The following is a 125654-nucleotide window of genomic DNA, read 5'->3' on the forward strand; positions in this document are numbered from 1 at the left end:
AGTCCCAATATCGAGGCACATTTCAAGAGTTTTTCCTTATGCGCTTTACAGACTATCAGTTATTCCAGACGACAGTGCTCGTGTCGAACATATCCCATATATTGTGCACAATATAAGTTAAGTCCGAAGGCATAATCGATACTGCTGCATGTTTATGGGATCGATAACACATTTACCGATTATTTAGTCATCGCCGACAAGTCATATCGATTCGACACACTGCAAGATTCCTTACAAACACCGACATTCCGTCCGGAATAACTGATAGTCTGTAAAGCGCATTAGTCACTGGTTTTGTAAGAAAATCAGCCGCCATATTCTCTGACGATTCATATTGAAGCCTTATATGACCATCGTTTAATTTTTCCCGAACAAAATGATGACGCACGTCTATGTGCTTTGAACGAGCATGATAGGCATACGTCGATGCCAGGTTTAAGGCACTTTTATTGTCACAATAGATTAATATGCCGCCATCATTTAAATTTTCATACAAGTCTTGTTGAAATTGCCGCAACCACTCGGCCTCCTGTACAGCTGCTGCCATAGCCATGTACTCCGCTTCTGTCGTGGATAAGGCTACTGTAGTTTGTCGCTTGCTGTTCCAGCTAATAGCACCTTGATGAATAAACACATACCCTGTGCACGATCTTCTATCTGACAAATCACTAGCATAGTCGGCATCGCAATATCCACATATTTCAAAATCAGCATTTTTCTTGTAGGTAATTTTTGTATCTATTGTACCCTTAAGGTACCTAAAGATACGCTTCACAGCTGTCCAATGCGAATTATCAAAATTATTGTTGAACTTACTCAGATAATTCACTGCGTATGCCAAGTCCGGTCGTGTTCCTTGAACCAAATATAGAAGACAGCCTATGGCTTCTTTATACGGAATGTTATCGGAGCACTTTAAATCCGATCGAGGCTTTGTTAGCTTTACATTGAAATCAAAAGGCGTCGAAACTGGTTTGTATTCATCCATATTAAATCGTTTCAAAAATTCGGCAGCATACGTTGACTGGTCTATATAAATCTCACCCTTCTGGTGATCTCTTCGTATTCGTAGCCCAACACAACTTTTCGCTTCTCCTAAATCTTTCATAGAAAATTTTCTTTGAAGTTCCTGTTTCACCTTTTTTTTAAGCTCAGTGTTATTAGTAAAAATCAACAGGTCATCATCATATACGGCGATGATAAATATATTGGAGTCACTAATATCAAAATAAATACATGGGTCTAATTTTGACTGCTTCAGTTTCAAACTTTTCAAAACGGTATCCAATTTTATATTCCACTGACGTCTCGCTTGTTTTAAACCGTAGATAGCCTTATTAAGTTTGCAAACCTTACCATTGGTATCGCTATATACACCCTCTGGTGGCACCATATATATTTGCTCATCTAAATCTCCTTGCAAAAAAGCGGTTACCGCATCCATCTGCTCAATTTCAAGATCGTATTTGGCTGCTATTGACAATAAGTATCTTATTGATGTATAACGGACGACTGGAGAATAAGTCTCCTGAAAGTCAATACCAGGTCTCTGCGAACATCCCTTGATTACTAATCGAGCCTTATACCGCTGAACAAATCCATTTTCGTCACGCTTTTTCTTGAAAACCCATTTGCATTTTATAGGTTTAGTATTTGGAGGTAAATCAACCAATGCCCAGGTGTTGTTGTCCATTAAGGATTTGTATTCCGCAACCATGGCTTGCCTCCACTGCTTATATTCAACACTATTTAAAGCTTCATCCACAGACAATGGATCATCAACAACGTCAGCCTCCACTAAATACAAATAATAGTCTTTCATATGAACAGGCTTTGGAGTGCGAGCTGAACGACGGACGGTGTTATTTTCGTTTGTTTCCAATTCGGTTTCAACTTGATTTTGTTCTGGGGGATCATAAAATGAACCACTGCTTTCACTGTCTGTTGACAACTCAACACTGTCTTCAAAAACGTTGGAGCAAACAGTACCACCATCACCATTTGTACCATCACTGACATTTGTACCATCACTATTGGTCGTATCATCATCTGTGCCATCACTTTCTTGTTGACAACCAATTTTGTAAACAACATCAAGAAATTTATATCCATCGAATTCTGAATTTGATTGTCTTTGGGGAAACTCGTCCTCAAAAAATTCTACATCCCGGCTCTTTACTAAACGTAAACCATCTAGTTCTAGAAGACGATAGCCTTTGGTGTCTTCACAATAGCCAACGAATACGAATTCTTGTGATTTTGCATCCCATTTCTTCCTCTTCTCTTTAGGTACATACGCAATGGCTCGACAACCAAAAGTTCGGAGGTGCGACAAATCTAATTCTTCGCCAGTCCACATTTTTTGTGGAATATTTTTTGCAACAGAGGCAGAAACGGAACGATTTATGACATATACGGCATTCGCAACAGCTTCTGCCCAAAACTTTTTTGGTAATCCAGCATGAAATAACATACAGCGCGCCTTTTCAACTATCGTCCTGTTAGCACGTTCGGCGGCCCCATTTTGCTGTGGGCTATACGGTACTGTAGTCTGATGCTGTATTTCGCTGTTGATCAGTATTGATGACAGCTGTTGTTGCCATTGTCCGTACGCAAGCATTTAATCTTTTTGCCGGTCTCATTCTCGACACGGGATTTAAAATGTAAAAATAATGCTGGTACTTCCGTTTTTGCCTGCAAAAAATATACGAAGATTTTACGCGAAAAATCGTCAATGAAAATCATAAAATACTTAGCTCCTCCAATAGATGTCTCCTCCATCGGGCCACAAAGGTCCGAATGCACAAGTTCAAGTAAATCTTTTGTACTAGACGTAGACTTTTTGAACGGCTTTCTTGACATTTTGCCTTTAAGGCACGACACACACTTTTCAGTTAATGACATCTCAAATTTCATTCCATTTACACGCTTCTGTGTCTTCAACATATCTTGATGGTTCAAATGTCCCATTCGGGCATGCCATAATGAAAAACTTCCACTTTTTGCAATCATGCACATATGATTTGTATGACCATCCAACTTATACATACTGTCCTTCTGACTAGCTGTAGCCACAATTTTGTTATTTTTTGATATAACACACTTTTTGTCCAGAAATTCGACGGTGTAGCCTCTTTTTACAATTTGACTGACGGATAAGAGATTTGCAGTCAATTCGGGAACATAAAGCACGTTAAAAATTGTTATATCCAACAATTCACCATCAATTTTTAGCTGCATTTTTATGTCACCCACACCTTTTACTGGCAGTCGCTCCTTATTGGCCACAAAAATTTCCTTGATATGTGACTCTTTTACTTCTGTAAACCAATCCACTCTCATCGACATATGAAGACTTGCGCCTGAGTCTACAAACCAATCATTAGGATTAATGGCACCAGCTACAAAGACAGTGCAAAATCCATGTGCGCTGTTGATGTTATCTATTTTCTTTTTGTCTCTGCAGTTAGTTGCTATATGCCCAAACCGATTGCAATTGAAGCAGCGAAGATTTTTTTTATTTGGAAAATTTTTCTTCTTCTTCCTGTCGGTAAAAAAAGCTGCGCTGTTGCTGCTACTCGGGCTTTTTACATCTTGCAAAAGCTTAGTTTTTATAGCGTCACACGTAATCTTCACTCCAGAGCTTTCAATACCCATTATCATTGGCGCGTATTCTTCTGGTAAGCCTGCCAAGAGTAATGTTCCGATCCATTCGTCGCTTACTGGCATATCAACTTCTTTCAACTTATGAGCAGTGGACACAATCTTGCTTACATACTCTTCAATATTCTCGGACGATGAAAAAGTTGTTGTAATAAGCTGCCGCAACAAACCAACACGGCGGGTCAACCCAGAATCTTGAAAGGCGGCTTTTAATTTGTCCCAAACTTCCTTCGAAGTCGCAGCATCTTCAATGTGGACATAATTAATTTTGTCGACTAACAAAATAATTTTGGTTTTTGCTTTTATGTCAGCTTTGACATCTCTTCCACCTGCGGGATAAATTCCTTGGACCGTATCCCAAAACTCTTCATGCTGAAGTAGATTTTTCACTGCAAATGACCACGATGCATAATTCTCTCTTCCGATCAGTTTTTCAACATTAAAATTTGTAGCAAACGCCATTCTATACAAATTCAATTCTTGTTTCTCTCAAAACGGTTTAACTAATTTAATAAACGGACTCTGGGCCCATAACCTGTTGTGATGGTTTAATTAAAACACGATTAAATTAGTTAAATGGGAGTTGAGTTTTATTATGCGTGCTTCTTTTAAGAGATGTTAAACAAGAGAGAGACTTAAAGCGGAAGCTGAGATCAATGACAATTAAAGTAGTGATGACAAGTATAAAAGTAAATGTCAAAAACAAGGATATAATAATAAATAGTATGGCCAGATTTTTCATACCAACAATAAAATTATAAATATTTGTTGCAAATTTTATTATAACTTGATGGGGAATATCCCAAAGCAAATTTTCAAAAAGTTTGTATTCCTTAAAGTGGATTAATTAAGATAAGTAATCGTGAAAAAAATTAATTAGGCTCAATTCTTTGCATACTTTTTGTTAATGATTTATTTACAAGTCTTGATATGTTTTGTTCCCCTTTTTCGTACGCCGATGATGTTCAGTTACTTTTTCGGGGGGGGGTGTTAAGAATATAGATGTCTTGCAAACTAAGATTGATTTTATAACTAGTAATTTATACAGTTGGATGTGTCTCAATAATCTTTCCGTCAATGGATCTAAGACAAAGGCATTAATTTTTTCATCTCATCCTGATATTGGACTAATTCTCTCTTACAATGGGTGTGATATTGAAGTTGTTCACCATTTAAAATGTTTGGGGGTTACCATTGACGATAGACTTTCATTTCATCTACATATAGACAAGGTTGTTAGTCAAACAAATTTGACTGTACGTCAATTGTACAACTCTGATTTGATGCTACCTTTTTCATCGAAAAAGAGACTTGTACATGCTTTGACAATGCCCAATAATCTACACTGCATTGTGGTTTTTTGTGGCACAAATGCTGGTAACATAAGGGAGGTTAAACTAGCAATTCATAGAATAGTCCGTTATCTACATTCACTTCGTCGATATGATCGTATTTCTCCTCATGTCCAGGAGTTCCAAGGGTGTCCATTTTCTAGGTATATTGACTTCACGTCACTTGTTCTTTTCCCACAAGATTTTCAGTGCTTAGCTACCACAATTTCTCGTGGACTTTTCTTTTGGCCGCTCGCGGCGAAATCAGTTTGTTGTGCCACTTGCCAAGTCATTGTCTCCCTACTAACTTAAAGGATTTCTCGATTTCTGATTCGACACATCGTGTTAGTAGTGCTGCCTTGTTGTGGTTGGTTTAGTAAATAATCTTTTCTTATATTGTCCTTTTTTTAATTATATTGGGAACCTAAAATGTTTTGTCAAATTTCTTTGTTATCATATTGTTAATTAATTTATTTTACATATTTATATATATACACGCATATGTTGTTCTCACATTGTCATAACTTGAATTGTGCTTTGTTCATAGTTAGTAGTCCATTGTAATTTATATAAATTGGCCGCTATGTGGCTTCAAATTACATAAAGAAAATAAAAATAAATAAATTAGCACATAATGCAAGGCCAGTTGAATTTATGTTGAGGATGGAATGTACACACAAAACGCTCATCCTTGTGTTTCTTGCGTTGAGACAGTGGGTGATGCTTGCAGGGTATTGTCCAAAATATGTATTCAATATGTTTTCCAAATAATTGTAAAAAGGTTGATTAACATCCTTGAAACACGAACTTAGTACCAGTCTTAATACGTTCAATACCAGCGATATCTGGTGTTGATTATTTCCCCATCGGCTCATTCAATTAGCCTGATTTATCAAACTTATATTTAAAAAACTACATATTCCTTTCTATGATATAAACATTCAGTATATTTTACAGCTATTGTTAAACATTAATTTTCTACAATATGTTCATCTCCGTTGAGTATTTCAATTAGTTTTGAATTCTTTTTTGTCTCGATATTTTTCATGTTTCATGGCTATGCAAAACTTTCTTTTGATATCAACTTCTTAAATTATACTGGTAACATGTACAATTCTGTTTCTTCTGGTGCTGTGTATTATGGTTCAGGAAATTTGTATAGTCTATTGTGATGCAATGTCATTGGATGGTGGTGTACATTTTTAAATTGGTAGTTATTTTCAGTTGTAGTGATTTCCCTTATCCGACGGCATATTTCTTCGTTGGCCAATAATAAACCAGTAATTGCTTTAGAAACTGGACCTGTAATTAGTACGACACAAAAAATATAATGAGACTGAGAAGAAGGTAATACCGCCAAAGACTGCCTCTTATCTTAAATACCCACCACCATGAAATGCATATACTTATATGCCGTATTTGTGCAAAATTTAAGGTGTGTCAAATTTATTAAAAATCCTTTGCCTTCCCATGGTGGTGGGTATAATAATTAATAAACGATTCGAAACATTCAATCACGATGTGACATCAAGCTGGCATCTCAGAAAACTCTTAGTAATTGTTTTGAAGAAATTTCCTCCAAAAGCTGCGTGGAGCTAACGCAATTTAAAAATTTTTAAGATCTAGCAAAAATATTGTTATATCGCCTTAAAACTTGGAAAGTAAATTAGGTGAATAACTCATTGCAAAAATAATACCTTATGCTTGGAAATAATGACCTTCAGCGACTTAAATTAAAGGTGAGTAATATGTTTGGGCTTTCAAACGTGAAGTAATAGAATTCAGTTCCTTTATACTGCGGTATAGTGAGACGAAGCTCACCACGTAATCTATAAAAAATCAACAATACTATTCACTCACCTTTATTACTCTCTCTGTAAATCAATATTTCTAACCATGGAATCTTGAAACCACACCCTTCCAAAACCATACTTATATTTTTCATTATTTCCAATTCGGCAAAGGCTATGATAGCATCTCGAGATACATTGACTAAGTTTTCGACACATATTGGGCCATTAAAAATTAAAATGTCATCACATAACCGACGATATCCCATAACTTCGAACAGTTTTTCGACATTAGACAAATTCGACCTCAGTTCATGTTGAAAAAATCCTGAATGCATCTATAAATACAAGAGTACCGACAATGAACTACGTCACGAAAACAAAACAACAAGAACTACATACACAGTCTTACACAAGTTTACATACGGTTTAAGAAATTGTATTTTCTTTAATTATTAAAATATAATAAAATATGCATATATATGCTTTAGATTTTGTAAATTAATTTGAAAAACAAAGTATTTGTCCATTTTCAAGAAGATGTTTTTAGTCTGGATTATAAACAACAACAAGAAACATGTTTAGTTATAAGGTAAAAACCTCAAGGGTATGTAAACTTATGTGAGACTGTGTACCTTTAAGAAGCGAAATTCTTTGCGCCACGGCTGTTTAAGCAAATTGTTTGCATATTGACCAATGACTACGAAAGCCGACATAGCCTTTTTTATGTCGAAATGTGTAAGCTCCCGTATTGATGTGCTCAGTACTAATGATGTTTCCGGAAGAGAAAATTTTTCACCATGATATACAGTACCAAGGAATTCCTTTAAAGAAACTGAAAAAAATCGGGATTTCGTATTTATAGAAACCATATACATATGTAGATACATACCATCCAATTGTTTTCGTACTTCTAGTTTGTGTACAGCATCCTCAGTTCTCAGGTATACCCAATGCTGTTTCACAATTTTTTCGAAAATATCTTGCCGATTGTAAGACATCTAAGAATTTGTAATTTTTCGAAAGTGTAATTCAAGGACTGAAATATTAAATAAATTCAAACACAGAGAAATAAATGTTATTTAGCTCTTTATTCCTGTCCTATAATATACAACAGATGCAGAAAATAAATCTAGGCTACAAAATTGAGTTGAGAAGTAAATATGGCCGCACGTTTATCATATTTGGTATAAATACTTTGAAAATTGTCCCGAAAAGTCTAGTTTTCGAAATGTAGACCCCAGGGCTAACACGAATATCAGGTGAAAATGTGGCCAGACTTCCTATGGACTAAGTACAAAATGGGCTGATGCGAACTCATACGGAGCCGCCCTTAACCCATAGACTTTCTCCAAAGTCGGCTAATGCGAACCAAAAGAGGTACACGTAGATTTTTTTTTTTTAATAGTAGTCATTGTAGACCTATATAGTATATGTTGAGTGCGTGATTTTATAGATATGTTATAAGTAATATCATTTAATTGTCCTTATAGACTTTGTATTATGAATTTTTGAGATAAATAAATTTGGAAGAAAGTTTTCAAAATCAAAAATCTATGTCCTGGTCATAAATCGTCATATCGGTCATACTTGCTTGTGCTAAAATAGGTTTCATATGCTGGTTTTGTTGTTTTAGTGCAATTTCATTGCTTATTGCTTACGCCTTCAAGTAATAAGTGCTCGACAATTAATAAATAAATATTCACTTTTTTGGTAATTTTTTTATATTTTCAATTCCTTCCTAATTAGTGCTCACAAATATATATATACCAAATTTTACTTACTTGTAATTAAAATGCGTCTTATTGTCTCCAAATAGTGAAGTCTTTCTAGCGGCTATATGATGGCTAATGGATGGTTTCTTTACTAATTTATAACAAAGTGAATCCCCTATGTGCTACATGTGTGCCATTGTTGCCAAGTAGTATATCGTAATTTAAATTTTTTTGGAGCTTTTTGCTGGTTGATAATTTCTGGCAGAAACAGGCAGGATCGAATGCTCTTCAGTTTCGAAGCTGAAATTAGATTACGTTAATGTATATTCGAGTACATCCCAATCGTTTGCAAGATTTTACTATATAATATTTTAGTGGCAATATTTGTGAACAGTCCTATTAAAGAAACACTGTTTAAAATATAAAAATGGGAGTACACTATCAATGAACCAGCTGTATAAGTTTATAAACAAAATTGCAAAAATATTTAACAAAGAATCATGGACGATATAAATTTGGAAAAAGTTATAAACCAAGCTACCGAATGGACATTTGCTGGAGATTTTCAGTTGCTTCAATGGATGAGTAAAATTTCGATGGTAGGTGAATTTCAAACAGTTCAAGATTGGAATCGGTGTAATATGGCCTATCTATCCTTAGAATTTGGAATCGAAAGCTATTCAAACCACACACAATTTGGACAGACTGAACAATAATGTAAAATATACATCATCCCAGTTGGATAATGTCACCAACAGTTTGACTGCTCTTCAGTATGGCAATCAATTCGTCGAGTGCAGAGTGCAGGATGATGATGAAACGACAATTACAACCCCAACGTCGGGTACACAAACTAATGGTATTGTAAGTATATAAGTTTTGCGATTTCCAAATTGGTACTTTTAGCCCTCTTAACAATTCTGCTTGGTTAGAAAAACGAAAATCAGCCTACACAAAAAAGCCTAGCAACTTTCCTTGATAACAATCTGAAGTTATTACGAAATTGTCATGAAAAGTATTCCCTGGATATATATGATTCAGATGAAGAAAACGACCACGTAGAAAAAACGTAAGTATTGCCTACATATAATTTATACACATGTATATACTTAGTTTTTCACTTTTCCTGTGGCAGAATGATTTTCCAGCCTATAAATCCCTATAATGAAAGGCCTCTACCACATATTTTTGGTTCGAAAGAATGGCATGCAAATGGACATGTAGGTTTAAGCTACGAGCAAAAAGATCACTCTTATTCTGGCGAAGTTTCCGAGGAATTTTCTGAGTCTTCATCATTTGAGGGAGAAGAAAATGAATCGTATGAGACCAATTCGGAATGTGCGTCGAATTTTTCTATAGCCAATGAAACAAGCAATACGCATTTTAGGAATAATACTGCTGATTATGCTAGCGTTGAATCCAGCTCCACACACTCATCGGCAGCGGGACATACGCCTAGGAATATACATACTAAACTATTTAGTACAGCGGATAATACAAGCCGGGAATCGAGTTCCCAACAATCTTCGATAGCTAATTTATCTAGTAACAATACGCAGGCTTTGTTAGGAAATGAACAAGATAAGCATGTATCCAAAATATCGGGAATTATACCACCTTATAGGGATTTATTTTCCGAACCACCTGATGATGTAGGAGGGTCAACTACTTCGTCGACAATATCAAAAAATCCAATAAATCTTTTTAATGACGACGATGATGATGATGTGTTTAAACCTGCAGTCGTAAGCAAAGGAAATGAACCTATAACTGCAGAAAGCGCGAAATCGACATACGTTTACGATACGCCGAAATCGCTTAATGCGAATAGTGAGAGAAGCATTGGTAATAAGGCAACCGCCACAAATACTATAAAATCCAAACTTTTCGAAGAGTTGGAAGATAAACTTTTCAATGCTCAAGTGCAGGCGAAACATAGTGATGAGAAAAGGAAAAATGATCAAATACCCTCACAAATCTCAAACGTTAGTACTAATATTTTTGAAGAAAAGAAAAATGAGGCCACTCCATTTGCAGCCACTAACAACCGGCCTAACCTATTTGATGATATGGATATTGTGTCCACCCTTCCAATTCAAAGTACTCGATCAAATCTATTTGATCAAAAGAAGAATGAACAAGTACCAGCAGAAATACCCAGAAATGAATCAAAACTTATCGATGAACGGAAGGATAACCAACGTCCTTCTGTAACACCGAAGTTTCGACCAAATCTATTTGACGATGAGGATGATGACGATGATTTTTTGAATGCTTTTGTCAAGAAAGTTCCCCAACATCCAACCTTACGATCTGTTGAACCATCCAATCCTATAGAAAGGAATGAAGATTTAACGAATGAAAGAACAACTAAAAACGATACAATTGCCACTACACAGGATATAATTGTTGACGAACATCCTAAGGCTAATGCTGCTGACATAAGTAATCAAAGCAAAGCAAAACATTCACCCTTAAATATCTTTAAAACTGTCAATTTATTCGACGATGAAGACGACGAAGATGAAGACAATCTTTTTAGACCCAAGACGAATATCAAAGAACTTCGGAAGGACGAACCCGTAGAAATTACTAAAATCAAACCCACGAAGGATTTATCTAAAAATGTATATGGCGATATTAAATTGCCTGAGAATGAAAACAAAATATCTGACGGTCACAAATCACAGGAATATGGAGAAGAAAATATGACCAAATATGAAAATAATTTTACACGGCCATTGGAGAGTACTGCAACAAATCTATTTAATGATATCGAAATTCTCGAAGAAGAGCAAACAAATTCTATGGGTAACAAGGGTATATTACATTCAAGTGAAATCCAACAAAATGCTTCCATATCATTGCAAACTGAACCACCCAATGCCATGGATGATACAACGATAAAAGAACACAAAAAGAATTCATCAAATGAAAGCGAAAATACAACACCACTTCCAGTTCAAGCGGGCATTATGGAACCAAGTATTACAAAACCATTGCCAAAGCAAAGGCTTTTACATGATCTGTTTGATGACAACATTGCTCAGAATGTTAATGAAATTGAGAAGGTCGTTAATAGTAAGACGGAAACTGAAAATGAAATAGTTTCACAAGACGAAACTAATGTGAAGAGAAACGGAGATTTAGCAAAGGCCAACATTATCGTAGATAGCGAATCGGGCATGTCTTCTTCGAGCAAAGCTATTATTGAAAGTAGTATTAATACAGAATTTTTAGAGGCATCGGAAGTAAACACTGTTTCCGTAAATCAAGTATTGTCATCGAACACACAAACCGACATTACGATTGATTCAGTAGACGATAAAAATATTACAGATGAAGACGTGGATAGATCAAAAGGTCAGAAATCAGTCTCAATGAATAAAGTGGAAGATCGATTTGCTTCCAAAATCTACGATTTCAACTCAAGCCTACTTTTCGACGAACCACCAGATGATGAATTTTTCGAATCATTGGGAAAGCCGACCCCACAAAACACAAACTCTAAGTTTACTGGCTTTGACTTAGAAAATGATTTATATCCGGAACCTGATTTACCCAAAACACCGTCCACATCCGAAAAGGTGGACTACACGGGTTTTCATCTCTTCAGTGATATACCACCCGAAGATAATAGTTTTGAAGATTCCGTTCCAACGAAATCGGAGAGTACAAAGCACTTGAACAATGTGTTCTACGATGATTTTAATGAAACATTATTGGCCATGGACAAACACCGTGATGCCTTCAAAAACTCTGTGTACAATAATGAGCCTCCACCTGCGCTTGATGGTGAGTTATTACCAGTTATCAATGACGATAAGAATTCGGCCAACGATATTCCGATTTCTGTGGAAAAAGACCAGAAAACAAGCCCTACTAATATAACTATCAACCGCCCAATATCAAAATTACAATTGCCCAGTTTGAATATAAATGTTCAAGCTCTATTACCAAGTAAACCAGGAAACACAGCGCCATTCACTGCCATTAAGAAAGGCAATCAAGAACATAAAGACACACAGTCGCAAATTTACCCATCTTCACAAAGTGAAAGCACAGTTGTTCGAACTCCCGAAACGGAACATATTTTACCAAGTGTTAATAAGAATCGAGTCAGGGCTCCCGCCAATCGTAGGCCATCGACTAGAAGAGCCCGACAAGAAAACTATCTCAAATCAAAGTTAGAAAATGAAGAATATTTTGACAATGTTATAGAGAAAACCGAGGAGACACTCTCTCAAATTGGAAGCAAATCAAATGAAAATATCAGTAAATTTACGAACACGACTCAAACTCCAGAGGAAGTTACTTCGGTGGCAACTAAAAACACGCTGGACAATTCAATAAATCCCCCCACATTATATCCAAGTGTAAGCCGTAAAACAGAAACAAATAATTTAAATAAATCTCAATTGGGTGAGCATAAAAATTGTAGTCCTACCAATGCAACGGAAGAAGCAGATGAAAAGAATAGTTTAAATACCAAAGATTTGGAAAATATAACAGAAAAACCCAAACCCCCCGTTATTGGAAAATCATCGAGAATATTTCTAAGCGATGAAAGTGAAGGCGATGATGACTTATTTGCAAGTCTTTCTTCGAAGAAAGTCTCGACAAATAAACCATCAACCACACATCCAATTATAAGCAATTCGATAGAAAATTTCCAATCGAAAGGTGTTGTTTCAATGCCCAGTTCTATTGTCACCAATAAACCTATGGAAACATCTAATCAAACCAATCAACAAGCGGTTTGTTCCAATGTTCCTACAAAAGGGGAAGCCCCAGAGAATAAACCTAAAACAATTTTTGGAGATTCTAACTCAGAAAGTGATGACGATCTATTTGGTTCTTCCACAAGTCGGCCAAGTATTCATAAAAGTAAATCAATTAACAAAGAAAGCCTTAGCACATCGCCAGTTATGTTAGATAAGAAAAATACATCGCTGTTTAGTGATGATAGTGATGATGGTAATGATGATTTCCTTAAGACTTCATCAGTCAAGCTGCAAGTACCAAAAACTAAATACAAAATTCCTTCTGAACATTCCACCAGTATTTTCAGCGATTCTGACAGTGATAATGATGATCTGTTCAAAACCAACACTAAAGGTGAGCATATCTAGAATTTTGTAAAGCAAATTATTTTGGATTTCAATAGAAGCATAACCTGCAGGAATCGCTGATCGTTGGAGTGCATTTATTTGTCGGCAAACGAACATCGAATCCATTTAGTTATGTTAATGTAGGTGGCGGCTGTCTGTCTGCCCGTCTGTCTGTTGCAAATACACCCAGACGAACAAGTATATTGTGATATCCCATTTGCCATTTGTTGTATCATTTAATCAATGGGTGGTCTCGGATTCTATACTTTCAGAGCAGTATTTAAGGCTGTTTAAGTGTAAATCCGCAATGTTTCAAGATTGTCGCAAAAATCTGTTTTCACGGGTACACAACGAAAACCGAAGTGAACAGGGTCCTTTAAAGGTGACAACTAATAGTCGGAAAACCGATAGCATTAAAAGAAACGCATCGGATCGTACGTCCCACCTTGCCACAGTCTTATTGGTGGAAATGGACTAAAAACTGCTTCCTATCTATCGTATTCTCCTAATTTTAACTCATGGGCTTACTTATTTTTTACTCGCTGGGCACATATAGCGGTCGAATAAGCAGGTGATAGAAGCTCATGCAGGACTCGAGAAATGGGTTATAGGGGTTAGAGTATCGTGTTAAAAGACAACATGTGTCGAAAAATAAGCCGCCAAGACTTTGATTCGTTTTTTTATTTCAAAATTTAAAAGCGTTCGTTTCTTTCATCAAAAATGCGGAGGGACAACCAAGGTTAGATTGACTCAGCATATATAATATATGGAGTATCTGCCTTTGTTGGCACTGCCACTGTGCTTGACTTTATCATTTCTTCATTTTCCACTATCAGCCGGTCAAATTAGTTTTAAATGTATTCGGATTGTCGAGTAATGTCGTGCAAGTGTATTCGTTATGCCTCTCTTGAAATCATTTTCAAATTGTCAATAGATGAACTATTAATCTTCATACTTTTACCTTTTGCATTATTTAGTAACGAAAACTCCATTGTCGAATCCTGTACCGAAACCAACAACGATAAAACAACTCCCAATGACCGATAATCCATTAGCCGATTTGTTATAATTTGGGGAACCAGAAACAAACAAAAAGAAAAACTAAAGTGCATTGAAATTCGTATAACGAATTATATTTAATAGTTCTCTTTTGTTTTTGTATTTACAGTGAATTATCCTAGAAACATTAATACATACAAAACATTTTTAAGTATACATATCTATATTACATGAACAAAATTAAAATTTAAGAAAATCGTTGTGTTTGCTCTTTTAAATAATACAATAAAATAATAACTATTAGAAATGATAACAGAATGTAATTATTGATTATCTCTTCGAAATGGTTGATTAAAGGGTGGGAATATACATTTAGAGTTCGCTCCGGATGCGTTATGTTTTTCTTTTTTTGGATCGTATTGGCCTATATAGTTGGTATGCACTTGAGTTAGTTGTGTTTATCGATCTTTGGCTAGCGTTATGTATTTTCACTCAATTTGTTTTTATAATCTGTACCATTATTAGTTAGTATATTAGAAAAAAATGACTTGTTTACTAGTTTAGCACCTTAAGATTAAAATGGACAATTACTAATAATCTCTTCATAAAGCCACATCACGATATTTTCGATAATCATCGGATTCGTTGCCCAAGGACAGCTTACTATTGGCAGTTATGTAGGGATTTGTGTAATTGGCATAACCAAAACCGCCATAGTATTGTAACTGCTGCGATGGCCGCCTTTGAAATTGTTGAGGCAAGGCCCCAGTTCCCGACAAAACTTGGGGATTAAGACTAGCCTGGCTGCCTGGGCGACGATAAAGGCCCATTGCTGAGGGGAATTGTTGTGGTTGATGTTCTTGCAAATAGCCTAACATCGCCAAATAATATTGCTGTTGCTGATTATAGTTCTGAAGTAGATTGTGCCCATAGGCTGCCAAATCATTTTGGACCTTGTTAATCCCCTCCAAATTTTCCAATGATATACAATTACGAGCCAATTTGACAGGTTGAGATGTTGAGGTTGCCTGTGTTGGCAAAGCCATGGGTTCCCGTTGACCTCTTTGTTGAATTGGTGAGGGTTGCTTTGGTTCAATTGAACAATAAATCGGATCATTCGATGTGGAACCAATTAGGGAAGGCGGTTGTTTCTGTGTATCTTGGAGATTATTTTTCAGATCATCTATTGTTATATTAAAGTATTTGCCATTCTTTTCATCACTATTTTCAATCACATATCGAGGATTGTAGAGACCTGGTAAAGTACAACGGAGATCCATTAAAGATTGAGCTCGATTACCTGCAATGTCGGAGACAATTGAGTTTTTTTTTTAAAAGGAAATCAGTGTTTCTTTGCTTACCATTTCTAGTCGCTGGATTTCCTGGAGGATTGAATTGCTGTTGCTGCATGAATGGTATAGCAAACATACTGGCATTAAATTCATTCTGCGATCCAAATAAATTTAGACCTTGAGGTTGTGATCCAGGATTAAGAGTTTTAGACGTTTCTGTTACTTGATAACCAGAGTTTTCGAAAGCATGCTGTTGATTTTGTAGGCGCTTGCTAGACCGTCTGGAATCAGCTTTAGATGATAAAATGGGAACACTGGGTGGCGGTGTTTGTAATTGTAGGCGTGTTGCCAGATCCTGTAGTTGTGTTAAAACCTGAGATTCTCTCCGCCATCTAATATAAAAAATTGCAATATTTGAATGAAAATCGAACATTGATAGCTCTTCTTAGTGAAATACCGCTACTATCTTTGATTTTGGCATTGAAAATCGGTTTATTTTAGCGGCTGTTCTGTCTTAAATAGAAACAAGCAAAATTCCTATTAAATCTAGACAAAACTGGATGCAAACGACCACATAGACCGATAATTGATGTTGATTGCAAAATTCAATTAATATCTCAATAATTTAATGTCAATTACATTCTTAACTGAATTAGTGTTTTTAGTTTGTTAAAAAAAAGATTGTTTGATATAAATTTTTAGTTAAAAATTAAAAAAAAATCCATCACTTTTTTAATTGATTCAGTTTTCCGACTTTAATTAAAAAGTTAATTATTATATAATTATAATTATTTTTATTTAAAAATGTTTAAATTTTCAATCTTTGACATTATTAATTTAATGTTTCTATCTTGATTAATTGTATCAAATATTAGTTAATTGTATCAATTAATTTATTAATTCAAAAATTTTTCAACTTCAATAACTTGGAAATATTTTGGTGATATTTTTTTCTGTGTATAGTGAACAAAAAAATGTACACCAATTTGGAATAAATTGTGAAACGATATGCTAAATATGAAGTAAATATATTATTATATTATAACTTAAATTAAAGCTCGGATCTCAAGCTAGTATGTGCTAGATCGGGGATTTTGCAATTGACCTGTTGATTTTTTGAGCATCCAAAAAGTCAAAGTCATAATTTTTATTCGATTTTTCTATATGATTATTTTTTATATTCAGTGATAATTTAGGAATTCCAATTTTCCTGAAATTTGGAATATGGAAACCTTTTTTGCTTTATATCAACCAAGTTTTGCGTTGACCGATATATATGATAGACAAATACACTAATTTTAATGAGCCTCCAATTATTTTCCCATTTGCCTGAAACTGGATTCTGATGTGTTTTCAGATGTTGTTTTTTTTATTACTGTTTATGAAGGACCATAGTTTGGATTCACTTTCAATCAATATACATATATGTGATAGGTTTCATAATCCTCCATATAGTTGGTGACCAACTGTATTGGACATATGGCTCGAAATGATAAATCGTTTATCTATTTGAATACAATGTCTATTTTGATGCTCATTTGCCCCCAAGCTTCTTAACATATAAAACCTATTCATTAGGTTTCACATAATTTTCCCTTTGAGTTAATGGAAGCTCTTTAAAGTAACGGCGTATGAATACACTTAACGCATCTATCAAATGTACAAATCACCAGTTTGTTTTTTATTTCCTTTTTTTGATTTTGTAAGAGTTTTTATTTTTGCATACCTTAGTCCGGTGGGTATCACACAAATCAATGCGAAACAATTTATAATCAAACGTATGAGATAGGCTATTAGCTCCGTTAAACCATGGACAGATTGTAGACCCTAAATAGGTGGGAGAGTTTAATGATGATGATGATAATGATGAATACAAATTCCACCAAAGTACTTCTTTAGATCTTACCCAGTGTTGTGTTGTCATTATCATTACGTATATTAATTCCGGTATGGATAAAATTCCAATGACAATTGACCAAGCAAATAGGCCCCATGGTAGTCCAGTAACTAGTCCATGAATCAAAATTGTTGTTGCCACAAATACTATAAAATATTGGGTACATAATACATATGCTGCATAGGGTAAATCACCACGAGCCTCTAATATCCATGATACTTCACAGGAAAATGCACCCAAATATACAATCTGAAAAAGAGGGAAGAATAAAAATCATTATGGTCCATAACAAGGGAAGGGTTTTTCAAAATTTGAAAAAGTCGATCTTAAAAATTATCAAAAATTTAAAGAATACAATAAGTACAATTCGATTTTTTTAACAAGTCTATTAACCCCTATTTCGAAGAAGGCCATTCGCAAGACTTTACCATGCGGAGAAGGGCAAAACGATCAGTGTCATGAAGTAAAAAACGGGCTGGTACATCCATAGAAAAAATCATCATTTGAAAACGATCCGTTCATGATAGTGCCAAATTGAGAACAGACGGGGTCACACATTGCACCACCGGCGGAGTTGCCTTAACAACGTCTAACGACTGCCGTAAATCTCTCAATGAGATGGCTGAGCTGTACAATATTCACCTAATATGGGTGCCTGGCCATAGGAACATACTTGGGAACTGCGAAGCGGATGAGTTGGCAAGGCTAGGGACTACCTTACATATTCCAGGGGAACTAGAATCTGTTGGTATGCCCCTAGCTACCTGCAAGCTCATGCTGTGTGAGAAGGCTGTTATGATGGCAAATGTTCGATGGGAGAATTGCAAGGGCTGTAACGACACCAAGCAAATATGGCCCCATTTAAACTTAAACCGCACATTAGATATGCTAGTGTTCTCGAGACGTCAGATATCCCTCCTGATATCTGCTATAAGGGGTCGCTGCCTGAGTGTCCTGCATTTTGTGTAAAGCGCAAGCCACTTTTAGGAGCATATAGCTTCAGATTACTGGCGGATCTGGAAAACGTTAACTTAAGCAGTCTGCTAATGTTTTTGGAACAATCTAGTTGGTTCAACAAAGAAAAATAATCAAGAAGGTTCAGCGGTTAAAACTAGAAGTGCCCATATGTAATAGGTACTTTTAGTTAATGTGGTATCACAATGGACTGAATAGTCTAAGTGAGCCTGAATCTTAATCGGGCTGCCCCTTTAACCTAACCTAACGTCCAACGATTATTTTAAGACTTTTCATGGCCAAAGAAAAACGAATGTCGTTCAGGAAATGGTGAATGCCCGTGGACGAAATCGTGAAAACTCCGTTTTCATTTTTTGTAACCGTTTCCTTTTCATTTCACGATTGTGGAACGTAAGTTTTTTCTATTAGTGTAGGCGAAAAAGAGAAGTGCAATATCTCTTGGAAAGGAATTGACCGTCTTTGTCATTGTATTTATCTTTTTTGGCTGAATGCGACTTATTTTTGTCTCTGGCACAAATATCAAACGAATGAGATAGAGGCCGAGTTTGCAAGCCTCGAGAAAAAGTTGTAGCATCGTTGGCCCAAGTACAGAAGAAATTCGCCAGATAGTTGTGTGTAGACCAAGTAGCTATCGGACCCATCTGGTAAATTTTTGGTTCATTCGATTGCCTTTTATCGCAACCCTGTTTTAGAAAAATGATAGATGTCATTTGATGGTATGACGGAAGATACACATACGAGGGCAGTTCGGAAACTTCTTAGCCTAGCACATTTAAACGTGATCGTACAAGCATTGAAGATGAACCACGTAGTCGTAGACGTCCAAAAACAACAACAACAATAGAAATTGTAGCCAAAGTGCATGTTATGGTATTAAATGATCGACGAATAAAAGTGCGTGAAATTGCTAATATCATGGGCATCTCAACTGATCGAGTCCATTTAATTTAAATTTCTCAAGCTTGTTTGGATCGTTTTAAGCGAAATAAAATGGATTTTAAGCGTCGTTTCATAACTGTTGATGAGACATGGATCCACCACTATACTCCAGAGACAAAAGAACAATCCAAACAATGGACTGAAGCTGGAGGAAGTGCCCCAAAGAAGGCAAAAACAATTCAATCGGCTGGTAAAGTTATGGCAACGGTTTTTTTGGGACTTCATAGGTATTTTATTGATTGACTATCTTCAAAAGGGTAAAATAATAAATTCAGAGTACTACTGCAACCTTTTGGATCAATTAAATGTACAAATTCGAGAAAAACGTCCTGGCTTACAACACAAAAAAATAATTTTTCATCAAGACAACGCACCAGCGCACAAGAGTGTTTTAACAATGGCTAAAATCAACGAATTAAAGTACGAGTTGCTTGACCATCCACCTTATTCCCTTATTTAGCTCCCAGTGACTTTTACTTGTTCCCAAATCTAAAAAAATTCCTTGCTGGCAAGCGTTTTATCTCAAATGAAGATGCAATTACAATTGTAAACCACTATTTTGAAGACCTTGAGGAAAACTATTTTAATCAAGAAATAGAATTGCTAGAAAAGCGTTGGACTAAGTGTATTGAAGTTTCAGGAGATTATATATTGAAAAATAAAAATATTTTTGAAAAACTAACTATTCTCTTTCATTGATAGGCTAAGAAGTTTCCGAACCGCCCTCGTACACGGTGGCGTTTTTAATCTTTTATCAATTTCATAGAATAAAACAAGTAAGGAAAGTCTAAAGTCGGGCGGGGCCGACTATATTATACCTTGCACCACTTTGTAGATCTAAATTTTCGATACCATATCACATCCGTCAAATGTGTTGGGTCGATTTGGACAGAATTTGATAGACTTTTACAAAATCTATAGACTCAAAATTTAAGGTGGCTAATGCACTAGGGTGGAACACAATTTTAGTAAAAAAAAATATTGGAAACATTTAAATCTGAAGCACTTTTAAGGAAACTTCGCAAAAGTTTATTTATGATTTATCGCTCGATATATAAGTATTAGAAGTTTAGGAAAATTAGAGTCATTTTTACAACTTTTCGACTAAGCAGTGGCGATTTAACAAGGAAAATTTTGGTATTTTGACCATTTTTGTCGAAATCAGAAGGAGCTATATCTAAATCTGAACCGATTTCAATCAAATTTGCCACACATGACTATATTACTAATTGTACTCCTAGTGCAAAATTTCAACCAAATTTGGCCAAAACTCTGGCTTCTGGGGCCATTTAAGTCCATATCGGGCGAAAAATATATATGGAAGCTATATCTAAATCTGAACCGATTCCTATCAAATTTGGCACACATGACTATACTACCAATTGTACTCGTAGTGCAAAATTTCAAGCTAATCGGGATAAAACTCTGGCTTCTGGGTCCATATAAGTGCATATCGGGCGAAAGATATATATGGGAGCTATATCTAAATCTGAATCGATTTCAACCAAATTTGGTACGCATAGTTATAATGATAAATCTACTCCTTGTGCAAAATTTCAACCAAATTGAGCCAAAACTCTGGCTTTTAGGACCATATTAGTCCATATCGGGCGAAAGATATATATGGGAGGTATATCTAAATCTGAACCGATTTCAATCAAATTTTGCACACTTGACTATACTACTAATTGTACTCCTAGTGCACAATTTCAACCAAATTCGGCTAAAAATCTGGCTTCTGGGGCCATATAAGTCCATATCGGGCGAAAGATATATATGGGAGCTATATCTAAATCTGAACCGATTTCAATCAAATTTTACACACTTGACTATACGACTAAGTGTTATGTTTGTACAAAATTTCAAGCAAATCGGTATAAAACTCTGGCTGCTGGGGCCATATTAGTGCATATCGGGCGAAAGATATATATGGGAAGCTATATCTAAATCTGAACCGATTTCTTCCAAAATCAATAGGGTTCTATTCTGACCCAAATTAGGAACATGTGCCAAATTTGAAGGCGATTGGATTTAAATTACGACCTAGACTTTGATCACAAAAATGTGTTCACAGACAGACGGACGGACGGACGGACGGACGGACAGACGGACATGGTTATATCGACTCAGGGACCCACCCTGAGCATTATTGCCAAAGACACCATATGTCTCTCTCGTCTCCTTCTGGGTGTTACAAACATATGCACTAACTTATACCTGTTCCACAGTGTGGCGCAGGGTATAAAAAAACAGTTTCGAATATTACTTACCAATAGTAGACCAGCTGCAACACAGCAAATAACAAAAAGATTCGCTTTTATAAAACGTTCCATGACGTATTGGTTCCAAAAGCTTGTTATGCCATCCGCTCCTCCGCCACCACCGCTGATGCTTTTGTATGTCTCACTCTGTTTTTCACTATTCATGGCGAGATGATTCTATTATTATTGATTATTAGGCAAATATGAGAAAAAAAATGTTGTGATGTTCTGCGATGGCGTTTCTTTTTTGCTATGTCCAAAGCCAAGTTCAGATGCTGTGTATGATTTGATATTTGAGCTTCCAATTGTTTAAAATTGAATGGGATGTGAATGTGTTTTAGTTCCTATTAATGTTGTCGTTTTCGAATTGACTCGACGGTGGGTATGTAGGAAGAAAGGTTTGCCGCTGTTAGGATTTCTTTTTTTTTCATGTAGAAAGATTTGTTTATTTTCACTGTAAACTTTCTTCGTCGAACATTTATGTGAGCTTATTGCTTTATGCTGTTTTCGTTTATGAAAATATTTTTAGAGCATCGAATGTAGTTCTTATTCTAGTTTTGCTTAATTTCTAATTGGTTGATGAAATGTACACAGAGTAGCAACACCAGTATTAGATCCAGCATACCACTTTGCTTCTTCAAGTTTTCCAACTTGGTTTTATTATCTTCTTTTTTGTCAAATGAGCGATTTTTGTTTTCTTTCATTTGCTTAACAGGTGCTGTGTAAGCTGATTATGAACATTTACCTACATATGAACATATTTATGTAGTACTGTTGGGTAAGTAAGCGTAAGCGAGTATCTTTTTGTATGAAAGCACCGATGAAATGAAAGCTGTAATTATTAAAAAATAAAATGAAATAAAATAACATTAAAACTAGACAAAAAAAAACACATAGTAATAAATGCAGTACAAAAAATCTTTAACAAGTTTAGGCATTTGGAGTAGTTGTTTTTTGTTTGTTTCTTCCTTCATTAATTTTACCCCATGTACAAGATAAGTACAATGTTCGATATACACATCACATTTGTGGTAATGTAATTTTGAATAGCATGTAAATCCCTCATAAGACGATTTAAAGAAAACCAAACAAAAATTGTGTTTACATTAGATTTATGTTTTGTAATCTTGATAGGTCATTGCAACTCAAATAAGGGGAAAGATATTTTAAATCCATATTAAGTTGCATTTTTTTGTAATCTCTACAAAGCATTTCATTTAAATGGCTACATAGATTTTTGGAAAAATTATGGAGGAAAAATTCCATACAGTTTAATCATGCTGAATAGCATAGATGATTTTCTAAACTATCCTCTATAAAATGAGGGAAATTGAAATAGTTGTATTATGTTTGACCATAAAGTATATATTATTGGTATGACATTGGGGAATAATTGCACATATTTGGGTATTAGTTGCTTGGAACCAACTAAGCTAAGATTGGGATTAGAGCCAGGATTCCAAATTTTGGAAGAGACGAATTTTGATAATCAACTTTTCGACAAGTAAAATTCTCTATTCTCCTTTGCGAGTAACCGAGGGGGGTGAATATTTTCATTCTGAAATATTGAAATCTCTTAAAGTGTAAATTGTGAATCGCCACAAACATGTTTCAGGAGCAATTTTTTTTTTTTTGGACCGGGAACATGGAACATTTTTATTGCAAAATTGTTGTTTTTTCGTCAAACGTATACATGGCTTCCAAAACCATATACATCATTTCCAAAAAAAAAAAAGTAAGGAAAGCCTAAAGTCAGGGGGCCGACTATATTATACCCTGCACCACTTACATTTAAATTTTCGATACCATATCACATTCGTCAAACGTGTTGGGGGCTATATATAAAGGTTTGTCCCAAATACATACATTTAAATATCACTCGATCTGGACAGAATTTCATAGACTTCTACAAAATCTATAGACTCAATATTTATTTTGAGTCTTTCCCATATTTGTTTACTAATACAATGTTAGTAAACAAATATGGGAAACATTTAAATCTGAAGCAATTTTAAGGAAACTTCGCAAAAGTTTGTTTATGATTTATCGCTTGATATATATGTATTAGAAGTTTAGGAAAATTAGAGTCATTTTTACAACTTTTCGACTAAGTAGTGGCGATTTAACAAGGAAAATGTTGGTATTTTGACCATTTTTGTCGAAATCAGAAAAAAACATATATATGGGAGCTATATCTAAATCTGAACCGATGTCAACCAAATTTGGCACGCATATCAACAATGCTAATTCTACTCCCTGTGCAAAATTTCAACTAAAAATTGGCCTCTGTGGTCATATGAGTGTAAATCGGGTGAAAGCTATATATGGGAGATATATCCAAATCTGAACCGATTTCAACCAGATTTGGCACGCATAGTTACAATGCTAATTCTACTATATAGCTATAGCTATATCTAAATCTGAACCGATTTGGCTAATATTTTGCAAGTTTTTCGAGACTCATAAAATATTCGGATGTACGGAATTTGAGGAAGATCGGTTGATATACACGCCAATTATGACCAGATCGGTGAAAAATATATACGACAGCTATATCTAAATCTGAATCGATTTTTTCCAAAATCAATAGGGATCGTCTTTGAGCCGAAACAGGACCCTATACCAAATTTTAGGACAATCGGACTAAAACTGCGAGCTGTACTTTGCACACAAAAATACACCAACAGACAGACAGACGGACATCGCTAAATCGACTCAGAATTTAATTCTAAGCCGATCCGTTTACTAAAAGGTTGGTCTATGATTACTCCTTCTTGGCGTTACATACAAATGCACAAACTTATTATACCCTGTACCACAGTAGTGGTGAAGGGTATAACAAGTGGTTGTAATATATTCCTCGTCCCAAAATAACATTCTACTCTTGAAATATGTTTGAGATTAAATTTATTCTCTTTGTGTTTCAATCACGGGAGCCACCGTGGTGCAATGGTTAGCATGCCCGCCTTGCATACACAAGGTCGTGGGTTCGATTACTGCTTCGACCGAACACCAAAAAGTTTTTCAGCGGTGGATTATCCCACTTCAGTAATGCTGGTGACATTTCTGAGGGTTTTAAAAGCTTCTCTAAGTGGTTTCACTGCAATGTGGAACGCCGTTCGGACTCGGCTATAAAAAGGAGGTCCCTTGTCATTGAACATAACATGGAATCGGGCAGAACTCAGTGATAAGAGAGAAGTTCACCAATGTGGTATCACAATGGACTGAATAGTCTAAGTGAGCCTGATACATCGGGCTGCCGCCTAACCTAACCATCAATCACGGTTGCCACAAATAATCTAACAAAATTTGAAGAAAATTTTACCAAAAATCTACCAAATTAAAAAATCTTATTTTATTTATACAAACTTTTTTTAAAATTTCTATTGAATATTTTGTCAGAATTTTATTTCTACAGAAAATTTTTGCAAAATTGTATTTCTATGGAAACTTTTTGGAAAATGTCATTTCTATAGAACATTTTTGCAAAAATTCATTTCTTTGGATTTTTTCAAAATTTCATTTCTATAAAAAATCTTTTTATTTTTATAGAAAATATTTGCAAAATTTTTTCGGAAGGTTCAAGTGTGGTTCATTGTTGGGTTTAATGAAGTGCCTGAATTTATTCTGATAATTGGTTGATAGTTTTGCTGCAAGTAGAGGATGCTGATGAGGAATGTGGTAATTCCGAAACGTGCGTCCATCCAACCATCATGCAGTCTATAGGGCTTTGCCCAAATAAATTTGACAAACATTCTTTTCCTCTGTTGGTTAAGCTACACTTGTAGTTTAGTCAATGTATGGTTTTAAGCTGAAATAAAAAAACAACAACAATGCTTAAAGAACAAACCCAACAATAACAAAACAAAACGTATGAAAAATTTGTTTTATAGAAAATTTTTGCAAAACTTTATACTATATGTTAGAAAATAATTGCCAATATTTTTTTATTTTTTTTTGCAAAATTCAATTTCTATAAAAACTTTTTGCAAAATTTTATTTCTATAGAGAATTTTTGCAAAGTTTTATTCTAAAGAAAATACAAAATTTTATATCAAAATGCATTTATAATCTGTATAGAAATCTATAGAACATTTTTGCAATATTTTATTTCAAAATGCATTCTTCATCTGTACAGAAATCTATAGAATCTATAGAAAATTATTGCAAAATTTATATTTCTATAAAAATTTTTTTGCAAAATTTTATTGCTATAGTGAATTTTTGCAAAATTATATTAACAAATAAATATTAAAACAAATCAATAATCGATTGTGTCTATGACCTCAAGCCGAACAAAATTAATAATCAAAATTTAATTCCTATAGAAAATGTTTGAAAAATTTTATTTCTATAGAAAATTTAAGTACATCTTAATTCGAGAGGAATATTTGGCAAAATCTTTCAAAACATCAAGAATTCTATAAATCTACCAAACATTAAAAAAATCTTCCATTTTTAATAGAATGCTACCAACTGAGGCAATATACGTTCGACTGTTGAAATCGGGCTAGTTTGCGCAATAGGTCGGCTGGTATTACATTCTAAAGATCTTAGCTATTAAATAGGAACATATGTATGTGGAAAAGAACATGCCGCGGACAGTCCCCCTTCCACACGCATTAAAACCAAACATTGCTCAGGGTTGGGCTAATTACATATCAACCCACACACGTATTTTGGTACATTCAAATCATTATTTCTTTAAATATGTAAATTTTACTACAAATGCACCCATCATGAACTTCGCATGGCACTAAAGACAATCTTGCAATTTTGAACTCCAAATTTTCTTTAACATGCGAAAAATATTTATTAGACATAAATAAATAATAACAATTTTTTTTTAATTTGTCGAAAAATATTTACTTATTTTTCTGATATCGACGTGATGTCAGCGTTTATAAAAATCTAATTTTTCTAAAAATAACAAACATTTTTCTTTCGGTTAGGTTCACTGTTTTTTTTTTTTCAGTGTATAGACCTTTGCAAAGCCGCTTTTTAACTATGATATGTATAAATTGTAATTGTAACTAAAATTTAAAAGTCTACTTTTAAACTTTGGAAAAATTAATTTTTCAATTTTTTCATATTTATGAAAACCCCAAAAAATGTAAAAAAAATCTAATTTCGATTACTTTGAAAATGTTGCATTCACACTTTATTTCCTGTTTATCTACGAACACAATAAACTAATTACTAAACTCAACTCCAAATTTTTACTTTTGTTCATTAACAGTATGACAAAAATTTTCTTCGCACATATAAAAATTATGGTTATAAAATAATGATAAATGGAACAAGTGTTTGCCACTGGACATTTTAAATTCATCTTTTAACAACTACCGTTTTTGTTTCATTGCCTTACAGTTGTGGTTCCAAATTAGCTTTTTTTGTCTTGGCAATACGACAGCAGCTTAAAGTTTTTGTGTTTACGAAAATGGTTTCCCAAACTGGCCATTCATCATACTGTGCAGAGTTTGCCCATATGATTAAAGTGCAATTGCATATTTGTTTATACGACTAATTGCAATGGACACATACCCAGATATTTCATGTCTACATATACCACGATACATATATTTTGTTAGCCTATAAGGGTCATTCAAGAATTTTGAAAACATGTGTTTTAAGTCTTTTGTTATATTGTACAAGTACAAAAAACACTGGATACTGAATCTTTAAAGTACACTTTTCTTTACCTACTTTGACAAAGAGGCAAATTTGGTACAGACACATATGCCATATTATACTCTTTTCATTATATATTTATATGTAGTATTGAGAATAAATTTTACTAGTTAACACAAATTTTACATTTCTCTTATACGACAAATACTAAAGGCATTAGTCAAAGGTCGACTTTTTCAAAATGTCAAAAAGTGATCTTCGCAATACTCAAAAGTCGAAAGACAACATTTTTACAAATTTTAAAATTTACTTCCTTAGAACATTCAGTATCATACACAAATCATTAAATTGGAGACAAAGTCTTTGGTAATCATTTTCCAATACACATGCTATTTTTATATCGAGTATAAATAATATTTATAAATTTTTTGCAAAGTATTTTTATGTATGCAAACATTGACTAGTCCAGACGTTCAACAACCATTATGATAGACATGAGACATACAATATGGGCTTATATACACATCGTATGCAAGCACCGGATATATGCACCTTTCCTATGGATTTGCTGTCGAAATGTTAGTGAGTATCAATTTAGAATATTGGCCCAAAGCACCGGTAGCTTGGCCAGTAGTAACTGACGCAAACTCGTTAACAGTGGTCGTTTGTATTTAAATCAACCGATTGATGAAGAGACACACCAACAACCACGTTTTGTTACAACATAAACGGTCATATTGTCTTTTTTTCTCACCACAATTGTGAAGCTTACCACTTGATAATTAAGAGTTTTGTTTCCTATTATAGATAATCGGAATTATCATATCCAAATCCAAAATGGATGTAGAATAGTTTAAGTGTGTGTGTGTGTGTTGGTTATATCCATTGACTATGTATTTTATTTATATACACATTTATAGTGGTCTAGTGGTAAATAAGAAAGTTATGGGCATAACAAAGACCCTGCGTTTTTTGTATTGGGGGGCTTTCTTTCAATTGAACGCAAATTTAAGAACAGTTATGTAGTTTTATTTCTCTTGGTCCCCTTTGGGCTCTATTCTATTCTTTCTTTTTTTATGAATAATATTCAAAGTTCTTTTTCATATGCCATACATCCGTAGCAGAAAGCCACTTCTTCGTTTAAAGCAGCACCTACCTATTTGTGTTGAGAGTTATTACAATAGTTATTATTTAAATTGTGTAGAGGGGGATTACTACACTTGTTAGTTAAAGAAAAGAGGTTTTACAAAACAAAACCGACGAGTTATTGTACAAAATAAAGAAATTACATGATTATTACTAAAATGTAAATATAAATGATCAAATATACACAGAAAAATATGGGCAAGATTTAAATCTAAATCTTAATTGAGTTTGAAAAACCACAAAAAAAATACCACATTTTGTATCCATAAATCGGACAAAAAGAGTAAGGTTAAGCCCTTGGGCTTAACAGGACCTAACAAAAATACCACATTTTGTATCCATAAATCGGACAAAAAGAGTAAGGTTAAGCCCTTGGGCCAAAAAACCGCCTTTGCAGCACAATGTACGACGGATGTAAAGAGCCCATTTTAAATTCGAAGAATATTGAAAAATTGCCTGTAGAAGAAAATATCTAGAGGAAATATAAACCAGATATGTCACGAGAGTTGCCATTTAAATTTAAGGATTGGACAACACTACACTGAAAAAACAATGAACCGGAAGAAACATTTTGGTTAATTTTAGAACATTTAGATTATTTTTAGAAGGTTTTATCTAAACAATATTACAAACGCTGACATCATGAACTAAAAAAGTTAAATTGACTTTAGTGAAATAGAGGGTTCACTTATTTTGAGTGTATAGTGTTAAGCATTCGTTTTGAAAAATGGAATTAAATCATGAACATTTTCGTGCCATTTATTTTTTACAACTTTCGACGTGGATTAACTCAACAACAGTGCATCGAAAAATTTAATTCAATTGTTGCCGATGAAGCTCCATCAAGAACCAGTGTTTATCGATAAAATGGTGAATTCAACCGAGGTCGTACTTCACTCAAAGACTTGAACGACATCCAAAATCAGTTGTTATTCTGGAAACCATTGATGTTGTATGCCAACTGATACTCCAAGATTGTCATGTGACCTATCGTGAGATCAACCTTAGGCGCTGGTGGGACCAGTATACATTCAATATTGCAAGAAATTTTTTACTATTGTGAAATTATTTCGTAAAGACTCATCTGCGTACATCACTGATTTTGAAAATATATCCCATATCCCATACATATAGAATAGAGTTCATATCGGGACAGCAAAGCGTTTCGATCGATAAGCCAATTTTATTTCTTGACTATATGTTGACCGAACTCCCATTTTTATTTCTCGAGCGTTTAGCAGATGATTTGCATAAGATGACTCGATGACTCTTCATACCATTAATTAACTCTGATGGGGGCTGGTATCGGATGATATTTTGAGCACCCGTCTCCTCGTTTTGTGTTTTGAAATCTTCATTTTTTTGTAACTCGCAAACCGGTTTAACAAAAATTGAACATTTTTATTTTATTTTATATATATATATTTTTTTTTAATTTTTTACGGATTTTCTACAGCAGAGTATATTTGTTTACTTTTTTTAAAAACTTGTAAAAAAAATTATTGCGGATTTTAATGGGGAATTTTAAATTAAATTGGGGATTTTTGGGGTTCCATTTTGGGGACAAGAGCCCGGAAAATACTGGCAACACTGGTATCGTGACAGATGATGAATCGTTGATTTACAGGTTTGAGTCCGAAAGTAAACAGCAGTCGACAGTTCGACAACTGAAGAAGCGATTTATTCGCTCAGAATGCATGTTTTGGCGATACCTCAATTAGAGCGGCAAATGTTCTTCGAAAATTGCTTCAAACTCATGGAAAAGTGCATAGATCATAATGGGGAATATTTTGAAAAACGTTTTTTGATTATTAATATTTGTTTTTGTTCTCTAATCTCGAAATAGATACATGAAGAAAAATACTTTCCTTTGGGACGAAATTTCACATATACGTTTGCATGCAAAGTCCATTGCTTTCCATTCAATAGCAAACGATACTTGAACTAATTAATAGGATTCGATAGATTCAGTTATATATTTTTTTGTATATTTTTTACGTGGTCAAAACAATACAGTAATCCCTCGATTTACGTCGTCTCGGTTTACGTTGTTTCGATTTACGTCGTAAAACTTTTTGTCCCACAAAACTTCGATTTACGTCGCCATTTGATTTACGACGTCGATTTTTTCGCCCACTTTATCAGCAACGCCTTCCACAAGCAAAAAAAGTATCAACTATGATGACATCGAAACATTTTTTCTGAAATTCTTACCGAAATTACTGAATTACCTTTATTTTTGAAGTTTTTTATTATGTACATGAATATACAACATAAATGGACTTGGGAGTAAGCATGAGCAATTTTTAATTCGGTTTACGTCGTTTCGATTAACGTCGTCAAATTCCGGAACCAATCACGACGTAAATCGAGGGATTACTGTAGTAAACAAATAAATCTGAAGACTTAAGAAGTGTATGTGCCTTAAGTCTTTTGATTTATTTGGGTGCCATCGTTAATGGCGAAGTAAAATATTTATAACTGAATCCTATCGCTTACTCTATTTCATTTAAAGGATAGATCAACAATAAATATATATATTATAAAAATATTTGTAGAGTTTGTAAGGCTTTGAGGTCATGTTGTAATAAAACAAAATAAAATCATTGTTTTTTATAGTGTTTTATTTTTAATTCTTTCCAATATTTCGAACACCATCGTTGTCCGTCCTCAGGGAAATTAAATTTTTTAATAAGACAAAGTGACTTTCTCGCCACTGCGTTTGAGCTTACACTCTTATATAAATATATTTGTCTTCCATTCAGTGCGGAGGGTGTATAAGATTCGGCCCGGCTGCCGTTTTCACTTCTTTCTTGATCTTAATAATGCAAAAAATGACATAGATTGCGTTGCGAATCGACACCTACGTTGGTATGCAACAAAACAACTATGATAACATCGATGATGATGATAAATATGATAAAGAAAAACTCTTCCATTCAGTGATATACATAAATGCAGATGTTTTATTTTTCTAGAAATTAATGAAATAATTCTATACACTAGAATACCATAGATAATGCACAAATGATGACAATTTTGGTAAATAAAAACCAAAAAACGTGGGATGTTATTTTGCAATATCATATACGTGTGGGATTTAATATTCACATACGGGAAGGTGTGTTTCTAACATTGAAGATACCATTGCCGCAGCGATGATGGGGACGATGATGATGATGGGTGAAGTCAAAAAATGTTATATACACTTGCCTTTGAATGTGAGTGTGGCGAGTTTGTTGGTTTTTGCTCAACTCGCAGAAACTGCGGAAAGCCAATAAACTTTTCGAACAACTCATGTTCATCATCATGTCTGAATTGCTGCCTAATTGTTATGATAATTACAACAATACTCATGTTGAATTGAAATTAAAATGTAATGAAATGAATGAGGCATTGGTAAGACGGCACAGTGCATACAGGCGTAACAAAAAAATAATCACCCATATAATTTCCAAGATCTGCGGTACACACAAAATTTTTTTTCTGATTCAATAACAAAATTAATTGATCCAATTAATTTTTTAATTGAAATGTCTTCAATCACAGAAATTATATAAGATTAATTGGAGGTCAATTAAAAAATGAATTGATACTATTAGTTTTTGTGATTGATTTTTTTTTCAATTAAAAAATTTGTTGAATCAATTAAAATTTTAATTGCATATTTTTTAAAACTCAATTAAGACTTTAATTGGAAAAAGTTTCGTGATTTTATTTAGAGGGTCTGATCAGATAAAGACATACGTAGTCACAACTCAATTGAATAGGCCCTGGTCTCTATATGGCACTAATAGAATTCCACACAGCTGATTTGTAAAGGGTGATTCTCTTGAGGTTAGGATTTTCATGCATTAGTATTTGACAGATCACGTGGGATTTCAGACATGGTGTCAAAGAGAAAGATGCTCAGTATGCTTTGACATTTCATCATGAATAGACTTACTAACGAGCCACAACGTCGAATTTTCAGTGAATGGGCCCTAGAAAAGTTGGCAGAAAATCCGCTTTTTTATCGACAAATTTTGTTCAGCGATGAGGCTCATTTCTGGTTGAATGGCTACGTAAATAAGCAAAATTGCCGCATTTGGAGTGAAGAGCAACCAGAAGCCGTTCAAGAACTGCCCATGCATCCCGAAAAATGCACTGTTTGGTGTGGTTTGTACGCTGGTGGAATCATTGGACCGTATTTTTTCAAAGATGCTGTTGGACGCAACGTTACGGTGAATGGCGATCGCTATCGTTCGATGCTAACAAACTTTTTGTTGCCAAAAATGGAAGAACTGAACTTGGTTGACATGTGGTTTCAACAAGATGGCGCTACATGCCACACAGCTCGCGATTCTATGGCCATTTTGAGGGAAAACTTCGGAGAACAATTCATCTCAAGAAATGGACCGGTAAGTTGGCCACCAAGATCATGCGATTTGACGCCTTTAGACTATTTTTTGTGGGGCTACGTCAAGTCTAAAGTCTACAGAAATAAGCCAGCAACTATTCCAGCTTTGGAAGACAACATTTCCGAAGAAATTCGGGCTATTCCGGCCGAAATGCTCGAAAAAGTTGCCCAAAATTGGACTTTCCGAATGGACCACCTAAGACGCAGCCGCGGTCAACATTTAAATGAAATTATCTTCAAAAAGTAAATGTCATGGACCAATCTAACGTTTCAAATAAAGAACCGATGAGATTTTGCAAATTTTATGCGTTTTTTTTTTAAAAAAGTTATCAAGCTCTTAACAAATCACCCTTTAGTTCGCCCTAACCCTGAGGAAGATGAGTTTTCGAACGCTGTCTTAGGAAAATTAACCTTCTAGGAAGGAAGTGCTAAGTTCGGACGGTGTGAAATCGCCTTCGAATACATACAATATCGAAAATTTTTTCATAAATAAAGGGTGATTTGTTAAGAGCTTGATAACTTTTTTTTTAAAAAAAACGCATAAAATTTGCAAAATCTCATCGGTTCTTTATTTGAAACGTTAGATTGGTCCATGACATTTACTTTTTGAAGATAATTTCATTTAAATGTTGACCGCGGCTGCGTCTTAGGTGGTCCATTCGGAAAGTCCAATTTTGGGCAACTTTTTCGAGCATTTCGGCCGGAATAGCCCGAATTTCTTCGGAAATGTTGTCTTCCAAAGCTGGAATAGTTGCTGGCTTATTTCTGTAGACTTTAGACTTGACGTAGCCCCACAAAAAATAGTCTAAAGGCGTCAAATCGCATGATCTTGGTGGCCAACTTACCGGTCCATTTCTTGAGATGAATTGTTCTCCGAAGTTTTCCCTCAAAATGGCCATAGAATCGCGAGCTGTGTGGCATGTAGCGCCATCTTGTTGAAACCACATGTCAACCAAGTTCAGTTCTTCCATTTTTGGCAACAAAAAGTTTGTTAGCATCGAACGATAGCGATCGCCATTCACCGTAACGTTGCGTCCAACAGCATCTTTGAAAAAATACGGTCCAATGATTCCACCAGCGTACAAACCACACCAAACAGTGCATTTTTCGGGATGCATGGGCAGTTCTTGAACGGCTTCTGGTTGCTCTTCACTCCAAATGCGGCAATTTTGCTTATTTACGTAGCCATTCAACCAGAAATGAGCCTCATCGCTGAACAAAATTTGTCGATAAAAAAGCGGATTTTCTGCCAACTTTTCTAGGGCCCATTCACTGAAAATTCGACGTTGTGGCTCGTTAGTAAGTCTATTCGTGATGAAATGTCAAAGCATACTGAGCATCTTTCTCTTTGACACCATGTCTGAAATCCCACGTGATCTGTCAAATACTAATGCATGAAAATCCTAACCTCAAAAGAATCACCCTTTATTTGGGTGTAAGAAAGTTCTGTTCAATTGCATGCCGAGACCTCTAAATTTTTGGGCAAAAACAACGAAGACTTGGTGATTAGCAGTAGCGTTAACATATAATCCACCATTATAGCACGATTTTCGGCTTCGATTGGTCACAATGGATGAAGCATGACATCAAAGTCTAATCTATTATTTCTCTCCAAAAAGGGGATACATGTAATAATAGGCTATTAAGGTTTTGAAATCTATATTTTGGGATGTACATGGAAAACTTTTTATTTTCTACTTTAAAAAACGAAGTTCTCTCCACAGCGGTATTATGGACACAGTTGACACTCGAGCCAAAAATAATATATCAAAATTGGGAGAAAATTTTACCAAAAACCTCCAAACAAAAAAATCTTATTTTGCCCAAAAATTATTTTTATAGAAAATTTTGTCAAAATTTTATTTCTTTAGAAAATTTAGGTCCAATTCGCTAAATAAAACATAAAAGGAACAGAAAATATTGACCAAGCAAACAATTAAAAATAATTTTATTTCTATAGAAAATTTTATCAAAATTTTATTTCTATAGAAAATTTTGTCAAAATCTTATTTCAATAGAAAATTTTGTCAAAATTTTATTTTCATTTAAAATTTATAAAGTACCCAGCCAGATCTATACTAAAGGCTGTGGAAAGGTTCATTCGCCCGAACCGAAACATGTACAGTCCAGGCGTGTATAGATTTGTATCTGGCGTTTTCTTTTCAATGGCTCTATTAACCATGTTCCTTAATCTATATCTGTCCATAAAGCTCGACAAATAATTGTATAATTAGTTTATAAAGTACCTCTTTGCAAAATCTACCAATCTACCAAAGAGTAAAAAATCTACCATTTTTGGTATAATTCTACCAACTGTGGCAACCGTTAGATGGATGAGATCGCCGAAAAAACTGACTGCATTTGGTTTTAAAGAAAGTAATGTTTCGCCAAGATACTGCATCATATCAAAAGTCAGTGAGACGATGGCAAATATCATCAACTATGTTCTGCAGATCTGTGAGATCCAGATCAAAGGAAAAATATGTTTCTCTTCTATCGCGAAATTAATGGACCCAATTAAGTTAGAATTCAAATTGCTGCAACACGGAAGTCAACGAAGTCATTAAAATGATTAGTGTTCCAATTCAAATACTTTGGCGATATATTTCTTCCGTCCAGAAACTATACCCTGATCTAAGATTTCAAAATAATATTTTCTGAGTAGAAGATTTCGTCTATAGACTACACAAATAGCATAGTATCCCTATAATCAGTACGTAACACGTTGACCAAGAAAAAAATTTAAAAAAAGTCTCACTTTTTTAGAAAAAAACGATGACCCTAGTCATTGAGCTCAACATAGAATCAGCACGCAATAAGAGGAGAGTTGTTCGCCACTTGTGCTACCACAATGTACTGAATAACCAAAGTAAGTCTAAAATATATAAATATAAATAAATTATCACAATGGACTGAATAGTCAAAGTGAGCCAGAAATTTAATCGGGCTGCCACTTTAACCTAAGTCTAAAATATTGGGCTGCCACAATACCTAACCTAACCTAACCTAGTGTAGGCTTGGGACTTGAAAATTTCATAGAAAAACATTAAAGTGTTTAAGATCCCACTGGTTGGTACACACTTATAAACCATACTATTTATTATAGATCAGCCGACCTACAAAAGGTTCCTCGCTACTATATTAATATAAAAGGAATTAAATTTGTACATATATGGATTATTTTGAAATTTAATTCTCTTTAGTTTTAAATAAAAGCTATGCAACTAAGTCTGTACACCCTCAAAAAAAATCGCTTCTTTAACATATGTTCCAAACATATTTTGCAGGAAGCACATATATTATTGCATACTGCCGAAACATTAATATGTTTGTTTTATGTGAACATATTATATGTTTAGAAGCATTTTGAGCCCAAAAATATTATATGCTTGGAAGAATTTTTCCCAAAGACGATTATGCTCATTCCCTAACTACTCGTAATTTTCACTTCCGCGAAATATTTTAGTTCTTGGCACCTTTTTCTGTAATACAAATAATGTTGAAGAAATTATTCACTTTTATAATTTTTTTAAATTTTACCTTTCGCCTGCACGGAGAATCGAACCGAGGACCATACAGTTTGTAAGCCAACACACTATCCACTGGGCTACGTAGGTGTTATAGTCACCAGTAGATAATTATCGTTATAAGTTATATTTATATAGCATAGTTTGCAGCGCCCACGAGCCCATGCAAACATAACATTATTTAACAGAAACATACATTTGTTTGCCACGTGGAGCAGTGGTTAGCATGTCTTCCTTGCATGCACAGGGTCGTGGGTTCAATCCCTACTCCGACCGAAAACTTTTTTTTTTTTTTTTTTGTTAATTTACACATTATATTTATACTATATTAAAATGAAACTTCGAAATGTGGGATATTAAAGATTTATAGTCAGTAACAGTGTTTGATATAAACGAAATTGACTGATTTTTGGATAAAATATTATTTTTTTATTGCCAAAAACAAAAATTTTGTAACAAAAACTGTTGGAAGGAATTCAAAAACTCTAACAAAAGAAGAACGTGGAGTCGAGTATAAACATACATAAATAATTTTATAATATAAACATACATTTATTTAGGCGTGAACAGTTTTTTACTAGCATGTAACACCATCGCTCTAAAATGCATTTTATTTTTCTTTAATAATTCATTTTAAAGAAAATAAACTTTTTAAATTGTTTTAGCTGCAAAACTCGAACTTAATGTCCGCTTTTATATTTGAAGGTGTCCGTCAACTCCTCGTGGACTAATTATTAATAAGGAGGAACTAAACTTAGTTTTTATACATTTTACTGTGTAATTTTTCACTATTTCCTCCTTATTTCATTTTACTGTCCCAACTCTAAAAAGAGTATAGTGCCCTTTCGTTATTTTTATGAAGACCCCTTATTTATTTTAACGAAAAATTGTGTCCATAATGCCAAAATGATAAAAAAAACACATGTTCACCCATACATAAAATGCTGCTCTCAAGGCGAAAACATATGCTGTTTGTTTTTCAAATGTCTATTCTCTTGGTTCCGAATGTCTATTCTCTTTATTCAAATTAAATAATATTTAGACTTAAGCATATCAAATTTTTGGCCTTATCATAAAACAGTTTTCCGAAACAACATACAAGCGGTTTCACAGAAATTGTTGTCTTTTGATTCTTTCGCTGTGTTATGTTGATATCTTTCGTCAACTCTCCCGGTTTCCATCTCTATTTCTTTCTCTATACTCTCTCTGTCGCTTTGAATAAAATATCACAACTTATGTCGAAATTTGTAAATTTATATATGTTTGCATTCACACATATGATTTTTATGAAACATTCATGCCCCAAACAAAATATATACTAACATATTAACATAGATGTCCCAAACATTTAGTGTTAGTTTAGGAACATTACATGTTTGCACTTAAATATATTGTGTTCCAAAATTGTGCCCGAAACACATTTTGTTTATATCGGAACATATGAAAAACATATTTTTCTAACAGTGTATGCAATATGACAGGCATTCAGAAAAATGTATGAATGAACTGATATATACGAGCATTGTTTCTTGAAATAACTTTCAAAATTTGAAAGTTATGATTTAAGTTTACACCCAATTGGAGCAATAACTCCACTCGTATTATTGAAACTCGATTAATCTTCACAATCAAAAAAAAATGATGAAATTTATAGGAAAATATAAGATTGTATACAACATTTTAGCTTAACAATTGGTTGATGACAAGTTACGAAAAGTTCATTTATATAGGCTGCACAATACGTTGGCATCATAAAAAAGAAGAAAAACATAACAAAAATCATACATAAACAGTCCTATTTATTTTCTGACCTATTTCTGGATAAGAAATACAAAAAAAAAATGCATCCCATATCTTTTATACTCTGTATTAAATTTTTGACAATCCCTGGAAACTAATTTCCATAATACCATAATAAACTCCCAAGTGATGGAGGGGTTTTTTGTTTTGCCACACTGTCAACCGAAGATTTGTTATAACAATCCCAGTCAGCAAGGTTTTGAAGATAGGTGTGTTTAAGATTTTGGGTTTAAGGCCGCAACAAAAATGATATGCAAGCCATGATCATTATCATTTTGTTTTTCTTTTTATGGTTGAATTTATATTTTTAAAGAAATATGAAATGAATTGTAGATTTGCTATGAAATGTTGAAAAATGTGTGAATGCATGTTGGGTTTTTTAATGCAAATTAATTTTATTTTCTAAATGAGATAGCATTTGGAAGTTTGGTTTGTAACAAATTACCTTTCACTTTGTGTTGTTGTGTTGAAGAGTTACACGATTAAAGCATTTCATGTAGCAAATCAGGAAGAGTTCCAAATGAGTTACTTCGATATTAGCTAAACACAACAACAACAAAAATTATATATACATTTTTTGCAAAGCCCCATTGTACATCAAAATATATTTCAGAACCGGGTTAAACGACAACGTCGACAGCCACCATCATAAATGAAAAGAAAAAAAGCCTTTGCTGTTGAACACCACAAAGAAATACTTGAAGATTTAGTCATCGACATGGTATCGCTGCTGAAATCACCGTGTACGACGTCATGCATTCGCATGACAACCTGAGAAATACCCAAGCTGACAATTTGTTAGGCACAGTGGTGTAATCGTAAGAAAATTATAGAAGATATAGGAATTAGGGTTTGATGACAGGCGATTGAACGTCGTGTCGAATAGATTTTTAATTATTTGGAGACCATAACCATATTCCATTATAGCGATGGTTGTATTCGTGATACCCGAATACCGTAAAATCGTAGTACATTTATGATTTTTTCATGATACCTTTAAGCCACCTTTTTATTTTGTCACAAAATGTCCTAATATTTTAATTTTTATGCTTAGATTTTAAGATTACGGCTATGATCGATGTTGTACACTGAAAAAAAAAAACATATTGTCGTGAGGTCAAAGATTTTATGTCCTTAAAATACAAACGCAAATTTTGCTTAGCATAGAAGACGCATTTCTCTAATATAAAGATTTTTTTCTTCTTCAAAAGTCGATAAACTAGTTAATGAAGTCGTATTGTCCTTATAATTAAGTGAGTTAATTTGAAAATGAAAGAAAAAAATTTTGGGCCAAGGGCAAATTGACTTTAATAATTCAGAGAAAATTTTAAATTTAATGAAATTATCTTTAAATTTGTTGTCTTTTTGCATCTTGACTACAAAGCAAAAAATCGTTAAAAAATAGGACATGTTTTTCAACATCTTATTTTAAAGACGTTTTTTACTTAAAACGTAGCATAATTTCTACTGGAAGTCGAGTCTGAATTTGGAAAATAAAGTTGTCGTTAATTCGTTTTTAAAGGACTTTGATAACATATGAAGCTGAAAAAAAGCTGAAAAAAGCTGAAAAACGAAAACATTTGAATTTGTTTCCTAGAAACAAAACCCAAATTTAAAAGATAATTGTGTCTTAAAAGTATCCTTACTTGTATCCTCCGCCTTTTTGGCTCGGAATCAATACCAAAATTGTTAAAGTAAAGACAAAATCTTTGGAACCGGGCATGCTTTTTTTCAGTGTAGTAAAATTTTGAACCACAGGTTTTTGAAACAAAATTTTAGCATCGAAATCTAAGAGCGTTTGGATGCTGTGACCTACGATGACTAATGAGTCTGGAGCACGGTTGCCACTCGAGCCTAAAATACTCTAGCAAAATTTGGAGACAATTTTACCAAAACATTACCAAACAATTTTGTCAAAAAATAAATTCTGTAGAAAATTTTGTTAAAATTTTTTCTATAGAAAATTTTATCAACATTTTATTTCTATAGAAAATTTTATCAACATTTTATTTTCTATAGAAAATTTTGTCAAAATGTTATTTCTGTAGAAAAATTTGTCGAAATTTTATTTCTATAGAAAATTTTGTCAAAAATTAATTTCTGTAGAAAATTTTGTTAAAATTTTTTCTATAGAAAATTTTATCAACATTTTATTTCTATAGAAAATTTTGTCAAAATTGTATTTCTGTAGAAAATTTTATTTCTATAGAAAATTTTGTCAAAATTTTATTTCTATAGAAAATTTTGTCATTTTTTTCTATAGAAAAATTTGTCAAAATTTTATTTCTATAGAAAATTTTGTCAAATTTTATTTCTTTAGAAAATTTTGTCAAAATTTTATTACTATAGAATATTTTTGTCAAATTTTATTTCTATAAAAAATTTGGTCAAATTTTATTTCTTTAGAAAATGTTGTGAAAATTTTTTTACTACAGAAAATTTTGTCAAAATTTTATTACTATAGAAAATTTGTGAAGTACCCTTAAGGTAAAAGTTATAATTTGCAAAATCTACCAAAACATCAAGCATTCAACCAATCTACCCGGCAGTGAAAAATATAAAATTTTTGGTAGAATTCTACCAACTGTGACAACAGTGGTCGGAAGCCTCCGTGGTGTGATGATTAGCATTGCATTAAAAAGATCATGGGTTTAATCCCAGTATCGATCAAAAACCAACAAATTTTCAACCGTGGATTATGGTCTCTCAATAATGCTGGTGATATTTCTGAGTGTTTCAAAGTTTCTCAAACAATGAATCGGGCAGCACTCATTGACAAAAGGGAAGTTCACAAGTTGTGGTATCACAATGGACTGAATAGTTTAATTGAGCCTAAAATAATGAGCTGCCACTATATCTAATCTAACCTAACTTGCCTCCAAAATAGATAACGTGACAGAAACCACGATTTAGTATTTGCAGATCGCCCGTTAAAGATGTGCTTGATATATGGGTGCTGGGGACATCAAGACCATTTCAGGGCTGTGTTTTAGGCCGTTTAAAGGCAATCTGAAAGAGTTTCTATATAGTTTCGTCGTATTTAATGAAACATGGATCAATTGGTAAACATAAAATGGACTAAGGACTATACCACGCAGAATTATTGCGGCAGTTTTAATTGTTCTTAGAACACGAAGATGTTATTACCCCAACCCAGCTAACTTTGTGTTCAAATACCTCGGAAATGCTATTGTTAAAAAAATGTAAAGTGTATTTTTGCTATATGAAATTTAAAAATAAAATAAATAACAATAAAATGTCGACGATAGTTTCTGTAAATTTTAATACTCCCATAAACTGCAGAATATTCAGAAATTTCTTTATTTCCAATGATTTTTGCTTACGGAAGTTTATTGATTCGGAAATAAGAAACAATGTCTTCCACTGTGTAATATAATTTAATCAAATCTTGAAGATTCTGTTTTAAAGCCAAAAGCGTAAAGCTAAGATTTTTATTTTTGGATGATATCAAAACAATGATAGTGTTTCCGTTTCTATTTTTTCTCACACATAAAAACTACACCTCTTCCAAATAAGCCAATTGGGGAAACAGAAATTTATTATTATACGAATAACAGAATGGTGGTGGTGGACAGCATTAGGGTTTATCTATTGTCGGTTCGTGTGACCGTCTGTAGTGGGTCCATGTGCCATGCAATAAATATTAGAACTTGTTTCGGTGTTAAGCATTTATGAGCGAACTAATGGATTTTTTTTTCTTTTTTTACCTTATATCTCTCTTTAGTATTACAGAAGCAAACTACTTTCGTTGGCGTGTTAACATTTAAGTGATTTTATTTGTAACGGGTTTCAATAAAAAGCGAAATTTTTTCTTATTTAAATTGTTTGGTCTTTTTCACGTTTTGTATTCCATTTCACTACAAATCAGTCACAAACATACTACGAAATTAGCTTACACATTGAAATTTGTTATGCAGATTATCGTTCGAGGGTATTCTCTCTTTCTTTGTTTGTTTTGATGATTTAATGATAGTTGGTTGTTTCGTTTTCTATGATCGTCGACACGGGATCACATATTCGACGGCACATGAACACTACGCAGACAGCAATAGCGGAATGCTCTTATCATGGGATACAATTTAATTAAAAAATCAGTTGGTAGTATAGTTGAGTTGTTGTGATCAATGCAGGTTGGTTTGTCTGTTTTGAACTATTCATGGGTTTTAGCACAAAAATCTGTATGCTCGGCTTATGGATTCATTTATTCCCTAACGGCATTTTCTTTAGCGAAATGGAGTGTGAAATGTTATGATTTTTTCTTCGTTATCCTCGTTTAACAAGATTATACGCACTTTGACTCTGGATGCGTCAATGCCAACAACAAAGAAAACACACAAAAAAAATAAATGTAACGGCATGCAACGATAACAACAACAATAAAACGGAGCGAATTTACAACGGGTTCGAGTGAAAACAAAAGACTTAAGACACAAGCACCCAAATGAATTTAACTACGCGCGTTTTTCATAACCTCCGATGTGAGAGTTATGTTGTCGACTCACCGCTGTCTTCTAAGCAACTAAAACGAAATCAATTACTTTGGGGAGTTACAGTGATCAAGAGAATAAAATGCTAAAAATAATTGAGTAAAAGCTTTCTGCTCTCTCTCTCTTCCCCTTCTCTGTTTAACCAAAAGCTTTTCTCATTATTGTCTTGGTCATGTCTTCTGGCTAGTTGTCCATGGTTATCGTTTGATGTTATTGTGTTTACTTGCTATTCACTATAACCATTTCTATATGTTTGTTTAAATTTAAATACATATACATTTCAAATATTTTTATTATATTTTGTAACGGTTGTTAAATTCAATCAATTATAATTGTTATGATTTTTGTTTAATTTGACTTGTGTTGGAATTTACAAAGAACTTTCCCCTAATAATAGTTGTTTTCATATATTGTTGTTTGAAATGTTTATGTTATACCCACATGTAGAAGCCGCGAAATTAACTCTATCAAGGGTCAAAATATTTAGAGAAAGAGGCAATAAAAAGCAAAAACAAACAAAGATATTCCAATCATATGACTGCAGTGATTCTCTGCTCCAGAAAATCTTTAACATAATTAAAAATCACATTAAAAACACATGAAGTTACCGTTTATAGACTTACAGCATTTAGATACTCAAGGTGTAAAATCGGAAAATATTACTACCTACTAAATTGAATCAAATCTACATCCAAAAAATGTGTAACCATCATGGAAGAAAAAGTAGGGTTTGCTTTATAAAATTTTAATTAATATATTTTTACCAACTGCAACATGACACAGATAAATTAATATTATTTGTGAATGTGATGAAATTGTAATAACAATTATAATTTTCTTATCTGTTGTTTGAGAAAATTTCATATTTTGAACAAAAAAAATGAGCTACAAATTGCTCGTATTAAAATTGTAATAATAATTAAAATTGTAATAATAATATGCAAAATAATTAATTTTGATGAAGAACCAGCCTGCATTGTTACCAGGCTAACATAAATAATTAAAACAGTGATATTCTGTTTGTATGGGGTACATGGGTCCTGGATCAAAGATATATTTTATATTTTTTCATATTTAAAAAAAAAAAAAAAAACAAAAGAATAGAGATACAAATTGTTACATTTTTTTAGTGCTACACGAAGTTCGAAACAGATACAATTTACTAATTTTATAAAATTATGAACACAATTTAAGTGAAATGTTCTTATTTAAGAAAAATATGAACTATTGTTTGCTAATTTTAAATGTAATATATACTTCATTTTAGTAGAACTTTTTTTTTATTGAAGTAAGCAAAAATAATTAAAATAAAAAAATTTTCTCACATTTGGCAAAATTTGATTAAAATCAACTGATTTTCATGAAATGAAAGCTATACAAATTTTGTTTATTTTTTTCTCTTGCTGAAGTAGTAAAAGTTTGTCCTTATGGATCTTTAAAATCTTTTGAATAGCTTCATAATCAATCAATTCCTCAATCTTTCTTGTCCAATAAGCTCGTATTAAAATTGTAATGATAATATGTAAAATCATTAATTTTGACGAAGAACCAGCCTGCATTGTTACCAGGCTAACATAAATAACTAAAACAGTGAAATTCTGTTTTTTTAGGGGTACATGGGTCCTGCATCAAAGATATATTTTATATTTTTTCATATAATTGACTACCTTGTGCGAAAATAGAACTAAATTGTACTTCACTTTTTGAGATTAATACAAGAAAAAGTAATTATACTTTTAAATAGCATTTTTCGAAATTACACACCCTCAAAAAAAATCGCTTCTCTAACATATGTTCCAAACATATTTTGCAGGAAGCACATATATTATTGGATACTGCCGAAACATTAATATGTTTGTTTTATGTGAGCATATTATATGTTTGGAAGCATTTTGAATCCAAAAATAGTATATGCTTGGAAGATTCCTCAAAGAAGATTGTGCTCATTTCCTCACATAATTTTCACTTCCACGAAATTTTTGAGTTCTTCGTATCTTTTTCTGTAATACAAATATGCTGTTTTTTCAAATGTCTATTCTCTTGGTTCCGAATGTCTATTCTCTTTATTCCGAATACTCATTCTAATATTCAAATTAAATAATATTTAGACTTTAGCATACTACATTTTTGGCCTTATTATGAAACAGTTTTCCGAAACTACATACAAGCGGTTTCACAGAAATTGCTCTCATTTCATTCTCGCTGTGTTATGTTGATATCTTTTTATTCAACCCTCCCGGTTTCCATCTCTATTTCTTTCTCTATACTAACTCTCTCTCTGTCGCTCTCTGAATAAAGTATCACAACATATGTATGTTTACTCGAAATTTGTAAATTTATATATGTATACATTCACACATATTATTTTTATGAAACATTCATGCCCCAAACATAATATATTCTAACATATTAACATATGTGTCCCAAACATTTTGTGTTAGTTTAGGAACATTAGATGTTTGCACTTAAATATATTGTGTTTAAAAATTGTGCCCGAAACACATTTTGTTTACATCGGAACATATGAAAAACATATTTTTCTAACAGTGCATCCTCTCACAGAGAAAAAAGTAAAGAACAAATCATTGGCCAAATCATGACCATTCTAACCATACAGTGGTTCATTCTTACTATTTTTAGGAATCATACGATTTTTTTTTTGTTGACATTAAACTGATGTGTACGATCATTAAACATACTTGGAATATTCTTATCAACTTTAATCAATAATAAAATTTAACTGCAAACAAATATTTTTTTGCAATAAAAATAATGTAAATTTAGTATTATGGACTTTTTTCTGTGTGTATCAAATCAAATAATATTTGTAAACTTTGTATTAGATATTTAAGATATTTTCACTATCAATTTTTTTCCCAATTTATTTTGTAATAAAATAATTAACATGATTCTATATAATATTGTTAAACTTCAATAAAAATTTATATAGTATGTTATGGAAAAATGGCACAAATCTTTCAAAAAGACGTGAAATTTTCTTTAAAAGCTTGTTGAATTGAAACATATTCCCAGCGTTGGTGTTTATTCACAATAAACGGTTGCTTTTTTGTACAAATTGTATCTATTGTGATTTTTTGGTATTTGCCTTTGCTAAACAGGGTGACTAAAAGCCATTTAATATACTTATTCGGTTTTATTCTAATATTCCGTGTACATTTAAGATTTATTTTATGCACATTACACATTTTGTTTTTTTTATCTTTTAATAAATTGAAATTGAAAATTTGTTAAAATTGCTACTACCCAGCAAAAAAAGCGTCGCCATAGAAGTAATGAAAATGGTCTTTTTGGATCCGGAAGTGGTGCAAAATTGACGCAGAAGCGATGAATTTAACACGGGCTTGTCATAGGACGGAAGTCCTCCATTTCAACAGCCGGTGCACGGAATTTGCATCACTTCTTTATTTGTGATCCGAATTCAATATTTTGGATGTAAATTCAAAAAATTCTGTGATATTTTGTCAAATAAATAATTTTTATAATTTTTTATAATTTTTAATGGATTCTAACGCTTGTCGGAAACGTTTGATCTCAAGTATTTTCAATAAATCACAATTTTTTCATATTGGATTTAGCATTTTTTCGACAACATTTAAATGATTTGTACCATTTTATGAATTCTTACTCTGTTTTTAACCTATTGGAAACATAAAATGTTAAAATTATCCATTAAAAGTATGAAAAATCCAAGTTATAAAAAAATTGAATTAAAAGAACTTTCTGGGTAGTTAAAATAAAGAACAACGTTGGGAGTGCATCTTCTGGAAGTGCTTTTAAAGTAGTGCCTTTGGAAGAACTTCCAATTTTTTTTTGCTTGGTATGTAAGTTTAAATCCTTTCAAAAAATGGTTTCAAAAAAAAAAAAAAAACATAAGAACGGGCAACGTTCAAAGAACTAATTTTTTAATCCCTTCTGTTACGAATATACTCAAAGCGTCATGTTTTCGGTTGTAACCAAAAATTTATGGAAATTTTTGCATTAATAAATTTCATAATTTTTATGTAGTACAAAAATTATGTGTTAATATTTCTAAGAATACACAACCTTATGCTTCTACTAACCAATTAAGAGACTATTCCCAAGGCTTAATTAAGTAAAACAAGATATATTTTTTTAGTTTTTTTTTTTTAATTTACTAAATTTGGTTTTGTTGTTTTTTTTTTGTTTTTATTTACTATAACATTTTTTTATTATCTTTTTACATAAAATTAAGTTAAAATAGTTTTAATTGCATTTTGTTTTTGTTGTTTTTGTTTTTTCCTCTTTTGTTTTTTTGTTTACGTTTTTGTTTTCATTTCATTTATTTATTACCTATAATTACTACTTGAATATTAATTGATTCAAAAAGTTGCCTAAGTTTCAAATATACAAAATTGTTGTTATCATCTTTGTTTTGTTTCTTTTTTGTGTTTTGTTGGGGTGGTGTTTTGTTTTTTGTTTTTGTATATTTTTTTGTTTTACTGCTTAAGAGTAAATAGTTATCACTTCACGCCCACCTCCTCGTACCATTAGCACCTTTTCCAGTCCTTCTGTTAGAACTTCCATAAATTCCATATCTGTAGAGAGAGAGAGAGAGAGGAAGAAGACAAATCGCAAGATGTCGAGTTAAGGAAACCCCCATGGGTGGAAAAACTTAAAAAAATAAAATAATAATTTCTTTTAAATTCATTCAAATCAATATTCAGAATTCTGAATTTTTCAACACATGTTATCCAGTAATGAAATAACGCAGATTTGAACCGAGTATTTATACTTGTGTTGTTTGCTAAGTATTTTTTCTTTGCCGCCTTATGAAAAGTATCACAAGGACATTTTAGCACCGTGTATTGTCACACAGGTAGAGGTTGTATCATCCCAGCAAAAAATACTTCAGCAGTAAGAGTTTAGTTGCGCTTTTTGGTATAGAATAAAGTAGGCAGTGCATCCACAATGCATGAATCGGTAGCAATAATATAAACGAGTAATCAAACTAGTTTATGACCATTCGTTTACGTTATTGCAACCAATTCATGCAGTATAGATGCGTGAAAGGTAGTGCTGCTTTCCTTCACGCCAACAATGCTATACTCAAGATTATACAGTATGTCAAGAAAGTCTTTTGACATTGCCAACTATTTCAACTTCTAGAAATAATTGAAATATTAAATATTTTATTAAATTTTTAATTCTGTGTACGTATGTATATTTTGCAAAATACATAATAAAATATTTTTTTAAAATTTCATTATATTTAATTTTGGAACAAAACATAATTTTTATCCCATTGTCAAAACACTTTCTTGACAAACTGTATATCACTTTTGAGCAATATTTCTATTAAAATGAGCAATTATATCAGCGTTATGTAGAAGCTGCTCTAAATCGGGACATCGCCCACAAAAATCTGCGCTGATTCGGTTGTTTTGTAAGCAGTTGGTACTGCCTCTCTCCCTTACAATCCTGCTGAAATAGTGCTCCATTTTTTGCTGGGATGTTTGTGTTTTTAACGCTGGAGTTTACCAACAAATCAAACAAATATTATACACTGCACGGCTTTGTAGATCTACATTTTCGTTACCATCTCAAATCCTTCAATTTTGTTGGGTGCCATATAAAGGTTCCCATATGCATATATTTAAGTCTGAAATGATTTGGGCAACAATTTTTACATTTCCACAAAATCTTTCGCGAATGCCCTGGGACGGAACAAAAATATGGGAAATATTTGAATCTAAAGCCATTTTATGCAATTATCAATGCTATATGGGGGCTATAACTAAATTTTAAACGACCCAAATAGACATGCATTGCTAGAATGTTAATTCTACTCCCTGTGCAAAATTTCACGTAACTCGGATTAAATTTTTGGCCTCTGTGGTCAAATGAGTGTAAATCAGGCGAAAGAAATATATTCGCTGATTTCAATAAAATTTATCACATTTGACGATACTATTATTTGTAATCCTTGAGCATAATTTGAAGCAAATCAGGGTTAAATTCAGACTTTTGGGGCCATATAAGTGCATATCGGGCTAATGATATATAAGAGAGCTATATCTGAATCTGAACCGATTTTTTTTTAAATTCGATAGGCCAAATCTGAAATCCATTGGACTAAAACTGATTTTGATTACAAAAATATGACAATCCCATTGAGGCGGGTTCTCTGTACCCGATTAACCCAATAGGTCCTACTCATCGGTCAGCGGCTGTCACAACAACGTTCCTGTTGACTGCTACAACAACAACAAAAATGTGTTCACAGGCAGACGGACATATCTAGGTCGACTCAGGGGCAATATTGCCCAAGGACACCATCTCTTCTCCTTCTGGGTGTTACAAATATATGCACTAAATTATAATACCCACGGTGTGGTGCAGGGTATAAAATTGCGAAATCGGTCGGTGGCTCGGTGCGAAATATCGTACTTCACTATGACCTGATTGGCATATATTTTTTGAGAAATATTCAATGTTATTTGTAAAAGGATGCAATTATTTTCACGAGCTGAATTAACTTCCTTGGGTGGACCAGGTAAATTCATTATAACCAATTGGGCATCTTGTGATTTATTTACAATAACTTCGTTAAGTTTAACAGCCGTATGCATCCGACGAACATTCATTTCATCGCTGAAAATAGAATATAGATAATGTAATTTAGAAGGAACTTTTATACCAGAGCAAAGGTTGCGTATATATCTCTCTTTCCATTTGTACTTACGGTTTCTTTTCAACGTAGCTATCGTTGGTTGAATCCTCTTCATCGTCATCGTTTTGCCTATTGTCAGCATTTGCCTCGTAGGCTTTACTAATATTGTTCTCGTCGTCCTTGGATTCCTGCAATGTAATGAATGTTTTTGGGGGGAGAAAGGGACAGAGGTGGGGAAAAATAAGAATAGGATAACAGTTAGTATTCATGGACAAGTGCTTTAATGATTTATCTAAGAAATTGGAAAACTGACATTTTCGTGTTTTTCTTCTACTGTGGGATCTGCGAATCGCACTTTGGATGAGGTTTTCATACTTTCATGATGATGATCGATTATTGTTTGTACCTATAAAATTAAACAAAGGAAATTATAACCAAATCAATCAAAGACCACGAGAGAGTTGTGCTGTTCTCCTCCTAACATAAAAGATAAGAAATCAAAAAAAAATCTTCCTATTTTTCTAAAATATTTTTGGAAAAACATAAATAAACAATCATTGCAACAAAGCCTTAAATTGTATAATTGCTTTTTGTACCAATAACTTTAAAATTAATTGTGCATTATAAAATAATACATATACACAACTTATAAATAGAAAATTTTATTAAAAAATAATTTTAATTAGTTTTTTTGTTTAATGTCCCTAACTGAATTGTATTAAAAATTCTAAGTGGAATGGGAAATTCTGCTCTAAACCCCCCCAATTATAACAACTAAATCAGCTTTACAAGGTTCTAATGTTATATCTAGGTAATTGGTCTAAATCAATTCATAATTGTATGTATAAATGTATTAAAGATAATTGAATTCTAACATCGTTGTTTACTTTCATATTTGCAGGGTTATGTTAATTAGAAATACCATTTCTTGATTCTTGAAATATAAACGAATAAACTATAAATGAAATATAAACCACTACAAATCTCGTCTATAGTGATTGAAACAATTTTAATAAAAAACAAGTAAGGAAAGTCTAAAGTCTGGCGGGGCCGACTATATTATACCCTGCACCACTTTGTAGATCTACATTTTCGATACCATATCACATCCGTCAAAAGTGTTGGGGGCTATATATAAAGGTTTGTCCCAAATACATACAAATAAATATCACTCGATTTGGACAGAATTTGATAGACTTCTACAGAATCTATAGACTCAAAATTTAAGATGGCTAATGCAATATGGTGGAACACAATTTTAGTTAAAAAATATGGGAAACATTTAAATCTGAAGCAATTTTAAGGAAACTTCGCAAAAGTATATTTATGATTTATCGCTCGATATATATGTATTAGAAGTTTAGGAAAATTAGAGTCATTTTTACAACATTTCGACTAAGCAGTGGCGATTTTACAAGGAAAATGTTGGTCGAAATCAGAAAAACATATATATGGGAGCTAAATCTAAATCTGAACCGATGTCAACCAAATTTGGCACGCATAGCTACAATGCTAATTATACTCCCTGTGCAAAATTTCAACTAAATCGGAGTTAAAAATTGGCCTCTGTGGTCATATGAGTGTAAATCGGGCGAAAGCTATATATGGGAGATATATCTAAATCTGAACTGATTTCAATCAAATTTGGCACGCATAGCTACAATGCTAATTATACTCCCTGTGCAAAATTTCAACTAAATCGGAGTTAAAAATTGGCCTCTGTGGTCATTAGAGTGTAAATCGGGCGAAAGCTATATATGGGAGCTATATCTAAATCTGAACCGATTTCAACCAAATTTGGCACGCATAGCTATAATGCTAATTCTACTCCCTGTGCAAAATTTCAACTAAATCGGAGCAAAAACTTGGCCTCTGTGGGTACATGAGTGTAAATCGGGCGAAAGCTATATATGGGAGCTATATCTAAATCTGAACCGATTTGGCTGATATTTTGCAAGTTTTTCGAGACTCATAAAATATTCGGATGTACGGAATTTGAGGAAGATCGGTTGATATACACGCCAATTATGACCAGATCGGTGAAAAATATATATGGCAGCTATATCTAAATCTGAACCGATTTTTTTCCAAAATCAATAGGGATCGTCTTTGAGCCGAAACAGGACCCTATACCAAATTTTAGGACAATCGGACTAAAACTGCGAGCTGTACTTTGCACACAAAAATACATCAACAGACAGACAGACGGACAGACAGACAGGCGGACATCGCTAAATCGACTCAGAATTTAATTCTAAGCCGATCCGTATACTAAAAGGTTGGTCTATGATTACTCCTTCTTGGCGTTACATACAAATGCACAAACTTATTATACCCTGTACCACAGTAGTGGTGAAGGGTATAACAATAATTGGATTACTTTATGATAGAAGACAAACCTGTTCGCATTTGCTTTTGAAATTTCAACAACGATGTTTCTAACTAACTTAGTTTATTCGACCAATATTACCGTTACATATTTTAAAATTTATTCGAACAATTTTATTAGTAAAAAATCTATGGAACCCTCTAACACTTTCTGTACTATTAATATTTTTACTTTGAAATTTACAAGGAGTTTATTATTGTTATATTTTATTTTAAGGGTATTTTATTTAGATTTAGATATTACAACTACCTCTAGGGAAATAATTTGTACCACAATCAGTCCGAAACAAGAAACGAAATCGAAATAAAAATAAATACAATACAAAGATTATCAACATGCCGTTTTCAAGACAATGGCTGTGGTTTGATTGTCTACAGGATATGCAGATTTTGAATTCTAAAGACCGCTTCAAAAAAAAGAAAAAATATTTATTCCCATGAGCAAAAAACAAATTTTCACGTACACACAAAAATTAATTTTTAATTGAAATGTCTTCAATCACAGAAATGATAGTATCAAAAAATTAATTGATCCAATTAAAAAATTAATTGATACTATTATTTATGTGATTGATTTTTATTTCAATTAAAAAATTTTTTGAATCAATTAAATTTTTAATTGAATATTTTTTTAAAACTCAATCAAAATTTTAATTGGAAAAATTTACGTGAAATTTTTTTGTGTGTACAAAGTAATATTCAGATATTGATTTTACATTTTCAAAACACGTCAGATTAAAAACATATTAATTAATTAATTTTCCACCGTGAATTTGAATCAAAAATTTCAATTCAAATATATTTATATTTTTCCGGAATACAATACAATATGCATATCCTATAAAATACATATTCTGTAGACTATCATTAGAAAGATATTTATGAAATAACATACACTGACAGCAGAAGTAAGAGATAGAATATGAGCGATGTAGAGGGATGAGTATTGGAGAATGAGAAGAATTATCACATTATTATAAATGATTTTCCTCTTGCTCTCATTTGGTGACTTTATAAATGAGAGTATGTTCTTTTTATATAATATATACTCTTATAATATGACAACATGAAGAGATGACATGAGCGAACAAACTGTTGTTATGAAAATGAATTGAGTTTAACCATCGTAATAAAAAGAAAGAAATTTTCAGAATGTTTGAGAGACAAATATAGAAGAAGATGAATGCAAAAGAAAGCTCATAGCTGCTGTTATAATATGCCCCAGAAAATGTATGTATGACATATCATTTAATGAAAATATCACAGATGATGAGCTAATGGACCTTAGGGATTTTATATCTCGAGTGCTTAGTTTTAAGTTCCGCTATGTGCGAAATATTTTAAGCGGCTCTCATGGAAAATGTTATGGATGTTTGATGATTGGATGGAGTAAGAGTTTCTGCAATTTAACATATATAAATATTTAATTGCCAAGGCAATATAATATTCTTGTTTGTTATATATAATTAAAATTAAGCTGGTATGCCTTGCAAACCTGTAGTAACGAGTGGTAAATAACCCAATAGGGCAGACATACTGACCAAATTTTTTTAATAAGCTTATTTTTATGCATGCAAAGTTGTTGTAACAGGTTGGACGATAAGTCCCCGGTATAATAAAGAAAAACACATTTTTTTGTCAAAATTCGTTTTTATTATTCAATTTAGTTCCCTTCAAGAGCGATACAACGATTATGCCGACCTTCCAATTTTTTTGATACCATTTTGGTAGTACTCCTTCGGGTTTGCCTCAAAATAGGCCTCAGTTCCGGCGATCACCTCTTCATTGCAGCCAAATTTTTTCCCTGCGAGCATCCGAAAAAGTCGCTGGGGGCCAGATCTGGAGAATACGGTGGGTGGGGAAGCAATTCGAAGCCCAATTCATGAATTTTTGCCATCGTTCTCAATGACTTGTGGCACGGTGCGTTGTCTTGGTGGAACAACATTTTTTTCTTCTTCATATGCCGCGATTTCGACTTCAAACGCTCCAATAACGCCATATAATAGTCACTGTTGATGGTTTTTCCTTTCTCAAGATAATCGATAAAAATTATTCCATGCGCATCCCAAAAAATAGAGGCCATTACTTTGCCAGCGGACTTTTGAGTCTTTCCACGCTTCGGAGACGGTTCACCGGTCGCTGTCCACTCAGCCGACTGTCGATTGGACTCAGGAGCGTAGTGATGGAGCCATGTTTCATCCATTGTCACATATCGACGGAAAAACTCGGGTGTATTACGAGTTAACAGCTGCAAACACCGCTCAGAATCATCAACACGTTGTTTTTGGTCAAATGTGAGCTCGCGCGGCACCAATTTTGCACAGAGCTTCCTCATATCTAAATATTGATGAATGATATGACCAACCCGTTCCTTTGATATCTTTAAGGCCTCTGCTATCTCTATCAACTTACGGTCATTCAAAATCATTTTGTGGATTTTTTTGATGTTTTCGTCGGTAACCACCTCTTTCGGGCGTCCACTGCGTTCACCGTCCTCCGTGCTCATTTCACCACGCTTGAATTTTGCATACCAATCAATTATTGTTGATTTCCCTGGGGCAGAGTCCGGAAACTCATTACCAAGCATTGATTTTGCTTCCACCGTATTTTTTCCCTTCAGAAAACAGTATTTTATCAAAACACGAAATTCATTTTTTTTTCATTTTTTTACAATAACAAAAGTTGCTTCACAAAAGACGCTCTATCTCACAAACTAATTGACTTACAGACGTCAAATTTTGACATGATTGATTTGAAGGTTGGTACTATATAAAAATAATATGCATTTAATACTAGCGTCGCCATCTATGTGTCAGACCGGGGACTTATCAGCCAACCTGTTAACTTGATCATATTGTTACTTGGGCATAGATATGAAATGTTTTTGCGAAACTGAGACAATGTTGCATTCAAGAACTCTCACCTTTTACCATTAATGGTGGGCAAAGAGAAAACAAAACCAGAGAGGTGACAAATTTTATATTCTCCCCCAAGTGCATAGCATTTGTGAGAGAATATTGCTGAAACCTATCTGAATGTAATGTATCATTGATGTTGTGATTATTCAGGGTGTATTGATGAGAGAAGACAATGTTGATATCTACACATATGACTGAAATGAATGCTCTAGATATGGACAATTTTATAGAGAACTAACGAGTACACTCATTTGCGTTAGACTGAAGAGTGTTGCTTTGTTGAATGAATGAAATGACATATTTATATTGTGATTGTGTAGAAAGAGTAATCTCATGGCATGAGAAAATATACACTTGCTGGTATGATATGGATGTGATGAAACGAAGAAGAAGAAGAAGAAGAGAAATTTGTGTGTATTGAAATCGAATGCAGCTACACAATCACCAAATGAAAAAACAAGAAACGCAAAATAAACGCAAAATATTCATTCAATTCTTTTCTCTATAAAAACGAAGGAACGAATACACTTAGTAGTAGTAGTAGTAGTGGTAACAAAGAGATGTAGAAGAGATTAGATTGTATTTTACCAAAGGCATTTTATCCTCCCCAGTGGTCGATTTCTGGTCCATTGCAATAAATTTTGACGATTGTTTTTTTGTTTGTTTGTTTGTTTTGATTTTAAGAAAACATGTATATAATTTATATTAATACAAACAAATAATTTTTAGATACAGAAACGATAGTAGTTAGTATAGGATGTTATGAGTGTGTTTGTATGAAGGATTGTGCATTTGTTTTAAAGAAATGAATCGAATAAAGGAATATGAATATACACCAATTGAAGAAAATAAACAATTTGATCCAATGATTTCCAAAACCAAATATGTAAAAAAAAAAACAAACAAATCAATAAAATATGCACATATATAACAAAAAAAAAATAAGAAAGGTTTCCATATTACAAGAAAACCAAATTAAAAACAAAACAAAAAGTTTCCTTTAGAAATGTATCAATGATATGTGATGAATATGGATAGTGTTAACCGAATGGCCAGTAAAGTCTTTGCAAAGATATTGGACATTTATACAATGCAGTATGGATACAGAAATGAATAACCATTTCACCAAATATACAAATAAACCATATACCAATTATACCATGATTAATTATTTATTTCTTATCGTATCGATTTAGATTATTCATCTATAGCCAATGATTGTTTCTTTCTATTTACGAAAGTTTTTCTTTTTCCCCAGTGGCAAAGACTTTACCCAGATATTGTCAATTTTCTCAAAAGAGGGATATTTTGATATGGTTTTGATATCTTGTTTTGATTTTTGGGAATACATACAACTTTAGTTTTTTCCGTGCGATTCAATCGTAATTCACGTAACATTTGATTCCTTTGCTCCATCATTAAGGTTCGTTCATAAGTATAAGCTGATATATCACTGTTCATCTGGGGAATAAAAATAAATATTAAGATTCATATATAAAAGTTAGTTTGGGAACACAAAATTAATACAGAACTTGGTATAACATAAATTAAAGAAACATTTTTAGTGTATACATATGTATGTTCATTGATAAAATTCCTTCAAATTCTGAAAACATTTAAATTAATTTAAAGAACTTACCATTTCAACAACTTCAACTTCTGCCTCAATTCTCAAATGATAAAGGAACGTTTTTAAATCTTTCTTCATTTGTATAGAATTATCCTCCATTTGGGCTACCGTGAAGATACGTAATTTGCAATTTCTCCATGTGCGGTGTTGTTTCAGAAGGAAAGGCAATAACATTAAAAGACCACCATCGTGCACAATCCACCAAATATCAATGTTGCCTCCGATCTACAGAATCGGAGGAAGTATATCAAAAAAACAGAACTATTAGCCATGTAATAAAAAGCGCATACTCCTACCTTGATACTTGCCTTGTGATTCGATTCAGGGAAAAAGTTAATACCTTTAGGTACCAACAATGCCATGTGGCAAGCGGCTACTGTGCGTACGGTCTGTATGAAAATCTTCCAGCTTTGAGTACCCTCCTTGCGCCAACTGTAGGGCCAGCCGACAATGACTGTGTTGGGTTTCATACCACCAAGACCAATGGTTTGTACACTAAATGGAAGGATTTGGATGGATCAAATGAATTGCATGCGGGCACATTTAATTTCTATTGCTTACACTGAACTAACACCTTCACCAATTTCCCTGGCAACCAAAACATCACAGAATCCCTTGACCTTTTCATCATCCATGAGCTTGCGCAACGATTGTTTAGCCTCCACAGCGCGATTACCGATCTTTGTGTGGTCACCTTGTATTACAGAGACACAGATGGTCAAACCTTTTCCGGCCTTCAGTTGGGTGGCGAAGGCAAACATTTTACGATATTTTGGCATGAGATTATCATTGAGTTTCGAAAGCACCAAAATCTGGGGACGCCAATTTTTGGTATGGGCTGGACCTTCATCCAGACGCAATAATGAATATCTGGCAGCAGTAAGAGCCATACCGCGTATACCATCTCCCCATTCTTTTTCGGCTCTGTAAAAGATGTCGGAATTGAAATTCCTCTTGGAACGAAGCGAGAGAGAGAGAGTGACTGTGATTTACTACTTACCCTCTGTATTCGATATATTTGTAAATCACAACAGCCATTCCCATGGCAACTAAGGCAAAGTACCAGGATGTCATGAACATAACCGAGATGCACAACGTAAGGCCAATAAGTGATAGAGACCAGTGATAGAATTTGAAACGTGGTCTCCAATTCGGTGTCCTCAAGAGAGTTTGTACAGCACAGGCAAGATTAACGAAGCCGTAACACATGAGGAAAAACATGGACAATAAAGGTGCCAACAAATCGACATTACCTAGATATCAATTATGGAATAATAAGATTTCAATCGCCCAAGATTATAATTCACAACTTACCCAACAATATGCCGCACTGGCAAATGCAAAGGGTCAATAACAATGCTCGAGTGGGTTCACCACGTTTGGATGATTTGGCAAATGGTGCCAAAAATGGAATGATTTCATCTCTGGCTATGGCTTGTAGCAGACGTGGAGCTCCCGTTAAACTTTGAAGACCAGCTCCAAGGGTAGATAAGAATGAGCCAATTAAAATTACCCATTGATTTGGCCAAGCAATGTTGGCTACAACCAGTTTTCCACCTATTGATTGACCGAATCTGGAAAACGAAAGAAAATTTATGTTTTGAATAAAACAAAGTAAAGACGAAAATGTGAAAGAATTCAAATATGAACGTTTGGAAAATCTATAACTTTTTGCCAAAGTCGAAATTGCCTTAAAAAAACATGAAATGATGGTGAGTACTCAATAAGCACAAATTATATATCTAATTTGCGTAATTGCTTTTTATTATAAAATCTATATAAAGTTCAAGTGCAGCTAATGTACACTCAAAAAAAGTAAACCCTCTATGTCACTAAAGCCAGTTTAACTTTATTTTAGTTCATAGAATTAATATGTTGGGAGAAAGTTTCGCTTCCAATAATTTTTTGCGTACATTAGTTAAATAAACTAAAAAACGGGAAAAAATTATACACAAATGAATCATAAAGATTTACCAAATTCGAACTTCTCTCAAAATAGTTCATTATTTTGTTTAATTTTACTACAAATGCATCCATCTTGAACTTCAATTTTTTTCCTTCAAACTACAAAATTTTCTTGAGTAAGCGAAAACAAATTAATTATGTCTAATAAATTTTCTTGAATTAGCCGAAAAATATTTACTTATTTTTGTGATATCGACGTCATGTCAGCGAGGGTAGTTAAAATTTACACGCAAAAAAAATAATTCTTTCCTCCCAAACGAAATTTTAGACAAACAAAGTTCGTTTCTCATTTGCTTTTCGTTGAAAGGAAGTGTATTTGGAAGAAAAGTATATACTTTTTGTGATAAACGTTTATTATTTTCCAAGATGTAAAAATAATTTCATAAAGACTAACTCAAAAAAATTTTTTTGTGGCTAATTGCATTTTCCCTCACATCTTTCTCACTTCCACGAAGTTTTTTAGTTCTTAGCACCTTTTTCTGTAATACAAACAATGTAGAAGAAATTGTACGAGTTTATACATTTTTAAAATTTTTTTTACCTTTCGCTTGGACGGAGAATCGAACCGCGGACCATGCAATTTGTAAGCCAACACACTATCCACTGAGCTATGTAGCCGTTATTGTCATCAATAGACAATTACCCATATAAGTTATATTTATATAGCATAGCTTGCGGCGCCCACGAGCCGATTAAACAAAGTTTATTTCACAGAAAAATACATTTAGTTGGGCAACATGGAGCAGTGGTTGCTACGTCTGACTTACATGCCAAGGGTCGTGGGTTCGATCCCTGCTTCGGCCAAAGGTTTTTTTTTACATATATTCCAGATATGTTAGGAAGATTCCGAAAAAATGTTCAACATTACATTGTAGTATATTACATTTTGAACTGTAAAATGTGTCTTATTAAAGACCTAAAGTCAGAAAAGAACAGTGTTTGATATAAACGAAATGGACTGTGTTGTTGGTTCAAAAATAACTTTTTTTATTAAAAAAATTAACATTTTGTAACAAACGAATTGTTTTGGTGATAAAAGTGTATACTTTTCGAAGCAATTCAAAAAACTCTAACAAAAGAAAAACGTTTTCGGTACACGTTTTCCAAACGTTTTTTTTTTCTTTGCGTGTAGTTGTTTAGTTAAAATAATCTAAAATTTCTAAAATTAACCAAAATTGTTTCTTCCTGGTGGGTTCACTATTTTTTCAGTGTAGTAATAGTGCAATAAATTCGATATAATTGTGTGAAGTCATGTTTTATGGGATTTGCCAATATTTGTAGAATTATGACATTAAGGTGTTGGGCAAATGACTTCATGGGTGCCTAACACATGTACCAGTAATGTGGGAAAATCTTTATTACATCGGATAAAATCTAAGATCTAATCTAAAAAATTTGTAAAAATTTAAAATCTACTTTTCGAATTTGAAAATGTCGAAAAGCCTTACTGTGTTACAGTCAATATTTAAAGAAAACGTTCAGCCTACTTAGATTATATGGAATTTGGGCATAAATTTATAAAATTTAACATAACAGCTTTTAAAGAAACAATTGTAACGATTTAAGAAACTTTGTTTGTTTTCAATTTGATTTCAAGTTAATTTCTTTTTTTTGCGCTTAACCTAAACTTGTGTAACATTCTCTTTTGTCAAGAGATACTCTCTTATCTCTTAACAGTTGATACTTACTTGTCTCTTAAGAGTAGATTGTCAACGGTACCGGCAAATAATAAGACGCATGATAAGTATACAGTACTGGTGGTTAAAATGGCGCAAATGGTACCAATTGGTATACTCTTTTGGGCATCAGCCAAGTCACCTGATCTATTGGAACCAGCCATAATGCCTGAAAACATAGACAGAAGTCCATACGACGATGCATAAATATAAATTCAGTGTACACGATGCATTGATTAGAGTGATCATAAAAATCAACACCCGCATATTATAATTGAAATAAGAAAATGGGAATGGGAAAAAAATGAATTTCAAATTCACTTACCTGTAACGGAGGGGAAAAAGATACCAATGAGTAGAGTGAATGATGTTGTAATATCAGCCATTACTTGATTGTAGGTTGATGGTGACATATTGTCAATGTCAGTTGCATTTTTGCCATACGCAATGAATTGTCCGAGCTTGAGAGGGATAGTGAGAGAAGAAAATTTAAGTTAACGAAATATAAAAGCAATTTCAATTAATATCCTCTAGAACAAATGAAACTTACTTCCAAAAATGAGGGCAATATATTGTCGTAGAATACACCGCTGGATAAACCTTTAATACCTTTTACCTTGGTTACATTATGATCTAAATTTCAATAAAAAAAATAATAAACAAATTTTTATTACATTTCTTTTTCAATTATTTTTCAAAATAATCAAAAGAACTTACTTAGATAGTATTCATCACATTTGCCATCTGGACAGAATAAATCGGAGAGTACTGTGTCTTCTTTTGTGCAATTGTCGATGTGTATATCTTTGAGTAAACGTTTTCCAAGTACGCACATGCTACAAGTGATAAAAGTAAAATATTAAGGATGAATCCTAAATAAAATATTTCGTATACAACGATATCATCAATATACACATGAGAAATTTTAAAAATGCAATCAATAATAAAATTTTGATCTTATCATAACTTAATTGAAATCTTTGAATGGTTGGAAAGAATGATTTAATTGTTTTTGTTTTTTTTTTATTTTCTCATATGTATATCGATAATATATTTGACTCAATCAATTGGGTTCTAGTATGTCGTGAATGCTCCATATGTCTTGAATTTCGTGTGGTTATAGACCTTCACTGTACCTGCTGAATAGAAAGAATGCTTTATACTTCATATAATCTTTTGATAAAATCTACTCTCTTGCGAATAACTAAAATAGAAAAATTTCCAGCATAATTATAAAGAATTAGCAAACATAATATTGCTTTGTGCAGCGTCACTCTGATTTCGATTTTTTCTAATTTTGAAATGATTATGAAGCTACTTAAATTATAATTCTAAAAATAATAAGAATACTAAAGCATAATCTACTCGATTGTGATAGTTTTGTTTTTCGAATGTAACACTTTTAATTTCATTGAATGATACCAGGGTTCTCTGAAAACTTTTATAAGAAGCATTGTCTAAAAATGTGAGTTAAATTTAAATGTGCGGAAATATATTTGCTTTTATTCTACAACAATTACATGCAAACTGACTTATGGTAAACTGGCCATACTGACGATGTTGACAATGTCAAGGCCTAATCATTGGCAAACGTAACGTAACATTATAACACATCGGAGTATATTTCAACTGTGTGATTATGATGCAACTGCACTGAATGAAGAGTTTTCTTTCCTGAGGAACGAAATTTTTGAACAAGCAAAGTTTTCTTTTGGCACTAAAAAATGTCGTTTAAATCCAATAAAAATGATGAGAGACTATTGTTGAATTGCTTACCATAATTTCGAATATATTTTCTCTTATATCTCTTATATTATTTAATAGGGAGCCACCGTGGTGCAATGGTTAGCATACCCGCCTTGCATACACAAGGTCGTGGGTTCGATTCCTGCTTCGACCGAACACCAAAACGTTTTTCAGCGGTGGGTTTCAAAGCTTCTCTAAGTGGTTTCACTACAATGTGGAACGCCGTTCGGACTCGGCTATAAAAAGGAGGTCCCTTGTCATTGAGCTTAACATGGAATCGGGCAGCACTCAGTGATAAGAGAGAAGTTCACCAATGTGGTATCACAATGGACTGAATAGTCTAAGTGAGCCTGATACATCGGGCTGCCACCTAACCTAACCTATATTATTTAATAACAATTCAAATTGTTGAGTCTAGTTCAACAACTTTTTGATATTTATGAAAAATTTAAATTATTAAACTTAATTTTAAATTATTAATTAACGAATTATTTTGTTTCTAACTGATTTATGGAATTTGAAGGAATTATCAGTTAACTATTCATTTAGCTAAAACGGCAACCCTAAATCATTCTACGTTCCAAAAGGAAAGCTGTTGCTCAAACGAATTTAAATAGTTGCCATCATGAATGAATTGTTACAATTAAATGTATTCAATAATTTTGTTGTTCAATTTCTAAAAAACTTGTACATCTTCATCGAAGGCGGTGAGGAGTATTTTTCTTTTTTTATCTCTATTCTTGAATCTTGAACTTTGTTTCACTTTTCACTTTTCTGATTTCGGATTTTATTAAACAAGTCCGGAAAGTTATCAATAATTTTTATACAGTATATTTTCGAAAGTACTCTCGGTAATGTTCAGGAATTTCGTTTGTCGGAAATTTCGTTCCTGAGGAAAGTACTTTTTTTTCGTTGGGTATGTAAAATGTCAAGATGCATTAATCACATTTAAATTTAAATTAAAATTTAATGAACATATATATATATATATATATATATATATATATATATATATATATATATATATATATATATATATATATATATATATATATATATATATATATATATATATATATATATATATATATATATATATATATATATATATATATATATATATATATATATATATATATATATATATATATATATATATATATATATATATCTGTGGTCACAACCCATAACAGCCTAAGTCTGTTTTTCAATATTTTCAGTACAGGAGTTCAAAGTTTTGAATCTTCTCTGAAAATCAGGATAAGGTGTTTTTTGGAATTAGGATTAATTGCCTTCCTAGAAGAGATACAAACATGAACAATTTAGAGCAAATAAATTTAGATACGCTGAATACGATGGTGCTAATAACTCAATTGTGTCCTAACTCGAGTTAGGCTGTTAAGGGTTGTGACCACAGATATAAATACACAAGATTATAATTTTGCGTTTATTGAAACATGACATGTAATGTTTTTGTGTTATTACCGTTGATTAGGATAATAGAAGTGCAATAAATAGAAGTACACAGTCTCACACAAGTTTACATACGATTAAAGAATTTGTATTTTATTGAAATAATAAAATATTATAAACTATGCATATACATGCTTTAATTTTTGTAAAATAATTTGAAAACATAGTATTTGTTAATTTTTAACAATATTTTTTTAGTGTGGTTTATAAAAAACAACAAGAAAGATGTTTGGTTAGTAGGTTAAAAACTCAGGGGTATGTAAACTTGTGTAAGACTGTGTATATCTCTATCAAATTGCACTTTCTGTATTTCATTCTCTGGTGAAGTATATTCCTGGTATCTAAGAATTGCCACTAAACATATTCACTGATGCTGCCGATCGTGACAGTTTTCTTCAAATATATTACTTAAAGCAATTGTGTTTTTTTTTTTGTATAAAACTCAAAAAAGTAGTCCGTTTAGTACTTTGTCTTCCCGTGTGGCACAAAAGCGTCGCATAATCAATCTACCGTCTCGTAATGGACTATTGTCAAAATTCTTGAAGCGAATTTAAGGAGTGAGTCTTAATATTCGATGTGTACAGTAAAAAATTGGTTTTACCATTTGACTACCGACGAAGGACATTCGAAAAGACACCAAACTCTATTTCCACTCTTAGTTTCGATTTTTTTCTCTTTGTTATTTTAAAGTAGAGACTTTAATCTAAATAAGCTATAAATATTTTCCATTAGTGAGCACTAAAATTCAGTTTTATAAACTTCTTTAAGAATAAACGCAAAATGCGAAATTTTGAGACCATTTTGCTAGTGTATGTCTCCAGTAAATGGACAAAAACTATAGCTTATATTTTTACGGGTTCTCTTTTGTTCACACTTTGAAAGATATTATAGGCCAAATAGCGCTTACTTTCGTTAGACCATTTGGTCACAATTGAAGAATCAAGTTTTCAGAAAAAAAACTCATCTAGTTCTTGAAGTAATTGAGGTAGGTCCTCAAAATTACGATTTTTGTTCTATATGCTGTTAGTAAAAGTAAAAACAGAAGAAGATTTAAAGTTTTTAACATTAGTTTTATTTCGGTAGTGAAAGGGTTAAGGAGTTTCACCGTGGCCCAAGTATGGTTTTTGGGAGCTACGTCCATGTGGCCGAAATTGACTACCGAGGAGAACCAAATCCCAAATTGAGATATTAAGAATTTGTAAAGATCATGTAAGAAATTTTGCAATACAGGGGATTCTAGTAATACACCAAGGAACAATGAATGTACCCCGTGACCTTGCTCCGAAGAAGCAAGGAACACGGTTCCCTCATCCGGAATGATGATGACAACATTTTTCTGAGATTTCTAAGATGTTATCCGCTTCCACTACCTGGAGAAGGATAAAAAGGTTGGATTTGACGAACAATAGTTGTATCTTTCTATAAACACATGACACATTGTATATAACTCTTTAATATTTCATAAACAAATATATTATCGTTTCGATCTGCTTACAATTTTAAGCAAAATATTTTATCAAGGTGATTTCCTAATATGACATTTTCTTAGTCGGAAATTTATTTCTTCAACATCATATGACTAATATACAAAAATCTCCTTTGGTTTATAGTTGAAGTCTTTCTAATGGGATATTGATTATTATTATTATACCCCCCTCCTTTGGAAAGCTTGAATTGAATTGCCTACATAAATCAATTCATTTAGCCTTCAAAGGTTATTTCAACATCCCAACAACAACAACAATAAACGATTACAAGTCCTGTGTGTAGTAGTGATAGTCTTTACTTCTACTCATCATCGTCACCATCATGCTATAACTATTGAGTTTGTGGCAGTAGCCATTATCTCTGATGCCTGATGGATAATCCGACCTCCTAGAATTTCCTTCTATTGACCAGAAATGTGAAGGTTGCTGTTGTTACGGCTGCTGTTATTTTTGGTACAAAGGTTAATATCTGATTGAGGGTTAATTAAAATATACATGTGTGTGTGTGTGTGTGTGTGTGTGTGTGTGTGAAAATTCTTCCATCTGTTTACGCGGGCCCTAAGTGTATATGTGTGTGCTTTTGGGAGAGGTTGTCGTCGCTATAAGGATGTCAGAGAGTATGTTTCGTATGTGTGAGTATAGTTATGGTATTGTTGTTTGAGTCCCTCATCAAAAAATACGGTTTGCGCCTATGTCTTTTTTGAGGCACAGCTCGGAGAAGTGGGGGTCTTATACTTACTAAAGTTTTTCATTGCCATTTATGTTATCGAATATTCCAACATAGACGGCCACTATTGAGAAAATAACACAGGCCAAGGCCACGGCAGCGAATTTATTAACAAATCTTACACCCAGGAAGACAATTAAACCTATAGAGAATACGTTCAAGAGATGGAATAGGAGGAACACATTTTAAGGGAGGGTTAAATTCCAAATAGAATCAGTGAAACCAGTAATCAAAAGCTTAAAGCATCAATAACAATATTAAATATATATAAATTGTTTTTGTTTTTGTTTAATTTACCCATGAAACACAGCAGTCCCGTGCCATATACTCTAAAATTATTGTACATGGCATCGGCATCCTTAGTGAAATCACCAAATATTGAAGCCCACGGAGCCATGTACGTCTGTTGAAAACATCAAAAAAAGTATGCATTGAGGTTGATTTAAAATATTTTTTTTTTTACTCTTGCAAACTTGCGTATTCCCTGTGATGTTTGCACGTTATGGGTCCAACTACTTACCAATACAATTTCAACTGCACCCACAATGTACATGGCCGCCGCAAGGGTAGTGCCCGTGTAGAACAGCATTCCCACCGCACCTCCAAATTCGGGTCCAAGTGATCTGAAAACAGAAAGATAGTTATATCCACTTTTCTTTAAAGAAGAATATAAAGATTTTGTATGGAAATTTAATACACTGAAAAAAAACCAACTTGGCTTTAATAATTCAGATAATTATTCAAGATTACTGAAATCGTCTTTAAATTTGTTTACTTTTTGTTCATTCTATGGCAAGCAGCTTAATAGCTTATTTTTTACTTGAAGTCGACCCTGAAATTCCTAGTATCATGCTAAACTCAAATTTAAAAGAGAATTGCATCCTAAAAATATCCTACTTCAATTTTCCGCTTGTTTGGCTCGGAATAAATACCAAACTCATTTGCGTAAAAACAAAATTTTTGGAACCGAGCTAGCTTTGTTTTTTCCAGTGTAGATCTCTATTTATGCGGCCACTCGAAGTCGAAAATTCACCACCAAAATTAAGAGTAAGTACATACAAGTGCTAATATTTATGCTCTCTTATCAATGAAAAATTCACTATCACGAAAAAACAAATTAAAGAGAATTGCATCCTAAAAATATCCTACTTCAATTTTCCGCTTGTTTGGCTCGGAATAAATACCAAACTCATTTGCGTAAAAACAAAATCTTTGGAACCGAGCTAGCTTTGTTTTTTCCAGTGTAGATCTCTATTTATGCGGCCACTCGAAGTCGAAAATTCACCACCAAAATTAAGAGTAAGTACATACAAGTACTAATATTTATGCTCTCTTATCAATGAAAAATTCACTCTCACGAAAAAACAAATCACTCTCACGAAAAACAGATTCTCAACCCTCTTCCAATCTCTTCATGCCAAGTGATTGAGCTTGAGTGTAATTAAAAAATGTCATGAACATATTCGTACCATTGGATAGGATGGTTCCCAACTAGTTGCTCTTATTTTGTATATTTTTATACTTCCCTGCAGTTAGTTTTTTCCCGTAAAACATATTCTTTGAAATAAAATAAAAGAGATTTGCGACAATTGTTAAATCATTTGTAATTTTGGTTGAAAAGTAATACTTCGTAAGAAATGGGAATTTGGTTTATCAAAAATTTCGTTCGGGAGGAAAGTATGTTTTTGTGTAAAATCTCGTAAACACTCTAAAACGTCTATAGTTAAACTGATTTTAACTTATTAACTTCTTTTTAGTTTTAGCGTAAGTTGATTTTCTTCATCCAAGTATGTCTTAATGTTATGAACTGATCGTGGTTATACTAATCAATGCCCACACAAATAAAAGGTTAGTGTATTATTTCAATTAAAATCTTAATTAAATTGGAAAATTATTCAATAGAATTGATCCAATTAATTGTTATTAGTTATTTAAATCGATTGTCAAATTGACTTTGGTGATTGATACAATTATTTCAGTGAATGGAGCAATTCATGCCATGATTGAAGCCAATAATTATTTTTTTCTGTAGACTGTTACATTTCTAATATGAAAAACATTATTAATATAATCATTTATAAATAATCTCTAGTACTAGTTTCTAAAAAAAAGATTAATGCAAATGTCCCTGGACATGACAATAAGTAGGTCAATTGATATTTTCTATTACTCTTCTATCCCTATTGTCCTCTCTATGTATGTAGTCAATAGAAATGTGCTTAGTACTTACCTTGATATCATAAAGTAACTGCCTCCCGCCGGCACCACGCCATTTGTTGCAATAGCAGACATAGAAATCGCAGTTAACATAGTCTGGTTGTCGTAAATGAAAAACAAGTGTTAGGTATTTAGTTTAGTTTACTTCAATAGGGCGTAAAATAGTAAGTAATTAAAAATATCATTGTACTTATTATTATCTTATTATTAATGATTTTAGTGAAGGTTGAATGCATGAGAAGAATATTTTCATTGAAAATGTAATCATCATCAATGCTATGAATTGTTTGGTAACAAAAAGTTGTACTAAATGTCCTTGTGATATAGGAGGAAATTCTTGTTAGTTTTATTTCCTTTTTTTATCTCTTTTATTTTAAATTACAACATATTAACATTATATAAACAACAGCAGTCTTGAATGTCCATCATAGATGATTAATGTAAATTATATAAATTTATGTCAAATTACATAGCAAGGATATCTTAAGAAAACTTAACTTATGAAAATTAATTAGTTTTGCTATACTTACCACACAACAACAAGTAAGCACAATTAAAAAGCCACATACTGCTCCTGCAGTTCCAACAACCCATGTTAAACGAATAAATAGAATAACGCCGAAAATGTTTTGAATACAGGGCAAGAAAACACCAATCAGGGTACCTATTAAAAAATAAATAAGATTTCATTAAAACGAACTCCAAAAAAATATTGACAAATATTTTGGAAAACATTTAGGAAAAAAGCATATAAAAGATTGGCTGATAAGTCCCCGGTCTAACAAAGAAAAACACATTTTTTTGTCAAAATTCGTTTTTATTATTCAACATAGTTCCCTTCAAGAGCGATACAACGATTATAACGACCTTCCAATTTTTTGATACCATTTTGGTAGTACTCCTACTGTTTTGCCTCAAAATAGGCCTCAGTTTCGGCGATCACCTCTTCATTGCAGCCAAATTTTTTCCCTGCGAGCATGCTTTTGAGGTCTGAGAACAAGAAAAAGTCGCTGGGGGCCAGATCTGGAGAATACGGTGGGTGGGGAAGCAATTCGAAGCCCAATTCATGAATTTTTGCCATCGTTCTCAATGACTTGTGGCACGGTGCGTTGCCTTGGTGGAACAACACTTTTTTCTTCTTCATATGGGGCCGTTTTGCCGCGACTTCGACCTTCAAACGCTCCAATAACGCCATATAATAGTCACTGTTGATGGTTTTTCCCTTCTCAAGAGAATCGATAAAAATTATTCCATGCGCATCACAAAAAACAGAGGCCATTATTTTGCCAGCGGACTTTTGAGTCTTTCCACGCTTATGGTTCACCGGTCGCTGTCCACTCAGCCGACTGTCGATTGGACTCAGGAGTGTAGTGATGGAGCCATGTTTCATCCATTGTCACATATCGACAGAAAAACTCGGGGTGTATTACGAGTTAACAGCTGCAAACACCGCTCAGAATCATAAACACGTTGTTGTTTTTGGTCAAATCTGAGCTCGCGCGGCACCCATTTTGCACAGAGTTTCCGCATATCCAAATATTGATGAATGATATGACCAACACGTTCCTTTGATATCTTTAAGGCCTCTGCTATCTCGATCAACTTCATTTTGTGTTCATTCAAAATCATTTTTTTTTGGATTTTGTTGATGTTTTCGTCGGTAACCACCTCTTTCGGGCGTCCACTGCGTTCACCGTCCTCATTTCACAACGCTTGGATTTTGCATACGAATTATTGTTGATTTCCCTGGGGCAGAGTCCGGAAACTCATTATCAAGCATAGATTTTGCTTACACCGTATTTTTTCCCTTCATAAAACAGTATTTTATCAACACACGAAATTCCGTTTTTCCATTTTTTTCACAATAACAAAAGTTGCTTCACAAAAGACGCTCTATCTCACAAACTAATTAACTTACAGACGTCAAATTTTTACACGAATCATTTGAAGGTTGGTACTATATAAAAAAAAAATATGCATTTAATAATATCGACGCCAGCTATGTGTCAGACCGGGGACTTATCAGCCATCCTGTTATATTTTTTTGTTTTTCTCTTCCTAAAATAAGGAAGGACAAAAATGATCAGAATTATATTGAATATAAAGCGAATCAAGATAAATCAAATATAATAAGATTCCCGACTTCATTGAAAAGTTTATCGACTTTTGGACAAAGAAAAAAATTGTATATGTTATGTTATCAATGAAATGTGTCCTCTATGCTAAACAAAATTCGCATTCGTCTTTCAAGGACATGAAATCTATCGCCTCACAACAGCTTTGTTTTCAGTTTATTATTCGTCTGATTCTGAAAACAAATTAAAAACCAGAATAATCTAAATATTATTCGACAAACTCAAGGAAATTTATTTGACGTAAATATTTTTTTTTTTAGTATTTTGGAGAGAAAAAAAAGGAATTGGAGAATTTCTGAAAATATCGAAAATGAAATACCTATTTTGTAAACATTTCAATTTTACACGCAGAAAAGGAATATGATCACCGCAAACATGTTTCAAGAGCAAAATGTTATTTTTGGATGGTGACCATATAAAATGTTTGTCGTAAAAATGTTATTTTCTCGCCAAACATAACGTGCTTGACGAAAACAGATACATAATTTCCGAGAAAATAACATGGTTGCGATAAACATGTTAGCAGGGCACCATTCAAAAATAACCTTTTTCTCTTGAAACATGTTTGTGTTGAAAATATTCCTTCTCTGGTTTAGTAAATTCTAAAATATTTTTTTTTTACATTCGAATTTATTTTTTGTATAACTTTAAAGTTATTAAGGTATAGTCCCCATATAAAACGACCTCCCGATTTGGGGTCTTGGGCTTATAGAAACCGTAGTTTTTATTCAATTTGTCTGAAATTGGAAATCTAGAGGTATTTTAGGACCATAAAGAGGTGTGCCGAAAACGGTGAGTATCGGTCCATATTTTAGTATAGCCCCCATAAGAACGATCTCCCGATTTAACTCCTTGGGTTTCTAGAAACCGTAGTTTTTATCCGATTTGCCTGAAATTGTAAATATTCTGGTATTTTAGGCTCACAAAAACATGTATTGGATTAAGTTTTTATCGGTCCATTTGGTAATGCCTCCATATAGACCGACTTCACTTCTTGAGGGCGCACTGATCATGAAAATTGCTTGAAACTAAATGTAAAATTTCCAGATTTTACTTCTCGGGTGAAAATCTACAGATTTAAGATTTCAAATCAAGGCGTTATTTTATAATTTTCTTGCACACTTACAAGAGATGTTAATGATTCCTCTAAAACTCAAAAAAATGGTTCTTTTAAATCCAGAATCTGATATAGTCCTCATAGGTGAAATCTTTAAATTTATCTTCGGGAAGTGTCCTCAAGTCCTCAAGCCCTCCTGAAATTTCAAAGGAAACCCTAATATTTGGTTCGTGGTGGTGGGTATTTAAGATTCGGCCCGGCCGAACTTAGTGCTGTATATACTTGTTTAGTGTATATATTGGGAAATCGATATTTCGATATGTTACAAATAGAATGGAATCCAACGATGGTGATAAGGAGTTTGGTCAAATCCTTTAGTCGAGTTTTTCAAAATTTTAAATTTTGCTTATTGAAAGTTGACTTTAAAAAATGCATTAAAATTTTATTTAGATTAGGTTAGATATAGTGGCAGCCCGATATTTCAGGCTTACTTAAACTATTCAGTCCATTGTGATACCATGGTGGTGAACTTCTCTCTTATCACTGAGTGCTGCCCGATTCTATGTAAAGCTCAATGACAAGGGATCTCCTGCTTTCAGTATTTGGTCGAAACTGGGTTTGAACCCACGACCCTGGGTATACAAGCGGCGAAATTCTACCGTCGATTTTTGTTTTTTTAATTTTGGATAAGTTGACTTTCGACTTTCAACGACTTTAAAAAAATTAATCTAGAATTGAATTGACCCAATTTAAAAAATAAAATCAAAAGTTGATTAGTGGAAGATTACAAATTCTTGAGTTCGAAAAATGTCTTTAGGTCATACGAAGTTCAAGCTGGCCGCATTTGTGGTAAAATTTACAAATTTTAAGAAATTAGATAATTTGATTTTATTCGATCCGCATGCCTCATATGTGCATAATTTTCCTTTTTTTATTCAACTTTACTACGGTACCGTAAAATTAAAGTCAAGGAAATGTCCACAAAACATAATAATTTCATGAGTTTAGCTTTAGATCCCTGGAGGGTCACGTTGTTTTAGTGTAGTGTATTTTGAGTGGGATTATAGTTGGGAGAAATCTGACGAAATTATGTATATTTTGTTACAAATCATGTGACACATATAATGGAAATATTAGGCAATTTGGAAAAGACTCCAATATTTTCTTGTGATTTTCCATCACGAGGTTTTTTAATCGATATATCATGGATATATAAATAATACCACTAATTTAATTTATTAACTAAATTCGTCCAATTTATTATACAATGTGTAAATCAAAACCATTCAACTGTTATACTGGGTCGACAACTTGAATGCAATAAATATTTTAATAAAATGTTTAACATATAACAAATGAATGACAATAATAAATTTATATGCAATGCCTTTAAATTAAATCTATCCTAAGAAAAAAAAAACAAAACCGTAAAAACTAATTAACAACTTTAATTTTTTAATTCGATTCTCTTTTTACACCCACAATTCTTCACGTTTTTTGTTTTCTCTCGTGATAGTAATAAAATCAATTCACACCCATTTTGCATCATCATCATCATCTGGGTGTTAGGTGGGGTTTAGGTCACATGAAAATCACTTGTATTGAAATATTTCTTTATTACATCCAATTGCCTTGACGTTTTTAGATGGAAACTTGTAGTATTTTTTTTTTTATAAAAACAAACAGCAACAACTACTACTTTATCGTCATCATCATCACAAGATAGTGGACTCATGTGATTTATCACCATTCGATGGTCGCTTGTTGGGAGTTTATTTGGGTTATTTGAAAGGGGGACTTACCCATACGCGCCGAAGGCGCTGGCGCTTTAGCATCTGGATCGGTGGCAGCAGGTATGGTATTCTCATAATTGGCAAGTGAAGATATAAACGTCGATATATGCGGCCTTGTTTCCAAGTCATCATCGTATAAATATAAGTTGGGTTCTTTATTTGGTTTTTCGTTGTTTTCTTCTACGGTATCACCATCACATTTTTCTAAAAAAAATCAAACAAGCAAACAAAGAAATATACATGTAAAATATGTTCATACATCATATTAATATATATATGCATTGTAAAAATTATTAAGTTAAATTGAAATAATTGCACTAAATTCGATTCTTAATTTTCTTAATTTAGCTAATAAAACACACCTAGTAAACTATTCAAGTTTGAAATACAATTAAAATTAATTATATAATTATTTGTTTAATCGAAAGTTATATATTAACTATACAAATTAATTAAATCAATAATATGTTTAATTGTATCAGTTAATATTTAATTGACGTCGGTAATTGCTACAAAGAAAATTATATTTTTTTTTTGGTTGGGTCACAAAATTAATTGATCCAATTAACTTTTAATTGAATCTACTTCAACAACGGAAATTATCATAAATGTGTTTTTTGGTCCAATTAAAAACTTAATTTATGCAATAAATTTAAATAATTTGTGTTAGTTATTTTCTATTTGCCTATTTTTTAAAATTAATTTAAGATTTTTTTCTGTGTACTTTTATTTCCATCATTCAAGCAGCTTCAATTAAATTTTTTTGATTCTTTATAAGCTGTAGGATTTCCACAATAATTGCTACTCAATATAAGATTAAAAGAAACAATTGCATTTATTCTGTAGAGATATAGCAAGTAATTCGTTCAAACTACTTCCAAGAATTTAATTTAAATCCTTATACAGTGAAGAGATAGCAAGAGATTACATCCATGTATACAATGAACACAATTATTAAAAATATGATCAAATTTAAACGCCAATACAGTTACTGTTTGTTCCCTATACCACGCTGTCAATCATCCGTTCATTTGTTTATTACAAAATGTCAGTCACAGAACCAAGTTTAAGGTCTCTTGGTTATTTAACATTACGGCTTTTTGTCACGTATCACAAACACAAAATCTGACAAGGTTAATTAAATGTAGCAAATTATGAATATTGTTACTCAAAAAAGTTTATTCTGCTTCGAAGTGAAATTTGAAACAGAATTTTGTTAGGAGTTTTTATTTTCTCCAATATGTGTTAGTTTAAGTAAACAGCATTAAATTGTTGATGGTATCACTAAAATACTTTCGTGTCCAACCAAATATATTTCCTTACAGGTAAAACTGTTCATGTTAAACAAACATTTTATTCTAATGGTAGAGAATATATGCAGTTATAATCGAAGTTAGAGTATTAAGTATTATTCTGAAGACTAAACCAAAAGGAGAAATTGAAGGATTGATAGCGCTACTATACGGACGAAAAAGGCTGTTTTTCATATGTTTGGGTTGAAAAATTATATGTTTGGAACTCAAATTTTTTAACACAATATTTTTAAGTGCAAGCATATAATGTTCATAAACTAGCATAAAATGTTTGGGACATATATATTATGATGTTTGGGACATAAACTGTTTGTAAATATAATATGCTTAGATGCAATCATATATTAATTTAGAAAGAGCCTATAAACATACGAGAGCGGTTCGGAAACTTCTTAGCCTATCAATGAAAGAGAATAGTTAGTTTTTCCAAAATATTTTTATTTTTCAATATAATCTTCTGAAACTTCAATGCACTTAGTCCAACGCTTTTCTACTAGAGGTGTGCACGTGACACGAAATTCTCGTGACTCACGAAAATTTTCGTGATTCACGCGTGAATCGTGAGTCACGCTGATGTCAACGGCATGAGTGTGCGCGAGCGTGATTAACGAACCAAATGTCGTGCGTGAGCGTGAGTCACGAAAATAATTTCTTCGTGGGTGTGCGTGAGTAACGAATTTCGGAAAATACACTAACGAAAAAAATCCCGCCCACGGACATAAAACGCTTACGAGTTAAATTCATTTACAATTTTAGTGACACCTGGGATGTTAAGAATTTGATAACGCTCTCGATTTTCATCATGCTCATGTTTCAGACACGTCGCCAATTTAAATTACTTATAAAATTATTCGTGATTCACGACATTTTTCGTGAGTCACGATATTTTTCGTGAGTCACGGTATTTTTCGTTAGTCACGACATTTTCGTAAGTGAGTACAAGTTTTCTTTTCGTGAGTGTGCGTGAGCATGAGTCCTACCAAACAATAAGATTTTTACGTCGTGAGTGTACGTGAGCGTGAGTAAATGCACTTTGGCTACAATTTCTGTTGTTGTTGCTGTTTTTGGACGTCCACTATGTGGTTCATCTTCAATGCTTGTAAGACCACGTTTAAATTCAGCAACCCAATTTTTTTACTGTTGCATATGAAGAAACACTTTCACCTAACACATTCACCATATCATTATGAATTTCTTCTCCCGATAAATATTTAATGACAGCACCCATTTCTAATTTTTCCATTGTAAAAAAATTGCGGATGCGTCTTTTTTGAACATCTGTTTCTATATGAAGGAGTTGCCAGAACGAAACAAAATTTAACATGTGTTCATAACAGAGATGCCCTCTTAGATATGTGTTTAGAAAGAGAGACCTAGAGAGTATGCTGCAAGTAAAATAGTGGAAGTTAAAAATATATACATACAAAGAAAATTTCATTAAAATTTTTTCTAATAGTAAAGTGAAACATGTTTGAACAATACAAACAATATTTTGTTTGGACTAATCCTGAAAATATATATGCTTGAAGCAATATGTGTTTATGAGGATGTAGAGATAAATTTATATGCATTTTAGTTAGCCCTAACCTTGAAGAGATGCATGTACACATTTGACAGTTGTTGGATCGGATTGGTTTATAACTTATTACCTCACTTCTTCATTCGTATTCAAATGACGAGGTTCTCGCGCCATCGCGATCGGATGCCGTCATATCCATCAAACATCTAAAACAAGCACAAAACAAACAATTCAAACCGAGTCTTCATTGCCCGCCCGCCTTCGTAACGAGTGAAACAAAAACATCAAAACTAATAGCAGCAAGCCATATGCAATCCCAGCAATAAAATTTTGAAGTTATTCTAAAAGCACAACTTTAAAAGCATTTCCAAAAATGTTCTCCCAAAGATGTCGTTTATTTTGACTACACAGGAAGTTATTTTAATTCAATTTTTTATAACTCCCTTTTTTCATATTTTTATAGTTTTATTTTTTTTTGTTTGAAATAGGTTAAAACCAAAGTAAGAATTTATAAAATGCTACAAATTGTTTACATATTGTCGAAAAAAATGCTAAATCCTATCTAGAAAAATTGTGAATTTTTGAAAATATTTGAGGTCAAGCGTTAGAATGCATTAAAAATTATTTTAAAAAAATATTTATTCTGCAAAATAAAACAAAAATGTTTAATTCACATCCAAAACACTGAATTCGGATCGCATCTTAAGATAAGTACTATGTTCGCTTTTCGCGTTGAAATTTTCGCGGTTACTTTATTAAAACAGTTCAATATAAAGCAGATAAATTAACTCAATTGATATGCAGTTTCTTGTTCCTCTAGATTTCGACAAGACTTCATAGGAATAGCTTGTTTTCATTTATAATTTTGAATATTTCTGGAAAAGTAATCGCGAAAATAAAGTGATTTTCAACTCGAAAACCGAACATAGTACCTACCTTTAAGAAGTGAAGCAAATTCAATGCAACGGCTGTTGAAATGGTGGTCATCCGTCCTATGACAAATCCCTGTTAAATTCATCGCTTCTGAGCCAATTTTGAACTACTTCCGGATACAAGAAGAACATTTTCACAACTTCTTGACGACTTCTTTTTTTTTTTTGCTAGGAATACACACTAATGATTTTTGTATGGATTCCGAGGTAAAGTAACGTGGAATTGAAGTAAGGATTCTCTTCTCTCAATTCTCTTTTAAATTTGAGATTTTGCCTACTTGATTCTAGTAATCAAATTTGTTCCTCATCCAAAAAAAAAAATTTTTGCTCTTGAAATATGTTTGATGTAATTATTAAAATCTGAAAAATATGTACAGTACATAATTGGACATTGATAATTCAAGGAGTCTTAAACGCAATGTAACCTTCTGAATCTGCGATTGGCTTAAAAACTATGCCCATTTTATGGCATTATGGCATAGATTTAGAGAGAAGAAAAGGGCGATCTCTGGTGTAAAGATTACATAGAAAACCACAATTTTTACATTTTCCTAACTCTTATTATGAATTTTTTTTCATTTGTCCCCCTTCTTGCAGCATTGCCGCTTTGCAATATATCACGACCAAACATTCTAAACTTTTTGGTAGAGAAATGTCAAAAAATTTACACTTTAATAAACTGATTAAATAGTTGCTCTGGGATTTTTGTTTTGTAGCTCCTGATGGAATACTTTTTTATGGGATTTTATGGGTTTTTGTTTGTAATACAATGCGTAAGCAAAACAAATAAGAGAAAGCAAGGAAAGTACTTAGTGAATATTAGATGCGATAATATGAAAACACACACACGCACACATACATATAATTCATACACATTCATATTCACGTATTTATGCATTCATGCATGGAAGTGTATAAAAAAGAGATTAAAACTGTGTCGTGCTTTATGAGCGCATACCCATAATCATAACTAACAATGGTAAAAGGACAAAATGCAAACATGCTAGACTTTCTAGTCATCATCCATCCATATGTACAGAATCTGGATGGTTATACATACACATATGTACTTGCATATGAATAACAATGGCAACCAGTGAACAAAATCAGTAACACAAATAACACCTAACTAACTTGTTTTTCATCTCCCACTTCTCATTGCTCTTAAAATCTAATGGTGTAATAAACATATCTATGTGTATAGGCCCCCCTTTTATAAAAGGGGGTACTTGTTCTTGTGTGTGTGTCTGTATGCATTGTTTTGTACGTATTTTACCTGTAACATTTTAACATTGGCATGAACACACACACAAATGCATACATAGACCCTACACACTTTGCAAAATGAAATAAACAACACTGTCATACAGCCATTTACACATTCATGCTCCGTTCACATCCCTGTAGTTATGTATGTAAGGATGTTGTGTACAGGTGTATTTATGTATGTTTGTATTTTCTATGTCAGTCGGTTTTCATCAAATGAACAAAGAAGAAAGGTACAAAAAATCAGCAAAAAATATTCTGGTATTTTTTTTTGCTTCTACTAGAAGTGTGGATGTAGGTTGTTGTTGTTTACAATCTCATATACAGAGGATGAACACACATTCGCACACAAACTAACTCAATGTCTATGGCAGCTTGTCATAAAAAGGAAAAAATCTTAATTTAAATCGTTACACCACTGCCATAAAAATTCATACGCAGACACACACTAAGTTATTTTGGAACCTAGGTCACATACACATTCTCATTTCCGCAGAGTGAAAGAGGAAGAGACTTGGTGGTAAGAATCACATGTGACTCACTCTCTGTCGCTCTCTCTCTCTCTTTCTCTATCTCTCCCTGCTCGTTATGTATTTCTCCGTTTAGCCATATGTCACACATCGTTTATTGCTACAGCTGCTGCTGGTAGATTCGAAAGAGGACAAGCTTTAAGGCCAGGGGAATCTCTGTGAGAAATGCTTTTCTCATTTGCAATTTCTCTTAAAAGCCATGGTGGATTTTCATTGCTAACGAGCATAAGAACTTGTCCTAGAGCAAACTTTTGACTTTTGTGCAGGCTCCATAGGACCACTACAACATGAAATCAGGCATGAGAAGTGTAATTATTGTGAAAGCTCATGTTGTTTTATGATCTTTCCAAACTCCATAAAAGCTCTTTTAGTCTTTACCAAAATCATTGTGACAAAGCAAAACAAAATAATCAAATTTAATGTCGCTTATTGTGTAATTCATTTCCATCTCCTCCTCTCCACCTCGAGACGAAGAAAAACAACACTAAAGTGAAGTTGAATTATTGGTCGTCTATGTGAGAGAGTCTCAGTAAGGATCCATTGCGGATTATTATTAGTGCACAATATTCATATATGATTGGAAATAATTGTTTGCCATTATAAAGCTACACTAAAATGTACTTTAGGACAACATAGAATACGACTAATATCCTTTAGCGATATATAAATATGGACATGTGGTGGGTGTTTCACATATAGGTAATATATAATAAAAAAAAATAATCAAAATAAAGCTACATACACATAAAGAAAAATCTTATTTCGTAACTCACACACAAAAAGAAATTTGAATTACATTAAAATATATTTAATTTCTTTTTATACAATTGGATTTTATTAGACGGCTTTATATTCCTATTTCAGATTCGGAGCTAGGTTAGTGATATTCATTTAATAAAATTGAGATTTTTCATATCAAATTCCTTGGCCATCAATTACATATGCATTTCCTACGAACTGCCTAATTGGAAAGTCTCTTGCTTCAAATGTTCTTCATTTGAATTTTAGCTTTTATGTAACCGATAAGCTTCTTAATCTTAAGGTGAGTACTATGTTCGGTTTTTTCACCAAAACACTAAATTAAAAGTACAAAAATATTTATGACGACTATTATATTTTTATCAAGTCTTATCAAATAATGGATGGAAAAGATCCAATGTATGGATTGATAATCATTTTATATTTTTAAATTAATTAATTAAGAAAAGTAACCGTGAAAAAAGCTGGTTTTCAGCTTGAAAACTGAACATAGTACTCAGCTTTACAGTCGAGCCCCAAATGCGAAGATTTTCAGCAGATAAGTTCATATATGGGATATATAGGCAACATAACAAATATGTCCATAGTATGGTTTAAAAGTTCGTTAGCAAACGTAGCACTAACGAAGCTTCATAAAAATGGGGGTTATAGGAAAATTTTACTATGCTACACAGAAAAAAGTAAACTGTTTTAACTTTTGGAAATTTACGCAATGCGTTGCTAAAACCAGGAAGATGTAATGACGTGATATATTTTTTAACTGACATATACGAAAATGCACCTTCTCGAAAGAAAAAATCATTGACTAGAATCATTAACCTTTTTTCCGTACAGTAGTATTAGCCTACGAACTGCTTGATTTTTATAAGCAAATAAAATGGTTTGAGGAGAAAGTTTGCATTACAATAGGCATAATGTTTCCTGAAAGCAACAAATTTAGGCTAATTTAGGTATAGTTATTTTGAACTCACTTCAATATTATTGTGATAGCGCAGCGCAGGTGATGGACTTTATTTTTATCACTTACGGCTGTCCGATTCAAGGTTTAGTTCATTAAGAGGGTGCCTCACTAGAATTATTGCACTGAAAAAAAAGCATACTCGGTTCCAAAGATGTTGTCTTTACTTTAAAAAACTTGGTATTGATTCCGAGCCAAAGAAGCGGAGAATACAAGTAAGGATACTTTTAAGACACAATTCTCTTTTAAATTTAGGTTTTGTGTACTTGCTTCTAGGGAGCAAATTTTAATTTTTCGCTTTCTCAGCTTTTTTTCTTCATATGCTATCAAAGTCCTTTAAAAACGAGTTAACGGCAACTTTATTTTCCAAATTAGGACTCGACTTCCAGTAGAAATTATGCTATGTTTGAAGTAAAAAACTTCTTCAAAATAAAGTTTTGAAAAACATGTCCTATATTTGAACGATTTTTTGCTTTGTAGTCAAGATGCAAAAAGACAACAAATTTAAAGAATAATAATTCATTAAATTTAAAGAATTTTTCTGAATTATTAAAGTCAAGTTGACCTAAGCCTATAAATTTTTTCTTTCATGTTAAGATACCCATTTTGAAGTCAAATCACTTAATTATAAGGACAATACGACTTCATTGAAAAGTGTATCGACTTTTGGACAAGGAAAATAACTTTATTTTAGAGAAATGCGTCTTCTATGCTAAGCAAAATTTGTATTCGTAGACATGAAATCTTTGACCTCACGACAATATTTTTTTCAGTGTGCGAAGAGATGAAAAACTTTTTGGTCTTCATTCGAAATCGCTTTACATGAAAGGCGGACATGTTAACAATGGCCCCCCGGTAGCAGATGAACCAAAAAGTCTCATTTCGGATGATAGTGGATACTATTGTTTGCTTATACATACAGTGAAAAATATCATGCCCGGTTCCAAAGATTTTGTCTTCATATTAATAATTTTTGTACTGATTCCGAGCCAAAGAAACGCTGAATTGAAATAAGGACACATTTAAGACTCATTTGTCTTTTAAATTTGAGTTTTGCGTACTTGATTCTAGGAAAGAAATTTTAATGTATTATTTTTTCAGCTTTTTTCTTTATGTGCTTACAAAGTCATTTAAAAGCGTGTTAAAGAAAGCTTAAATTTCTAAATTCGTCTCGACTACAAGAAAAACTTATGCTACATTTAAAGTAAAAAACGTCTTTAAAATAAAGTGTAACAAAACATCTCATATTTTTAAACGTTTTTTAGCTTTGTAGTCAAGATGCAAAAAGTCAACAAATTTAAGGACGATTTCATTAATTCTGAAGATATTTTCAAAAGTATTAAAGACCAGTTGATGTTAGTAAAACGTAATTTTTGATCATGTTAAGGCCGGTATGCACCTCTAGCGAAAAATTTCATTCCCATAAGAAATGCATTGCTATTTATGCTAACGAAATTTTCGGTAGCGTTCAATTTCGTAAGCTGGTACGCACCTCTAATGAAAATAGCAGGGTTGTCAAAAGTATATTTTTGGCAGCAAACATTTAATTTATTACAATCATTGTGTGCGTAAAAGTTTTAAAAGGTCTGTAAATAATAAACAATTTATTTGAGGAATATTTGGAACATATATTAACAATTTTTAAAAGCGATTAGCTGGTTTAAAAATTGTGTACACAGCCCTGTAGACTTAAATAAATTCTTGCTACCGAAAATTTCGCTAGAGGTGCATACCGGCCTTTAGGATACACAATATTGAGGCGAATCACTTAATTATAAGGACAAAACGACTTCATTGAAATGTTTATCGACTTTGGGACAAGGAAAAAATTTTATGTTAGGGAAATGCGTCTTCTATGCTAAGCAAAATTCGCATTTGTATTTTAAGGACATGAAATATTTGGTCTCACGACAATATTTTTTTTTTCAGTGTAAATACAAGTATATATCAGATACGTGATGCTATTGAAAAATATTCCAATAATATCGAATGGAAATTAATTCCACTTAAATAAAATCCACGAGATATATTTCGTTCGCTTATTATTCACATCGCATTTCCTCCTCTGTGGCGCTATTCAATACTCCCATACCATTCCATCGAAGACCCTATAAGGCTAAGATAAAAGCATATTTGTCATCCGGTCACCCTCAGTAGTGAATAAATTGTTTTATTTCCTACGCATCACTGGCATAGGCATCTTCTCTTTAATGGTATTTTTAATTATTTATTAATAAATTTACGAAGAATACGTGCCATGTCATAGTAAATGAACCTGGGGTTTCTTTTTGTGGGAGGCATGGAGACGTCGAAAAATACTTTATGTACTTTCATTTTGTTTGTAAAAAGTTAACATATACTAAAAGTAGGGGAACTATATCCTTTTAAAAATTTATAAATTCAAAAATTAAATATAATTTAAAATTGCCAAATTTAAATTTTAATATGATCAATAGATGGAATATTAAAATTATAAGTTACATTAAATCCATTATCATCAAAGCTACTGGTTGCCCGTTCAAACATCCATCTGTGTACCAAAAAAATAAATTCTTTCCTCCCAAACAAAATTTCAGACCAACGAACATCGTTTGAAAATGTCTTTACACAGTAAAGAAGTTTGGAAACCCTAACTCAAAAATTTGTTTTTTTAATTTTCTGATTATTTGCATCGTTCATATTTCCATACGATTTATTTAACTCTCACCAAAATTCTTCTGTAATACGAAGTATACAGAGGCAAATATCTGATTTTATAAATTTTGCATGTAAAGAATAGTTTTCTTTTCGGAGGAACGAAGTTTTAGACAAAAAAAAAATCTTTTTGACGCAAAAAAAAAATAACGTTAAAAGGATATAAAAATGATTAGAAAAAATCATTGAATTGCTTTTTATAAATTGCAATTTATTTGTTCTTTAACAAAATATTTTAACATAGAAGAATTTCGTTTTTCTAAAATTTCGTTCCTGAGGACAGTATGTTTTCTTAGTGTGTTCGTTTCGACCGGCCATTCGAACCACGGGCCATCAGATTTGTAAACCAAGATACTCTTCACTAGTGCATGTAGCTCTTATTCTCATTAGCATACAGATAAGGTATACAACCAAGCATATCTATTTATAGACCAGTGTGTAATGTACACACAAGTGGATTTAAAGAAAACACATTTTTTGCAAACGATCTACAACATACAACTTTTGGATATAACTATAACGGAAATAATGTAATTTTACATATATCCATTCAATTTTGTAAGGTTCAGTTGGTGATGTATAGCATTGCATAGTATTCTGTTACAGTTTTTCCGGTAAAAACAAAAATTTTGTGGCAATACAATAAAACTAAGATTAGGATACAGATCTCATTTTCTATTTGTGATAAATTAATAAAACTGTTCACATACAAACAAATGCCAGTTTAAAAATCCAAATTATAACAGACACTTCAAAGTAAAAAATGTTTTCTTAATTCCAAAAAAGTTTAAAACCAATGATGCGAAATCCTCAAAATAAATCTTAGCCTAGGTTAGGTTAGGTGGCAGCCCGATGTATCAGGCTCACTTAGACTATTAAGTTCATTGTGATACCACATTGGTGAACTTCTCTCTTATCACTGAGTGCTGCCCGATTCCATGTTAAGCTCAATGACAAGGGACCTCCTTTTTATAGCCGAGTCCGAATTATTTTAAATCTAAATATTCAATATTTCAGTTAATTTTAAGACGATTTCCTTAAATCAAAAATTTGTTTCTTTACTTTAAGGAAACTTTGCTTTGGTTCAAAGACATACGATTTTAATGGAGGGACGCAAATTTTCAAAACTTTCATTTCATTTCATTTCATTTCATTTCATTTCATTTCATTTCATTGAGTACCTACACAACAAGATTAAAATCTTATAATTACAGTGCAGGATTATAAATGTTAAAACATCTCCGATTAATAATAAGTACAATAATTAAATTTAAAGATAAAAAGAAAATAAATTAAAATTAAAATAAATAAAAATTGTATTAATAGTAATAGAAACAATATATATATATATATATATATATATATAGAAATTACTTTTAATATTCAATTGCATTGTAGTATTGATGATTGAAATTGAAATTGTGATACTATATTATATCTACAAGCAAGTTTTTAATGATAAATATTCTAATTTTGAAATAAATTTTGAATACTCTTCTTAAAAGATGATGCGTTGCAGATGCATTGTATATCGGGTGGTAGAGTGTTCCAGAGACGTATTGAGCCAATAAAGAACTGCCATTCGGATACAAGACTTGTCCTTATAAAGGGTATTATATTCCTATTTCTATCAGATCTCGTAAACCGAATTTTATCATAGAGATAGCTGGGTTTCCGTTTGTAAATCAATTTATGTAGAAATACTAACGACTTGACATTAAGCAGGGTATTAAAACTAAAGCCAAAGAGGAAGTTTGTAACATGCCAAACATGATCGGTCCTGCGTAACCCATACACATAACGTACTATACTATTGAATGCCACGTTAAGTCTATGTTTGCTCACGGAGTCACAATTCGCGAAGAGTTCAGATCCGTAAATTAAACCCGGTAACAAAAGACTTTTCGCCAGGACTAAAAGTCTTTTTGTATTCTAAATTTAATAAATTTCATTATTTTAAAGAAATTTGTCCTTTATATTTTGCCAGATAGAGATCAATATTTTAAAGTGAGATATATACCGAGAAAGAAATCTTACTCCTATCGAAAGATTTTGTCTTTGTGGGTATTGATTCCCGAGCCAATGAAGCGAGTCATTACTCTAAGGATATTTCTACACTGTAAGAAGATTTTTCTCTTCTGAGGATCTCGTTATTAAAAAAACAAGGTTTTCTTTTGATGCTAAAAAAGATGAGAGAGTTCATTTGCACGCAAATAAAATATTTTCCACTAAAGGTATGTATTAAGTTCGAGTTTAGCCGCTAAAATCGTCATTTTTTCACGATTACTTTTCTTTGCTACTCCATTTTAAAGAATAAAAATTTATAGAAAGTTATTTTGGGCTATTCCCCATCAAGTTATATGTTTTAATTTGCATCAAAGTCTTTTAATTTTATACTTTTTACTGATTTATTTTTGATTTTAGCGGCTAAACTCGAACTTAGTACTGACTTTAAAGGAAAATTTATTTTGTCCAAAATTTCGTTTCGGAGGAAAGTATATATTTTTTGGGTGGTATAAGATGCAATTCAATTTTGTATCTAAAATGTGTATGTCCATTGTAAATTTCATGCCCATTTGGCAATATCAAACTACACCCAGAGAAGGAATATGATCACCTCGAACATGTTTCAAGAGAAAAGTGTTATTTTTGGATGGAACTATGTTATTTTTTCGATAATTATATCGGATTTCGGAAAGCATGTTATGTTTGGCGAGAAAGGAAAATTTTTTTCGACAAAAATGGTACATGGTCACCATACAAAAATAACATTTTGTTCTTGAAACATGTTTGAGGTAATCATATTCCTTCCTTACGCGTTCTGATCGAAACAGTATAACCGCACGGAGCAAGTACTTTATAGCAATAGGTCAATGGGTCTTATAGAACAACACTGAAAGAAGAGTTTTCTTTTATGAGGACCCAAATTTTAGACAAACGAAATTTTCTTTCGACACTAGAAACAAGTTTCTTTAAAAGTGACTAACGTGCCGTCGTTCGGGTTTATTTTCTCTAGTAGAAAATGCTCGGTCATAGTTGATACTTGGTGGCATATTAATACATTCTTATGTTATGTAACAACTAGCTAATAAATAAATTAAAAAAAAAAAGTATAAAAAGAAAGCAAAGTAAAGAATACTATTCAAATTCTGCAAATTAAAATTCATATGAGAGTTACATCAAAGCTATATAGCAGACTTCGTGACTCTCATGGGCTTTTTTCATCCTATCCACTTAAAATTTCGCATGAAGGCAGTATCCGTTCACATAACCATATAAATAGTGGCCCATAATTATATATAACCAAACAAATCGATGATTTCTTGGATCTTATGGGGCATAATTTTCGTTCGATCCACTTGAAATACAATGTGTGATTGTCGTATTTTTTACTTAAAAGCAACACATAAATCGATTAATATCTGTCGATAATTATTTTTGAGTGTCCTGAGGAGTAATTCTCTACAATCCTCCTCTACAAGTTCAGTAAATGATATTATTATCAATCGTCTAAGTAACACTCTAAAATTGGTCTATGTTGGTTCATAAAGTATAAAAAAGTCATAGAGTCAGATATTGAAATAACGAAATTAAAATAAGATTTAGTTTCCTTTTACAACGAAACATTTCATTACTCCAAGGCAAAGTGTCTTCTGGGCAATTTGGAATACTAGTATAGAATATGGACTATTTAATCTATAAAAATTAGATCAAATAATAATTTTACTTAAGGACTATAAAATACTTAAAAAATACTACCTATTTTTTCACCAAAAATTTAATTTAGAATTGCTGCTTTTCAGCTCGAAAACCCTACCGACCTCATCATAGAAAAGGGCGTGGTCATTTAAGAAAATCCTATAATATTTTGGAATCGAAGATGAAAATTATTAATCAATGAATCCCAACTTTCTGATTATTTTGTCAAACAATTATGTTTACATTGGTGTACGAATATTTTGGTGATTTGGCTGATACAAAATCATACACATAATCACGAAAATACACTAGCAGAGAGACGTACTTAAAAGTACACATAAATACATACACACACATATATGGGCACATACACTCGAAACAAAACGCACACGTAACAGAGCCTAGGTATTGTTTCTCAATATATGCTTGTTTGTTTGGTGATAGGTTTTGTTCGTTTTCTGCCAGAACTGACCAAGTCAAAAAAAAATAATAATTTTTCACAATCCTAACAAAAGAAATCAGGCATTGTTGGGCATTCAGATGATAGATGCCTAAGATGCTAAAGCAGGCATATACATTTTTTTCATTTGGACTTAAAGATCAACCAACACCTTTTGAAAATCTATTTGGTATACACTCAATAACACCAAATAGTAAATTAAAAAAAAACGGACTTGGTCTGTTTTAGCTAAATATTCGCAAAGAATAGGTAATGTATAGGGATTTATACTAGATAGGCATTAAGATGAGAGTACCACTTAGTAAATACGATGATAAGGTGGTATGAGTGTATGTGAGATTTTATCATAATTTATGTAAAATATGTGGATTATCGAATTTAGCACTTGGGTCTTGTTATCGCCTGTCTGAATTTTAATTATTGTTTTTATTGTGCTCTTTGTGTTGTGTGTATGTGTGAGTTATTGTTGTTTTAGCTATAGCTATAGCTATCGCCATCGTTATTGTATTGTAGTTGTTTTTCATTATTAACACCCAAGTAGACAAAGAAAATTTTTTAAATCTCCTTTGGATTTGACATTTTCCTTTGAGCATTTGTCGTTGAGTAGGGAGCAGGAGAGAAATAACACGGTTATAACACGGGCGAGAGGTGCCAAGGTATAAGGGGAGAGATTGTAGGTTGGAATTGCAATTGCTTGAAAATGAAAAATGCCTTTAGAGTCAAGTGATGGTTATGGTGGTTGTTATTGGTTTTGAGGATGCTCCATATGTAGCTGCCATCGTCTGTCTGTAAGCATGCATGCCTGTCTGATGGCATGTTTGTGTATATCTGAGCGCATGTATGTGTGTGTGTGTACATACACACAGGTACTAATATTTCTACTGCCACTACAGCTACTGGGACAAAGAGAAAAAGTGAAATGTATGGGATTTGAAAAATTCGTCTCCGTGTCTATATCCCTACACACACGCACGCTGTTACACGCAGTTCACAATCAACCAACTTTTGATGTGTATGTATGTAAGCAAAAATTCTTTTTTTAGAGCTTGTTTTATTTGTGTTGGGATGACTTACCATTTTGGTTAGACTCAACATTTGATTCATTTATTTTTGTATCCATTGAGGATGAATTATCTTCTCCCACATTATTTTCCGTCATTTTTATGAAATGTGCAGTTGGACGTGTTGTACCACAAAATTCACCAAAGTTTGCACCAAAGCCTAAACGACCGTCGTATCAGGTCCACTGTTTCTTTTCAGCTAAATACCCTTTTTTGGTTTTATATTTGAGTGTCCTGGGAGGAAATTATTTTATTCAAACCCTTCAAGGGTTACTTTTATTTCGCTTCCCCTTATTTAACCGGGCGGAATCCTGGATTTTCGTCCTGGGGCTTTGATTGAATGCGGATTTGTGCTAGACATACATTTATATTCGCATGGCCTGGGGTTTTTGTCCTGTGGTCGTTTTTCTTGCCTTCCTTCTTTCGGGCCAAAGGGCTGGTACAATCGGGGGGATATTTAATTCGTGTCAGACTCTTCACAGGCTCTCAATATCTTTTATTTATCGTTAGATCTTCTTGTGACCAAATAGTCTTCATTTTTCTTTTCATATTTTTATTTAATTAATTTTCTTTTTGGAAATTTTATAAAAATTCTTAAATTTATTTGATTTTGTTTTTTCGTCTAATTTTAACAATTCGGTTTAGGTTTTATTGCGGTTGTTACTTGTCCGTTTGGCAAAAGAGGCTACCGAGCGAGCTCTCCCCGTTTAGAAAGTAAATTGCTTATGTAATTTCGTTTTTTTCAGTTTTAAAATGTTATCATATTAACCATTAAATAAATGCAAAAATTTTCAACATCAACATTATTTGCGAATACAAAAATGTGAAGACATCCGTCGAAAGATCCTCTTCGAAGGAGGACAAAACCACCAAAGATGTCAGGGAACGACACTTTTTTCCCCAGATTCTTTTGATGGAACTGTGATGAGATTTGTACTAGATTTGCTTTACTTTGTCTTAGTCCATTTTTGCGAAAGACTTATTTTATGGCGCTTAATATTAAGAGTCAAATGTTTGTGCTACTTAGTGAAAATTCGAACTAAACTGATTTGACTTTTTCCCGAAAATCCATCGTAAAGTGTATAGACTTTGGTATTGCTGGCTGCTGCGACAGCAGCTGTAAAATCTATTGAGAGTGGTCCATGTAGTGCTGGATAAAGGACCTGCGTAGTTGAAACAAATACTGGAATTTTTGAGCGCGGATAGCATTTCATATCTCATAAAAATCCTTGATAACGATTTAAATGGGCAAGAAAAGCTTTTTAAGGCCTAGCATCCGCCAGACAGTATTGCCATAGATTTGAGAATTACACAAAAATACCACAAAGAGGGAGAAAAACAAATATAGAGAGGGTAAGAGAACAAGAGAGAAAGCTTTGCTTTGCTTTCCCAATAGCTATGGTTCATTTAAGCATATCCTGTTGGAAAATATGTTACAGAGGTCAGTCCCTTCGTTTCCCGGTCCCCCAAAAAAAACACCATAGCATTTAATGTTGATGTTGGAGAAAGCTTTTCTTATGCTCTTCATGTGACAATTGTGGGTCACTGGGAAAACCTTTGTGCAAAGCATAACTAGCATCTCATCCTCAAAGCTCATTTCTTTGAGATGATGATGATGGTGTTTTTCCATCCCCATCAAAACAAGAGAGATACGACAAAATCTAGGGACTCTTTTTTCATACGGTTTATACGCCTGAATAAGCAAAGCTCTTTACGTTAAGGGCCAACAAAAGCTTTTGCAACAGCATAACCACTCCCCAAAAGAAATTATGTAAGTTTTTTCATGTTGACCATTGTCGCATTTCAGGCATCCCTAGATTTTTATCAGTCAAGCCAGCAGCTATCAAATGAAAGAGATGATGCTCCACAAAGAGGCAGAATAATTTCGAGGAGCTGCTGGAGAAAAGCGTTGAGAACCAAAAAAAGTCGTACGTATCTAAAGGCTCACATACATACATTTTTTTATTTGTACATAACTGTATATGTGTGTGTGTGTGTGTTACAATTTGTATTTACACATGTTGTTCAATATAAAACTGTGGCAGCTGCAGCAAGAGTACAAACTGAGCCAGGACAAAATAAGTTGGATGAAAATGAAAACAGTATAAACGAATGTAATATATATGAGTGTGTGTTTGAGATTGTGCAAAATGAACAGTAGGTCAGTAACACACACACACACCGTTTAAGCTGCTGAGTTATATGGCTCTCAAATAAGGCACACACTTATTTATACACATACATTCTCAGTTATTTGGCGAACAGATGTAGGTTAAACGAACAACAAAGTTTTTCTTTTTGCTGGAGGTCTTGTTTTGTAAATGCACACACACACATATACTCTAACACGCATACACGCACCCACTTGTACAGAATTTACATTCGCCACCTAGGATGCCTAAACTGATTAATCCAACAAGAGTACCAACTGCTGTTGCTGCAGCACCAGCAACAACTGATACAGGTGTTTTTGTTTCGTTTTTTTTTTGTTATTGTTGTCATTCAAGTGTTTTTTTTTTGTGGTGTCTCCTCTCAAGCTTATCTATGTTGTTGTTGCAACAGTTTACAAAACTGTATTATCAACACACATACTCTTTGTCAGCAGTGTTGCCAGTATTTTTCTGCCTAAGCTTCCCAAAATCCAGTCTCCAATTTTTAATCAGCTATTAAAAATGTTGCTGCTTTATACGGGAATCGAATAGTAAAAAATATTGAAATATACACTCGTAGAATAGTTTTCATTGTAATTGGAGACAATCTTATGCTACATCCTGACAGAACGGGAGTTGGTTTTCTTAAAATTATTTTGGAACACAATTGTTATACCAGTAGAATATAAGTGACAGTAATAGATCTTCTGCTTACGTAGAAAAAATAACGTTCCAAAAATTTAATACAAAATTTTATATAAAAAAAGTGACCGATATGGGAATTGAAACTAGATCCTTGAACTTTTCGTTGGTCAGTGACAGTTAAATCGGGCCCGGACACATTAAGTTTTCAGATCTTGAACGCTGGTTTTTGTTTTGATTCGTGTGTTCGAATCGTTGACTGCTAGCGATATCATATATCCAAAAACCATGAATTACAAACTACTACGAGGGCGGTTCGGAAACTTCTTAGCCTATCAATGAAAGAGAATAGTTAGTTTTTCAAAAATATTTTAATTTTTAATATAATCTCCTGAAACTTCAATACACTTAGTCCAACACTTTTCTTGCAATTCTATCCCTTGATTAAAATAGTTTTCCTCAAGGTCTTCAAAATAGTGGTTTACAACTGTAGTTGCATCTTCATTTGAGGTAAAACGCTTGCCAGCAAGGATTTTTTTTGGATTTGGGAATATAAGAATATAAGTGACAGTAATAGATGTTCTGTTTACGTAGAAAAAATAACGTTCCAAAAATTTAATACAAAATTTTATATACAAAAAGTGTCCGATATGGGAATTGAAATTAGATCCTTGAACTTTTCGTTGGTCAGTGACAGTTAAATATGACACGGACACATTAAGTTTTCAGATCTTGAACGCTGGTTGTTGTTTTGACCATGCTTGTTGTCATTTTATCGTTGTCAAATTTACAACTGTGCCTGTTCCCCGACTGCTACGATATATGTGTTGATTCACTTCCATTAACAGAACGTTTGAAACGTCAACGCCGTTCACTACTATTTGTCTATTATATTGAAAATTAGGGAGCTCCTTTAAATCTGAGTCGATCGCAATGTTTTCTATACCGTAAGAAAGAATAAGGAATGGATCTAACATCCCCACTCCTGTGAGCACTGACAAAGTCTATCACCGAAAAATTGTCCGATAAAACAGAACAATGAAAAATGTCCGTAAAATGAATGAAAAAATCGACTCCCAACCCAGCTATGCTTTATATCAATTGCAAAAACATACGGTTCCATTACGAATATAGTGCTTTTCAATTCATCAATGCTTTCATAAAGCTTCATATTTCTTATAAAACGTTTTCATATTTTTTCAGACTTTATACATAAATTATTAAAACAATCTTTTGTATAGAGTATTATATAAGAGAAAGTTTAAATTTTAACTCATTCAGGAAGTCAAAACTAAAAGATTTGATGTATTTGTTGTTGTAGTCCCTTGAAATTATTTGCACCCGATTTTGTTCGGAGAGTAAACCTTTGCGAAGGGAGGGTTGCAGTCTTTTATAAGGGAGAGACTCATTACGGCGACATCAGTATGATCTTAACTCCAAATGTCGTTAGATTCGTGTATTCGAATCGTTGACTGCTAGCGATATATCCAAAAACCATGAATTACAAACTACTACTTGTAGTCCATAAATATTATCGAGAAGACAAACTAATCGTCTGATCTACTTTTTTTATTTTCTTGTCTTAATTTCAAATGATTTTAAAAAAATATTTAGTGTTATTATATGTATACCATTGACATCTGTTAATACTTTCTGCAGTCTAGGATGTAACGTATATACATTGTCCTATCCATTGGTTTTTAAAATTTAATTTGAGATAAACTTTGCCTATTTGAGAAAACATTGGCAACACTTCTCCTTTTTGTACATACCAACACACCCACCCACTTAACCGCTAACTCCCAACTTACCGTTATCACTTAAATCATTTAATAATTTGCCAGTGCATGACTCTTCTAAGAGATAGTCGGGGGCAGCATCACTCTCTTCAGTCTTCGTTACAATAAATCTATCCGTCATTGTCATGTGTGTTACGTCTTTATAGGGAGATATGCTCAGTTCTGAAAATAAAACAACAAGAATCCAATGAGATTATGAAGAATAATAATATGTAGATTGTTTTTGTTTTATGAGAGTTGGATTTTCTGTTATGGCTGCAAGAATTGGGAAATTTAAAAATAATTACATACTGTCGCTTAACTGAATGGTATGCGGTTTTTATTTTTGTTCATCTTAGTATGGGGGGTGTAGAACCACAATAAAAAAATAAACACAGAAGGAACAATTATGCTGTAAATTCTTACTAAATGTTTATGTATTTTCGATGAGATTTTTCAACAATGTTGTTGAGTATTATAAAGGGTGATGCGGTCAAAATTTGGTCAAGGGGAAACGCGTGTAAATCGGTGAAATCGTTTATTAAAAAAATCAAATTCAATTTCTTTTTCAAGTTCAATTAGTATAAAATTCAGGAAAAATATTCAGTTAGGCTTTCGCTTTTCCAAATCCGAATTGCCGGGCCTCACGCTTGACATCTGTCATCAGATTTTGTACAGCCATCTTGTCCACCTTCTTCGCCGCAGAAAGCCAGTTTGTCTTGAACTGCTGCTCGTCCTTAGCAGTTTTTTTGGTCTTCTTTAGGTTCCGCTTGACAATAGCCCAGTATTTCTCAATTGGGCGGAGCTCTGGCGTGTTGGGAGGGTTCTTGTCCTTGGGAATCACCTGCACGTTGTTGGCGGTGTACCACTCCATGGCCTTTTTACCGTAATGGCAAGATGCCAAATCCGGCCAAAACAGTACGGAACAACCGTGTTTCTTCAGGAAAGGCAGCGGACGTTTATTCAAACACTCTTTCACGTAAATTTTTTGGTTGACAGTCCCGGAAGCTATGAAAATGCTGCTTTCTAAGCCTCAGGTACAGATGGCTTACCAAACCAGATATTTCTTTGCGAACTTCGACAGTTTTATGTGCTTGAAAATATCTGCTACCTTTCCCCTTCCTTTTGCCGTATAAAACTCTTGTCCCGGAAGCTGCTTGTAGTCGGCTTTGACGTAGGTTTCGTCGTCCATTACCACGCAGTCAAACTTCGTCAGCATCGTCGTGTACCGCCTCCGGGATCGCGCTTTGGCCGTCGTATTTTGTTTATCATCGCGATTTGGAGTCACTACCTTCTTGTAAGTCGATAGTCCGGCTCGTTTTTTTGGCTCGATGCACGGTTGTAGACGATACACCCAGCTTATTTGCGGCATCTCGGAGAGAGAGGTTAGGGTTTCGCTTGAAACTACCGGCAACTCTCTTTGTCGTCTCAGCGGCTTCCGGTTTCCAATTTCCCCCCGATCCAGACTTCCTGGCTGTCGACAAACGTTACCCAAACACTTTAATTACATTTGTAACGGTTGATTTGGCAACTTTTAGCGATTTTGCCAGCTTTGCGTGCGAGTAGCTCGGATTTTCGCGATGCGCGAGCAAAATTTTGATACGCTGCTCTTCTTGCTTGGACGGCATTTTGACAACTGAAGAGTGAATTCCAAAATCAAAATAGAAGCAACATTCTACACACACACACCTTCAAAATGAGGAGTGTTCAGGTTTTTTAAATGCAAAATTGAAAGAAATACGTCAAGTTTATATTGACCAAATTTTGACCGTATCACCCTTTAAATTTGAATATCAATAACGCGAAATTGACGAGGTGATGGAAAGACCAACAAATTGATGCCTCATCATTTTGGCATTACTCACACCCTGATTTTTAGTTCTTTCAAGAACTAGAATTTTAAAAACAAAATAATATCTTCAGATCTTTTTATTAAAAATACTCCTCAAATGGTCTGAATATCTCCAATGCAGTGGGCTATTGTCGGTTCCTCACGTACCGAAAAACATATTGACCTGAGGCCAAAGATTTCTTATCCTTAAAATACGAATGTAAATTTTGCTTAGGATAGGAGATGCATTTCTCTGATGAAAAGATTATCAAAAAGTCAATAAACTTTTTAATTAAGTCATTTTGTCCCTATATTTAGGTTATTCTAATTACATGAGAGAATATTGTTCAAAATTAATGAAATTATCTTGAAATTTGTTGAAGTCTTGTATGATGAATATAAAGCTAAAAAGCGTTCAAAAATGGAAAAATGTCTTTCAACACTGGATTTTAAAGACGTTTTTACTTGAAACATAGTAATCCAGCATTACTGAGGTGGATTATCTCACCTCAGTAATGCTGGTGACATTTCTGAGGGCTTCAAAGCTTCTCTAAGTGTTTCACTGCAATGTGGAACGCCGTTCGGACTCGGCTATAAAAAGGAGGTCCCTTGTCATTAACATGGAATCGGGCAGCACTCAGTTATAAGAGAGAAGTTCACCAATGTGGTATCACAATGGACTGAATAGTTTAAGTGAGCCTGATACATCGGGCTGCCACCTAACCTAACTTGAAGCACAGCATAATTTAAGTTTCTGTCAACACGGTTTTAAAGCAGAAAAAGAATAAAGAATAAATTCAAATTTAAAAGATAGTTGTGTCCTAAATTTATCCTTACTTCAATTCTCCGTTTCGTTGGCTCAGAATCAATACAGAACCTTTGGAATTATTATTTATTTATTAATAATTATTTTACCTTTAAGATGGGTACTACACGCAAAGAAAAAAAAAACGTTTGAAAAACGTGTACCGAAAGCGTTTTTCTTTTGTTAGAGTTTTTTGAATTGCTTCGAAATTGTTCAACTTTTATCACCAAAAAAATTAGTTTGTTACAAAATTTTTATTTTTTCAATAAAAAAAGTTATTTTTGAAAAAACAACACAGTCCATTTCGTTTATATCAAACACTGTTCTTTTCTGACTTTAGGTCTTTAATAAGACACATTTTACAGTTCAAAATTTAATATACTACAATGTAATGTTGATATTTTTTCCGAATCTTCCGAACATATCTGGAACATATGTAAAAAAAAAAAAAACAAACAAAAAAAAACTTTGGTCGAAGCAGGAATCGAACCCACGACCCTTGGCATGCAAGTCGGACGTAGCAACCACTGCTCCACGGTGCCAAACTAAATGTTTGTTTCTGTTAAATAAATTTTGTTTATTTGGTTCGTGGGCGCCGCAAGCTATGCTATATAAATATAACTTATATGGATATTTATCTATTGATGACCATAACAGGTACATAGCTCAGTGGTTAGTGTGTTGGCTTACAAAGTACATGGTCCGCGGTTCGATTCTCCGTCCAGGCGAAAGGTAAAAAAATTTTAAAAATTTATAAAATCATATAATTTCTTCTACATTGTTGGTATTATTAAGAACTAAAAAACCTCGTGAATGTGAGAAAGATGTGAGGGAAAATGCAATTAGCAAGAAAAAAACAATGTTTTTTTCTTTGAGTTTGTCTTTATGAAATTGTTTTTACATCCTGGAAAAGAATAAACGTTTATCACAAAAAGTATATACTTTTCTTCCAAATACACTTCCTTACAGCGAAAAGCAAATGAGAAACGAACTTTGTTTGTCTAAAATTTCGTTTGGGAGGAAAGAATTATTTTTTTGCGTGTATGTTCGAGTTCGATGTGAAGACGTTTATATTTTTATTAAAACGTTTCAAATCAGGGAAGGAAAAGTTTTAAAGCATTAGTATTTTTCTTATGATTCAAAAATAAGCTGGTTTCCGAACATAGTGCCCACCTTTAGATGAAATAATTTTCTTGTAATTTTTCATAAGATTTACGTTTTTTTTTATATATTTTAGGATTTTAGTTATAGATATTTCTTTGGATTTAAGCCGAAAAATTTCACTGAATTTCTTTTTTAATTTGATTAGATATCTAATTATATAATTTAACTCTTTAATTCAACTTCAATAAATACTCAAAATATTTTGATGATATTTTTTCTATGTATGATGTCTTTGTATGCAACGTAAACCGCCACTTGATACAAAACAAATTAAACACTGGAATTATTATCTCATAAACGATTCTACTACTGCATTGATTACGATTTTTTGCACTTTCCAATGTCTAGAGTAATTGTTCGAAACCACAACCGTGTATTCGCGTTTCAATTTGCAATAAAAGTAGCAGACATGTGTGGAACAAAATCAGCACGTTTACCGCAATTTGCAGTTCCGATTGGATTCCAATTTACCATTGCTCATAAAAATACAAAAAAAAAATGACAAACGCTACATTTAAAAAGCGCAGCCATATTGTACCCCATGTACTCATACTATATTAGAATTATACAAAAAAAAAAACTATAATACATATTCAAAGGAAATTGCCAATATCTTTTAGAATATTGTACAAAATAAAAGCAACTATAATTTATTATGTATAGAGTTTTATGAAAATGGAAAACAAAGTATATACTTATATAATATTGGGGTGATCAAATTGCTTCTCTCCCTTCAAAGAAGACGCATTACTCTTATACAAAGTTTTTCTTCTTGACCAAAAGTCGATAAACTTTTCAATGAAAGCGTTTTGTCCTTATAGTTAGGAGATACGATTCAAAGCTAGGTGTCCTTACATAAAAGAAAAATTTATTGAACTTAGTTCAATTGGTTATTAAAAATTGGAAATAAATTTGATTTAAAGACACTCTTTATTTACATGAATAAAATACACGGAATAACGAATATATTAAGATTTACGTTCCAATATAAAATAAGCTAGACTTGCAGCTTATATGTATCCTTAGTGAATTTCTCGCTTCTTTGGCTTGAACTCAATACTAAAATCATTAGTGAAAAATCAAAAATTGTTGGGAGCGGGCAAGCCTTTTTTGAGTGTTGGTGTAGATCGATTAAGCATTTGAGGTGGGGTATAGGCAGTATTACCAGGTAATTTTTGATTCTTCCCCCCAAATCTTAAGAAAAAAACCCTAAATTGGTCTAGACTTGTTTCAAAAACACCCAAAAATGTTAAGTATGTAAATAGTACAAAAAGAGGCCCAAAATTTCGTTAAAAATCCTGTAGTGATACAATTTAAAAATTAAATTTAACACAAATATATAAACTGAAAGAAGATTTTTTCTGAGGAACGAAATTTTAGACAAAATAATTTTTTTTAATGCTAAAAATTTTCTTTTGAAGTAAATAAAAATCATTACACCACTTGTCACAAATTCGGGATCGATTCCTGCTTCGACCGAACACCAAAAAGTTTTTCAGCGGTGGATTATCCCACCTCAGTAATGCTGGTGCCATTTCAAAGCTTCTCTAAGTTGTTGCTCTGCAATGTGGAACGCCGTTCGGACTCGGCTATAAAAAGGAGGTCCCTTGTCATTGAGCTTAACATGGAATCGGGCAGCACTCAGTTATAAGAGAGAAGTTCACCAATGTGGTATCACAATGGACTGAATAGTCTAAGTGAAACTGATACATCGGGCTGCCACCTAACCTAACCTAACCTTGTTTTTAATTGTATCAAATATATATAAAATCTAAGGGCGTTTTCGATTCGCAAAAAATATGTTGCCTTGGTGTTACACTACTTTTTCCCTAATTGTCATTTCGCCCAAATGATAGTGTAATTCTAAAGTTATTGTTAATTTATAATATTGTGAGGTATAAAGGATCCAAAATCTATGACAGTGTCCTTGATATGTTGCAATCAATTTTGAGAATGTTGCACCTTTTTCCCAATCGAAATCGCCATAAGATATTTTTTTTACCCCCAAAAATCCCCCCAAATAAATTTTACCCCTAAAAATCCCCCTAAACGTGTAAAAACCCCTAAATTTGGGGGGAAAACCCCAACCTGGCAACACTGGGTACAGGAGCAATATTTGTGGTCAGTGTTACCAACTCCCCAAGGCCAAAAAGCACCAAAAATATATTATAAATGCTAACATACCACTTCCACAAAATCGAAAATTAAATGCTCTACTAAAAAAAAACGTAAGTAAAGTCTACAGCCGTCTATATTATACCCTTCACCACTATGTAGACTAACATTTGTGTTACCATCTCAACTACTTCAAATTTGCTGGGAGCTATATAAAGGTTTGCATTTTCAGATACAAATACTTTTAACCCTGCTATTATGTTGGGGTCATTTGAGGACCCAAATCGAATTTATTATTACCCCATTTCTTTGTGGTGGAATATAATTAAAAGATCTTACTACTCAGTGCATGAATTGGTGAAATGTACTTAATTCAATAGGGTTTGTTAAAATTTTATGTTCGTAGGGCTTTTTATTCTTGGTGTATACACATAACAGGTTGGGCTCATTTTATGACCCCATATATTACACAGGGGAACAAACACGAACTTTTTTGTGTTGATTTGAAATTTATAGCAAATTTTAGTAATTTGAGGTCGCTGAATCCAAATATACACTTGGTTTTTATCCATCAGTTTGACTTTTCGAGATATACCGTTATTTTCATAATTAAGGCACTTCACTACATATATTGGAAAAATTTGAAAACGGTTCACCATTTTAAATAAAAACAAACCGAAAATCCCAAAGAATATTATCTTTAAGCCGTCTTTACATTGCTTTTCAATTTTCTAAGTAGTTTTAGAGATATCGTTTAAGTTTTGAAAAAAAAAAAAATTAAATTTTTAACAAAAAAAAATTTGTTTTTTAAAAATTCCTACAAAATAAAAATGGGTCGAAAATCACAGTTTTGGTTCAGAAATAGTTAGTTTAATATATTTCGAATAAAATGAGCTTTATTTCATTACAATCGGTGCACGACTTTTAATATTGTTCACGATTTACTGAATTGATATAAATCGCGATTTCCGTATAAAAATTACATTTTCTAATGGGTGAATGTTTGTATGTAATAAGTTAGTTTTTTTTATGGTTCTGTTGATGAAGAACTGAATATTGTTTTTATAGTTATTTGGGACGATGAATCCAAATCTGCACGTGGTTCCACATTTCGGTGAAACCACATAGAGAAGCTTTGAAACTCAGAAATGTCACCAGCAGAAGATATATTATTCCACCCGCTGAAAAAATACTTTGGTGTTTGGTCGAAACTGGGGTTGAACCCATGACCCTTTGTAAAACGGGCATGCTAACCATTGCGCCACGGTAGCTCCCATTACCACCTACATACAACTTTTTTACAACCAAAAGGCGCGAGTAAATTAAAAAAGTGTAAATTTTTTCATTAAAGAAAAACTTTCAATAAAAGCATAACTGAAAATTCCAGTAACAACAACCTATTCCGATGATCCCAAACTATAAAAAACCTTTTAATTAGATACACATTTCATTTTATTTTACAAAATTAAGTGTGGGTCATGATATGACCCCAACATAACATAGTAGCAGGGTTAATGGAGACAATTTTTTGTACTTCTATAAAAGCTCTAGAATTTAAATCAGTTAACGCCCTGGAAACACAATGTTAGTAAACAAATATTCACCGAAAAAAAGTGAACTGTTTTATAGGAAGAATAAACTACTAAATTTTACTCCACATTTTGAGATTTCCACAAAGCGTTGTTAAAACCAGAAATTTTAATGCCCTGTTGTACTTTTTAACAGCAGTTCACGAAATTACATAATTTCATAGGAAAAAAATAAACTAAAAGTAAAAAAGAAGAATGGCTCTATTAACCATGTTCCTTAATCTATGTCTGTCCATAAAGCTCGAAAAATAATTGTATAATTAGATATAATGCATTTGGACGTCAATTGCCTGTTTCGGTATCAGGCTAACTTGAAATATAAAAGAAAATCATTGGCGCCAAATCATGACCATTTTAACCATACTGTAGTTCATTCTTACTATTTTTGGGAATCGTACGAAAATTTTCATATGTTTTAGTTCATATTGAACTAATTTGTACGGTCATTGAACTTTATACTCACGTTTAGTTCATAAAATTTTTGATACATACTTAAAAAAAAGTAAGATTTCATTAAGCTGTGGAAAATTTCGATAAAAATGAAATTTCACTACAAGCAAATAATTTTTTTTCTAATAAAAATAAGTTAAATTTAGCGTTAGTTTAACTACGGAAATTTTTTTCTGTGTGGGAAATATGAAGCGAGAGAAATTTTAGTGCAATTATACAAAAGAGCATTTATGATTTATCAGACGATACATATGTATTCGAGATATAGGACAATTTTAGTAATATTTACAATTTTTGCTACTCATCAGTGGCGATTTTACAAGGATATTGGTTAGATCTCACCAAGATATGTAGTCAAATGTGGGTTGTGATATATTATTTGGTCAAGTCGGGCGACTTAGAGCCTTATTTAAAACTCAACCGTTCTGTGGAAATTCTGGCATTACAGTGTGTAGGATATGACTAAGATATGGGGAAATCATCACAGAATTTTGTGTAAAGTGTGGGAATTGTGGCCATATTTGTATAAACCGGAAAAATGAATATATGCACGCAAAAAAATAATTCTTTCCTCCCAAACGAAATTTTAGACAAACAAAGTTCGTTTCTCATTTGCTTTTCGCTGTAAGGAAGTGTATTTGGAAGAAAAGTATATACTTTTTGTGATAAACGTTTATTCTTTTCCAGGATGTAAAAACAATTTCATAAAGACTAGCTCAAAAAAAACATTATTTTCTTGCTAATTGCATTGTCCCTCATATCTTTCTCACAACCACGAGGATTTTTAGTTCTTAACACCTTTTCCTGTAATACCAACAATGTAGAAGAAATTATACGATTTTATAAATTTTAAAAATTTTTTTTACCTTTCGCCTGGACGGAGAATCGAACCGCGGACCATGCACATTGTAAGCCAACACACTAACCACTGAGCTATGTACCTGTTATGGTCATCAATAGATAAATATCCATATTAGTTATATTTATATAGCATAGCTTGCGGCGCCCACGAACCGAATAAACAAAGTTTATTTAACAGAAACAAACAGTTAGTTTGGCACCGTGGAGCAGTGGTAGCTACGTCCGACTCTCATGCCAAGGGTCGTGGGTTCGATCCCTGCTTCGGCCAAAGTTTTTTTGCTTTTGTTTTTTTTTTACATATATTCCAGATATATTCGGAAGATTCCGAAAAAATGTTCAACATTACATTGTACTATATTAAATTTTGAACTGTAAAATGTGTCTTATTAAAGACCTAAAGTCAGAAAAGAACAGTGTTTGATATAAACGAAATGGACTGTGTTGTTATTTCAAAAATAACTTTTTTTATTGAAAAAATAAAAATTTTGTAACAAACGATTTTTTTTGGTGATAAAAGTTTAAAATTTTCGAAGCAATTCAAAAAACTCTAACAAAAGAAAAACGTTTTCGGTACACGTTTTCCAAACGTTTTTTTTCTTTGCGTGTGGAGGCTTTATCTAAATCTGAAACAAATTAGATCAAACTTGACACACTTAAATATCATATTAAATATTAAATATTCTCTGTGGAAACTATCCAGTCAATTGGAAGAAAATCCCATTGAAAATGGGTCTAAAATATGAAACAGTCTACAATATTTCCCCAACTCTGGTGTACGTATATATGGGAGCTATATATAATCTGAACCGGCTGTGACTAAATTTGACATGTATAGTTAGAATAATAAAATTTTACGTAAATTGGAGAATACACGAACAGAAAAACCATGTTTGGACATGGTTGCCGCATCCAATTAATGATTATCTAGGGCATGTAATTGGTTCGAAAACCATGTATTTTGTCTTTGTAAATATAGTTTTCGAGCGGAGAAAAATGTATGGTGGCAATAAGCATTTGAATGTTTCTCAAATACCGCAAACATATTCTATGATTTAAATGATAAAATCATGTACCTGACCAAACAAATTTTTTACTTTTTTTACAGGGAAAAAAGTATTTTTATAGGTTAAGTATAGACATTTCTAGAACCATTACATGGCCATAAAGACCATTTACATTTTTTTCGTGACCATTTAATTGTTTAACTTTTTTGCAGTGAAAAGAATTTTATAAAAACATTGAGCAGGTACACACGATTTTCATTTTGCGCGTCAGTCGTGTTTTGATTGTTTCTTGGAATGGACGGAGAATACGGATTTACTGTTTTGTGTTAATTTATTTATTCAGAAGTGGTTTATGTGAAGACAAAAAAGGAAAGTGTATTTCGCTATATGGTATCATTTATTTTTATTTGCAGCTAAAAGCACCAAATTGGCAACACTGTTTGTGGTTATTGTACTCTGACCCCATAGCACGTTGGAAAAAGTTGGTGAACATCAACTTTTTGTTGGGGGAACATTTTCTCCTTTAAATCTATACACTAAGCTCAGCGATGCTCCAACTTTGCTTGCTTGTCTAAATAATAGTTTTCTCGATTTTTCTTCCATTCGTCCTCGGCTTTAAATCCTGTTTCGGCTATTTTTTGTCTTCAATCACGAAATTAATTGATCCAATTAAAAAATTAATCGTTAATATATAGTTTTGTGATAGATTTTTGTTTCGATTAAAAAATTTGTTGAATCAATTAAATTTTTAATTGAATATTTTTTAAAACTCAATTAAGACTTTAATTGGAAAAATTTTCGTACATTTTTTTTTGTGTTCTGTTTGGTGCAGGATATGGCCACACGATCTTACTAGAAGTGCCTTTTGTCTTAACCAATATAATAACGTGTTTTTTATTTATCAATGCACTAAAAAAATATTGTTATTATTGATGACAAAGATTTCTTTTCCATGAAATACGAATGTGTTCTTTGCTTTACATAGAAGACGCATTTCTCGGACATAAATTTTTTTCCTTGTCCAAAAATTGATAAACTTTTCAATGAAGTCGTTTTGGCTTTATAATTAAGTGATTTCATTTAAAAATGGGTACCATAAAAAAGAAGAATGTTTTTTTCTTTTTTTGACTAAGGCCATCTTGTCTTTAATAATTCCGAAAAATTGTTAAAAATTAATGAAATTGTTAAATTTTTTGTTTTTTTTTGCATCTTGACTGCAAAGCTAGAAAGCGTTCAAAAAGAGGAGATGTCTTGCAACACTTTATGTTAAAGACGTTTTTTACTTGAACATAGCATATTTTCTACTCAAAGTCGGGCCTGCATATGGAAATTTAAGTTTTCGTTAACACGCTTTTAAATGACTTTGACAGCACATGAATAAAAAAGGAGAAAACGATTAAATTCAAATTTGTTTCCTATACACAAAAATTTTTTTTTCTGATTGATTTTTGTTTCAATTAAAAAATTTATTGAATCAATTAAAATTTTAATTGAATATTTTTTAAAACTCAAATAAGACTTTAATTGGAACATTTTTCGTGAAATATTTTTTCCTGTGTAATATCAAGTACTCAAAACTCAAATTTAAAAGAGAATTCTGTCTTAAATGTGTTCTTACTTCAATTCTCCGCTTCATTGGCTCGGAATCAATACCAAAATCATTAAAGACAAAATCTTTGTAGGTTAGGTTAGGTTAGGTTAGGTGGCAGCCCGATGTATCAGGCGCACTTAGACTATTCAGTCCATTGTGATACCACATTGGTGAACTTTTCCCTTATCACTGAGTGCTGCCCGATTCCATGTTAAGCTCAATGACAAGGGACCTCCTTTTTATAGCGGAGTCCGAACGGCGATCCACATTGCAGTGAAACCACTTAGAGAAGCTTTGAAACCCTCAGAAATGTCACCAGCATTACTGAGGTGGGATAATCCACCGCTGAAAAACTTTTTGGTGTTCGGTCGAAGCAGGAATCGAACCCACGACCTTGTGTATGCAAGGCGGGCATGCTAACCATTGAACCACGGTGGCTCCCAGCTTTTTTATCAGTGTGGAGAAGAGTCAATGAAAAAAAAACAAATTATTTATATGATTGGTTTTATTTTGATTGATATATTTCTTATTGTATATTTTGTAAAATTCAACTTAGATTTTAATGTAAAAACATTTGGCATAATAACCAATTATGTTATAGATCTAAAACGTTCAGTCAATCGGTACAACATTTGAATTGACCTATATTTTTCTATGTGTACATTGTTCGCTTTAACTGACTTTAACGATTCCGTAATTCTTACAATTGTACTTTGCTTTTGATTAATTGAATATTGAGTTAAAGGGGCATGCAGAGTTAATGGGCAAACGAAATAGTACAAATATATTTTGGAAGAACATTTTCACCAAACATTTCTTGATGCTTGCATGCCGCCCTGGCACAATTAAATGTAGACAAAAGAATGGGGAAATGTTTATGTACTCGTATAAAATGGACACGCATACTGCCTTGTTACAGTCAATAGACGATAAATGGAATTTGTTAATTCTTTCAATGAGGTTTTGTAAAAAATTAACTAAAAACAATTACATTTTGCTTAAAGAAATCGCATAAAGTTTTTCTGCGATGTCGTTTCGCGAAGGACTCTTAAGTCATACTTCACTAGAAAATATAGGCTTGGCGTATGCATGTAAGTGAATGCTTGTTTGCCTATTTATGTTGCTATGCGTTTTTTTTTTTCGTAATTGGCTTCTAATAAAACTCTTGATCTCTTGATAAAATATTTATTTATATTTTGTTAACCCAATCAGCCAAACCAACCAAGAACACCTGATCAATTTAACACATTTGCCTAAAATCACCGATAAATCGATCTATAATCTGATTTTGATGAGACAAACAGTCTCACCCCAAAATGTTTTATCATTTGTTTGGGTTGTTATATTCCATGTTTCCCACCCCTAAATGTGTATATATTGATTTATATGTGTGTACGTTTACATATGAATGGTGGGTATGCATCAAAAATAAAAATATTTGTGTATGTCACGGTTGATTACACTTCTTGCAATGATCGGTTAAAAACAAACATTTAATATCGAATTGCCGGCATTGCGTCACAATGTCGCCTGCAAGATTACTTGACGATAGCCTCACACTCTTCCCATCTCCGCCCATTTCACCAGCTCCCTTCCCTATTGATAAATATGAGCACAAAATTCACACAATAACGACATTACTTTGCTCTTTATAGACCAATTAACCATGTGAGGGACGAGTGGGTAGTATGTCGTATACTTAATGTGTGTTTGTCCATGGGTATATGCGCCAAGAACTCGTAAACAAAACAAAATCCATGAATACGAGATATCTAGGCAATAGCAATAACAACAACCACAACTGAAGTGAAAAACAACAAGAAAACTGAACAGAGAGTTGTGTACACGAGTGTGTGTGTTTGCGTGTGCGTGAATGGTGGATAACTGGATACCGCTGGATAAATTTTTGCTACAAATATTTTTACATTATCATGCGAACAAACGGACTCTCGTTTGTGTTGGTGTGAGTGTTAGTTGTCTCTCGTTTTAGATTTTTCCTCATTTGTAATGGTATTAAGTACATATCTGGCAGCTGGTAAATACTTTATTCTCACCAGACGACGTACACAAATTACCACACACAATCCTACACAGATGTAAATTCATTCGTCTATGTCAATTTTCCTCCTTACTGACTTTGATAAGGGTTTTTAACTATCACCCACATGGGGGTTGAGTTATTCATGCAATCGTAACGCTGCTCACAAATCTGATATTACGTTACTGAGAGTAATCCCATAGACATTAAGTAGCTAATTCACTGTGGGGCGATTTAAACGAATGATTGGTAAAGTGTTGTATCCTTTTTTTTTATTATTTTTCATTCGTAATTATTGCCAAAGCTTGAAGTAGTTCAAACGGTGGGAAAGGTAAATTTTAAGTCTTTTTGTCGAAAAGAAAAAAGTTTTATATAAAAATTAATTTTTCGGGCAATTTCACAAAAAAAAAAATTCGTTGCAATTCTCAGCCCAATTTTACCGTAGAGAGGCAGAACTTGTGTTATCATGGCGAAAGGAAACTTTTTTATATAATTTGGCTAAACATATTCCTATGATCATATTACCTTATCCGACATAGATATTTACATTTTTATACCCTGCGCCACACTGTGGAACAGCGTATTATAAGTTAGTGCATATGTTTGTAACACCTAGAAGGAGACGAGATAGACACATGGTGTCTTTGGCAATAATGCTCAGGGTGGGTCCCTGAGTCGATATAACCATGTCCGTCTGTCCGTCCGTCCGTCTGTCTGTGAACACATTTTTGTGATCAAAGTCTAGGTCGCAATTTAAGTCCAATCGGCTTCAAATTTGGCACATGTTCCTAATTTGGGTCAGAATAGAACCCTATTGATTTTGGAAGAAATCGGTTCAGATTTAGATATAGCTCCCATATATATCTTTCGCCCGATATGCACTAATATGGACCCAGCAGCCAGAGTTTTATACCGATTTGCTTGAAACATAACACTTAGCCGTATAGTTAAGTGTGCAAAATTTAATTGAAATCGGTTCAGATTTATATATCTTTCGCCCGATATGGACTAATATGGTCCTAAAAACCAGAGTTTTGGCCCAATTTGGTTGAAATTTTGCACAGGGAGTAGATTCAGCATTGTAGCTATGCGTGCCAAATTTTGTTGAAATCGGTTCAGATTTAGATTTAGCTCCCATATATATCTTTAGCCCGATATGCACTTATATGGACCCAGAAGCCAGAGTTTTATCCCGATTAGCTTGAAATTTTGCACAAGGAGTACAATTGGTAGTATAGTCATGTGTGTCAAATTTGATTGAAATCGGTTCAGATTTAGATATAGCTTCCATATATATTTTTCGCCCGATATGGACTTATATGGCCCCAGAAGCCAGAGTTTTGGCCCAATTTGGTTGAAATTTTGCACTAGGAGTACAATTAGTAATATAGTCATGTGTGCCAAATTTGATTGAAATCGGTTCAAATTTAGATATAGCTCCCATATATATGTTTTTCTGATTTCGACAAAAATGATCAAAATACCAAAATTTTCCTTGTAAAATCGCCACTGCTTAGTCGAAAAGTTGTACAAATGACTCCAATTTTCCTAAACTTCTAATACATATATATCGAGCTATAAATCATATATAAACATTTGCGAAGTTTCCTTAAAATTGCTTCAGATTTAAATGTTTCCCATATTTTTTTTTACTAAAATTGTGTTCCACCCTAGTGCATTAGCCAACTTAAATTTTGAGTCTTTAGATTTTGTAAAAGTCTATCAAATTCTGTCCAAATCGAGTGATATTTAAATGTATGTATTTGGGACAAACCTTTATATATAGCACCCAACACATTTGACGGATGTGATATGGTATCGAAAATTTAGATCTACAAAGTGGTGCAGGGTATAATATAGTCGGCCCCGCCCGACTTTAGACTTTCCTTACTTGTTTAATTAAAATCTTAATACGCTGAAAAAAAATTCGCAAAAATTAACGTTTTTTTTTTATTTTTATTCTTATTGGAAAAAAATATATTTTCTTGTACTTAAATTTTATTTTTTTTCGAAATTTTTCACAGCCCAATGATATTTTCCTATTTTTAAATATGTCCCAAACATTTTATGAAGTTCAATGACCGTACACATAAGTTCAATATGAACTAACGCCAAAGACAATTTTCGTACCTTTCCCAAAAGGGGTAAGAATGAAAAGAATGGTAATGATTTGGCGCCAAAGGTTTTCTTCTTTACTTTTAGTTCGTTTATATAATGACATTCGTTGCTCCATTGTATTTCCACACATGAGAAAATCTGCGTTTCCATCTTTACGCTAGAGAATAACTTAACATTAGGAATAAAGAATGAAATGTAATTGCGTGTTTTCCCTATCCTACGCAAGCCGACGTACCTGAAGTAACTCGGTATGGTCACCAATGATAGTGGCACAATATTCCAACTAGAATGAATGTCTATTTCCATACGTGTGTGTAGGTGGTTTGTCTTTCAATATCGTATGCATGTTAGTTTGTTTGTTTATTTAAGTATATAGAGACAATGTCTTCATTTCCTAATTTCTAATCCTTCATCGAGGGTTGGCGACAAATTAAATCTGTCATTCATTCTGTGGCACCTTGAACCCATACTTATACTAAATACATGTATAACACTCGCTATTCGCTCCACTAGGGTCTTTTTTATTTTTACCAGTGGTGCATTTAGGGACTGAACTTACACTAAACTTACGTGTTAGGAGAATCGATTTAGCTATTTATTTAAATTACTTCTTAAATAATTTTGCATTTTTAAATGATGAATTGATTAACATAATAGTCAATCTATACGATAGCGAGCAACGTCTTCTGTTGAATATTTACATATTATAAGGGGAAATCTTATCTGCAATAGTTTCGTTCTATATTATTTCGTATAGGTGTATGTTTAGATGACTCAAAAACGTCTAGCACGGAGGATAATAAAAATCCACAATATCGTATTGGCAGCTGAGTTATAACTAATCGATATTTTGTCAAAAAGTCTACAAAAACGTCTTTCGAATTTCATACAAAATCGACCTTTTATGTTGACCAAAATCTGAATGGAAAGGGCAATGTTAGTTAGCTCTTTTTATTCTGGAAATATATAAAAACGTCAAAAATCGCGAAATCAAAAGCCAATTTTTCAATAATTACAAATGTTGAAAAGTTTGCTTTTTCAAAAATCGAATGATATAAAGATTTTCAAATTTTGAAAGAAGTTCAAAAGTTGACTTTGGCTCGATTTACACACACACACATACAAAATAATTAATTTGAAAAAGAAGAAGCAGGCGAAGTTATTTTGCAAATATCTTTGGAATTAAAAAACTAATTTTACAATGCTGCATTTTATTTTTTGGAACATAGCAAATAATTCTTGTGATTCCATTCATTGCTACCTCGGTACTATACATGTTGGTTGAAGTGCCAATGCTTGTTTTGGAACATCAATTGCAGTGCCTCCTTTTGTTTAAATTATGTTTTGTGTTAATTATCCCGATGCCCAGTACAAATGAAACGATTGTAAAATATAATTCACCAAATAAAGCTTTTATTTTGTTAACATTTGTGTTTAAATTTCATGTTATATACATTATTTATATTCTACCATATAGTAGGGAGCGACTAAATGTTGGTTGCTAGTTTATTATGGAAATACAACTCCATGTTATACTTTGTTTTATCAATCGATCAGATTACATTTTTAAATAATAATCAGATCCACTTTTGTGTTATAAATTCACAAAAATCAGTTTAATAAATAAATTATTTCTTAATTCACATTACAAATGGGAGCCACCGTGGTGCAATGGTTAGTATGCCCGCCTTGCATACACAAGGTCGTGGGTACGATTCCTGCTTCGACCGAACACCAAAAAGTTTTTCAGCGGTGGATTATCCCACCTCAGTAATGCTGGTGATATTTCTGAGGGTTTCCAAACTTCTCTAAGTGGTTTCGCTGCAATATGGAACGCCGTTCGGATTCGGCTATAAAAAGGAGGTCCCTTGTTTAACATGGAACATGGAATCGGGCAGCACTCAGTGATAAGAGAGAAGTTCACCAATGTGGTATCACAATGGAATGAATAGTCTAAGTGAGCCTGATAAATCGGGCTGCCACCTAACCTAACCTAACCATATAGTAGGGAGCGGCTAAATGTTGGTTGCTAGTTTATTATGGAAATACAACTCCATGTTATACTTTGTTTTATCAATCGATCAGATTACATTTTTAAATAATAATCAGATCCACTTTTGTGTTATAAATTCACAAAAATCAGTTTAATAAATAAATTATTTCTTTCAACGCGAAAACCGAACAGAGTACCGGCCTTTACGGACGAAAAAATTTACCAAAAATCTACCAAATTAAAAAAATATATTTTTTGAAAATGTTTGTGGTTAATATGAAAACAATTTTTTTCCAAGGAAATGTTATATTATTATATTTTAAAAGTTTATTTGAGTATCTATAATAGTATATATTATTGTCTCTCCTTTTAGCTCAATTTTTTGGGTGTATAAATATCCCTAGAATTGTAAATGTGTCGAATTTTAAACTTTCCCAACAAGGAAAATTTACTACTTCTACTAAAAAGGAAGAACAGTAAGTTCTTGGTTCAATCACGGAAATGATAGTAAAATGATAGAAAATTTTCTATAGAAATAAAATTTTGAGAAAATTTTCTATAGAAATAAAATTTTGAGAAAATTTTCTAGAGAAATAAAATTTTGAGAAAATTTTCTATAGAAATAAATTTTTGAGAAAATTTTCTATAAAACTAAAATTTTTACCAAATTTTCTATAGAAATACAATTTTTGACCAAATTTTCTATAGAAATAAAATTTTTCACCAAATTTTCTATAGAAATAAAATTTTGACGAAATTTTCTATAGGGATAAAATTTTGACCAAAATTTTCTATAGAAATAAAATTTTGACCAAAATTTTCTATAGAAATAAAATTATGAGAACATTTTCTATAGAAATAAAATTTTCAGAAAATTTTCTATAGAAAAGTCAATTGGAAAAATTGTGGCAGTAGAGCAAATTTGGATCTATTTGAATTTTGTGAGTTCAAAAGGTGTGATCCACATCGATTTTTTGAAGAAGGGTAGGACGATCCCACACCAATACAATGTATTGAGCCGATCTGATTTTGGGGGAATTATGAACTATGGTAACGCACCGGCACGATCAAATTGGTTTAGTTGGATTACTAATGACTGACCCATCCACTAAACTCTGCTGATTTTTTACCGTACACCACTTTTTATTCCCATCGTAACGGTGGTGCAATGGTAAGAATGCCCGTCTTGCACACAAAGGGTTCTGGGTACAGTCCCCATTTTGACCGAACACCAAAAAGTTTTTCAGCCGTCGATTATTCCCTCTCAGTAATGAATGTGACATTTTTGAATGTTTCAAAGCCTCTCCAAGTTGTTTCCCTGCAATATGAAATGGAGTTCGGACTCGGCTATTAAAAGGAGGTTCTTATAATTGATACGAGTATATGGAATCGGCCAGCTTCCATTGATAAGAGTGAAGATCACCACTTGTGGTATCAAAATGAACTGAATAGTCTAAGTGAGCCTAAAATAACGGGCTGTGAGTATACATTCCCAGCAAAACATTTCATTACCAAATAATCTTCGATGTAACCTAGTGCAAATTGGTTAGTAGCTAGTATTAAATGTAAATCTGGTAATCGAAACTACTCAGAAAAAATATCACAAAAATTTTTCCAATTAAAATTTTAATAGAGTTTTAAAAAATATTCAATTAAAAATTTAATTGGTTCAACAATTTAATTGATCGCAATCACACAATTTTCTTGTATCAATTGATATTTTAATTGGATCAATCAATTGTTTAATTGACTTTGGTGATTTCTGTGATTGAAGACATTTCAATTAAAAAATAATTGGATCGGTGATGGTAAGTCATTATTCTCAAGCATATGCTGTTGCAGTTTACGCAAAATCATCCTACACTGGTTCCGACATATCGAAATTCTATGACATTATGTTGAAGTGAATTTTTTATGATTGTTTATTATATATTGGGTTTTTATTGTACTGTTATTTTGGCCCCTACCAAAACGGGCCTTAAATATTTCGCTCACTCACAACGCTTTTATACCTACGTGGCTATATGTGTCTATAGCTGATCTTTAACTCCCGCCTTTTCATGGTTGTTTCGTTTTCCTTTTTTCCTTTCATGGCATTATTAGGTTAGTCCCTTTACGATTATTCGTGTCAATTCACCTAGGAGTTATCTATAAAATTCTGAAACGCATTAATGTCATGTGATAGAGCCGATGACCGACTAACAAACAGATATCAGACTCACGCATACACAGAAAATATTAAGTATACGTCACTGGCTCCAATGGGAAGCTAAATACATGGCACTACATGACCTACGTGTGTGCGTGTAACATTGCAGTGTGGTAGGTAAACGCTTCAACTCCTTACATTTCTAAAGTCACCCAAGTTCATTATAGTCTAGAGATGTTTGTCATGTTTTGCAGTAATAGCACTCCATGGGAACGGTTTCCATTGAGTACATTGTAAGGACATGAAAATATAATTTGTAGTCCAAATTGTGGGGCATACAGTCAATGAATCCAGCAACAGATTGTATGCCATGATTGTGGAAAACACACTCTACTATCTCACCTCTTCCTCATGTATGGCTTAATGATGGGCATAAAAAGGCACATTATAAAAATTAATAATAATATAATAACTGCGTGTGAAAATTTAAAAGAAAGTCTTAGTAAACTCCTTACGTAACTTTAGACGTTTAAATTAATTTTCAATTTTAAAAAACATATAGGTTTTCTTCAATCAGGTTCGAATGGAACTGCATTCTTAGTACACAAACAAATATATCGTAATAGAAAAATATGAATTTCATAATTTATCCAAAATTATTTCGACTTATGACTTCTTTCAATATATCTGCGTCAATGATGGATACCACACTAAAAAAGCATGCCGGGTTCCATAGATTTTATCTATACGCTAATGATTTTGGTATTGATTTCGAGCCAAAGAAGCGGAGAATTAAGACACAATTATCTTTTAAATTTGAGTTTTGAGTACTTGATTCTAGGAAACAAATTTTTGTTTATTATTTTTTCAAGCTTTTTTCTTCATTTTCTACCAAAGTCCATTAAAAACATGTTAACGAAAACTTAAGTGTCCAAATTCAAACTTGATTACAAGTAGAACTTATGCTATGATCCGTGTAAAGACCTCTTTAAAATAAAGCGTTAAAACAACTCCTTATTGCATTGGCTACAAAGCTAAAAAGAGTTTAAAAATATCTTTTTAGCTTTGTAGCCAATGCAAAAAGTCAACAAATTTAAAGACGATTTCCTTAATTTTGAATAATTTTTCAGTAGAATTAAAGCCAAGTTGACCTCAATAAAACAAAATTTTCTTTCATGTTAGTAGAATCACTTAACTATAAGGACAAGGCGACTTCATTGAAAAGTTTATCAACTTTTGGACAATGATAAAAACTTTATATCAGAGAAATGCGTCTTCTATGCTAAGCAAAATTCGCATTCGTATTTTAAGGACATGAAATCTTTGGCCTCAAGACAATACTTTTTTCAGTGCAGAAAAGAGAAAATTCGCTATATTTTACAGTATTCCTTGGGGCGACCGGACATATCACCCAACGGACATATCGCCCAAAATGATTTTTGTTCGTTATGACCTCCATTGGGGCGGTCACATCGCCTAATTTTAGTTTGGGCTGTATGTCCTCCCTCATCCCGGTTATATGTCCCAAAAAAATAGGCGGTCAAAACGCCCAATATTTTATGGGTAAAATGGATATTGGAATAAAAATCAAAAACTATCCTAAATGAAGTAGTTTTGATCCCCAATTTTGGTTAACTAAATACGTACGGTATTTAATTCAAAATGTCGTAACTAGAAAGACAGTTCAGATCTTGTGGTCTATAAGACGAACTTGAGGACGAACTGAATGTGATGAGTTTAAAAAAGAATTCGCGCACGAGAATCCTTTTTAAATTCATCACATTCAGTTCGTCCTCAAATCCTAGCAACTTTCATTTTATTATCTTGTTCTAAACATTAAAGTTGGGAAGATATGAGATGATCGATGTGCTGCTGATACACCAAGAAAAGTGCCTTCGGAACTAAAGGAAAAAATGTTCATCAATTTAGTTTAGCCAATTTATTTCCATTAAGTTAAATTTTTGTTTAAAATAATAAAATTTACTTGCTTCAGTAAAAAATCCTAAACTGAAGCAGTTAGGAATAGTTCATTAACTAGAATAAGGCATGGAATTTTACTAATACTGTTTTCTTCGCTGTGTATAAGAATTTACTACTGAACAAGAAACTTTTTTTTCACTGATAACAAAGCATTCGTAAAAATAAACAAAATATGAACTAAAACCAAGTTTCCTCAAATTTAGTAAAATTTCTTATAAAATGATAATTCTGACTTCCTTTATTATAGAAAGCTTATCATACATACGAATAACACTACTAAGAAGTATTCAATCCTTTTAAAACTTAAGGATACACACTTGTTAGAATATAGGAAATTTTCCTATATTTCTTTTATCTATCTGTAATCGAACACTGTCATCGATGTAATCGGTATGTTTGCGCGTGGGTTGTTTTTTTAGTTGTTAGTTGGAATCGCGTTGTTATGGTATACGGAGGGATTGTTAAAAAATAATATAGTAAAATAATATAATAAATAACACATAAAATATATAAAATATTTGTTATTTTAAATTAGTGAGAATGGTGTATAAAGAAAGAAAACAGATTAACAACCACTTCATTCGTCTTCATTTTGGAATTTTCAATTAACAGGTAACATTCAGTGACGCTAACCTTTTGTGACAAAATTGGTTTATGATTTTTTATATTTGTAGGTATTGAAATTGTAAAAGGAGGACAAACTCGTTACGCAGCAACTTATTAAAAGTAAAAGGTACAAGAAGAAGAAAAAATGCGTTTTACAGATGATATTACATGGAAATTGGAAATAGTGGAATAATAAACTAATATTTCAAGGCCAGTCGATGCTGTTGATTCTTAATAAATATATTTAATATATTACTAAAAGGTGTATTTTATTGAAGAAAAATTGCCTATATAAATTAATAAAATTGTATTTAAAAACGAAGGTAAGGCTAATTTTGAAGTAAAAAGGTTTACCACAAATATGTAAGATTTGTCCCAATTAATGAAAAATGTTCAATAAAATCATTCCATATATGAATTCAATTCAGTTAAATTTTTTCATTCTGTAGTATAAGGGTACATAAATATAGGAAAATGTTAACTAATATATGGAATGCATTCTACCTAATTGCAACGAAAATCACATCGTTCAAAAAAAAAAAATAAAAATGTCTTTGGCGCTATACGAAGTTCAACTTTCTTCACAATTAGTTCATTTTAACTTAAAGAAGGGGTCACTTTTTTCTGGGTGTAGGTACTTGAAATAAATAGTGCGCGATTTTTTTTCACGTACCCATCAGCAGTACATCGATCATCTCGTTCCAATTTTCAGTTTAAAATACATAATTTTCAATTCAGCAGTTGTCTGGTTTGTTAAAAAAATCATTTTCCGAATTTTTATGTTTCAATATATAAATTCAAATGTCTATGAGTTTAAACCGACCTATTTCAGGAGCGAAATATGTCTTCGTAGTTCCACTTTGGCCGCTTTTCTATTTCTGTTGTACGCTGAGAAGAAAAATGGTCAAAAATTTTGATCCAAATATGTCTTCGTAGTTCCACTTTGGCCGCTTTTCTATTTCTGTTGTACGCTGAGAAGAAAAATGGTCAAAAATTCTGATCCAGCCTAAAACAATTAAAACAAACGATGAAGCCAAGATATGCTAGTTTTACCTCTTCTTCCAGCATATGAAAAGCAGGATTCGATATTTGTCAATAAGAGGCATATCTATCTATTAAATATTTAAAAAATTAATGGATAGATGAAGTAATCATATATAGCTTTTGAAATATTAAAAAAAAAAAAAAAAAAAAAAATATATATATATATATATATATATATATATATATATATATATATATATATATATATATATATATATATATATATATATATATATATATATATATATATATATATATATATATATATATATATATATATATATATATATATTGTTATTTTAAAGTATTCTTTATATTCAATTATATTCCAACGGTCATAACACTAACATTTTTTTATGGGGCTTATGACTGCTTATGACGGGGGAGGACATAAAGCCCAAACTTCAATTGGGTGATGTGACCGCCCCAAGGGAGGTCATAACGCCTTTCCTTGGATATCGATAAAATGTCCGTGCATTGCCGAGTCTCATTTTTTTTAAATCCCAATAACATTTATCGTTTTATTTTATAGAAATTTTAATTTTGCGTACACACAAATTTTTCATTTCTGATTCAATCACGAAATTAATTGATCCAATTAATTTTTAATTGAAATGTCTTCAATCACGGAAATGATAGTATCAATTAAAAAATTAATTGAAGGTCAATTAAAAAGTTAATTGATCCAATTAAAAAATTAATTGATACTATTATTTTTGTGATTGATTTTTGTTTCAATTAACAAATTTGTTGAATCAATTAAATTTTTAATTGAATATTTTTTAAAACTCAATTAAAATTTTAATTGGAAAATTTTTCGTGAAATTTTTTTGTGTGTATAGATGAACTTCACGTTTCCTTTGTTGAACATCTCGAAGGCACAATTTCTGTTGAGTTCAAATGTGGACCAAATTTAGACGATCATGGGTGTCCACCTTTAAGAGGTTTCACTGTATTTTTCTACAAATTCAAAAAAAAAAAAAAAAAATATATATATATATATATATATATATATATATATATATATATATATATATATATATATATATATATATATATATATATATATATATATATATATATATATATATATATATATATATATATATTAGACTTTACCCCTGCGCTGGCGCTATTTACAAATGTAAATATTTCATAATTTTTTCACTTGTTGAAGAATATTTCGTAGTTTGAAGGAAAAATTTTAAGTTCAAAATTGAAAAACTGTCAAAAAAGTTACTTTATCTACTTTAGACGCCAATTTTTACAATTTTTCAATTTTTGAGACCGTATACACAGGTCCATGCGCAGTAAAATAGCAGCCGAAATGTTTTCCGTCTATTAAACTTAATTAAAAACTTTAGAGTAGTTGTTATCTTGCCAACTTGCCTCAAAAAAGTCTTAAAGGCGCTGATGCTATAAATAAATTTATTGTTATGTTTTTAATTGTAAATTTAAATAAATAAACAACAACAAAAAATTCACCAAAATAAATTTAGAATCGGTCGATTCAAAGAATTTTTATTTAATATATTAAACACTACTCAAATCAATTCATCTTTTCTTTAATACACTCAAAACAGTAAACTGGATCCAAAGATTTTAACCTTCCCTTTGGTAAAAAAATAAAATTTGAATACAGATCTCATTTATCAAATTTTAATTTCCTTTTGCTGTATATTAATAATAATATAAATAAATGCTACTTTAAAATATCCAAATTGTAACAGATATTTCAAAGTACAAAATGTTTCCTTCAATCCCAAAAAATTTAATATCCTCAAAATATGTCTTATCCTATATTTTAATCGTTTTTATCTAAATCAATTCAATATATCAATTAATTTAAATCAAAAATGTTTTTTTTTACTTTAATGAAAATTTTCCTTATTTCATTAACGAAGGGACAAAAATTTCCCAAATTCAATGAAAAAATTTGAAGCACAGATTATAAACCTTATTTCAGTTAAAGTTACATTATTATAAAGAAATTTGTCCTTAACATCTTCCTTAAATACCATTACAGGTAAATAATAATAGAATCAAACGAAAAGAAGAAAATTAAACATTACATTTTTTATTAACCCCCAGGTTACATTTTTGCTGTGTATCCTTTAAAGTGTAAATTTCTGATAAAAAATTTCGAATTTTGTTCATACATTTTTTAAAGAAAGTATCAAAAATAGAATTTACCGTTAGCTAATACTCCCCCATCATAGGTCATGTCCTGTTACCTTACATTATTTGTGTTGTACAAGGAAGTGAAAAAATGTGGGTGTGAGTGCGTATGTGTGTTTGCTTGTAACGTTATTCCCGCCTACAATAGCAAATGGATATATGACCGCCAAAACGGAATAATTGTTGATTGTGGTGGATTGTCGTCGTAGTCCAAGGACTTGATAATAAAAACTGTAAATTGCAAGATAGCACACAAGCCCTTGATGGTAATACAGAAAACTAACCTCTAGCCATTTATATTCCAATCAATATTCCTTGAAGGTATCCTGTTCTTTCACAATGCTTCAAAAAGCTACTTTTGGATGAGTATCGATTTTTTGTTTGTGTTTTTTTTTCTATTCAGCCCTTGTTGCAATCTAGTCTTGATCATAGGAAACCTTCACAGTGAATGCAGTAAACAATCAATGCGAATCATATTTCCGTTTAGTAAATTGAGAGATATGGACACTGGAGGCGATGGAATGTTTCACTGACATAGCGATTGATGTGCTACCTAAAACAAAAATCACTGAATTTATTCCTGGCGTATAATTGACGTTGCTTTTCATTGTCTTTTTATTGAAATCAATTGAGGCAAATTGTAAATTGCTCAAATACGCAAGAATTGCGAAAAAAATAGTGCCATGGATATGAAGCGAGCATACACACACACACAGACACAAAACTAAACCACTGTAATTGGTCAATTTCTGTCTAGGAACCAAAGGGAGAAGCTATCATAAATCATTACCAAAGATAGTCTAGATTAAATACTAAAGGATTTAGCCTTACTTGTTACATGCAGAACAGCTAGCGTAGCGTTAAGGTGGCAAGTCGACAAAAAAGTCCTTCAGATTGCTAATTAATACTAATGGTCACTTTTCACAAAATCAGCACTTTATAATAGAACTCACTACAAAAATGGATTTTGTTTGGATTTTATTTAAATAAATTTACTTTTTGTTTTATATTTGTTGCATTGCCTAGAAGTTGTTGGGCGGTGGGTACTAAAGTTACTCGTTACTAAATCTCTAAACACTTTACATTGTATTTCATTAATTCTTTTTTTTTTTTTGGATTTTCAATTATATATCTATTTATTTATTTTTTTTTTAATATTTTTAGTTTTATTTTATTTTTTTAAGGCAACTTTTCAAACGAACGTCTACGCGAAAACTAATGTTTCGAAAAGCGCATGAGTAATACGAAATACCGACGACCACGACGATGGTGACTACGACGACAACGACCACAACATCGACCGATGACTATGATGGCGAATGAGTGAGTGAATTTCCAACTGTATCGAAAGACGGTACATATGTCCAAGTGAATACTATCGGTCGGCCGGTTGGTCGGTATTGATATGATGACGTTATTTAGCTTTTAGATTTAGGTCTAAATAGTTAGCCAAATAAAATGCTGCTAGCTAGCTTTTGTTATTGTTGTTGTTTTATTACTACAATAATTACAGAACTGAAACGAATCGAAAAAGAAGCAACGAAGACTAAGGAAGACCATACGACCGCCACACACTCGAGCGCGAAAACATTACTTACTGGAAATTAAAAAAAAAATGTATCAAAAACAAAAAGAATAACGAATGACCAAAAACATTTTTACAAACATCGCGATTAATTGTGTATCTGTCGCGAAAGGGGTTCGTCAGCGACTATAGCGAAGGCTATCACGGCGATGACCGTGGCCGCCACGGGTGAAAGACATGCAAGGCAGCATTGGGTGAATGCTTGACGTGTGGACAGATGGATAGATGGACTGAAAACGCAACGACGTAAGGATAGACGTTGATAATGTAGCGGTAGCGTAATACCACTGCATTCCATGATAGCGGAACACAGTGGGGGAATTTAGGACACATTTGTTTTTAAATATTAAACAAATGCATACTGAACGAAAGAAAAAACTATATTGTCGCAATTTTAGAAAATGTTAACTAAACTGTATTATAAGCGCCAATATCACAAAATAAGTGAATATTTTTCGACAATTTTATTAATTTTTTTCACTTGTTGAAGAAAATGTCTTAATATTGTTACGAATTTGATAATTATAGATATAAGTTTATTTAGTTTCCGTTAATTTAAAATTTCAAATTGTAACGATAAAATTTCGCTATCACTTGTTGGAATCATCTATTCATTTTCTAGTATTTTCCTGAATTTCTTTTATGTTCTTTTGTTTGCTTACCGAAATGTTAGTTCTTACTCTCTCATAGAATAACAACCCCTTTGCTTTGTTATTTTGCTTTCTCATTTCATCTCATTGTCTATTGTCATTGTTGTTGTAGTAATGCGAGCATATATCTATGTGAGTGTGTATGTGTTTGGCAGCCACCAGACGAATTACTTAATGGTCGTAGATCCTTCTAGCATTGTCTAAGAATGTTCTGGCGTTGCCAGAATATTGTAGTGCTACCAGAATGTTCTCGTATTGCCACACCGTCATATAAAGGGTGATTTGTTAAGAGCTTGATAACTTTTTTTTAAAAAAAAACGCATACAATTTGCAAAATCTCATCGGTTCTTTATTTGAAACGTTAGATTGGTCCATGACATTTACTTTTTGAAGATAATTTCATTTAAATGTTGACCGCGGCTGCGTCTTAGGTGGTCCATTCGGAAAGTCCAATTTTGGGCAACTTTTTCGAGCATTTCGGCCGGAATAGCCCGAATTTCTTCGGAAATGTTGTCTTCCAAAGCTGGAATAGTTGCTGGCTTATTTCTGTAGACTTTAGACTTGACGTAGCCCCACAAAAAATAGTCTAAAGGCGTCAAATCGCATGATCTTGGTGGCCAACTTACCGGTCCATTTCTTGAGATGAATTGTTCTCCGAAGTTTTCCCTCAAAATGGCCATAGAATCGCGAGCTGTGTGGCATGTAGCGCCATCTTGTTGAAACCACATGTCAACCAAGTTCAGTTCTTCCATTTTTGGCAACAAAAAGTTTGTTAGCATCGAACGATAGCGATCGCCATTCACCGTAACGTTGCGTCCAACAGCATCTTTGAAAAAATACGGTCCAAGGATTCCACCAGCGTACAAACCACACCAAACAGTGCATTTTTCGGGATGCATGGGCAGTTCTTGAACGGCTTCTGGTTGCTCTTCACTCCAAATGCGGCAATTTTGCTTATTTACTTAGCCATTCAACCAGAAATGAGCCTCATCGCTGAACAAAATTTGTCGATAAAAAAGCTGATTATCTGCCAACTTTTCTAGGGCCCATTCACTGAAAATTCGACGTTGTGGCAGATCGTTCGGCTTCAGTTCTTGCACGAGCTGTATTTTATACGGTTTTACACCAAGATCTTTGCGTAAAATCTTCCATGTGGTCGAATAACACAAACCCAATTGCTGCGACATTTCATTCATCGACATTTCACGGTCTTCAGCAACACTCTCAGAAACAGACGCAATATTCTCTTCTGTACGCACTGTACGCATTCGTGTGGTTGGTTTAATGTCCAATAAAGTAAACTGAGTGCGAAACTTGGTCACAATCGCATTAATTGTTTGCTCACTTGGTCGATTATGTAGACCATAAATCGGACGTAAAGCGCGAAACACATTTCGAACCGAACACTGATTTTGGTAATAAAATTCAATGATTTGCAAGCGTTGCTCGTTAGTAAGTCTATTCATGATGAAATGTCAAAGCATACTGAGCATCTTTCTCTTTGACACCATGTCTGAAATCCCACGTGATCTGTCAAATACTAATGCATGAAAATCCTAACCTCAAAAGAATCACCCTTTATAAAAGCGCTCGCATGCTGCTAACGAGTGAGTCTTAATTAAAGCGTCAAACGAATAACTTCAGTGTGAACGAATTGTAAAGTGTGAAGTCATAGTAAATAAATTGTAGATTGTCGTTATTTAAAAGAACTGTGTTTTAATTGTCGGGTAATTAAAAACGCCTAAATATAAAAACGTAACAATTGGTGTCGGAAGTGAAATAACGAAAAAAATCTACAATGAAGTTTAATGAGCTTCGAGTGGAAGACCTAAAAAAGGAATTGAGCAAACTGGAGCTGCCGACAACAGGCAATAAGGCCCAGCTTCAAAAGCGTCTACTGGAAGAGTTTGAACGGCGTAATATTGACATTGCGACGCATGAGTTTGATTATAAGGAAGACATTGATGAATCAATACTCGTCAATACCAGCAGTATAGAAACTCCGTCTGTGGCTTCGAGTGTTGTGGACTACACATCAATGCTCAGTGTTTTGAGCAAAATGATGGAGGAAAACTCTAGGAAAATCATGGATGAGAATTCTAGAAAAATGGAAGAAAATTCTAGAAAAATGGAAGAAAATTCTAGAAAAATGGAAGAAACTTCTAGAAAATTGCTGAAAGAAAATGCCCTACAAATGGAAGCAAGTTCAAGAAAATTGGAAGAAAAATTCGACGAAAATTCTAGAATTCTCAATGAAAAACTACAACAAATTTCTGAAGGCATGGAAAAACGTGTGGACCATATAGAAAATCAAATTGTGGAATTGGATAAGAAAGTTCTTTCTGTGGATGAGAAAATTATGGTTCATGATGAGAAGTTTCTGCACATCGAGAAAAAAATGTCAGAGCTGGAAATTAAAGGTGGTCCAGTGCGCGTCATTGAGGGCTCAAAAATCAAAACTCCTGTTTTCGATGGCTCAACGTCATTTGATGTCTTCAAATTCCAATTCGAAATGGTTGCTTCTAGAAATTTGTGGAATGACGATGATAAAGCAATTGAACTTCTATTGGCATTAAAGGGCAATGCTGCTGATGTGATACAAAGCATTCCCGCTGCTTCTAGAAATAACTATAATGAAGTAATAGCGGCGCTTCAACGCAAGTATGGTGGAGAGCACAAGCAAGACATCTTTAGAATGGAATTAAGAGGTAGAGTCCAGAAATCAAACGAGACTCTACAAGACTTTGCAACAGAAGTTGAGCGGTTGGTGCTACTGACATACCCAGGAGAGAGTCACCCACTTGTGGACCGCATCAAAATTGAGACCTTTGTGAATGGCATTCGAGACCCTGAGATAAAATGTGCAACATATGCCGCACAAAAAGCTACATTCACAGAAACAGTAACATTTGCACTTGTACAAGAGACTGCGAGATTGCTGGCACGGCCTCAAATTCACAAAGAACGCAGAGTAGAGACCGAGTGTGAAGAATCGAAATCGGTCATTGAATTGGTAAAAGAGGCTCTAAAGCAGATAATGCAAGAAATGAAGCAGCAAGCAAATAAATCTAGAATGAAATGCTATAACTGTGATAAGGCTGGACATCTTTCCCGGGAATGTAAAGCGTGGCGTAAAACGTCGGGGTCAATCTCGCCATCTCCATTAAACAATAATCAGAAGAAGGCGACCACAAAGCCAAGCGACTCAAATTCAAATTTTGCGGATAATAGAAAAGCTGGCAAACAAGTTATTGATCAAGCCTTGACACGACGGCATTGCAATGTAGAAAGCAGACGCTACTCGAAGGCTGAACCAAAGGAGACAGTTGTAAATGTCAGACAGTTACACATCGAATCTGGCACAGACTGGTCAACAGAGCAACATAAAGATCCCATTCTGAGAAAAATTATTTCGGCAAAACAAGAAAATAAGAAACCCAGCAAGAAAGACATCGCAGCCGAAAGTCCACTTATGAAAGCATACTGGGCTCAATGGGATAGTTTAGTTCTAGTCAATGGATCCCTGCAACGTAAATGGGAAAGCGAAGATGGCAAGAGCAACCGAAATTTGATCATCGTTCCAGATTCCAAAATAAGAGATGTTTTGGCGGAGTTCCATAATGGTCCCAGTGGAGGTCATCTGGGAATAACCAAAACCGCCGAGAAAGTGAAGCAACGATTCTACTGGGTTGGATGCCAGAAATCAATTGCTGAATGGGTAGCCAATTGCGAGAAGTGCATGAAGGCGAAAGGTCCAACAAGGAAAAGTCGAGGTCCTATGCAAGAATATAGACCAGGAGCCCCGTTTGAAAGAATAGCAATGGACGTGGCAGGCCCTTTCCCAGTAAGTGATTCTGGAAACCGTTATGTCCTTGTGGTCATGGATTACTTCAGCAAATGGCCGGAGGTGTATGCAATTCCAAACCAAGAGGCAAAAACGATTGTGGATGTGGTCAACAAAAACTGGATATGTCGCTACGGTGTGCCGTCCGAGATTCACTCAGACCAGGGAAGAAATTTTGAATCGGCCATATTCAAAGAGATGTGTGAATCCCTTGGTATCCAGAAAACGAGGACTACGCCATTACATCCACAATCCGATGGCATGGTAGAAAGGTTTAATCGCACTATGGAGGAACATCTTCGAAAAGTAGTGGACAACGGCCAGAGGGACTGGGACGAGCATATACCAAAGTTTTTGCTGTCGTATAGATCTGCCATTCATGATTCCACCTCTCGAACACCGGCCAATGTTCTATTCGGAACTGAGTTGAAGTTGCCTGGTGATCTGATATTCGGTGCTAAACCTAATGAGCTCGCCATGGAAGAAAACAGAAACGACATCCCAAACACTTTCGGTGAAGTTCACGAATCAGTGCGCAACAAAATAAAAATGGTCAGCAACAGAATGAAGGCGAGATACGATCGTGCTGTAAATACTGAGGGCTTCCAAGAAGAAGAATTGGTTCTGCTATTTAACCCGCCACGAAAGAAAGGATTGTGTCCTAAACTGCAAACACAGTGGGAAGGCCCATACAAAGTCATCAAGAAGATCAATGATGTTGTATACCGGATTCAGAAGGACGACAGCCCTAGATCAAAGATGAAAGTTGTACATCTGGAACGATTGGCTCCTTACGGAACAGGTTCTGTGCCTGTTCGGGACGAACAGGCTTAAGCGGGAGGCAGTGTTACGAATTTGATAATTATAGATATAAGTTTATTTAGTTTCCGTTAATTTAAAATTTCAAATTGTAACGATAAAATTTCGCTATCACTTGTTGGAATCATCTATTCATTTTCTAGTATTTTCCTGAATTTCTTTTATGTTCTTTTGTTTGCTTACCGAAATGTTAGTTCTTACTCTCTCATAGAATAACAACCCCTTTGCTTTGTTATTTTGCTTTCTCATTTCATCTCATTGTCTATTGTCATTGTTGTTGTAGTAATGCGAGCATATATCTATGTGAGTGTGTATGTGTTTGGCAGCCACCAGACGAATTACTTAATGGTCGTAGATCCTTCTAGCATTGTCTAAGAATGTTCTGGCGTTGCCAGAATATTGTAGTGCTACCAGAATGTTCTCGTATTGCCACACCGTCATATATAAAAGCGCTCGCATGCTGCTAACGAGTGAGTCTTAATTAAAGCGTCAAACGAATAACTTCAGTGTGAACGAATTGTAAAGTGTGAAGTCATAGTAAATAAATTGTAGATTGTCGTTATTTAAAAGAACTGTGTTTTAATTGTCGGGTAATTAAAAACGCCTAAATATAAAAACGTAACAATATGAA

At 33.0% G+C, this 125654-nt stretch overlaps 4 protein-coding genes across 13 annotated transcripts; 1 reads left to right on the forward strand and 3 right to left on the reverse strand.

Annotated features, from left to right (window-relative positions):
- Positions 1 to 5913: 5913 nt before the first annotated feature.
- On the reverse strand, positions 5914 to 8717 carry LOC142238282 (protein tamozhennic-like). Of its 2 annotated transcripts, none has more exons than XM_075309889.1 (5): positions 8569 to 8717; positions 7677 to 7823; positions 7420 to 7619; positions 6855 to 7122; positions 5914 to 6296 (listed from the first exon to the last, which is right to left on the reverse strand). In XM_075309889.1, the coding sequence occupies exons 2-5, from the start codon at positions 7783 to 7785 to the stop codon at positions 6133 to 6135; spliced, it is 741 nt and encodes a 246-aa protein (XP_075166004.1). In that variant the 5' UTR covers positions 7786 to 7823; positions 8569 to 8717; the 3' UTR covers positions 5914 to 6132. The 2 variants fall into 2 exon arrangements, with proteins under 2 accessions (XP_075166004.1, XP_075166005.1); XM_075309890.1 differs by having other exon boundaries at positions 7677 to 7785; positions 8569 to 8672.
- Positions 8718 to 8940: 223 nt separating this feature from the next.
- Positions 8941 to 14932, forward strand: FAM21 (Family with sequence similarity 21). Its single transcript, XM_075308754.1, has 5 exons — positions 8941 to 9098; positions 9160 to 9363; positions 9432 to 9568; positions 9635 to 13617; positions 14588 to 14932. Exons 1-5 carry the CDS (start codon positions 9000 to 9002, stop codon positions 14677 to 14679), a joined length of 4515 nt encoding a protein of 1504 aa, XP_075164869.1. The 5' UTR covers positions 8941 to 8999; the 3' UTR covers positions 14680 to 14932.
- Positions 14713 to 42998, reverse strand: Rcd6 (Reduction in Cnn dots 6). Of its 7 annotated transcripts, XM_075308760.1 has the most exons (7): positions 42205 to 42998; positions 38922 to 39016; positions 21983 to 22130; positions 17808 to 18047; positions 17628 to 17728; positions 15971 to 16293; positions 14713 to 15909 (listed from the first exon to the last, which is right to left on the reverse strand). In XM_075308760.1, the coding sequence occupies exons 3-7, from the start codon at positions 22043 to 22045 to the stop codon at positions 15212 to 15214; spliced, it is 1425 nt and encodes a 474-aa protein (XP_075164875.1). In that variant the 5' UTR covers positions 22046 to 22130; positions 38922 to 39016; positions 42205 to 42998; the 3' UTR covers positions 14713 to 15211. The 7 variants fall into 7 exon arrangements, with proteins under 7 accessions (XP_075164875.1, XP_075164877.1, XP_075164873.1 ...); XM_075308762.1 differs by lacking the exon at positions 38922 to 39016 and having other exon boundaries at positions 42790 to 42998; XM_075308758.1 differs by lacking the exon at positions 38922 to 39016 and having other exon boundaries at positions 21983 to 22805; positions 42790 to 42998.
- A 4270-nt stretch (positions 42999 to 47268) lies between these two features.
- kcc (solute carrier family 12 member kcc) lies at positions 47269 to 119592 on the reverse strand. Of its 3 annotated transcripts, XM_075308763.1 has the most exons (23): positions 118957 to 119592; positions 92643 to 92792; positions 72858 to 73052; positions 68394 to 68527; positions 67877 to 67959; positions 66167 to 66269; positions 65944 to 66049; positions 65659 to 65788; positions 60931 to 61049; positions 60764 to 60846; positions 60539 to 60674; positions 60226 to 60382; positions 57887 to 58146; positions 57573 to 57825; positions 57134 to 57496; positions 56881 to 57067; positions 56582 to 56797; positions 56296 to 56403; positions 55531 to 55563; positions 49950 to 50042; positions 49709 to 49824; positions 49478 to 49617; positions 47269 to 47561 (listed from the first exon to the last, which is right to left on the reverse strand). In XM_075308763.1, the coding sequence occupies exons 2-23, from the start codon at positions 92755 to 92757 to the stop codon at positions 47470 to 47472; spliced, it is 3222 nt and encodes a 1073-aa protein (XP_075164878.1). In that variant the 5' UTR covers positions 92758 to 92792; positions 118957 to 119592; the 3' UTR covers positions 47269 to 47469. The 3 variants fall into 3 exon arrangements, with proteins under 3 accessions (XP_075164878.1, XP_075164879.1, XP_075164880.1); XM_075308764.1 differs by lacking the exon at positions 55531 to 55563 and having other exon boundaries at positions 118957 to 119589; XM_075308765.1 differs by lacking the exons at positions 49950 to 50042; positions 55531 to 55563 and having other exon boundaries at positions 118957 to 119591.
- Between the last annotated feature and the right edge of the window lie 6062 nt (positions 119593 to 125654).

Source organism: Haematobia irritans, chromosome 5, assembly GCF_050003625.1.
Source record: "Haematobia irritans isolate KBUSLIRL chromosome 5, ASM5000362v1, whole genome shotgun sequence".
NCBI classification, from domain to species: domain Eukaryota; kingdom Metazoa; phylum Arthropoda; class Insecta; order Diptera; family Muscidae; genus Haematobia; species Haematobia irritans.

Bases quoted from the DNA above. Each gene is read 5' to 3' on its own strand.
- kcc (XM_075308763.1), bottom strand. From the start codon at position 92,757: ATGACAATGACGGATAGATTTATTGTAACGAAGACTGAAGAGAGTGAT. The intron at 68,528-72,857 runs GTAAGTCCCCCT...ATTTTTTAATAG, and splicing joins AGCGCCTTCGGCGCGTATGG to GTACCCTGATTGGTGTTTTC. The intron at 65,789-65,943 runs GTAAATTAAACA...TATTCTCTATAG, and splicing joins GGGACTGCTGTGTTTCATGG to GTTTAATTGTCTTCCTGGGT.
- FAM21 (XM_075308754.1), top strand. From the start codon at position 9,000: ATGGACGATATAAATTTGGAAAAAGTTATAAACCAAGCTACCGAATGG. The intron at 9,364-9,431 runs GTAAGTATATAA...CTGCTTGGTTAG, and splicing joins GTACACAAACTAATGGTATT to AAAAACGAAAATCAGCCTAC. The intron at 9,569-9,634 runs GTAAGTATTGCC...TTCCTGTGGCAG, and splicing joins AACGACCACGTAGAAAAAAC to AATGATTTTCCAGCCTATAA.
- Rcd6 (XM_075308758.1), bottom strand. From the start codon at position 22,138: ATGAATAGTGAAAAACAGAGTGAGACATACAAAAGCATCAGCGGTGGT. The intron at 17,729-17,807 runs GTAAGATCTAAA...CCACCTATTTAG, and splicing joins TAATGACAACACAACACTGG to GGTCTACAATCTGTCCATGG. The intron at 16,294-17,627 runs GTATGCAAAAAT...TTTTTATATTAG, and splicing joins GTGATACCCACCGGACTAAG to ATGGCGGAGAGAATCTCAGG.
- LOC142238282 (XM_075309889.1), bottom strand. From the start codon at position 7,785: ATGTCTTACAATCGGCAAGATATTTTCGAAAAAATTGTGAAACAGCAT. The intron at 7,620-7,676 runs GTATGTATCTAC...GATTTTTTTCAG, and splicing joins AGTACGAAAACAATTGGATG to TTTCTTTAAAGGAATTCCTT. The intron at 7,123-7,419 runs GTACACAGTCTC...TTGTATTTATAG, and splicing joins AAGAATTTCGCTTCTTAAAG to ATGCATTCAGGATTTTTTCA.